This window comes from Lepus europaeus, chromosome 3 (assembly GCF_033115175.1).
Source record: "Lepus europaeus isolate LE1 chromosome 3, mLepTim1.pri, whole genome shotgun sequence".
Taxonomy (NCBI): Eukaryota; Metazoa; Chordata; class Mammalia; order Lagomorpha; family Leporidae; genus Lepus; species Lepus europaeus.
In genome coordinates this window covers 17,851,600-17,995,778 of record NC_084829.1, presented here as the reverse complement: position 1 = coordinate 17,995,778, position 144,179 = coordinate 17,851,600, and the positions used below count along the sequence as shown (strand labels likewise).

The 144,179-nt window shown below is 44.8% G+C and overlaps 1 protein-coding gene across 1 annotated transcript; it reads right to left on the bottom strand.

The window, feature by feature from the left end:
* Nucleotides 1–32,376: 32,376 nt before the first annotated feature.
* On the bottom strand, nt 32,377–139,623 carry LOC133756430 (cytidine monophosphate-N-acetylneuraminic acid hydroxylase). Its single transcript, XM_062187123.1, has 14 exons — nt 139,541–139,623; nt 106,622–106,825; nt 102,022–102,113; nt 69,534–69,643; nt 67,773–67,963; nt 65,259–65,406; nt 64,842–64,923; nt 63,929–64,066; nt 62,469–62,604; nt 53,939–54,079; nt 52,028–52,202; nt 40,890–41,006; nt 35,578–35,693; nt 32,377–32,452 (listed from the first exon to the last, which is right to left on the bottom strand). Exons 1-14 carry the CDS (start codon nt 139,621–139,623, stop codon nt 32,377–32,379), a joined length of 1,809 nt encoding a protein of 602 aa, XP_062043107.1.
* Between the last annotated feature and the right edge of the window lie 4,556 nt (nt 139,624–144,179).

Below are 144,179 nucleotides of genomic sequence, written 5' to 3'. Positions count from 1 at the left end.
GGCCTCTCTGGGGTCTGCCCACTCCCAGCCCTCGGTCTCAACTTCCCGACCGAAGACGCAGAGGTATTTAGAAGAGACTGTGAATAAGAGACCCCACCTCCACCCCATCTCCCACAAGTATAAGCACAGCTTGGAGATGCACTGTAAGGGCAAAAGCTCACGCCCTCTCCCTGGAAGAACAGGGGTCACGCCCCCAGGGGCCAAGAGTGGCTTTTCCCTCACATGTCTGTGTCCCCTCGCCTGGTGTGGCACAAGCCATCCGAATATGAGACTGAGGAAGAGGGAGCTGCTTCTGCTGCGTGGTGTCCCCCCGCTGTTTTGGGGGTGGGTGCAGTGCTAGCAATGGCAGTTTCTTCACCCCCATCCCCACCAGAACCATTTTCAATTCTCAGATCCCAGCAGCCACCACGGCCGTGTGCCAGATGCCATGCTAGGCACTTGATACGTTCCAAGTCTTTGACTCTCTCCAATAATACTGCGAACTCGCTCTCGGTATAATAAGCATTTTATGGTCAAGGAAGTGGACATCCCGGGAAGTGCCCCCAGGCCAACAAATGAGAAGTTGCAGAAGCAGGATTTGGAGCCAGATCTGCCTGGAGCCAGAGCTTGGCAGATTATCAGAGAGGGAGGGTCCGAGGACACCCAATGGCCCCACCCACCCCGCATTCACACGGCCTGCGCTGACACTGCTGTCACTACAAACAAAACCCAGGTACTCGCTGGCCACTGCTCCATCTGCACTCCTACCTGGGCAGGTCTCAGGTAAGCAGCTCATTACGGTGAGCGGGGCGCCAGGTGAGCCCCTCCCCCACAGTCTCCTGTCTTTGTAGCAATCCAGGTTCTCCATCTTGGATGGCCTCAATGCCCTGGCACCTCATGCCCCGGCTCCATCAGTTTGCATACCACACTGCTATGGACTGATTATTAATATTAATATTTTATTAAAGACTCCGGGAGTGGGTAGAAGAAGTTAGAGGGACAGACTGAGGTAAGGTAGACTTTGGAAACCATTGCTTTTGTATGAATCTAATTTTGATGGAACTCAAACCTCTGTTGAGTGAAGGCACCAGGCCTTTCGCTAAGGGGTATGGCATACAGAGCACATTCAGAATTGGTTTCTATCTGGAGATATTTGAATAATGGTTGTGCATTAAATAATATTAGGGGAATATTGTTAATTTTATTAGCCGCTATGTAGAAAAATGTTATTTTTTAAAAATTATCTTAAAAGGTTTAAGATTGAGATGTCATAGTGTCTATAGTTGAATTTCAAATGTCTCACCAGAAAAGTAGGTGCAACAAATATGGAAAAATGTCAGAAACTGTTAAGTTTATTTGATGAGTATATAGGATTTGACTGTTCTCTTCTGTATATTCGAAATTTTCATAATAAAAAGAAAACAGAGCATCCCAGGAGCTCAGAATCCAGGTTCCATTGCCAGGAGGACAGCTGGGATTTGTGGTAAGCAGAACTCTGAGGTGCCCTGGGATTCTTACCTGGTCTAGGGGTCCTGTGTAATCACCTCATCTTGAGTATGGGCACGACTTTGTGAATATGAGATTCACTTCTATGATTAGGTTATGTAATAAGGCAATCACACAGCAGGATCCCTGAGGCTTGAGCTAATCACGAGGGAGATTATCCCAGGTGGGCCTGACCTCATCAGATGAACCCTTAAAAGGAGGAATTACAAACAGCAAAGATGCGCTCTCCTTGGCCTTGAGGAGGAAACTTCCTGTTTTGTAAGGAGCACCAGTAGCAGGAACAATGGGCGGTCTCAGGGCTATAACCTCAAGGAACTGAATTTTGTCAACAACCATGGATCTTGGAAAAAGACCCTGAGACTTAGGGTAGATGCAGCTATAGATGACACCAATCCCAGCACAGAACCTGGGCCACACTCCTAACCATGGAGTGACTATGAGAAAATGAGTATATGTCATTTCAAGAGAGTAAACTTGTGTTGATTTGCTATGAAACAATAGCAATTCTAATTGATTAGAAATAGCAGCCTGCTGCTCAATTCACAATAGCTAAGACATAGAATCAACCCAAATGCCCATCAACTGAAGACTGGATAAGTAAATTATGGGATATGTACACCATGGAATTCTACACAGTGGTTAAAAAACAAAAGAAATCCTGTCATTTGCAACAAAATGGAAGAAACTGGAAAACATCATTCTTAGAGAAATATGCCAGTCCCAAAAGGACAAATACCACATGTTCTTCCTGATCTATGATAACTAATAGAGAACCTTAAAGGTAAACTATAGAAGTGAAATTGACACTTTGAAATGCAGTAACTTTGAACAGCCCTTGTCTCGACTGTTGATAACTTTTTTCACACTGTTGAACTCCTTACTTAGTATAGAGTTAATTGTATGTGTATATAAAGTTAATTGAAAATAGATCTTAGTGAAAAAATAAGAATGGGAATAGGAGTGGAAGGAGGAAGAGGGATGGGAGGAAGAAGAGGGGTGGGAGGGTGAGTATGATGGGAAGAAGCACTATGTTCCTAAAATTTTATTTATGAAATGCATGAAATTTGTATTCCTCAAATAAAAGGTTTCTGGGGAGGAGAGGAGAGGAGAGGAGAGAGGAGGGGAGGGGAGGGGAGGGGAGGGGAGGGAAGGAGACGAGAGGAGAGAAGAGGAGAGGAGAGGAGAGGAGAGGAGAAGAGAGGAGAGAGGAAAAAGAAAAGATAGCAGCCTAGGGCACTCCACTGGAAAGGATTCTAAGCCGGGGCATGGACTTCTTGGAAGAGGAGAGAGCTGTGATTGATTAGCAATGTCTGCATGAGCGTGGAAGCACAGAGTCAGAGCAAGTGTATTTCCTATTGCCATTTAGGGTCCTTTTGTGTGTTGAGAACGAATGGGTTTGTCAACTTATTTTTTCTCCATGGCAAAATAACCCCAAAGCAATAAAGCTTGAGTCGCACATTGGAGAAGAAAGGAAAAGTCACGAAGGCAGACTGTAGCCACTGCAAAACATTGCCCATGGCCAGCCTTGCAAGCCTGCTGCTTCTGGGAGAAGCCTCTCCTTCGCTCCCTCACTCTTTCTCCCTTTTCCACTGCCTCGAGTTGTCCGTCAACCAGCAGGCACAGGTCTTCTGAGAGCTGGAAAAATCGACCCCTAAAAGTCAGCTTGACCCTGTTCTTGTTTCTAGACTCAGACACAGCAGGGCTCTTGACCATCCCGGAGGAACGCAGAATTCCCTCCTTCCTGGCCAAAGGGGCCAGGACCGGCCTGTTTACCATCAGGCTTGGCCTGAACACCCACTAACATACCAGCATTTCGTGTGACAACCACACAGCCATCACAGCACAGGACCTAGCTGTAGTTTCATAATTTAAGTCAAATCTTCGTGGCGAAGCAGACTTTCCCTGCTAGTTCCTGTTCTCAGAGTGTGGGCCGACTTCCCACTCACACGGGTAGAGCTGTGCGGACCCAGACTCAGTGGCACGTCCCCCAGCAGAGGTGGGGACACAGCTGTTTCCTGGAGACGCAGCATGCCGCACCACGAAAGCTGGCGTCTGAACTCAGGAGGGCGTCCAGTGGCAGAAAAAAAAATGATCAAGAAGGCGAAGGCTCTGAGAAAAGCACAGAGGCTCCTTGTATGTGGGATACCATCTGGAATCCAACCAGCCCCATGCGGCTCCGAAACCGGGAGATCATAATGAACCTAAGCCACTCATTCCTTTCGGTTTAACTCTCTGCATCAGGGACTTCCAGCACACAAGAGGGGCTCAGCCTACACCCAGTCCTCTGAAGAGAGGGACAGCACCTCAGCCCGAGCAGAGTAACTGGTGGTCCCCAGTCGCCACGCTTTCCATCAGAGCACAGGATCGGTACTGCAGTATTTACCACTTAGCTGCCGACATTTAAACTGGAGCGCTTTCACTTAAACATTCGTATTGTTTGAAAAGTTAGGAGCTGGAAACAATCCGATGGCGGGGATCTGAATATGGCATTTCTCGTGGACTACAGTCTCCACCACTCCCTGTCGCCTCCCTACATCGAGGCCAAATACTCCTAATCACTTACTGTCCTGGTTTCACCCAAGAGCTCCGACGAAAGTGAACCATCCCCCACAAAAACAGACTGCCTCCCAGGTACCTGGCTGCTCCAGGACATGAGACTGTGTGTGACACCTGAGACACACAAACCTCACCTGTGACGGCCACGACCTCACCAACTGCCCCATTGACTTCACACTGGGTGGTGAGTGACGGACTTGGATATATTGGGAATGCCTTCCCTTTGTCAAAATTACTTATTCCAACCCCCGAAAGTCCCTTCTGGTTAGAGCTCCCGTTCGAGCAGGATAATTTGGGAAACACATGATTGGAATCTTTGAAGGAGAGAACAGTCGCTGATCTTTGAATTTCACCCCATTCAAGTTTACGGCCGACACCTGTTTGATTCAGACACCCCATTACCCCACTGTAAACACAAAAATTCCAACCCACCTTCATGACTATTGGTTTGCATTTCCCCTCTAGATGGCGAGCTAAAGAGGCCCTCTCTTATTTGCCACTTGAAACAAAGCCGATCTCATTACCTCCAACAGGAGAGGGCTGGAGAAAAATGGAGGAAGTCCATGGGCAGGAAATTGGGGGGCCAGGGGCAGGGGAAAGGCGGGGGCCTTTTGTGGAGGAGGAAATGCAAGTGCTGGGGGCCAAGAGGGACCGAGAAAGGCAGTGGGGAGAGGGACCGCTCTCCCCGGCCCGCGGGGCACTCACGGTTGAGCTGCCGTCTCCGGATCCTGTCCCTCCATGGCCTGTTTCTGATCCAGTGCAATCGCGAAGGTAGCACCATGGTGCCGCAGTGGGCTAGACCCTTCTCATGGTAGGGCCACCGAAGGGCTCCTCACAGCAACCCCGGAAGTCAGGCCCAGATGTATATAAATTTAAAAAAAAAAAAAAAAAAGCCTCTTCTCTCTTTTTTTTTCTATCTGAGGCTTCCGCTGAGTTCTTTTATCTTGCAACTTGCCTTTCCTCTCCCTCCCTTAACTCCTGACCGCCCCAAGGCAGCTGCCGGGCTGGGCTGCCCAGCCTGGCCAGTCTCCCACTGCCTCCGGTGCCATGTTTTATGCATGAAGATGATGAGGTGGTAGTTTATTCGCACAGAGGCGAGCGCTGGGCTCTTGTTTCTGCCCTCCCGCTCAGAGCAGCCTCCAATGGCTGGGTGAGGGCAGTGGGCCTGTCTGGAGGTGGCTGCCAGGAGATGGGGGCCAAAGCAGGGCAACAGCCCTCACCTTTGGGAACACAGGACTTATTTATCGCTGGGTCCCTAGCACCTAGAAGAGGGCGTGGCACTTGGCAGGTGGGCGGCCAATGCTTGCTGAATGAATGACAGGTAGCTCAGTGATGGCCCGCAGGGGGATTTCTGTGTACATGTGCATCTTTGCACCCGGTATTCTGCTCGACGCTCTGTCTTGAAATACATTTATGTGAACCTTCTCCCCATCTAAAGCCATGTTTGCTTCTCACCTACCTGTTCACATTTCAAAGTTTCATTTTTGGTGATGCTCTCCTAAAACCATAGGGATGGGGCTGGCCTCCGTGCACCTGTGGCTCTCGTATGTAATTGGCCCATGGCTGGCTGGCTGGGATTTGTTAGGGCTTTTGTTTGCTCTCTGGTTTGTTTCAATGTGGATGCCCAAGTAGTAAATAAGCCTCTTGGAGCTGAGACCTGTGTCTGCCTCTTCCCGAGCTAACAGGTGCAATGGTCACATGGCAGTGTCAAGGGGTGACCTAGGGCAGCTTTATTCCATCCCCCCAGATCTCCATCAACCCCTCCTTAAAACTCCCCAAATACATTTGCACTCTACCAAATATATTCCATCAGTTATGAAAACACAGCTTCGGTATGCAACCCTTCAGCCGCCTCCAAACCCAGCCGTGCTGAATGAAGCGCCTCGTCCAGACATCCCAGAGCTGCCTCCCAGAGCGAGAAGCTCAGTGTATTGACTGCTTGCTCCATGCAAATGTCGGATTGCTTCTGAGAACAGCTAACGGTTGATCAAGGCCTCAACAATAGTTCTGCCCTGAGGTTGCAACAGGAAAAGGGGACTCCTAAGTCACCAAATGTAGCCCAAGTGAATCCAGGTGACAACTGGATTCACAACTCTGTTTTCCTATTATTCGTGCCTCTCGTGGAGCTACTAGTGGAGAATGAGGAGGGAAGAGTTGAGTGGTCGGAGCAGGGAGGCTTGTTACCACAAATGGTCAGAGGTGCGTTAGGCACGTCTGTTGGTCTTTCTGGCTGGTTTCCTTCTTCTTCTTTTTTTAAATAAATTTATTTATTTGAAAGGCAAAGTTAGAAAGAGGAAGAGAGAGGGACAGATAGTGAGATCTTCCATCTGCTGGGTCGTTCTCACAGATGGCTGCACAAATTTAATGGTTTGGGGCTAATGCTGTGGCGAGCACATAAAGCCGCCGCCTGCAGTGCCGGCATCCCATATGAGCGCCGGTTCAAGTCCCGGCTGCTCCACTTCTAATGCAACTCTCTGCTATGCCCTTGGAAAGCAGTAGAAGATGGCCCAAGTCTTTGGGCCTCTGCACGTGTGTGGGAGACCTGGAAGAAGCTCCTGGTTCCTGGTTTCAGATTGGCCCAGCTCCAAAGATTGCAGCCATTTGGGGAGTGAACCAACGGATGGAAGACCTCTCTCTCTCTCTCTCTGTAACTCTCCCTTTCAAATAATTAAATAAATAAATCTTTTAAAAAAAACAAATTTAATGGCTTACAAACAACATAGCTTAAAAGTTTATTTATTTGAAAGGCAGTGTTACACAGAGAGAAGAGACAGAGAGATTTCTATCCATTGGTTCAGATGTTGGTTTAGATGGCTGCAATAGCCAAGGCTGGGCCAGGCCAAAGCCAGGAACCAGGAGCTTCCTCCAGGTCTCCCATGTGGGTACAGGTGCCCAAGGACTTGGGCCATTCTCTGCTGCTTTCCCAGGCCATTAGCAGGGAGCTGGATTGGAAGTGGAGCAGCTGGGACTTGAACAGGCGCCTGTATGAAAGGCTGGCGTCAAGGTGATGGCTTAACCCACTATGCCCCAGTGGCGGCCCCACAGATTGTTATATTTCTGGAGGTTGAAATCTAATGGGAAGGTTATCTTTGTTAGCCTGAGGGACCCACTCTGGGCCTTTCTGGAGACTGTAGTGAAGTGGAGACTTTTCTGAACAGAAGAGAGGGTAGAAATCAGATCAGGACTAAATCCATGCCAGGTGGCCAATTAAGTTCCCCTTTCTCCTTTTAAAAGATTTTTTTACAGGGCTGGCGCTGTGGTGTGGTAGGTTAAGCCTCCTCCTGCAGTGCCAGCATCCCAGAAGGGCACTGGTTCGAGTCCCGGCTGCTCCACTTCTGATCCAGCTCCCTGCTAACGGCCTGGGAGAGCAGTGGAAGATGGCTGAGGCCGGCCAGTGGGGCTGGGGTCTGTGGGCCCCTCAGACATAGGTAGAATGTCCTTCACAAGCAAGCCGTCCGCTGTGCTGGAAAGCCTGTCTCCAGACAGACCGGCACTTCCCCAGTTTACAGCTTCCTGTGCTATGTGTGTGACCTTGCAGGTTTAAATCACGCCTCCAGGGTGGGTGCAAGCTTTCACCCACAGCTGGCAGAGGAGGGGGGTGAGCCCCTAGGGAGACAGGTCATCTCCAGGGGACCCCCGCTATCTCCATGAGCCCCAAGCCAATCAACATGCAGTATGTGAAACCCAATGGAAAAGAACAGCAGTGCCTTAAAAACCCAGGACACATCCTCAAAGCCAGTGTCCCGCTTGGGCACTCTGCCTGGTCTCCTCTCAGAACAGATGCTTTTTCAGACGCTTGCCGATCAAATAAAAGTTTCTGCCTCTTTGCAAATTGTTTCCCGGCTTTTTATTTCTATACTAAGCTGAAGAAAAGAACCCATGAAACTTGCTCAGGGAGTTGATCCGCCCCCTCCCTCCCCACCCCCATCCGTGACCCATAACAATGCCCCAAGTGCTTGGGCCCCTGCACCCATGTGGGAGACCTGAAAGAAGCTCTTGGCTTCAGTCTGGCCCTGCCCCAGCCATTGCAGTCATTTGGGGAGCGAAACAGCGGATAAAAGCTCTGTGTGTGTGTGTGTGTGTGTGTGTCCATCTTCCATCTGCTGGTTCACTGCCCAGATGGCTACAACAGCCAGGCATGGGCCAGACTGAAGCCAGGAGCCAGGAAATCCATCTGAGTCTCCCATGTTGTGTGGGGGCCCAAGCACGTGGGCCATCTTCCTCTACTTTTCCAGGCCATCAGCAGGGAGCTGGATTGGAAGAGGAGCAGCGGGGACTTGAACCAGTGTCCATGTGCACTGCTGGCTTTGCAGGTGGTGGCTTAACCTGCTGCACCACAGAGCCAGCCCTGAACTATTCTTCCCTACTGCAACTGGACACAGCGCCCTAGAATGGCAAACTACGTGTGCGAGACTCCATTTGAGAGATGGAGAATTGCACGTTGTTCTAACAGTCTCCGCTATGCTAACTTCTACAGTTAACTGCAATGTCTCTCTGCTTTATACGCACTTGACATAAATCGAATCGGGTAGCTGCCAAGGATGCATTCAAGAGGACAGAATTCCCTGGGGCACCATCAGGGCACTGTGGCTCTGCACTTCCATCACTTTCTTTTGTTATCCTGTGCCAGGATGAACTTGAACGTGGAGACTGTGATATGAAGATCAGCCTCAGCTCTCGCTTCCTCCTCGCCAAGCCGCACATTTCCTATGAGTCACCCATGTTTCTGATGTGCACAATGTACAGCAGCGGAGGAGCAAGAGCAGCGGCGGGGGGTGGGGGTGGGAGTGGAAAGTAGTCAGGTCTCAAACACGCGGCAGGTGCACAGTGTGCATTTCCGCTTCTCTTGTGAATTTAAACACAAATCGGGCTGGGTTTCCTCCTTATAATCCTGGAAGGAGGGGGCGTGGGCGCGTGGAGCAGAGGGCTCATCTCCCCCTCTGGCCTCTCCTTCCTGTCAGACCACAGTGCTGTAAGCTCCCTGTCCCGACTGTGCGCTCGCATAAATGCCTGGAATAGCTCGTCTGGGGAAGTGTCATTCTCCCAGGGAACATTTTCATTTGCAGGAGGTGTGGAGTATCAGCAATGTCTCTTCTTTGGGCCCCTGTTGCTATCACATTTTCCGAAGTTGAATTTCATGGCAGAAGCACATCAAGCTGCCTAGGAGCAATGTGTTAAAAACTATGCGGAGACATAAAGCATCATTACGTGATTCTTCCTTCGTTTTCCCTCCAACTCAATTATCAATACACGGGAGTTCGCTGTTAGCCCCCGGGGAGAAAGAGCATCAGTGTGTGTGCTTCCACTTTAAAACCATCCTGGGGAGAAGCAGGCCTTCAATTCTGCAGTGGAGAACGGAGACTGCTGAGCCAACATGTGCTGCCAAGGGAAGCTTGGTATTATTTTAAAATAAAAGCTCACCAACCTCTGGAGGAAAACTAGCAGCCCAGCCCTGATTTATTTCTGTGCTGTCATAACCACACACAAAAAGAACAGAAGGGCTCCATTTATTCTGGGCCGTTGGCATGGGATGGGAGTCAAGTGCCAGTTGTGGCTCTCTGGCTCTCTCTAGGCATCTGTTGAGTTTTGATGAAGAAATGGGCCATGCGTCGCCTGCTCGGGTAGGGAACGTCCGACCTGCAGGTACTAGTCGGCCTGCAGAATCATACGCTGCGGCCCTGCCAAGGCAACCAGAGGACTCAAAGTTCAATGAATCCAGAGCAGGCTAATTATAAGCTGATAATTTTGTAGAGCCTGCGAGTGATGTCATAGATATCCAAGTGGCTCTTGGCTGAAAAAAAGTTTCCCCTCCCACATTTTACACAGATATATGATTTGATTTCCTTTCCTCTACATTCTTAGTAACAAGTAGCTATTGGGAATCCCATTTTACAGATTAAAAAGTGAAGATTAAATGGTAGTTACCCTAAATAATAGCTGTCTAACACGCAGTATCTATTTTCATTCACCTAATTGCCATCTAGTACTTCTGTGTCCATTTTGTAGACGGAGGAAGTGAGTTAAAGAGAATTTGGTAACTCACCAGGGTCATGGGCCCTGCAAGGAGCTGAGACAGACTTGAATGCCACCAGGGGCTGTCCCAGGAGCCCTGCACACTTCACAACCAGGGCAAGGCTTCACGGAAGGGGCTCTTTTTCTTCTGTACTGAAAGGCCCAGATGTTTTAAGTTTTAGAATAATTTGTTATGCATATAGCAATCCACTCAGAAAAGCCAAGTTGCTTTTCCCTGCGTTGCATAGCAAAGATGAGGGAAACTCAGTTCTGTCTGTCATTCCACCAGCCCAGGGCGACAGCCTCCATCTAGACAGAGGACAGTTTTAAAGCAATGATCTCTTTAACCTTTGTGGGTGGGGGGCGGGGGAGCTTCCTCTGGTGATGGTCAGGACGTGCAGGGGAAATACCTCCTTTTCTAGAAGATTCAATTTTTCTTTGACCTGAGTGACATTTGCGTCTCTCCCAGCCTGGACATAAAGGAAGGGGTGCAAGACTCCTAGATCCAAAGGGCAGCTTCCCTTTTTCCCCTAGAAGCACCGGAGGGAATTAGAATCTTCTGGAACATTGCAGAGAAAGAGACCTCAGGCACCACTGCCTATCCCTCCATTTCACAGAGGTGAAAGCGGACTTGGCAGGGGTCAGGGCCTCGTCGCCGGCCACGCAAGGTGCAATCACGGCTGCTTTCAACTTTACAAACCATTGCAAGTCAGACTTCTCACTTATAAAATAAATGCACGTGTTTTCAGCAATGTTGTAAACATTACATTGTTTGTTTTTTAAATGTGCTGTGCAACAGAGATTCTCCAAGGTTTCCTGTAGCTTATTCGAAAAGGGATAGTCGGAAGGCTGATTAGGGTAAAATGCACGCTTAGACATTTTGGGGGTGGAGGGAGATGAAAGAGGCAAGAGGAAGGGGTCTTCTCCCCTGGCCATGTCTGCTGAGGGCCCTGGAGTCACCCGAATCCATCGTCCCTCACTTAATCCAATTCATTTTTTAAACTGTAGTAAGCCCTGAGCAAACAGAGTAACTCATAGGTTTACCCTGGAAGTCTCCCATCCAGCCCGGCTCGCTAGCAGATGCACGCCCCAATCCAAAGGGCCTGGCGAAGCCATTCGGGAGCTCCCACAAGGGGGAGCCAGGATCTGGGAGGAGGAGAAAGATCCGGGCAGGTTGAGGGGAGGGAGCCTTTGAGTCACCTGGAAACACACAGATAGCGGTCCAAAGGAGGGAGAGGAGTGAGGAAAAAGACATCCTTAGCCAAAGGTTCCCAGGAGCACAGGCCTGTGGGAGATGATGGGGCACTGTGAAGGGGGTGGGAGACGGAGAGACGGCTGGGATTGGAGGACCCTGCCTGGGGCGGCCACAGCTGTGGGAAGAGCAAGACCCGGGTCGCAGGAAAAACGAGGAAGCCCACTGTGGCACCCATGGGCCCCCTTATCCCGTGGGATTTTACCCTTCCTTCCCACCTCCATCCAGGACCCAGAGTTCTCACACTTCCGCCCACAGCTGGGCCAACTTGATGGGGGAGTGCAGGAGGTACTGGGTTACACCACAGGGTGCTGTGTGGGAATGAGTCAAGCTGGGTAACTTTCTAAAGAAACGAAGCTGATTTGGGTTCACAGTTCTGGTCCAGTCTCGGGGCTGCATCTGATGATGGCTTTCCTGCTGGGGGATTCTGAGGCAGCGCAGGGCATCTCTGGGGAGAGATGGGGAGCGTGTGTGTGCGTCTCTTCTGCTCGCTCTCCCTCTTATGAAACCTCCAGGATTCAATCGCAGGGGCCCCACGTGCTGACCTTGTCTGCTGCCGATCACCTTCCAAAGGCGCCACCTCTAAATACCACAGCCAAATCGTTTCCATCCTCTCAATACCCCATGGAGGAGGTTACATTTTCACACATGAAGCCCCCCGGGGACACACTCAGATGCTGCGCAAGCGATAGCATGTGAGCTGTTGATAACCATTTGTAACATTTTGCATCCATGAGCTAGAGGCGCCTGGGACACTGCACAGAAAGGCCCTCTCAGACCTCAGGCAGGCTCAGTGAGAGACTGTGCCAATGCCCTGGGGCCCGCGGCCGGGATCCCACAGAGGCAGTGAGCCATTCCTGCCAGGCTTCTGCCATCTGTGGTTAGGTTGATTGACAAAACCAAGTCTCTTGATTTGTTTTGGAACCCAAATATCATTTGAAGGTTGTTTTATCTTAAAATACTGATTTCACAAGTTCAACTTTGGAATTTCAGACGTAGCTCTTTAACCCTACTTTCTGAGATTTAAGCTACAAGTGTCTTTGATGTGAAGGACTGAATGACAGTTGACACAGATTCTTGAAGAATGCAAAGGCTCCGCTGAAAATTTCTCGCTCAGCAACGTTAAAGAAGATTTTGAAAGATTTACATTCCAGTGATATTACACACTCCCTGTATGTATCTATACCTTACAGAATGTATGTATGCAGTCTTACATCTTAGGTGTTTTATAAACAAAGTGACTACACTGAAGCAACAAGTCTTACGTTTAAACTTCTTTATATTCCATTTCTTATGGACACTCTCATAACTTCCCATTAACAGGCAATAGTTTCAGGGTAAAACGTTGTGTGATCCTCTGTAAGTTTATATTATATGCTTGTGATATTAGGTTTGTTCAGTTGGCTGCAGAATAAGCTTTATCTCGGATGAGGTCGGCGGCCTTGTATGGTTTTCTCTTCCATTCTGACTTTGCTCAGCTTCTCTCGATAAGCAGAGCACTCTAGCATTTCCTACAGCTGTAGAAAGAAAATCAAGCCCCGCAGAGTCCAGGGAAAGCTAACATCAAGCCTGCTGTCCCTGACGTCTTAGAATCTGGGGCTGTTTGTCGTACCACCCCTCCTCAGGGAACGTCTTCTCCTGGGGATGGGGGCTGGGTGGGAATTCCACCCTCATCTTCACAGGGCCGAAGGGCGAGCTGCAGCAGAGGCAATGCAGGCATCCAGCTGTTGATACCGCATCACCCAGGCATTGCCTGTTCTGACCCTAGGGTCTAACCTGGGTGAAACCATTGCATCCACCCTGGGGCACAGACCCTAGGGTCTAACCTGGGTGAAACCTTGTGCATCCACCCCGGGGCAGAGACCCTAGGGTCTAACCTGGGTGAAACCATTGCATCCACCCTGGGGCACAGGTGCAGAATGGGAACTTCCAGAGTTGGAAAGAATGAAAACAAATTTCAGTGTCTTCTGCATTTCACCAAGTGCTGGTGTCCTGAGTCTTTTAGCTGCAAGAAGTAGAAATCCACTGTAAGTTGCACTTGATTGAAAAATAAAAAGTAGGGGAATAAAGAAGAAGTTAAAGGGATGTAGATTGGAAAGGGGGAAATAACATTGCCTTTACCTGCAGATAAGATTGTCTCAGTGGAAAACCTAAAAGAATCCACAAAAAAACAACAACAAAAAAAACAAACAAACAAAAAACCACTCTGGAACTAACGAGCGATTACAACAGTGGTGTGGGATACAAGGTGAACACAAAAGGTCAACCTCTTTCTTACACACCAGCAGCGGACAAATAGAGAACGCAATACCACTTTACAAAAAGGGCTGCGGGCATTTCTTCTGATTCAGGAGGTGTGGTGAGTGTTTTGGGCGAGTGTCTGAGGGAGGAGGCGGAGCAGCGGGAACCCGGGCAGCAAACCTCTACCTCCGCCAGGCCTTCTGCTCGCAGGGGCCACAGAGTCTAATCCAGGCTTCCGAGCACTCAGTCCCCGTCTTGGCCCTGACCTCACCTTTTCCAGCGGTGTGACCTTGGCTAATCTGCAAAACCACAGACTTTGGATGAGAATCCCCACGGTTCCTGCCCCGCAGGGCTGTGGTGAGGGCAGATGAGTGCCCCCAGGGGGCTCGGTGCCTTGTGCACAGCCAGCTCTTGCTGATGGCTGGCTGGTGGTCCGCTGGTGGGCTCTCTCCTCGGCTTCGTTTTCTCTGCCTCATGAGACCTGGCCAACTTGACAACATCAACCTCACCTTCCAAGTCCACATCACATCACTTGCGTCGATGCCCGTGGTCAGACTGAACAGGATCGAGTCCCTCAGTCGCCGGACCTGAGTCTGGGGAAGCAGCAGCTCCCCTTGACCTCCCTGTGGAGGGCTGACTTGTGTGTGGTGGAATGAGAAGGCCATGCCAAGATGGCCGCTGGCAAGTGAGCATCACTTACTCAAGAATGGCTTTGAAAACCACCTGGCAACAGAGTCTGCCTGGCAACAGGCTGTGATTTGATGGCTTTGGAAACCACATGGCAACTGAGCCTGCCTGGCAACAGGGTGTGATTGGTTAGGGCATAAACCGCCCCTTGATCAGATTGGCTGCCTTGGCTATTTAAGCTGCTGTACCAACTGAAATAAACAAGTCTGTGGGCTGCTCGCCTCTGGCCCACTTTCACCCGGCTTCCAGGGTCTGTGTGGTGACTCCACACCTCTTGCCCCCACCACTCTCCTCCCCTCAGAATGAATCCACAGCAACAGGAAGGGGTTATAAATGGTAGGTACAGGTGGTGGTGGTGGTGAGCCTCAGAGAAACAAGGGGTTTCGGTCTTTAGGAACTGGTTTAATTCTCCCACAAGAGACAAGCAAAGCGACTCTGCCTTTAGAAATCTTTTGTCATAAGTGTTTGCCAAATACTTACAATGGTTAACCTCACGTGCACTTGACTGGGTTAAAGGATGCCCAGGTGGCTGGTAGGATGTTCGCTCCGGAAGTGTCTGGGAGGGGGGCTGTTTCTGAAAGATGTTAGCGCTGAATCCATGGGCTGAGGGAAGCAGGTGGCCCATGCCAGCATGAGTGGGCACCGCGGAGGGGTTGGAAGAACAAAAAGGGTGAGTCTGTCTGGGCTTCCTTGGGAACATTGAACTCTTCCTGCTCAGGCGTGGACTGGATCCACACCATGGGCTCTGCTGGGCTCCCAGCTTGCATGTGCCCCTGTGGGACTTCCCAGTCTGCACTATGCAGGAGCCATTCGCTCCTAACACATACCTACTTATCTACCGATCTATCCATCTCTAATCTATCCATCCACCTCTGTCTACACATCAGTCTCCATCTCTCCATCTCTGTCCACACATCCATCTCTCTTTCCATACCTATCATCTCGAATATTCTACTATCTGTTCTCCCTCTATTATGTATCTTTGCATCTACCTACCTACCTATCATCAATCTCTATCAATGTATTTATTCATCCATCTACCACCAGCACCCCCGCCCCCATCCTACTGCTTCTGTTTCTCTGGAGAACCCTAATTCAGCTCTCCTGGCTCTCACCCCTGCAGTGCCGCATCTGTGGGCTGCTTCCCCCCTGCTTCCCCTTCCGAGAGCTTTCACGCCTCACTGCTCTGGGTCACCCTGAGTTACTCTGCTTACAGGTATGGCAGCCCACGGGGCTGTGAGTTTGTGTCTTCCCTCCTCCCAGGGCAGCCCTTACCTGGAGACTGCCCCAGCCAGTGAGGGGGTCTGGAAGCCCACCTCCGTGCCTTCGGTGGGGGGCAGCCAGGCATGACCTGCCCCCCAGAGCCCCCCTGCAGGATGGGGACGAGGCTGGAAGCTCGCCAAGTTTGCTGCCCTGGGAGCTTCCCCTCCTTGGTGGCTTCCCCCGGAGTGTTTCCTTAATAAATCACACATGAAGCCTGCTCTCAGTGCTTAATGTGAAACCACCCCAGAGATGAGGAACTGGGCCTGACCTCACTGGAGAGCTGTGAATGAACGTTACTCACATCCGTGTGAACGGGGCCCAGGCCATCATCTGCAAAGTAGGTTTTTTTTTTTTTGTTTCTCAATCTTGCATTCTTCACAGGTCCCACCCACTGCGAGAGGCTGTTTGGTGAGCCCTCTCTCCGTGGTCAGAAAATGATCTTCTTTCAAAGAAAACAAGAGCAGCCACTCTGACTCACAAAATCAAAAGAAGGCGAGTCTGGTATGTGACTTGATCTTGGCTCTCCCTGCATCCCCACACTGCCTCCTGCCAGCAGGGAAGGCCTTTTTTTTTCTTTCTTTTTTTTTTTTTCTTTTTGGCATGGCTGTGTTTATTCCCAGAGCTTGTCTATTCATATACAGATATAAAAATGCATATATAATGTGTATATAAACATCATTATTCTGCACCTACGCCTCTGCAAACATATTTTTTTTTTTAATTTTTTGACAGGCAGAGTGGACAGTGAGAGAGAGAGAGAAGTCCTCCCTTTTTCCATTGGTTCACCCCCCTAATGGCCGCTGTGGCTGGCGCACAGCGCTGATCCGAAGCCAGGAGCCAGGTGCCTCTCCTGGTCTCCCATGAGGGTGCAGGGTCCAAGGACTTGGGCCATCCTCCACTGCACTCCTGGGCCACAGCAGAGAGCTGGATAGGAAGAGGAGCAACCTGGGCACAATCCGGCGCCCTGACCAGGACTAGAACCCGGTGTGCCGGCGCCGCAGGAGGAGGATTAGCCTATTGAGCCACGGCGCTGGCCGCAAACGTCTCTTATTTCATCACAGATCACGGGCACTATATTTCTTTCTTCATCTCAGCTTTACTGAGCTGTAATTGACACATGAAGTTGTATGTGTTTAAGGTGGACAGTGTATCGTTTGGTGCCTGTATACATTGTGAGATGATCACTACAATCAACTTAGTTAATACATCTCTCCCCTCGTGCGGCCACTTCTGTGTCTGTGCTGAGAACCTGGAAGATCTGCTGTCTTGGAATTTCAGGTCTACAGTACAGGACTCTTAACTACACTCACGGTGCTGCAGAATCATCTGATATGGGAGAGCCATTTAGTTTTCAGAAAAATAGACTCCCCCTGTGATGTCCAGCTCGCTGCCCAGGCGGGCCAGGGACAGAGAGAGGATGCGAGGTGACACTTCTAGGGCGAGCTGCCACCCTGGCTGCTTCTCACTTAGTAACTTGTAATTCTCACCGCAGGGCTAGCTGCTGCTGGCTTCAAGAGCCCTCACTTTGAATGATCTCCGTGAGAACTGTTGTTGCATGGAGGGATCACAGGCGCTGCTTTGGGCAGTGGGCTTGGCCCCTAGAACTAGGCCAGTCTCTATGCCCCCGGGGATGAAAGCCTGGGTGGGTGAGGTCGGAGGGTCTCCTTCCTAGCCCCATTCCAAAGTATTCTGGCTACCACCTCACCCTGACGTTGACAAATGAAAATTCTGTCTCACAAATTCATCTCTCTAGGCTGCAGATACGTCCAGGGTCAAAACGAAAACCTTCCCTGGGGGATGACACATTTCCTTGTTGGCATTAACCAGGACTTTTGCTTGCAAGTGACGGAAACTTAGGATGGCGTAAGCATAAAACAGGATTGAATTGGCTCAGTAGTCAGTGGTAGACTGGCCTCAGGTGCAACTGGATCAGATGCCAAAAAAATGTCATCAGAAACCCATCTTTCTCCCATGCGTCAGCTCTGATTTGCCTCCAAGGGCAAAAATGGCCGCCGGTGGTGTCCAACTCACGTAGCCTTGTAAAGGAAGGAGCAGCCCGTTCCCTCCACACCAGCCCGAGTCTCAGGTCTGCTTCTCGGTGGCTAAGGCCGAGTCACGAGGTCCTTCGGGGGCCAATCACAGTGACCCTATGGAGGAGGCCTCGGTCCTGTACCCACAGCTGCAGTGGGAAGAAGGCTTAGTCCCAACAAACCACTCCTACTAAGAGTGGGAAGGGGTGGTTCAGCAAAGAAAACTTCAGGTGCTCCTACCAAGAGAGAAGGGGTCCTGTCCACCATACCGCTCAGTTCCCACACCAGCGAGGGAGTGCCTAGCCGAGAGCGGCCTGCTGCAAGATGAGCTGGAGTAGAGAATACAGAGCCACACTCACGCGCAGGGCCACCATGTCGAGAAAGCAAGGCAGGGGAGGGACTCCTGCAGCAGGGAGAAACACAGGGGCTCCGAGTTTCAGTAGTATCCTCTTACAAGCTAAGAATATTCAAGAGCACATGAAAAGTGGCAGTGGGACCCCAGACAGGTTGACAGGGGTTGGGGAGGGGACCTGCAGTGCCACAGACAATTCGCACAGTAGTGACCTCAGCCTCCTGTCTTGTTCACTAATGCTCTTCTGCACCGTACTCAAGGATCCTTAGTGCCACTCTGTGCAGCATCCTGGCGCCCCACAGGGCCAACTGTGATAAAAGTGGGAGGATCCCTGTCTCGTTTGCTGGACTCCACCATGATCTCTTCTTATTGTTCCCACAAAGGGATAACAGTGTGGCCAACTGACAGCTAACATCGTCCAAACACTGTGTAATCCCAGCCCCATGAAGCCAGGGCTATTCCATAGCTGAGGTCACTGGAGCTTGGGAGAAGGTGGCGTGAGCTGGAGAGCCGGACCCCAGCCCCCAGCCGAGGGCTCCAGGGCCTACATCCCTAAACTGTCCCGCACAACGAATGTCTGGAGACTGGGAAAGTATGGAGGGGGAATCTGGAAAAGACTGAATAAAGCAACCAGCACTAAGGGGTGGGATAAAAAATCCAGGTGTAGAAGATATGGCTGCTGACGGTCTGTGAACAGGAGTACAGAGCCAATAAGGAGACGATGCTGCTCTTCCTTTGCTAAAGATGTCACCCCCATGGGTATCCAAACCGGGAGCTTTGGGGGGTTGAGAAGTTACTGTCAGTAATTATCCCGAGAGGACCACAGTGAGTCATGACCGGCTTGGGAAAATCAGAGTTGCCCCAACTCGGACTCCTAACAGCACTGATGATGGGTACACGTGGGTTCACCCTCCGCCCCTCCAGCCATCATCAGCTCTTTCCGGGCTGCAGGATGTGTTAGCTCACCTTGGGCTCTAAGCAACCCAACTTGTCTCTTGGACACCGTACAGTTCAGGGTCAAAGACATGACTTAAATGATTAACTTATTTAATTAAAGCATCAAGTAGCTAAGAGCAGTGGTGTACCACTGTGGGTAGTAGACCTCACTGGACCATGGCTCTGGGAGCTTGGGCCACATACTTGCTATCCTTAGATTGCACATCCTGATATGTAAAACAGGGACACAGCTACCACTGTTTGAACTTTCACTTTCAGCACTTTTCATGGGTTGTTTAATTTCCTCATCCTCACGACCTCCCGAGGTAGGTGCCATGATCACCTCCACTGTGCAGATCAGGGGTTCCAGAACTGGCTTGAGGTCCCACCATTAATAAATAACTCATTTAATGGGAGCTGGTTTTGGTGATTAAATGAGACAATGCTTATTAAAAGTTTAGCATATTAACTAGAGGCCAATAGAAAGTTCTAGATAGATGTTAACATGGGGCTGGCATTGTGGTGCAACACGTTGAGTTGCCGCCTGCAACACTGGCATCCCATGTGGGTGCTGCTCTACTTCTGATCCAGCTCCCTGCTAATGTGTCTGAGAAAGCATCCGAAGATGGCCCAAGTCCTTGGCCCCTGCACCCATATGGGAGACCCTGATGAAGCTCCTGGGCTCCTGGCTTTGGATCAGCTCACCCTGGCCATTGTGGCCATTTGGGGAGTGAACCAGAAATGGAAGATATCTCACTCTCTCTAACTCTTTCAAATAAATAAATCTTTAACAATTTAAAAAATAAATGCTAATGTCGTTAATAATGATAATCTAATATGTGGTATTATTGTTATCTCCCATTTGTAACTTGGAAGGTACTAATGTGGACCTGCGTGTTTCTAATTCACCACAGATCAGGAGGATCTTGGAATGATCCCCAAAAGGTCAGCATTGTTGACACGGCCCATCCTTGAAAGCCCCAAGAATTTGAAACATCCAGGCTGTGCAGCTGGGAAAATAAAATCTTCACATGGGTCCTTAAACCCAGACAGTTACACCAAAAAAAAAAGGGGGGGGGGCAAGTGAGCAAGGGAGCTAAGGAAAAGGAAAACAAGGATTTTCGACAAAGAGGGCAGAGGAAGCAGCAGACATGGTGGAGAGGGAAGGGGAGACAGCAGGGCTGTCACATCGTCTGCCCCAATTCTCCCCAAACTGGGGCTCGGCTGCTGGGAGCTCATTTCCAGAAATCACGGGTCCTCCCATACTGCAAAGGTCCTGGGGCCAGACGAGATCACCTGGATCTCATCACCACCATCAGCCCTGATCGCGTCCAGGCAGAGGGGAGGGAGAAGCCTGCTGGGTGCTCAGGAAGATTTGAGCGCAAGTTTCTGGGCCCGGATGGATGGTGCGACCTTGGGCAAGTCCGTTAGCTGGCTCTTGGAGCCTTGATGCCCTTGTTGTAAAAACAGGGATAATAAAATCGTTGTGTTTTCAAAGCAGCGCTGTGCACTGTGTGCTTCGTAGGGTGCCTGGTACATAATAAATCTTAATAAATGTTACCTGCCATTTCCACTAAGTAGTGATGGAAAATGTCACCGTGTCAGGCAGTGTGGCCACAGGACACAAGGTGCCGTCCCTGACCCCAGGACTCACCTTAGAACCCGGCCATCAAGCGTGTGGGGTGTGTGTGTTGGCGGGGGGCGGGAGGGGGGTTTAGGGAAGGAGACAGGTGCAGAGAGGCGTCGACAGGTGGGGTCTTGGCAGATCCAAACAATGGAGAAGCGCAGTGGAAGTTGGAAGCAGGCCAGAGAAGCTGCAAATGGTGCTGTGCAAATGGGGCGGGGTATGCTGGAAGGAACCATTTGCTGCACCTGACCCACTCCATCCAAGGCTCAGAATCCTGTCTCATGAGGAGGCAGACTCCCGGAGGCCTCATGTCCCCAGCCCGTAACGCCCAGCACCGGAGCTGAGATCACACAACCCACACTCTAGTGAGAATTAGTTGCAAGTTTCCGCACTGCTACTTTGAAGGTTATACAGGTGCTCCTCATGGGCTCCCCAGGGGCTCTCTGCTCCAGAAACTAACCAGGAGCTGAAAATGCTGGAAGTCAGAAATGCACTAAATATACTTGACCTACAAAACATCGTAGCTTAGCCATGCTCAGAACAAACACATTTGTTAGCCTCTATTGGGCAACATCATCCAACGCAAACTCCATTTTCAAAGAAAATGTTGACTCCCTTCGAGTTACCAACTGATGGCTGCACGGACAAGAAGAGTGTGGGTGCTGTGTGGTGTACTTCCAACTCATTGCAATACCATGAGTTCCTGGGGTGAATTTCTGATTCTTTCCAGGGTACATTGATGAGAACCCTTGGCCGAGTGTGGCCATGACAATGAACTCTGTTCTCTGGCTATCCAGTTCCCACCCCCTCTGTGCCCAGAGTTACTCTACAGGGGCTGTTCTCAGATAACTGCTAAAGCTGCCTAACCAGGCATCGAGGCAAAGTCTTCCCTTGGGCATAGCCCTGTAGTTCTGAGGATTTGCATTCACATTCCTGGGGAGGTGTGGCTTTCTCTCATCAGCTCTACAAGACCCAGTCTGCGTGAATGTTTATCCTGCAGCATTGCGCTCTCTCCTTAACCTGAACGCTCCTTCTCTCCCAGCTGCCTCTTTCCTGTGAGAGAGCAGAGTGGAGTTTGCTCCTGGGGCCCCCCGATGGGGAGCACGAATTCCAGATGCGACGCAGGCTCAGGATGGTTTTCATTTGGGGAGGGCCGGGACATAAACGCTTCGTAAAAAGCGTGCGAGGGTAACCATCATCATTAGGAGGCACGTTCCACTTCTAGAACTCACTGTAAATGCTGCGTGGAGATGCACCACAGCGCCTGTGGGTGCCTCGGCAGAGGGTGTAGGGGCAGCTGGGGACTCCCCCCAACCCCCGCTCCCGCTGCAGAAGTCACCAACATCCTCCATCATTGTGTCCCTGGTGTCAGTGGGACGTACTCAAACCATCTGTCTACCCAGAGGGCAATAGGATGCTTTTTTTCTTGGCTTGGGAAGCCACAGATATTTCTTTTTTTCAGGCAAAAATTGGCCTGAGGCCCCTGGAAACATTACTTTTTGCCTGGTCTTCTGCTAGGAATTTGACCTACTTTGTGGAAACAAATCAACTGGGCTGGTAGAGTTTTTCCACGGGAGGAAGCTACCTGTTTGCACCGCCCAGAACTTTCTCTCTGGCGCAGGCACAGCACCTGCCAGGCCCAGCTCCGCAAATGCTGTTTTCATGGAAACCGGGTCTTTGCCGGTGCAGGCTAGGCAGCCCCATGCCTCAAAGCTGCAAAGCTCTGCGCTTGGTTCCTCTCGCAGGATGATCGGGCAGGGCCACCATGCTGCCCGCACAAGAGTATTATTAATACACGAAGGACGTCACGCCTTCAATGCCGCGACCTCCGGGGTTACACAGAGCAGGGTGCCTCACCCACCTTGGGTGTTTCATAGTAAACGGAAGAGCAAAGGCACCCAGCTGCCATGCGCTCATAGATGAAGGCTGAGAAGGACGCTAAGAATCCAGCCCTTATGAGACAGGACACTGCAAAGGCCACCTTGTGGACTAAGGGCCCATCAAGCAGTGGATGTCTGGGGGCCAGTGTTTAGCCTAACAGTTAACTCCCCAGCGTTGCCTATCTGCGTGCCTCACTCGGGGTCCCACCCCTGACTCCGGCTCACTGCGGACACGCATTCCAGGAAGCAGCAGGTGATGGCTCAAGTAGTTAGGTCCCTTGCCACCCATATGAGAGGCTGAGTTCTGGGCTCCTGGGTTTGGCCTCGCCCGAGCCCTGGCTGGTGCAGGTATCTTGGGAGGGTGGGGTGGGGAGTGAACCAGCACCTGCCAGCTCTCTGTCAAGCAGAGAGAGCAAAAAGAAGCCCACGTCTGAGACACAGCCCCCTTCTGAAATTCCCAGTTGGCTCCTAGGATTCACAATTTGAAGACAGAATGTGGGGGCTGGCAGGGCGGGGGGCGGGCGAGGCAAGGGCAAAGGGGAAGACGTGAAAACGCTTTGGCTAACACAGTGTGAACTCCTCTGGCAACACTGGAGACAGCTTTCCCGGAAGATAAACATGGTTAGAAGCCTGGGTTTGTCCCAACTGCTACCTGCACGTTTACCTGTGGGAGCACCCCTCAGAAGACCGGACCTCACCAGGGTGAGGGGTATAGGGGTGGCCGAGATCCGGGATGAGTTCCCACGAGTGGAAAGACGTCCGTGACATGGTGGATGAAGGGTGCCTGGTGGGGCAGGAAGGAGAGCTCTTCAAAAAATATTTCTGTGCTCCCCCAAGGAACACCCGGGTTTGAGAGCACGGGTGGACCAACTGGCATTGCACGCACGCCAAGGCGCCCTCGTGTTTTCCCACCAGAGTAGGGCAAAATGTTTAGAGCGAACCCTTAAGTTTTGACCCTCTGCCCGGCAGCATCACCTGCAAGGCTCACCCAGGGACAGCCGGAGGGGGTCAGGGCGAGGGTCCGAAGCCCCTCTTTCTAGATATCCCAGAGAACGGTGAGAGGTGGCTCCGCAAACGGCATCGAGGGGTCCCTATGGCTGCGGCGCAGCCAGAGCAGCCCAAAGGCCTCCGGGGCTGATGTGGTCCTCTGTCGCCCCCTGCCGACAGCATCGGTGAGCTGCGGAGTCCCGCCGCGCTCCACCGCGCTTTCTCCATTTAAGAGTAGGTTGACTGAGACCACAGGGGAAATGCATGTTCCTACATATCTGGGTTGCCTAGTTTATTAGGTAAATTAACCTTGATTGTCATTGCTAAACTAGTAATGGGCATAACCTGCAGGCAGTGTCCTGGTATCTTTTTTCCCTTCTAGAATTTGTTTAGTGCTTTAGAATATATAAAGGTAGTGCATCTTTTTAAGGTTTTTGTGGTTGCTATGTTGCAGAAAACATGATCACTCTAACGGGATTGAGGGAAGGTTTATAAGAGAAATAGCATGTGAGCAATCTTTGCAAGCAGCATGGCATATGTAGTCTGTAGAATTAACCTCATGGATCTACATGGAAACTCAACACATGAGGAGAACAGGAAAGACCGTCCCTGTGTTGTAGGGACCTGGGCACTGCGGAGGGATCCAAAAGATGCAATCCAAAGCCACAACTGTTCTTGTCCTTAGATTCAGTAACCTAGCTTCAAGGCTTGTCTTGCTTGGGCAGCAGTTCTGGCAAAGCAGCTTAAGTCCCAGTCTATGTCATGCGCATCCCATTGCCAAGCACTGGTTGGAGTCCCGGCTGCTCTACTTCCCATCCAGCCCCCTGTTAATGAGCCTGGGGAAGCAGCGGGAGGTGGCCCGAGTGCTTGGTTCCCTGCCACCTGTGTGGGGGGACCCAGAAGTTGTGGGCACCTGGCACCAGCCTGGCCCTGGCCTGATTGTGGCCATTTGGGGGAGTGATCCAGCAGATGGCAGACTCTCTCTCTCCTCCCTCTGTCACTTGGCCTTCCAAATAACAGTCTTTAAAAAAAAAAATTGCATTGCAAGGATCCAAAAAATTAGAACAATGGATGGTATTCTTCATAAGTTTTTTTTACTCTTCAACAGGAGTGGAAAATATGACTCATTCAGAACGTGGAGTATAATGAAGGCATAAAGGTATTTTAATATGTTGTGATACGAAAAACACAATGCCAAAGACATGAAATGCATAAGTAGATAAAAATAATACTAAAGACAGCTGGAAATGAATACTAAAAATATTATGATGAGAGTGGTCGAGTCTGTTTACAAAGTTTTATATGCTAATAATTTTTGTTCCTGACTAGACATGAATGCAGGAATGCACTCTTGCTGTGTACATTTTTAAATCACACAGAAGTATACAATGTTAAGTAGCGGAGGTCCCATTACCTTCCTGCCCCCAGCTCTCTGCTCCCTGCCAGTAGATCGCTGTGAGCGCCAGGTCTTTATGCAGTTACACGCACATTCTGTGTAGTGCTTTTTTTTTTTAAAATTTATTTGACGAGTTATAGACAGAGAGAGAGAGAGACAAAGGTCTTCCTTCCGTTTGTTCTCTCCCCAGATGGCCGCCACAGCTGGTGCTGCATGGATCCAAAGCCAAGAACCAGTTGCTTCCTCCTGGTCTCCCATGTGGGTGCAGGCGCCCAAGCACTTGGGCCATCCTCCACTGTCCTCCCAGGCCACAGCAGAGAGCCGGACTGGAAGAGGAGCAACCAGGACTAGAACCAGCGCCCATATGGGATGCCGGCGCCACAGGCGGAGGATCAACCAAGTGAGCCATGGTGCTGGCCCCTGTGTAGTGCTACTTTAACATAAGTGGTATTTCTTGCAACTTGATTCTTTTAAAAAATGTATAATGCATCTTTCTAGATCAATATAGTGCCACATCAATATTTTTGACCACTTTATATAGAAAAGTGCGATCTAATGTTTCCCAGTTCTCATACGTTTTTCTTCTAAGCTTTAAAATGATAAATGATCTTGCAAATGACCCTTTTGTACCATTAGTTATCTTGGCACACCATTAATTTAAGCTTTTCATTTATTCATTGGTCACTTATAGTTCCTTACAGATGTCCTATTTGTCTTTTCCTAATTTTCCTATTTCAATATTTATTTTTATACTTAAAGGAGTGCTTTCTATTTTTACTGAGATTTCACTGAATTTAGAGACTGGTACACCCTACAATATTTTCACCCAGAACATCTGCTTCCTCTTTTAATCTGCTCATCTTTTCCCTTGGCCAAATTTTGCTCTATTCTTTGTATCTTATTGATGCACTTCTTGCTATAATTTATGTAAGGATGACATTTCCAATGGCTATTTACACCACTAAATAAATTATCAACAGGGGCCGACACTGTGGCACAGTGGGTTAAAGCCCCAGCGTGCAGCACTGGCATCCCATATAGGAGCTGGTTCAAGTCCTGCCTGCTCCACTTTCAATCCAGCTCCCCACTGGTGTGCCCAGGAAGGCTCCCCTGCCCCACGCGGGAGACCCAGAAGCAGTTCCTGGCTCCTGGCTTTGAACAGCTCAGCTCCAGCTATTGTGGCCATTTGGGGAGTGAACCAGTAGATGGAAGACCTCTCTGTCTCTCCCTGTCTTTCAAATAAATCTGAAAAATTTCAACTGAAGTAATTACCAGCTACAGTTGAAATCATGCCAGTTTCTTTGGTGTAGGATTAGCAAGTATTTATTGTATGAATGGAAAATCAATCATGCTAGTTTCTTAAAGCTATAATAAGCTGTCAAACAATAACTCAGATGTGTAAATATTAGCCTGTTGATTTGCTTGGATACAGGGGAATCAAAGGATTGGTTTAATTTCTTCTAACATGCCAAAAACCAGGATTTAAATGAGGAAACATAGAAGAATCACATTTTGGGAAAAAATAAACTATTTCCTCTCTCCTGGGCAACTGTTGACACTCTGGTGGTAAGCAGAGGCCAGATCAGGATGTTTCACGCAAATATCCTTGGGCAGCTGCTTCCACAACCCTTGGCCATCCCACTGTGAAGTCTTCACACAGGCCTGCGGGCGCCTTCCTCCAGCACCTGCATTTCCATGGACCAGCGCCACTTCCCTCATGGAAATCTCTCGGATCCTTAACCTCAGCTGATCTAGGCATACAACGGCTACTACGATTTATTTTCTGGTATGATTTTTTTAAAAAAAAAATTATGAAAACTCAATCTTACCATTCCAGAGATGAGATCTACAAGAACAGCCTGGAAAATGTGGATGAAGGAGAGCCTGCTTTATTTATTTATTCTTAGTGAATAAATTTTGAATAGGTATTTTTAAACTTATAGTAAAATTCACCCTTTTTGGTGTACAGTGCTGAGCTTTGTCAAATGCACAGTTGTGTCACCTCTACCACAATCAAGATACAAGATCATATACAATCACCTCCCAAACTTCACTCACGTTGCCTGCTGGTGGTTGACCTATGACCCTCTCATCCCTGACCCTGTGGTACTCACTGTTGTTTTCCATCTCGGTAGGTTTTTCTTTTTGGGTCTGGCTTCTTTCTCCTAGGTTGTGTGAGATTTGTTGATGTTATTTGCATCAACAGTTAGTTGCTTAGTATTAACGAGCAGTGTTTTCCTACCTGGATGTGCTGTAGCTTGCTCACCCAGGTGCCAGTTAAAGGACATGAGGATTGCTTCCTGTTTGTGGCCAGTGTTGAATAAAGCCACGGCAAACATTCTCGTTCAGACTTTTATATGAACATCAATTTTCATTTCTGTTGGGTAAGTAATGAAGAGTGGGATTGTTGGGTCATGAAAAGAGTGTTTTTTTGTGTCTGTTAAATCATCCTTGCCTTTCTGGGATGAATCTCCTTAGATCACCAATATAATGTTTTTGATGCAATGGGTTTGGTTTTTTAGTGTTTTTAAGATGCTTATTTTCACCTACTTGAAAGGCAGAGCAACAGAGGCAGAGACAACTTCCATCTACTGGTTCACTCCCCAAATGCCTGCAACAGCCAAGCCAAAGCCAGGAACCCAGGACTCAGTTTGTGTCTCCCACATGGGTGTTGGGGATACAAGTACTTGAGCCATTGCCTGCTGTCTCTCAGGATTCACATTAGCAGGAAGCTGGAGCAGGAAGAGGAGCTCTGCTGATGAGATCTCTCAAATAGGACACAAAAAAAGCACTAACAGTAAAAAGGGAAAATCAGTATATATTAAAAATAAACTTGAGGAGGACATTGTGGTATAGCTAGTTAAGCCCCATTTGGGACACCAGAGTGCTATTAAAAATATATTTAATTTTTTGTTTAATTTGAAAGGCAGAGACACAGTTCTCCCACTCCCTGGTTCATTCCTCAAATGTCTGTAACAGCTGGGGCTGAGCTAGGCTGAAGTCAGGAGCCTGGAACTCTAGGTTTCCTACAGAGGTGGTAGGTAACCAGCCATGTGAGCCATTAACCAGCTGCCTCCCAGATCATGCATTGGCAGGAAGCTAGAATCATGGAGCAGAGTGAGAACTCAAGCCCTGACACTCCAATATGGAATGTGGGCATCCTAAGTTGTAATAGGGAAATGCCTTTCCCTATTATCTTATTATATTTACAATCTTTGAAACATACATTCTTCAAGTCTATGTCAGTTAGCAATTTCTTCTCAACTCCAAATTGACTAATTGATGTCTATTATGCAAAAATATATACTTCTGCTTTGCCAGGTGGAACAAAGTCCATCTATTCACATAGAGGGTGCTGGAGAGGCTCTAGTTCCATCCTCTTGCCATGCCACCAAAGCACGTGGTTCCTCCACAGTTGGGCTCCTGCAGGGGCAGATGAGCAGCAATGCCCAACAGTTAGCAGGCTCTCTGGCACCCACCAGGGAGATGCCATACCAGGATTGCACAGCCTGTAAGTCCCCTCCCAGAGAGTGGCTCTCCCAGTATCCCCTTGAGAAGTTTTGAGGACTTTAGCTTCTTGACCTTTTCTGAAACTGACAGATGCCTATGGAGGAAAATCAGTCCAAATGCCAAGGTTACCTTTGGGTTTCCTTCCTCTTTTGATCTTGGTAGCAGCAGAAGTGGTAGAAAATGGTCAGACCTGGGTGTACTGTGAAGGTTGAAGGTGAAAGGATTTTACTGATAGGGATGTGGGAGCAAGACATAAAGGGTGATATGACGGCGTTGTGTTTAAGCGGAAGTGAGGGCAGGATCTGTGGAGTGCACACTGGGGGAAGAGTCAGAGAGGAGATGAGGACACGAGAGGCTGATGTGGCATCGGTACATTGTAGGTCTTGCTGACATCACGGATTGTTGGATATTGGGAGGAGTGAACCAGAAATATGGCATGAGAACATAGCAGACTTGGTGGTGAGAAAACAAATTCCTACTTTAAAATATTCTTTTATTTGCATATCAAATGCATTTAAACATATATTCTATTAACATATATATCACATTTATTTTCAGTGGTAATTGAATAATTTACTATGTAGTATAGATCACAAAATATAATTTCTGAATTCCAAGCTTTCTTGTAACCTTGTGTGAAGTGCACCAGAATTAAACATTACTGGTCTTAATCAGAAGTAGATCAGAATCTTTGTTACCAATGATTCCAGAGATTTAAGGAGATCAACTCCATCACCAGGTTGTTGTACCTATAGAATTAAAGAGGTAGTATACATGATCCAGAATATAGGTTCTGATGTTGAAATCAGCGGTATTTGGTGTCTGTTGGAGACAATATGTAAAAAAGAAACCTAGATAACAATTATGTTTTCTTAGGAGTAAACAATCCATGAGTATCATTAAAAACTGCTTTTTCAATCTGAAATAATATTTTTAAATGTTTAGAAAAGGAGCTAATTTTTTTCAAGCACAGATCTTATTGTTGATTTATCTACAGATTTTGGAAAATTTTTGTTCAAAAAACTCATGTTATTAGTGTTGACATATTTCATTGATCAAAGCACTTACTTGAAAGAACTGATAAAGTATATGAAGTGACAGATTTTGAAACCCAGTCAAAACCACCCAGTCCCTGCGGAATGGGAGCATTCAGGGCAGCCTCTCTAGCCTTGTGCTGGGAAATGTACAATTTCAACCAAGCATTTTGAAAAATTGAAAACCACTCACAGACTTTTCTCATCAACTACTCTATCTTTCTGGTACCTGTTTGGGGGCAGTCAACCCAGTAAGGAAGAGGATGTGGATATCTGTTTATCCATTCTTCTTTTTCAATTCCATCTTAGTGTTTTCTCTTTCGTGTTTTCACCTGGTCCCTCATGGTGGATGCCAGGTCTTCAGAAGTTTATGGAACATACTTTTTATGAAAAAAACTATGCTTTTCTATTTTTTTTACATCAAAATGAACTTATCTATTTTCCATAAACTCTTTGAAGTGCCCTCCTTATGTCTCCTTTCCTTCCTTTTCCTTTAAACCCAGCATCTGCTCCCCTTCCCTTTCCTGTCTTCTCACTGTGGCTCAGAAGGGATCCCTCCCCCAGAGTTTCACTTTATTCTTCTTATACTTTGATTCCCTCCAGGAATGTGTTGTTATTGGGCTCATTGCTTCTTTTTACAGAGGACTGTGGGTAGGGTAAGTAAAATGGTTTTGAATGTGCCTATGTAGTGGTCCACAAATATAAGATTCATGAATATCTCACAAATGTAACATGTAGTTATTTATTGCATAGTCCCTGTGCCATCCATGTCTTTAGTTCAAGTTGGAACATCAGTAAACTCTTGAGTTCTTCACGTGGCTTGGCATCCTATGATTAAGAGATATTACTAATCAACAACAGTGTAAATCTTGGCTTAATACTTTTGCATTTTTCTACTGCCTTGGGGCAAATTTTTATTCTTACTCTCTAGTTCAAGCTATCTAGTCTTTGATGCTTTAAGGTAAGTGAGAATCTAATGCTGGAATCTGACTTTCCTCCCATCTTCTTATGGATTCCCCGTGACTGTGGGTCATGCCTTGCCTGCTCATTTCGTAAGGTTCATGGGGTTAACGTCTGTGCAAGTCCCTCTTCCCACCATGCTTCACACCCAGACCTGTGAGCTGTGTATTCACTCCACAGATGAAAACCTGGGCTACAAGGAGGACTAACTAGTTACTCAGGGAACAACCAGAGGTTTAACTCCCATTCCCAGTCAGCAGTGGTAAGCACCATGATTTAGCATCTTCCTGGATAAGCCAACTTCCAAATGCATACACTGACTTAGTGACCTCGTACTACCCTTATCTTGCCTCCACTTCACTCACTCACTCACACAAAAGCACCTTTGTTTCACCGATCTTCTTTCAGAACTGCTCTGAGAGCTTGGACTTGGCCATCTCCTGCCTCCTCCCCTTCCACGACTGTGGAACTTGCCTAGGGCGTGCATGGAACCCTCTTGGCTCTCCCAGTTCTGACCCCTGGCCCTCTCCTGCCTAAACTTACTTCTCTGCTATGTCAAGAACACTTGACATTGCTCAAGGTCACCCTGCAATTTTCCACCTTCTTACTGGACCTCTACTTTCTATCGGGAATATCCTTCCGACTGTCCCTCCCCTCTTTTTCAGATTAGTGAAAACTTCCCTTTGTCTTTAAGCCACTCCACAGTTTGCCACCCTCAGCCCCCTGAATTACTGCCTGTCTGCGATGCTCTTCCTGGATGTTCCGAGTCCTCAGAGGTAATCTCATTATGCCCACACTTACCTGGTACAACAAATACTCTGCTTCCTAGAGTCTGCTTTGAAATTTAGTTGGCTGCGACTTCCCTTAGCCTGCCCTCTGGCTTATAACCACGCTTAGGAAGAATACAAAAGATATTCTAATATGACCCTAATGTTACTGGGTAAAGACAATGAAGCCATTTTTAAAAGACAAGTCATGGCCACAGGGAGAGACAGAAATTCATTGCTTCCTTCTTTCCTTCCTCGAATGCAGATTAAAAATAAAATCACATGTCAACCAGGCACTAGGTCAAAGTTCTACTTTTCTTAAACATTAATTTCTATTTTTAAAAATTTTATTAAATATTTAATTTTTTCTAATTTACTAATTTCCTATTTTTTAGGCTCTATGTAAGCCTCTATTTTTCTTAAACATTAATTTTTTAATTAGCACATAATAACTGTAATGTGTTAGGGGCACAGAGTGCTATTTCTAGACCTGCATCACATCAGGGTAATTCACAGTCCCCTCTCCACATTAGTTTATGTGTGGAGACTCTGAGCTCTTCTGTCTGGCCATTCATGAAGCACATACATAGTAGTTACCGTACTCCATAGCACCCCCCCACTGTGTGCCGTGGAACACTATTACTGCTTTTCAGATACCCCTCATCTACTGGCAGAGAGGGTTACTAGATTACTGCACTGTAACGTGATATGATAGGTGTTTGTGGAGTGAATAAGTGAATGTATAAATAAACGGCACACGTCAGGGAATGTACTGTTTTTTGTAGCTACATTATACGGTCCTTTAGATCACAAACACACAGAACACAGGCTCTGTAGTTCAGCTAATAAAACTGCATCTCAAGCCCTTGAAAGCAACGTGAAATTGGTATGTGTCAGACGCACTGATCTCCATCCATCCAACCATCCATCCATCCAACCATCCAACCATCCATCCATCCATCCAACCATTTATCCAACCATCCAGTCATCCATCCATCCACCCATCCATCCAACCATAAATCCAGAGAGAGACTTACTGGAAATAGGGAGGGGCGTCTCCCACATCACTGTCTAGTTTTTGTCTTTCCATTTTATCAGAATTTTCCTCCTGCACACCGATATCCTCAAATAGTTTCTCTTTTATTGTTAATTGGGTAGGCGTTCACCTCAACCAGACCAAAGACTCTATGGACTTTCCACTGAATGCAGTATTTGCTTCATTTACTTATTTTTTTACATTTGAACGTTCTTATACTATCAGCCCTTCCCTGTCATCTACAAGTCAGGATTTCTGACAGGCTTGGTGTCGGCTTCATCAGGGTGCAGAGACAGTGTCTCAGGCACACGGCAGTGCGTCCCCACCACACACAGGACACCTTACCTGGAAAATCCCAGTCCACTCTAACTAAAGTGCATCAGGAATGATCTCCAGTTGGGTGGCGTGAGGGGCAGTTTTATTTGAAAATGATTCCAGAACCTGTGAAAGAGATAAGAGCAGGGAGGATGTTTTGGAAATTCGCAGGCGTGTGCTACGCTGGGATCTTTCCAGTCCTATGCCCTCGCTCCCCTGTCTGGTCACAAAGCTTAGGGTGCTCAGAAGGTCAGACATGGACCACCCCTTAATCATGATGCTGTCTTATTCTTCTTGTACTATCATGTGCCTGGCTTTAAGGAATACACATACATTAAAATCTGCATCCATATACATTACACAAAGGCATGAGGGGAGCTGGCACTGTGGCATAGTGGGTAAAGCAGCCACCTGCAGCACCTGCTTCCCAAATGGGCACCAGTTCAAGTCCCGGCTGCTCCACTTCCGATCCAGCTCTCTGCTATGACCTGGGAAAGCAGTGGTGGATGGCCCAAGTCCTTGGGCCCCTACACTCATGTGGGAGCCTCAAAGAAGCTCCTGGATCCTGGTTTCAGATCAGCACAGCTCTGGCCATTGTGGGTATCTGGGGAGTGAACCAGCAGATGGAAGACTCTCTCTCACTCTCTCTCTCTCTCATTCTCTCTCTTTCCCTCTCATCTCTCTGTGTAACTCTGCCTTTCAAATAAATAAATAAATTTTATAAAATAAAAAGAGTCATTATGGGACCTTCTTATACTAAGACCATTGCTATCGAAACACAGCTTAACAAGATGGTCGTGAGCACCCACAGCCAGCAGTTACCAAGATGGGACTAGTTTCTGAAGAAACCTCCAGAATCTCCCCACAAAGCAGCCGCATTCTGTCTCTGCAGAACAAAACAGCAGGTGTCTGATCTGTTGAATGCAATGGAAATTGGTATGTTTTACAGCTGTTAAGAGATGTGATGTTGACTGGTGCATTGCATCAGGGAGGATCCTGAAGATGCGCTGATGAGTAAAAATGCAAGTTACAGAGCGTAAGGTGTGGGACCGCGTTCAAAAGCAATCCAACACCTCCACTCCCTCGCCCACCCACCACATGGGGCAATGTACTGAGAGAAATGTTGACAGGTCCAGAAATGAGCCTGGGAGGACTCGCACTGAGCCTTCAGTGGGAGCTCCTGGGAGGTGCCAGGTGTGATTACCCCTTATTTTATGTACTTCCACGTTCTTTAAAATTTTTGTGTAAAGACTTGGAACGTGTTTAAAATATCTGATGTAAAAATGGTATCTAGTTGTCTAAATCCAAGTAACTCTTGGTGTAGAGGAAAATGCAACTTACAGAAGAGATAGGAGCATCACAGCACTTCAGATCTGGAGTAAGTCCTGGAGAGCCAGTGACAACTTTCTATTTATTAATCTGACAAACCAGGCACCATGGTGCAAAATGACTCATAAGAGGTCCTGCAGCTCATTGACGCGAGACTCCAAACCAGATTGCCTGACTCACAGCCCTTTGCATTTGCGACTATCCCGCTAAAACAACCTCAAATGAGCCCAGACTCCCTGGATTTTCTTCCCTATGGGCAACTTCTGTCGTCAAGAGCAGGTATGGACTTTCAATCATGAGTTGTCTTCCTCACACTTCATCACCTATGCAACTTTGGGACACCTTGGTTAACCTGAGCCTCACGTTCCTCATGGTATAACTACTGAAACACTATCAACATTGAAGTATTGTGGAGACTAAATTTTGGAAATAACTTATGGAGAGCATGACGTATACAAGGTTGAGCTATGCAATCTTCCAATCTCTCCAAACACAATCAACCTCTCCCTTCCTTAAGGACACTCATAAGGTGACTTCCTCGCACGGCCACCACCTTGGCCGCCCTCTCCGTGCCAGAAGATGGCTGCCAACATGACCTCAAGCAGATCTCAGCCTCATTGTAATCTCATTTCCATGCTAAAAGTCCCTCCCACTGGCACCATAACAACCAGCAGACGAGACCATAGAAGGACAAAAAGAAGGCCGCCTCTTCCCCCGAGAAAAGCCATGGGCATCCCTTCCACTGCTTAGCACATTTCTCTCCCTCACTCCTGTTGCTCCTGAACCCACAGCAGGCTGAGAAGTTTACATGTGAGCTAGGCCTCTGCTTCTCCACCCTGTGGCTGCTAAGTAAAGCTTATGCTGTTGTACTTAAAAAAAAAAAAAAAAAAAAAAAAAAAAAAAACTGTTTTAATATAATTTTAAAGCACCCAAAGGTTGAGCAGTTTAAAAAAAAAAGAAATTTTAATAAACACTTGGGGTTGAATCCTCAGCGTATAATTAGACAGTGAGTTTTACTTATGCACTTTAAATATTTCTGCATTTTTTCAGAGATTCAGTGGCAATGGTAAGACAGACTCTTTTCTCCCTGGGTGATTATTTTAAATAAAATATAAAAATAGCCCCTCCTGAGATTTCAACTCAAAGATTCCACACGTGTTGCTAAGGACTTACCCAGCTCTGGAGAGACTCTGGGGGCCCCTTCCTTCAACCGCCTACCCACCAGCTCCATGCCTGTGGTTGGGCAGAGGTGAAACGTGACGTGGCGGTCCATGTGATTCAGTGGCCACGTCCTGCCCCCCAGACAGCCCCTGCCCATGTATGGCAAACAGCCTTTCTTTCCTTCAATGTTTTTCCCTTTCTTAAACCAAACCAGTTTCCAGAGGGGTCACCCAAAGGTATGAATGATTCTTTTTTTTTTTTTTTTTTTTTTTTTTTTGGACAGGCAGAGTGGATAGTGAGAGAGAGAGACAGAGAGAAAGGTCTTCCTTTTTGCCGTTGGTTCACCCTCCAATGGCCGCTGCGGCCAGCACATCGTGCTGATCCGAAGCCAGGAGCCAGGTGCTTCTCCTGGTCTCCCATGCGGGTGCAGGGCCCAAGCACTTGGGCCATCCTCCTCTGCACTCCCAGGCCACAGCAGAGAGCTGGCCTGGAAGAGGGGCAACCGGGAAAGAATCCAGCGCCCCGACCGGGACTAGAATCTGGTGTGCCGGCGCCGCAAGGAGGAGGATTAGCCTGTTGAGCCGTGGCGCCGGCCAGGTATGAATGATTCTTGACAAGTGTGATGCTTCCCTCACCAGCTCTAAGACCAGCTGACAAAAGCGTGCAACTCCAGCGAGGGATTTGTGTGCATCTGTCAGGTTTGAGGGGGCACAGGCGGTCCCCTGAGAGGGCCCTCGGGTGGCAGGTGCCTTCAGACTCACAGGTGATGGTAAATGTCGGGGTCCCGCTGGAGCCGCGTTTGGAAGCCTATGTACAAGTCATCCCAGAGCAGCCCGTTCTTCACCACGTGTCTGATGACGTCGACACGGCTGCGAATCTGAAACAGACAGAGGGCGTGCTCGCAGGGACGCTGTGCGCAGCACAAAGCAAACCCTCTCCTCCCTAGGGGAAGCAGCTGCGTGCTGGCAGGTGCATGGCAAGTCCGGGACCCAAGTCTCCCGGAGCAGGCATCACAGGCCGAGCAAAGCAGAAAGCTCACGAGGCAGAGGAGGAAAGTCCAGAGCCCAAGCGTGCAGCCAGGATGAGACCACCAGGTTCAAATCCAGGCTCTGGCTGAGTGATCTTGATTCTGGGTCTTGGTTCCCTCCTCTATAAAATGAAGATAATAAAGGAGCTATGCCCATTGAGTTGTTTGTGAGGATGAAATGAATTGATGTGTACAGAGTGCTTAAAACAAGGCCAAGCGCGTAGTAAGCATTCAATAAATGGTTGTCTCCAACATCAGTCCAAAAAGCAGCGTTTGGCATCCGCCTGAGCACCATGAGCAGAGAAGAGCCAGGCCACTGTAACCTGTGGGTCCAGCCCGCCCGGAGCAGGACTGCCCTCCATCAGGTGCCCTCAATCGCCTGTTCACAAAAGTCTTAACTTTTTTTTTTTTTTTTTTGACAGGCAGAGTGGACAGTGAGAGAGTGAGAGACAGAGAGACAGAGAGAAAGGTCTTCCTTTTTGCCATTGGTTCACCCTCCAATGGCCGCTGCAGCCAGCACACTGTGCTGATCTGAAGCCAGGAGCCAGGTGCTTCTCCTGGTCTCCCATGCGGGTGCAGGGCCCAAGGACTTGGATCATCCTCCACTGCCTTCCCGGGCCACAGCAGAGAGCTGTCCTGGAAGAGGGGCAACCGGGACAGAATCTGGAGCCCAGACCAGGGCTAGAACCCAGGGTGCCGGCGCCGCAGGTGGAGGATTAGCCTATTGAGCCGCGGCGCCGGCAAGTCTTAACTTCTAACCCAGAAGCTGTTGAACAAAGAATCCTGTGTTAGAGACGAGAGCGATGTCCCTAGTCCCCAAGGGAGCCTGGGCTGAGTTTGCGACCTGAAGCTTGCTGAGCCTTGGTTTCACTGTGACAGGGGTTGAGAGGGAGAAAATGAGGTCATTTATATAAAGAGCACGAAAAAGGGGCACCCTGAGACTGGACACGGCTGTGACAACCCGTCAGCGGTGACGTCAGAGCGGACCAAGATCTCCTCCAGTGTCTGTGTCACGCTGGCTGCCCCTGGTAAATACCCAACTCAGGCCGGTGCCGTGGCTCACTAGGCTAATCCTCCCCCTGCGGTGCTGGCACACCGGGTTCTAGCCCTGGTCGGGGCACCGATCCTGTCCCGGTTGCCCCTCTTCCAGGCCAGCTCTCTGCTGTGGCCTGGGAGTGCAGTGGAGGATGGCCCAAGTGCTTGGGCCCTGCACTCCATGGGAGACCAGGAGAAGCACCTGGCTCCTGGCTTCAGATCAGCGCGGTGCGCTGGCCGCAGCGCGCCGGCCATGGCGGCCATTGGAGGGTGAACCAACGGCAAAGGAAGACCTTCCTCTCTGTCTCTCTCTCTCTCTCACTGTCCACTCTGCCTGTCAAAAAAAAAAAAAAAAAAAAAAAAAAAAAAAAAAAAAACAAAAAACCAAGAATAAAGAATTAGGCCGGCGCCGCGGCTCACTAGGCTAATCCTCCACCTGCGCACCAGTACTCCAGGTTCTAGTCCCGGCTGGGGCGCTGGTTCTGTCCCAGTTGCTCCTCTTCCAGTCCAGCTCTCTGCTGTGGCCCGGGAGGGCAGTGGAGGATGGCCCAAGTGCTTGGGCCCTGCACCCGCATGGGACACCAGGAGGAAGCACCTGGCTCCTGGCTTTGGATCGGCACAGCGTGCTGGCCATAGCGGCCATTTGGGGAGTGAACCAACGGAAGGAAGACCTTTCTCTCTGTCTCTCTCTCTCACTGTCTAATTCTGCCTGTCAAAAAAAAAAAAAAAGTAAAGAATTAAGTTTTTACATATATAACTCTGGAAATTTCACATGAAAGTCCAGACTGCCAAGTATTCTGGAAAATTCAGAACTCCACTGACTGCACCATGGGGCCCGCCTTCTTCTGATCCTGCACTTGCTTCCCCCTGGATGCAGTCTCGATCCAGTTTACCCTGTTTATGAGCCTGGCCATGGGCCACCTGTAACCCCTGCCTTTATGGAAAGCTCATAGACTTAGAGCCCTAAAACACCTTGGGAAAAAAATTTCTGATTGGTAGATCTGGATGAATGCCATAATTATCAAAAGTCGCCTGCAAGGGATGATGGGTCAGCTTGGCATCAACTTTCTTTAGCTCAACGGTGCATGTCACTGGAAGCCAGGGGAACAATTGCCTGCAGGTGCCCATGGAAAATGACCAGCGACCCAGGAGTACACGCTCAGCTACACCGCACAGCAGGAGGCAGGAAGCTAGGCAGCAAGTCTCACACAGCAGGAAAGCAAGGAAGGGGGTGACAGGGCAGGACGTGGAGGCAGCCAAGGCTTGCAATAACCTAGAGAGGAGCCCACCTGACTGGGGCAGAGGATAGAGCACTATGGAACCAGCTGTCCAGCCACAAGGAGTGGGTGTGACAGAAAATGCAATTGTGAAGGTGAACGGCAATGCAAAAAACAAGGAGACAATAGGGAAGGTGCTAGGTAGCAAGAAGAGGGAATGTCCCAGTACAGGCACAACCTCTTTCAGCAAATCTCGGCCCAAAGAACTCTAAAATCCCGCAAGCTCTCCATCTCTTCCTCTCTCCATTACTCAGCCTTTCAAATAAACAAAATAAGCCTTAAAAAAAAACTCAGGCACGTGGCAAGCAAGATTTACCCCAAGGTAAATTTAAATCTGCAACAGAGCTGTTTGTTTTATCTAAGAGATGCATGTTGCAAAACTGTGAAAAAGTGACCTTTTTTGAGTTAAATCCATGTTTTAAAATTTGAGAGGTTGAATCCGAGAGAGAGAAAGGGCACTCCTTCTCATTGGTTCACTCCCCAAATGCCCCCAACAGCTGGGCTGGGCCGAGCTAAAGCTGGGAGTGTGGAACGCAATTGAGGTCTTCCATGGGCATGGCAGGGACCCAGGTACTTGAGCCATTACCTGCCACCTCCTACAGTCTGCATTGGTAGGAAGCTGGAGTTAGGAGCCAGAGCTGGGACTCAAATCCAGGCACTCCAGCTTGAGATTTGGGTGTCTTAACTATCAGGCTAAATACCTACACCCACCCCAGGTCAATTTTATAGTCATTATTGAAAATTCTATATAGAGGATTTCTCCAAATAGCCCTTCATTCATTCACTGGTTTGGAAAACATCTACCAACACTTTATCATGTGTACACTGTGCAGAGGTCAAGGTTCACTGGCCCCTTCCCAGTACCACATGGGATAAGTGACTGCACCTTTTCTTTCATCTACACGTAAGATGGGGAAGACAGGACCATCTGTTCATAGGGCTGCTGTTGGATTAACTAATCCAATATTTGTACAGTATTTAAAACCGTGGTTATCATAGGACAAGCTGGGTAAGTGTTTGTTAGCCACAACCGAAACATTTGTTTTTATGGGGCTGGCATTGTAATGCAGTGGGATAAGCCACCATCTGTGATGCCAGTATCCCATATGGGTACTGGTTCTTGTCCTGACTGCTCCACTTCTGAACTAGCCTGGAAAAGCAGTCAAAGATGGCCCAAGTGCTTGGGCCCCTGCCACCCACATGGGAGACTTGGATGAAGAGCCTGGCTTTGACCTGACCATTGCAGCCATCTAGGGGGTGAACCAGGGGATGGAAGATCAATCTCTTTCTCTGTCTCTCTCTTCCCCTATAATTCTTTTAAATAAATAAGTATTTTTAAAATTTTTTCATTTTGTTTAAAATGAGTATAAGCCAATTTATCATCTATATGGCACTTCACACAGAATTCTCCTGTACATGAAAGACCAAGTATTTTAAGATCTATAGATCAAGCAGCAGATTATTTGTTTTACTGAAGTTTCAACATAGGATTCTCTTCAATTGTATGTACCAAGATAGCAAGCCAATTTATTAAATGTAGCTTAAGAACAAACCTATTCCACCCATTATATGAAGGCATTTTTATATCTCTACAATTAGGGGATCATACTGTTTAATGGGGCATGCAATAAACTCAAGGATGGATTATATTGCCATATAACTTATCAAATGATAATTGCACTCACATAGAATTTAAATTGCAATACACACTCACACACATTATGTCAAGAGACTATAACAACAAATGGTAGGGTGAGAATGAGCCCAATGGAAGGGGTTAAAAAAAAAAAAAGCAAGACTCGGGTTAAGTGACTGGCTCAGAGCCTCATAGTTTGCAACCCTGATCAGTAGGGAGGAGCACCCTTCCCAATCTTTTTTTTTTTTTTTTTTTTTTTTTGACAGGCAGAGTGGACAGTGAGAGAGAGAGACAGGGAGAAAGGTCTTCTTTTTTTCCATTGGTTCACTCCCCAGTGGCCGCTGCGGCCGGTGCGCTGCGGCCGATCCAAAGCCAGGAGCCAGGTGCCTCTCCTGGTCTCCCATGCAGGCGCAGGGCCCAAGGACTTGGGCCATCCCCCACTGCACTCCCAGACCACAGCAGAGAGCTGGACTGGAAGAGGAGCAACTGGGACAGAATCCGGTGCTCCGACCGGGACTAGAACTCAGGGTGCTGGCTCCGCAGGTGGAGGATTAGCCTAGTGAGCCACGGCGCCGGCCAACCAGTCCCAATCTAGTCATTGTCTCCAAAGCCAGGGCTCCTTCCTTGGATCACACTGCCACAGGTGAGGGAGCTGCTCCATACTGGAGCTCAGTGAAATACGTGTTGTTTTATGTTGATTTAATTCCCTTCACAAAGACTCCCATTGCATTCATTCAGGGAAGGATACATCCGGCCCAAAAGGCAAAGGAAGGCAGTGATCAGGGTTTGCTGTCTACACTTTAGGAAGAACAGGTGTTTGAAAAGGAGTAGGTGGAGAAGAGACTCTGTGAATGGCTGAAAAAGAAGTATATCTAAACATTAGTAACAGCAATGCTTCAATATGGATCCCTTGGTTGTGACAAATGTCTAATAGTGAGATAGGATGTTAGCAAGTATTCTGCGCTATCCTTGCAGCATTTCTGTAAATCTAAGTGACTCTAAAATTAAAGTTTACTTATGAGGGAAGGAAGGAGGAAAAAAGGAGAGAGAAGGAGGGAAAGAGGGAGGGAGGGAGGGAGGGATTCCGCCACTGCTTACTTCCTCATAGGGATGCTCCCGGCTTGGTCTTTCTTTAGGAAAGGATAAATCTAGAAAGTCAACCAAATAGTCATATCCTCCAGGCAAAGGGTTGAAGTCCTCATCTGTCTCAATCATCTGCAAATGAAAACATGGTTAAAGGAAGAAAAATATCAATCAGGTAGTCACGCAGAATCTGTAAAACTGAAATGACCTTAAAACAATCACAATGAATTAGAAGTTAATATTAAGTCACCTCTCTCTCTCTCATCCCTTTCCATCCCTATCTTCAGCTCTATCTCTCAGTCTCTCTCTCTCTCTCTCTCAGTCTCTCTCTCTCTCTCTCTCTCTCTCTATTTCTCTCTATCTCCTTATATAAAATTCAAAAGCTACTCTTTTATATTGGCAAAATTGCTTCATACCACTAAAATTAGTAAAATTTATAGAGAAGGTTCTCATATTAAGTACTGAGACATGACCTTAAATTTTCAGGTGAAGAAAATGAAATGTGGAATGTTTCTTCCACCACCCAAAGGTATTAAAAAAGTTTATTAGAATATGTATTTTTTTAAGATTTATTTATTTGAAAGGCAAAAAGAGAGGGAGAAGGAGAGGGAGAGGGAGAGGGAGAGGGAGAGGGAGAGGGAGAGGGAGAGGGAGAGGGAGAGGGAGTGGGAGAAGGGTTCCATCCTCTGGTTCACTCCCCAAATGGCCACAACAGCAGGAGCTGGGCCAATCTGAAGCCAGGGACCTCCTCCCAGACTCCAACATGTGTGCAGAGGACCAAGGACCTGGGCCATCTTCTGTTGCTTTCCTAGGCACATCAACAGGGAGCTGGATTGGAAGTGGAGCAGCCAGGACTTGAATTGGCACCCATATGAGATGCTGGCACTGCAGCTGGTGGATTTACCCACTATGCCACAGTGCCAGCACCTGGGATGTGTATTATTAAGAAGCTACACAGGGCGGGAGATCCAAGATGGCAGGATAGGGTGCAGCCACACCAACTTCAGCTGCTCTGGGGTGTGAAAAGAACAAAGGAAGGACTATGTTTCCTGAGGTCCAAGGGAAATTTTCAGGAAAAAAAAAAGTGAAAAACAACAACAAAGACACCGTGGAACAAGAGAGAAGACAGAGATGCTGTGGCAGCCAGCTGCGTGGCCCAGCCAGCTGCCTGCTGTGAGCCGCCATCTTACCATGTCAAGGCAGGGAGAAATTGCCACCTGCCCTACCACTTGGTTTGAGCTGAGAGGGAGTTCCAGAGTCACCCTGTGACTTTGACTTCAGCCTAGAAAGCTCACTGGGGTCGGAGCACCTGCAGGGCTGGGGGCGGGGAAGCAGCCTTGCTTTCCTCCCCTCCCCTACTCACACAGAGCACCACCCTTGGCAGTGGAAAGTCCCACAGCCTGCCTCTGTTATTCCACCAGCATCAGAGTCAGGACAACGTGTAGGGCAAAGAACAGATCCCTGCTTCCTGCCACTGTGCAACTTTTTGGGCATCAGCCCAAGAACTATGCTCACTCACTCTACGTGAGCCAGGGAGATTCACCTTAGCTTCTGGGGGCTAACACATGAAGTAGCCCATTAAAAAAATGCTAGCACCCTGGGAGATCTGAATAATGACCCCACGCTATACCCTATAAGCCCAGGACTATAGCAATTCATTCTAAATTTCTCAGGGCCACTGGAATCTACCCAGTGGACAAAGGGAAGAACATGCCTGCATTCCACCTCTCTGGACTCATACCCTCCAGAGTAAAATCTCCTGTAGACCTGTAGTCACCCTGTTGGACTAGAACAGGCTTCAGTTCACATCCCCTAGTCTAGGACTAGGGCTGATGGTATTAGAAGCCACAGCGCCAGTTGGACTCTCCCAGCAGGACCTGACAAAGGGTCCATCTGTATCGCACAGTTCTAGAGCTGGAGCAATTGGTGCCACAAGCACCAGCATCACTCAGGCTTGCCAGTTGAGCAAGGGGTCAGCCACCCCCATCTCCCTCAGCACCAAGAGCAAGGCCCTGGCTATCACATTTGCCAGGGAGACTGATACTTAATTCTGTGGACCAAAGATACACACCCTTCATCTCAAAGTCACACTTCTATCCCTACAAACTGCAGCAGACCAGTCCACTGTGTCACTTAGAGACAGAGCTGACATTGATTAAGACAGAAGAAATCACTCAGAGACTACAGTCCTGGGCTCAGCTGGAACCAAAGCCAAAGCAACCAGCAAAGTGATATCCTGAATCTAAGCTAAACCATCAACTCTTTAACAGTGAAACCTACTCCATAAATAAGGAGGGATGAATATACCAGATGCACAGATGTCAACACAGAGACACAGGAGACACGAAGAAGCAAGGCAACATGACACCTCCAAAAGAACACAACTCCCCCAGAATTAGATCCTGAACTGAAGGAAATCTATGACAGGACACATACAGAATTCAAAATAATGACTACAAGGATACTCAGTGAGGTGCAAGAGACTACAGATAAAGAAATGAGGAAATCAATGAGTGACACGAGTGAAAACAAGACTAAGAAGATAGAGCTCATTAAAAAGAACCAAATAGAAATTTTAGAGATGAAATTTTCAATCAGTGAAATAAAGAATACTATTGAGAGCTTTAACAGCAGAATAGACAAAGTGGAGAAAAGAATTTCTGATCCAGAGGACAAGAATTTTGAAATAACCCAATCAGATAAAAATAAAGAGAAAATAATTAAAAAAAAGAAAGCTTACACAAAATATAGGATTCCATTTAAAGACCAAATATTCATATTATAGGTATCCCTGAAAGAGAAGAAAAGGAAAAAGGCATTGAGAACCTGATAAATAAAATACCTGAAAATTTCCCAGGTCTTGAAAGAGACATGGACATCCAGACACAAGAAACCCAAAGAACTCCAAGCAGATCACTCAAAAAAGGTCTTCTCCAAGGCATACTGCAGTCAAATTGCCAAAAGTTAAAGACAAGGAGAGAATCTTAAAGACAGTAAGAGATAGGTGTTGGGTTACATATAAAGGAAAACCAATTAGATTAACAGCAGACTTCTCAGCACAAACTGTACAGGCCAGAAGAGACTGGGATGATACATTCAAGGTCTTAAAAAACACTCCCAACCAGGAATATAACATCCAGTGAAGGTATCCTTTAGAAGTGATGGAGAAGGGCTGGTGCTGTAGTGTAACAGGTAAGACCACCACCTGTGAAGCCAGCATCCCATGTGAGTGCCAGTTCAAGCCCCAGCTGCTCTACTTCTGATCCAACTCCCTGCTGATGTGCCTGGGAGGGCAGTGGTGGATGGCCCGAGTGCTTAGACTCCTGTGCCATGTGGGAGATGCAAAGGAGGCTCCTGGTTTTGGTCTGACCCATCCCTAGCCATTGCAGCCAATTGGGGAATGAACCAGCAGATGGAAGATCTCTATCTCTGTAACTCTTTCAAATACTTACAATAAATCTTTGAAAGAAAAAAAGTGAAAGAGAAATAAAGTATTTTCCAGATAAGCAAAAACAGAGAATTTACTACCACCTGAGCAGCCTTACAAGTAATTCTGAAGGGTGTCCTGCATTAAGAAGTAAACAACAGGGGTCAGCAGCACTGTGGCACAGCTGTTTAAGCCTCCACCTACTGTGCCAGCATCCTGTATGGGTGCCAGTTCAAAGTCCCACTTATGCATGGTTGGTGGGGTTGTAAATTAGCACAGTCACTGCAGAAAACAGTGTGGAAATTTCTTTACAAACTAGAAATAGACTTGCCATGTGATCCAGCAACCCCACTCCTGGGTATAAACCCAAAAGACATTAATATATTGTATTAATACATTGCAGCAGCATCAAGTTTATAGAAGTAATGTTTACAATAACCACACTCTGGAATCAATCAGGCTATGATGAATGGATAGAGGAAATGTGTATAGATACACAATGGATTATTATTCAGCTATAAAAAAGAAATTCTACCATTGCAGCAAAGTGGATGCAACTGGAGGACATCATGTGGGGTAAAATAAATTAAATCCACATGGACAAATACCACGTTTTCCCTTATGTGTGGGAGCTAAAATTAAAAAAAAAAAAAAGAAATGTCTGTGTGTATCAGTACTGCTCCAAATATGGTTTTGTAAATCTTTGTTTTACACCTTTGTCAATGGTTAAGAATGTTATACTACTATACTTTTCATGATCGGTGATTCCTTTAAAATTTACTGTATATGAGTGAAAGGGTCATTTTTCCATTCCATTATTGTTTATAGCTGCTGTCTGTATTTCAACTTAACTAGCATCATTTTACTTGCTACATGTCTTATTTGGTGAAATATTAAGCCTTTCTTCTGTAAATTTAAAATGTTATCTCAAAAGCTAAAAAAATGAAAAAGGAAGGAGGGTGGGAGGGAGGAAGAGAATATGTTTATGTTCTTAGAATCATATCTACAGGAGAGCGGCAAGATGGGAGAATAGGAAGGGAGCACACTGATAGTCCGGGAAGAGACAGTTTAATAAAAGTGGAGATGGTGCAGGTTCAAGGAAGAGTAGGGAAAGAAACAGCAGAGGAAACTCTTCCGGAACTAGTGATTCACAGTGGACCTGCATGGAGAGCGTGGGAGCCCAAGTTTGGGACACCAGCGGTAGAATCAACACACCAGCGCTGGAACGCGAGGTGAGCCAAACCTCAATAGCCCGAGACACCAGCGGGCAAGCGGAAAGAGGAGACTAGAGGGAACGAGGCTTGAAACTCCATGGGGAAAAGTTCACCAGGCTAACTAGAAGAGAGATAGAAAAAAAAAAGTGACCAATACGGACACGAGTTTCTCTCTCTCTGCTCACCTCTCAAAGGCGAGAAAGACAAAGAGCAGGCGCCATTTTGGACATACGTCATAAGCAGGGCGACCTCAGGTCTGCACCAGCCCTGAGCCTAGCAGAAAAACCTGACTCCGGGTGTGTGTGTGTGTGTGTGTGTGTAAAATGACAGGAGATTAGGATCTAACTTGGCAACCCAGTGGGAGACTGCAGGAGAATTGGAGCCCACACTGAGGGCAGCACAGATTCTCTGTGTGGTCCTTAGGAAAGAGCTTCTGGCTCCTGTGGGTATATCATTCACCTGCTAACTACCTCCAATTCTGTTCAGCTGTGTGGAATTACGTCCCTTTTAAATCAAAAAAAAAGAAAAGAAAGAAAGAGAGATTTACCACACCTAACCTGGGAGTGTCACCTTTGGCACACCCTCAACCCTGAGGAACCAAACAGAGCTCTCAGGCCACACTCATCTCAAGCCTCTAAGGCTCCATCGAAAGCAGACAGTCCACTTAATCTAGAGGAATAGTATAACAAGAAAAAATACCACAGTGAAGAAACCAAATATCTCCAATATGCCAAACAACAAATGCAAAAACCGAGGTAACAAGAACAAGGAAGACACTATGATGCCCCCAAATGAAAAAGACACCCCAATTCAAGATTATGAAGATGATGAGATAGAAGAAATGCAAGAAGCGGATCTCAAAAAATTGAAAAGAACATTAAGAAGTTCTCAAAAACAAATTTTTGAACTACAGAAATCCTTAATGGACAAGATAGAAAATCTCTCTCATGAAAATGAAATATTAAGGAGGAATCAAAATGAAGTGAAACAACTAGTAGAACAAGAAACTGTGATAGTGATGAGAAATCATAATGAAATGAAGAATTCAATAGATCAAATGACAAACACATTAGAGAGCCTTAAAAACAGAATGGGCGAAGCAGAAGAGAGAATATCGGACTTAGAAGACAGAGAACAGGAAAGGAAACAGGCAAACCAAAGAAAAGAAGAGGAAATTAGAAATCTAAAAAATATTGTCGGGAATCTACAGGATACTATTAAAAAACCTAACATTCGGGTTCTAGGAGTTCCTGAAGGCATGGAGAGGGAGAAAGGATTAGAAGGCATTTTCAGTGAGATACTAGCAGAAAATTTCCCAGGTTTGGAGAAGGACAGAGGCATCTTAGTACAGGAAGCTTATAGAACCCCTAATAAACATGACCAAAAGAGATACTCACCACGACATGTTGTAATCAAACTCACCACAGTGAAACATAAAGAAAAGATTTTAAAATGTGCAAGAGAAAAACATCAGATTACTCTCAGAGGATCTCCAAATTAGACTCACAGCAGACTTCTCATCAGAAACCCTACAAGCTAGAAGAGAATGGCAAGACATACCCCAGGTACTAAGAGAGAAAAACTGCCAGCCCAGAATACTATATCCTGCAAAGCTCTCATTTGTGAATGAAGGTGAAATTAAGACTTTTCATAGCAAACAGAAATAGAAAGAATTTGTTGCCACTCGTCCTGCCCTGCAAAAGATGCTTAAAGATGTGTTACATCAATATGATGTGTTCATCACTATGAAAGAAGGTAAAGGAAGGAAACCTCACAGCAAAAGATCACGGGAAGCTCAATTTCTCTTTGACATAGAATTAAAATCTGATTCTCTGTTAAAGCAATGTGTTAAAGTAATCTATTATATTCTCTTGATGTCTGTTAAATTCTAATTGTTCAAAAACAGCTGAATTTTTATTAAGAGCTCTGGGTTATTTAAATATGTGCTTATTTTCAAAGATTTGAATAATCACCTTGTAACAATGATCAAATTTGGTCTATATTATGTCATGATTTTAAGGAATCTTATTTCAAGCAGATATTTTGGATTTTGAGCCTTCTTGGCATTCTTGACAGGCATTCAAAAAAATCAAAGTTTCAAACAATCTGGACTCTAAAATTTCCAGTAAATCGTGGACTTTGGTTTTTCCAGTTTGGGCCCAACTGAAAAAATTGAAGGACCTATGTCTCTCATAGAGACACCAACTAATCAGGCTATTTGGATTATATTAGAAGTACTGTCAAGATGTGACGTGGTACTAAATTTTAAGTTTCTATAATAGAAAATGCTATTAATACAAATGTTTGAGAATTAAAAAGTCTAATGATCTTGTGTTACTAGACATGATAGTTATCTTAATGAGAAGGCCCCAGAGGCCTAAAGGGTTAAATACTTGTAAAATCATACAGGTGCTTTCAAAAATACTGTGAAGTAAGCAAGTGCCTCTTGTTGGTTGATGAGTTTATAGTTTTAAACATGGCAACTTCAAGTCTTTTGTCATCCACAATTATATATGATTTGCTGCTCATTAAACTAAAGCGTTGTTGGTTCTGTGTTTAGCTGTCCTCCTATAGGTTCCTATGGACTTTTTCCAGCCACTTCTATTGTATTCAGTACTTTGGGATGGCTCTGTAAACAGATGAAGCCAATAATGTATTAACAGTACCAACTGAGAGAAAGTATGGTTAACTGAGGTTACTAAAAACAAAAAGCAATTCAAATCAATTGGCAATCTATAAAAAGAGTTAAATATTTTAAAAGCTATTATTAAAATTGCTATATTGGTCTATTATGTTATGTTATATGTGTGTACATATTGTATGTCCACATGGGAAAATTTTATTAAGAATTTTATTTTAATTGGCTTATAGATAAGATTGTCCATAAATTTAAGCTGCTAAAATCAATCAAAGATACATTTTAATTTGTGTGACCTCAATCTCTGTATCATATGTTTTAGACTTGTTGGTAGAAAGAAACTAAAAACATTTGATATGGTTGTGCTTAAGTTTACTGGTTAAATAAACTACACCATGTTAGATATTTAAGAGGTGTTTTCAAATACATGATTCTTAAAATCTATAGAAGGCATTGGACCTTCTGGTAAATGTTTTCTTAAGTTGTTATCTAATGGTTGAAACTGTTTGCTAAGTATTCATGTGATATTGCTATTGTCAGCAAGCGATCTAGGACTTGCTCCCTCATTTCTCTATCCTAAGCCCAACTTGTTCTTTCTTTCATTTCTCTATTCTCCTCAAGGTAGGAAACTAATTCTATTATGAAGGAATTTGTAGGATGCACAATTTAATCTTTAGACCTTATAAAAGAGATGGCTAACATTTTTCTGTAATAGCATAACCAAAATAAGAGCTTAAATTATAATCTCATATTAGATTTACTTCACCATCAGCGAAGTATACAGTAAGTAGAAAAAACCTCCCTTTCAGACCAAAGGGAAAGAAAGTTTTTAAGTGAGAATATAATATTCCTCATGGGCATTGTCTACCTTAGAAAAACTACTACAGAACATGCCTGTGACTATAGACTTGTAGTGCAGGCCACCGAAGATAAGAGATGGGACTTGGGCACTCCCTTGACTTGCATCCTCTGGTCTGCTTTAACACAAACCAGGAGGAAAAGAAAGCTAGGCATCAGAAGCAATGGGTGGCAGGCCTATTAATGGCTGATCTGTACAGTGATCTGCCCTCAAGGAGACCCAACAGGCCAGTCCACTGCAGTGGCTTTCAATGTGGTAAGCCTGGGCTTCAGCAGAAGTCAACTTGTGAAGAGCCCTGGCATCTCTGCCAAGAGTTGGATCACTGGAAATGGACCTGCCCTGGAGTCGAAGGATGCCCAGGTCAGAGCCACAGATCCTATTGGCTCCAAGCTGAAAAGCCCTTCACTCAGCCCAACTTCCAAAGTGACCACTGCAGCTGAGGGGACGGCCAAGTAGGGTCAGCAACATTGCAGGCAGAACTGTAAATTTCTTGTTAGAGATGTCATCTGCCTTTACCTGGCCAGCTCTCCTCCCAGGCCAGTTAAGTAATGAAAGTCAACAGAGTTCCTTCCCCTAGAAGGTTCACACCTCCCTTAGGATATACCCCATGTGAAGAGATAGATAGGTCTGGGCCTCTTAACTCACAAGGCCTAAAGCCCACCAGATTATTATCAAGCCCCTTCTGTCAGGTTCTATTTGCCTCTCAATCAGAAAACTTAATTGTAGCTTAGACAGCGCCTTTCTTAGCTCCTCTAATAATGACTCTGTCCTTTGTTCTAGACCCTGTCTAGCGCACTTGGGCCTCATTCCTTCGTAATCATAACCTCTACTCTACCACCAATGGCTCTACTCCCAACCTGTGTGTACTGATGGTCCTCTTCCCCACTTAATGCTGTATAATTGTTCAGACCTGGTTAATGCCACTCTTAGGATCATTGGTTACTATCCTCACCCTGTCTTTTATGACCTCGTCTAAATATGATCAGAGTCAGCGAACTTGGAAGGCTTCCATAGCCTTGGCAACTCATGATGAGAGCCTAGGGTGGTTACTGGCGCCATAAACTAGAGTGTCAATTTGTTGGGTCAACAACAGGAGTCACTGTGCCCTTGCTCCTCATGTGGGATCTCTGTCCTTAATGTGCTATACATTGTGATTTAATGCTATAGCTAGTACTCAAACAGTATGTTTCACTTTGTGTTTCTATGTGGGTGCAAACTGTTGAAATCTTTCCTTAATATATACTAAATCGATCTTCTGTATATAAAGAGAAATGAAAATGAATCTTGATGTGAATGAAAGGGGAGAGGGAGCAGGAGAGGGGAGGGTTGCGGGTGGGAGGGAAGTTATGGAAGGGGGAAGCCATTGTAATCCATAAGCTGTACATTGGAAATTTATATTCATTAAATAAAAGTTAAAAAAAAGAATCATATCTACAAACCACATTGAATCTGTTAAAAACAATTAAAATTTAAAAACTAAAATTAAAAACTATGCAGATTTAAAAATGCTTTACTTCAAAATCTTTTATTTCCATTTTCCATGAATTTTCTGAAATGCTACCATATAGCAGGTAAATACAGTTTCATTGAAAATTCTAGAAGTTTTTCTCATTTTCCTACTAATTGTCTACCTGAAAATGTAATATAGACCAGTATTTCCCAGGTCTTTGGATTTCAAAGACCATTTCCTAAAAAATATCTGGGAGTTAATATAGGGACCAACATTTAATTTAACTAAACAAAGACTGTTAAAAAAAATCTGGGGCTGACGCTGTGGTGTAGTGGGTAAAGCCACCACTTGCAGTGCCAGCACCTACTGCTCTACTTCCAATCCAGCTCTCTGCTATGGCCTGAGAAAGCGGTAGAGGATGACCCAAGTCCTTGGGTCCCTGCACCCATGTGGGAGACCCAGACGAAGTTCCTGGCTTCTGGTTTTGGAAAGACTCAGCTGTAGCCATGTGGCCATCTGGGGAGTGAGCCAGTGGATAGAAGATCTCTCTCTCTCTCCCTCCCTCTCTCTGCCTCTCCTTCTCTCTCTGTGTAACTCTTTCAAATAAATAAATAAATAAATCTTTAAAAAAAATCTTACATCTTCTATGCTTTTATCTCACTAGAAGAATGCTTCAATGCCTCAAAAATAGGAGAGATCTAATCCTGGAATAATAACGCATCTCAAGAAAAGAGAGTGGATCCCTTTGTCCCGACACACCTACCCTCACTCATACTTATTTTATTATTGACCAGCAAAAATTTTATCACAGACTGGCACTGACCCTCAGGAAGGTTTTGGGTATCACTGCTTTTGAGCGTGGCGTGTGTTGCCTGGATTAACGCTCAGGGGTTGGAAGGTTAACTTGGAGAGGGTTTCTCTCCCAAGGGTGCCAGCACTCAGAGCGTGTGTGTCTATTCCTGACCATCCCTAAACCCTGCTTCTCCTGTGCATCCTCAGGCCTTTGAGGTACGTAAGCAGGGCTGGCTGGTCACCTACCAACTCTGCAGTTACAACTAGCCCAGTTCAGGCCCCGTCTTTTCTCGCACTTCCTGTCTGCTTGTGCTTACTTTGCTTTTGATATGCCTCCAGGGTTGGAGTTCAGATTGCAACTGAACTCTCTCAGCTCATGGCTCTGTGAATATGTGTTGGGGCTGGTTTATGCCTCTGGTCCAAGCCTGCCTCTTGGTTTAAGCACCTCTCAGTCCTATTGCTGAAGATACGGGCACCTGCTTCTATGGATAGATCCCACCTTCCAGCCCTGCTGTTTAAACAGCCATTCTGGCCACACCCACAAATCCACGCCAACAGAAGAGGTGCTAGCAGATAAAAGAAACCCTAGGAGAAAAATTGTGCTGGATTTCAGGATGATCCCTAAATTTTCAAGGAGGGATCATTGATCCCATTGTCAAATATGATCTCTTAGGCACTTGGAAGGCTTAATGAATACCTATGGGGAAAAAGAGAAGTTTTCACATGTTTCCATAATACAAGATAGTAAAACCAAGTAATATGTGATAACATACCCTGACCACCAGGTTATAATCCTTAAAGCCAGCCCAAGTGAAGTATTCTTTTATCCAGGATGAATGAAGGAAGATTTCATCTTCTACAGCAGCATTCAAGATGTTCAAATATGGTCCAAAGTCCCAGGAATCCTTGTAGATTTTTGTCCCCTCTGGAGGCTCGATGATGCCCTTGCTTAAATCACAGATGAGAGAACAGGAAAGAGGGAAGTAACAGAATATGAAGGCACTCTCTAGCATTTAAATGGCAAAAGCCAACCAGACGAGTGGCTTTGATGCTGCTCAAATGACTCCCAGGGTCCCAGGGAAATGTCTCAGCACCACCCCCTTAATCTAAACCAGAGATGCACCTGTTAGTGATCTAGTGTGATGAGTTGCACAGACAGACTTCTTACAAAGGGCAAATTTCAGGTCTGGGTTAAAAAAACTTCAGTGCTACTTATGTGGATGCTTTGGGTCCAACTAACTTACTCATGGGAATGTTGAATGGATCTGGTCCCACTTGACTCTGTGGGTATCTGCACAGTCCTGCCCCACCACCTTTAGTTGGAAACAGAAACCAGCACTAAGCAGGAGCTTAATAAACACTTGTTGAATATGTGAATGACTTTAGCCTCTCTTTGAAATAGAAATTTTAGTCTTTCACACACGTTAGTTTTACTTGTACCAAGCAAGACTCAACTGAGAGATACAGGCCATTTTTTCTTTGTACCCAGGCAGCAATCTGGGCAATGAAGTTCTCTAGCGATCCTAGAGTTCTGTTCATCCATGTGAAGTTAGAATCACTGCATGCAACACAGAATCTTGAGTCTTGGGGATGGAATAGGATGTGATGTATATTAATAAGTTACCTATGTGGCCCAAGTGCTCGGGCCCCTGCATCTGTACGGGAGACCCAGAAGAAACTCCTGGCTTCAGATGGGCCCAGCCCTGGCTGTTGTGGCCATCTGGGGAGTGAACCAGCAGGTGGAAGACCTTTTTCTCTGTCTCTGTCTCCCCCATTTTATCTCTCGAATAAATAAACATTTTTTTTTTAAAAAAGAAGTTATCTACAGAGCAAGTGTTGTGGTGGAGCATGCTAAGCTGCCACCTACAACACTGGCACCCCACATGGGCACCGCTCCAACCCCGGATGTTCTATTTCTGATCCAGCTCCCTGTTGCTGCACTTGGGAAAGCACTGGAGGATCCCCAAGTGCCTGGGCTCCTGAAGTCATGTGGAGAACCCGATGACTGTCCAGGCTCCGGGCTTTGGCCTGGCCCAGCCCTGGCCATTGGAGCCATCTGGGGAGTGAACCAGTGGATGGAAGATCTGTCTCTCTCTCTCTCTGATCCCCCTCATCTCTGTAATTCTGACTTTCAAATAAACAAACCCTAAAAGAAAAAAAGAAGTGAACTAGTGACCTATAAGTGCCAGCATTGTGGTGCAGTGGGTAAAGTCACCACCTACAATGCCCACCAGTTGGATTCCCAGCCACTCCATTTTCAATCCACCTCTCTGCTAATGTGCCTGGGAAAGCAGTGGAAGATGGCCCAAGTGCTTGGGCTCCTATTTGCACGTGGGAGACCTGGATGAAGTTCCAGGCTCCTAGCTTCAGCCTGGCCCAACCCCGGCTGTTGTGAACATTTGGGGAGCGAACCAGTGGATGGAAGTGTTCTGTCTCTCCCTCTCTCTAAAACTATGCATTTCAACTAATTCAAAATAAATCTTAAAAAAATAAGACCCTTTACCCATAACTCCTAATTCAGGAAAAAATAGAAGTGATCCATAGATCTTATTATATATGAGCTAGTCGACAAAAACTACCACAAAATAGGGAGCTAGCGTGAAACCAAGGAATGCCCTTTACTTTCTCCCACCATTGGAAAAACTCAAAAGCATTATCGCTCTCTATCAACATTCAAGGCAAACCTGTCTGTTGGGTCCTTTAGCACCCTTCCCAGATCAAGGACGGCGCCAGGTCGTGGGGTCCACGTCACCACATCAGACTTTTTCTTGATGAGATTGTTGAGTTCATTTGGGTCGTTTTTGATGTTTGTTTCCTTAATGTACCTGGGAAACAAGAGTATCTCCACATAAGAAAGCTTACTCGCAGATGCACGGTCTGATTAGTACAATGACAGAACTTCTCTGTTTTCTCTACTTTCACATTTTCCCATCCCCCTGTACTCTCTCCACAGAAAAATTAGGGCTATACTTGGACTAATGACCCTAGTGGAAGAATTATTGGTCAAAGAAGTCATGCTTATATTTCATTTTTAAGTATAAACACATGATATTGGGAGTTGAATTTGTATATCTAAGCCTATAATAAACAGGCAGGAAGTATGCATTCTTGTGTTTAATTAAATATATTAACTGATTTTTTACATGTGTTATGGTAAGTGCTTAATATGAATTATTTGATTTTTCTCTTCACAGTGCCCCCAAAGACAACTACTATTATTATGCTCCTTTTACAGAGAAAGAAACTAAGGCTAAGAGCGATCAGTGACTTGCCCGTAGCCAGTCCTACACCAGTTCTCAGGACACAGGAAGTCAGAGGCTTGGCCTACATGGGAGCCACAGGAGGGACCTCTCTCCCTCTTTGGGAGTAAACACTGTGGCGGATTTTGCATTCAAACCCATTAAACATCCACCTGCTACAAAAGTATGCATGCACACACACACTCAGTTGTAACCCATCCTGAGTTTTTAATTGCGCTATTAATCAGAGCTGGCTACTTCCCAAATCCAATTCCAAACCAGTCTTTCTCAAAAGCTGTAACTCTCTGGTTTCAATATCATACTGGAAGGCTTGGGTGGTGGAATAGGAGAGAAAAATGGAGAACCAGAGAAAGGATTTGCTACTGAGATTCACCTGCTATAGCAGACAGTACTGCTAAAGGGAACATTAGTCTCTTGAGCTACAACGTGGTGAGACTTGATGTTTTCAGCAAGTTAGACACAGAAAACATAATGCCAGCATTTGTATTCCTACAGCATGAAGGTAAATTACTCTCTTATCTGAGGACCAGTTTCTAGGTGCTAATGAGGACATCTCCCTGCACCCACGGAGACCATTAGCTCATCCCTTCCTGCCTATACTGCAGTCTTTAAAACTTGCCACCTCTTTGTCCTGTCTTCTTGCTACCTTTAGTCTTAAAATGCTTCACGAACTGGTCTCCCTGCCTCGATCTCCCCTTACAAATCCCACTATTATCCATTACTCTTCCTGAATCCAACGTGTTGTTCACAAAGTTCCATCATCACTCCTTAATGCCTCCTTTTGCCTCTAAAAACATAATGAAACCAATATCTGGATGCCATCCTCTGAGAGGCCCTGCAGGTGCTGAGGTCAACACTTGCCAGTGATTAGAGAATGTGGCTTTTAATGACTGAGAATGGCAGCATCTCATTACATGGTCAAGTGACCTTCCTGGCACCTCCACTTTTTTTTAAAGATTTATTTAAAAGGCACCCCACCCAGGAGCACCATCCAGTTCTCCCACCCACATGGGTGACAGGGACCCAAACACTTGAGCCATCTTCCACAGCCTTACCTAGAGCACTAGCAGGAAGCTGGATCGGAAGCAGGGTGGCTGAGAACCAAGTGGGTACTCCAGTATAGGATGCCAGTGTCACCACAGTGGCTTAACCCACTGCCCTGCAATGCCAGCGCCCTCGCACTTCCAAGTCCTTGCAGTCCAGGGTACTGCGCATTTCTTCAGCCTAAATTCTCGCTCTCCACCCCAGTCATCCTCCCTTCCTGGGTTATCTTGATGCTCGCACCCTGCCAGGATCAACACCCTCTTTCCCCTCCCACTGCACAGACACTTCAGCCTCCCTGGGGCGTATCTGTTGACACCCCCTGTGTTCACCAGGCTCTTTATCAGCCTGTGCTTCCCTTCAGGACCACACTCAGCCACACGGCCTCCTCATCTGCCCTGTGCCCCCATGTGAGTCTTCATGTCCTTGTCAGTCCCTGCTCATTCACAGCCTGAGCCCCATAGGCAGCCCCCTGCCCACGCGAACACTGTTCTGTGTTACACTCATCTTCCAGGGGACCTCAGCTCTGAGGACAATCATCTCATTCCAGGGCCCCAGGGCCCAGCACAGCAACACTGGGTGAACAATAAATGGAGGAGTAAGGAGCAGCACGGATGGAAGTACGTTTTTAACCTTAGGCCAATCTTTCTGACACAGCTTGGAAGCTACGAGACAGCCAGAGAATGTGAACAAGGAGAGCCCCAGGAAGCAGCCACACAGAACAAGTACACACAGTGTAGCCATCTTGTGGAAGAGCCGAGAACCTCAGAGGGACAGGACCCGACAGTCCAGAGAAATCACGTAATTGGACGTAATAAATCGTGCTTGAGCCAGAACCTACATTCTCTGGGCACTGCCCCCCCACCCCCACCCCCTTCTGTGCCTCTCTCCATAATTAGCAGAACGTCACGGGCTTTTTTTTTTTTTTTTAATTTTTGACAGGCAGAGTGGACAGTGAGAGAGAGAGACAGAGAGAAAGGTCTTCCTTTGCCGTTGGTTCACCCTCCAATAGCCGCCGCGGTAGCGCGCTGCGGCCGGCGCACCGCGCTGTTCCGATGGCAGGAGCCAGGTGCTTCTCCTGGTCTCCCATGGGGTGCAGGGCCCAAGCACTTGGGCCATCCTCCACTGCACTCCCTGGCCACAGCAGAGAGCTGGCCTGGAAGAGGGGCAACCGGGACAGGATCAGTGCCCCAACCGGGACTAGAACCCAGTGTGCCGGCGCCGCAAGGCGGAGGATTAGCCTAGTGAGCTGCGGCGCCGGCTCGTCACGGGCTTTTGTCATGGACATTGACCTCAAGGACTGGGTTCTTTATGACTCAATACATTCAGAGGAGCTCATCATGTTTTTGACGTGTTCCCTGTCTGCGCTTCGGCAGCTCCTGCCCTGTGCTCACAAAACATTTCCAGTGACGGCATCATCCAGGGGCTGTTTGTGAAGCTGGTGGCACTTGCTCAGAACATTATAGGAGGAGGGCTGAGTCACTGTATTTGCTTAGGACCAAATAGACTCTATATGTAATTAGCAGAACCTCATAAAAGTGCAGGTTAAATATCTAAGATTATAACATTTGAATTGGTAAAATGCTGCTCCAATTTTTTTTTAAATATTTATTTATTTGAAAGAGTTATACAGAGTTACACAGAGAGAGGTCTTCCATCCACTGGTTCACTCCCTAGTTGATCACAATGGCCGGAGCTGCGCCAGTTCAAAGCCAGGAGCCAGGAGCCTCCTCCAGGTCTCCCACACAAGTGCAGGGGCCCAAGGACTTGAGTCATCTTCTACTGCTTTCCCAGGCAACAGCAGAGAGCTAGATCAGAAGTGGAACAGCTGGGACTCGAACCAGTGCCCATATGGGATGCTGGCACTGCAGGCGGCAGCTTTACCCACCATGCCACCATGCCACCATGCCGGCCCCTCCAAATATTATAAAACGAATACATATAGAGTATATATTGTTACATGAGATAGTTAAATCTATAAGATGTATATACAATTTAAACATACTGGCTTTAACTACCAAGGCCTTAAGGTGTTTAAGAATAAGTCTGGGGGCCGGCACTGCAGCGTAGTGGGTTTTTTGGTGTAAAGCCGCCACCTGCAGTGCTGGCATCCCATATGGGCGCTGGTTCGAGTCCCAGCTGCTCCACTTCTGATCCAGCTCTCTGCCGTGGCCTGGGAAAGCAGAATATGGCCCAAGTCATATTCTTGAAATGAATGCAAATGCAGACAGTCACAGCAAAGGGAGAAGAGACAAAGAACCAAATGGGGATTTCAGAGCCGAAAAATACACAAACCGCAACAAAAAAATGCAATGGAGAGACTCAGGTGCTCCCTGCACCCGTGTGGGAAACCCAGAAGAAGCTCCTGGTTCCTGGCTCCTGGCTCTGGATTGGTGCAGCTCCGGCCGTTGTGGTCATCCTGGGAGTGAACCAGCAGACAGAAGACTTCTCTCCTTCTGCCTCTCTGTAACTCTGCCTTTCAAATAAATAAATAAATCTTAAAAAAGAAAAGTCTGTTTGCCTTTTTTGTTCTTCAATATTTTACTATTTTTGAGAGGGTATGGTTCCATGAGTTTTATGTATAGACGGAATGTATAGATTCATATAACCACCACCACAGTCAGTATTAAGAACATTCAGCACCCCCAAAACTTCCTCAGGTTCCCCACTTTGTGGTCAAATGCTCCCTCAGCCCCTAACCCCTGACAATAGCCAGTCTGCAGGGTTTCTGACCAGAAATCCACTTATTGGCTTGTAACCTGTATGCAATGGATTCCTTTTATCTGGCTGATTTGAAGATTATTTTTATCTTTAGTTTTCAGTACATCTTGAGGTACTGAGGTAGCAATTTGTTTGCGTTTTCCCCATTTAGTGTTTTCTGTGTTTCTAGAATCTAAGTTTATGGTACTTAAGCTTGGTCGGCCATTATTTCTTCGTGCCGTTTTTCCTCTGAGATTCCAACGTCATGATTATTAAACCTTTAAGTATTATGCTACACACTTATAGCTGTGTTCCTACTTTTTCTCCTCTTGTTGGTCATAAATTCAGGAATTTCTAATGATCTATCCTCAAGTTCACCCACTCTTTCCTTTTTCAATTCCATTATGAATCTGAGTCTCTCCATTGCATTTTTTTGTTGCGGTTTGTGTATTTTTCGGCTCTGAAATCCCCATTTGGTTCTTTGTCTCTTCTCCCTTTGCTGTGACTGTCTGCATTTGCATTCATTTCAAGAACTTTGCCATTGGAGCGTGACCATAATCGAGGCTTCACTTCTGGCTTCCCAAGAGGTTCTCCAGCCTTGTCTTCACAGCTTTAACAGCTGTTGTTTTTTCCATTACACGATATTGGGATTTTCCTCGTTTTGTTGAATGGTTTTTGGATTTTATCCCGGCCACTTTGAATATTATCTTATGCAACTCTGTCTGCTAAAACAAAAACCTCAACTTCCTCTTCAGGACATCACCCAGACTCCGTCATTTTCGGTTCATGCTGCAAACTTCTTTCCACCCTGTGTGGGAAGGTCGGTCCAAGGTCAGTTCTGTTTTCAGAGTTTTCACCATTTTCATGCAGAACAAAAACCAGACAGAAAACCAAAGCAGCCCAGAAGATTTCTCTTCCTTCCCGATGCACAGGACTCCCTCTCTCCAGACCAGCACCGGAAGGCTCCTCTTCTCTTGGGCTCCTCCTGCCTCAGCCGCTGTGCCAGGCCAGCTTCAGGCTACCACTGAGAGCAGGCAGGCGGACACCGGGATTCTGAAAGTGGTCGTGTTGCTGCTGGTTCGCTGCTCCTTGAACTCAGTTCTCTTTTCTTTCCTTCATCTGCTTGCCTGCTAGCATCCGTGGTCCACAGTCCTTGGGTAGTTGCTCCATGTACACTGTGCAGTGTTTTGAGCTGCCATCAGTGAGGGAGACTAGAAAGATTCACTGTGTTTGCCTTCATCAGAGCTGGAATTTGTGTTTTTCATGTTGGGATGCAGATTGCAATGCAATGGCTTATCTTTGAGAACATGATCCAATGCCACTACCCCGACACTACCCTGATTTCATAAAATAGCTGAAATACTCAATCATCTCAATGATCTAACGTTTTTTTAAAAGTTTTTTTTGTTTGTTTTCCATATTTTGCCCTGAATCATTAATGCTGTACTTCAAAGCTGAAATTTACTCAGAGAAAAAAAAAAAGATATCTGAAAATTGTTTTTAACACGTTAGGTGAATGTTTAATGACTCCACTGCCGAGAAGCACAAGACCATTTTAAGCACCTGGAGCGTGGTTGGAGAGGACATAATAAAGGAATACTTAAAACGGACAGGCCTCTGCACAGTCACCATACAAGATAATCCACAAATGAAGCTCATCAGCTTGAGTTCGGTCCATGAAGTAAGTGCCTCATAGCCCTTCCTCAGCAGAGCTGCTCAGAGCCTGGCTCACAGAGAACTCTAACCTGACACGAGAAACGGACGCTTGCTTTTAATTCCTTAGGGGATCAGAAAATTGAAAAGGAGGAAGAGGCTGCTTGTACAGGTTTGCTACAGTAAGGAGCAATGTGGTGGTCCTCAGGCAACACTGTTGTGAATAGACTGAACCGACAGTGCCCAGAGCTATTGGGTGCAGAAGCAAACTGTTCAGCAGACAATATTGTGTGATGCTGTAGCCTCCTTCACGAACTGTGGGGGATGTCAGATTGTTACACCAGATTCAGAGACTTTGAAATGATGATCCTGTAGGACCAAAGATAAATTATACCCTAACATTCTTTCTGAGAAGCCAATTCTACCAAAATCATAAAAGCTTCATGTGTAGAGACATAAAGCATGGCTGCATTGAAAACTCTGCTACGTAGCACCACCTTCAAGTACCCAAAAAATAAAGTTCCTGGAAGTTCCACATAGCTGAGTGATAGTTTTACTTTATTGATAGGTCTGTGATGCTAAGAGAGTGGATATTGTGTGTTCCCATCACAAAACAGCAACATGAGGTAAGGTGTATGTTAGCTAAATTTAGTCATTCCACAATCTTTATATACTTCAGAACACTCACATGCACATGATAAATATATATCATTTTCTGTGTCATTTTCTTTAAAACTTTAGGGAGAAATTGTGCATTCTATTTTGTATACCAAGTCCTTGGAAACCAATGTGTATTTTCAATATGCAGTATATCTCAATTCAGATATAAATTTGCATCAAAAATATTTGATGTGTATTTAGATTTCATAAAATAATAGATCAAAAAGTAGATTCACATGCCCCAGTTGTTCCAACATATTTAAAAGTTTTCCAGTAGCAAAAATAGCAAAAACTCACTTTCATGTAATATTCAAGTGCACATCAACAAAGCTGGCTCATTCTTTTGGAATAATTGATTTGACTTTGAAGCAAAAACATTAGTTGCAAAACTTTGTCTACCCAAGTTTAGTAATTTCACTAACTTTTGAATCGACTCATCAATATTAACATTGAATTCCAAAGAACATTATATAAGTTGAAAACCAGCTCTAAATTATCATACTTACAAGACATTCTGAATTTTTTCTTTTCTGTCAATACTATCAATATAAAATCAAATCATTTGCATATTGATGTTAGAAAAATATATAAAATCATTATCAATGATTTACATTATGAAAAGTTTGACTTTTAACATAGCAATACTTGACATGAATTGAATTGTGTTCCCCTGAAAAAAGACATGTTAGAGAGACCTAACCCCCAGTACTTCAGAATGCAGCCTTATGTGGAAATCGGATGTTTATGGAGGTTATTCAAGTTACAATGAGATCAGGAGTGTGGGTTCTGATGCAATATGACTGGTGTCCTCACATGAAAGAAAGAAAAAAAGAAAAAAAAAGCTTGAACACAGAGATGTGCAGCAGGGAGGATGCTGTGTGAAGAGGCACAGGGTGGAGATGGCTATCTACAACTCAACAGTGTCTAAGGCTACAGAAACCAGGAGAAAGGCCTGGCACAGACCTTCCCTGGCAATTGCAGAGGGACCACAGCCCCACCCCACCTTGATCTCAGGGTTCCATCTTCAAGAACTGCAAGATGATACATTTTTATTGTTTTAAGCTACCCAGTTTGTGGTACAAAAGCCATAGGAACTCGATACTTAAACCTACGTACCAGGTCACAGATAATCTTGTTCTCATCTGAGTTTCAGATTGAGTTTTTCCATATGCACTGTGATATCAATGAGAAGATGTAGGCCATACAGCCAGATTTATCTTTGGTTGCTGAACACTCAGCGTTTCTTAAAACCTTGAATTGGAATTATTAATATAGTCCTTTGGTCAGCTTAACCAGTGTCATTGGTGATGAGCACAGGACCATCAAATTCATCATTTCTACTTCTTTCAACAGTTCCTATTTTGGTAATGATTCACTTCGTTTACAGAAGCTATATTGCTGTGAGAAATTATGCCAGACACCCAAATTATGGGTGTCATAACACTTCTATTCTGGGACATGGTAGGGCAGGGAGAGAGCACTTTGGAGCTAGACACACCAGCACACATTCCTCAACTCCAGTCTTTTCAACAGGTTCGGATCCCCCCTCTGCAGAAAAGACTTAAGAGCACCTTCCTCTCCATGTCATTGGCATTCATCTGGATGAATTGGCTTGAAGTCCTCAGTGTACTTCCTGACTCGTAGACTCATCCTGAATACATGTCAGGTGCCTTCCCCTCTCCCGGGGCTCTCTCAGCAAGTTTCTTTCTGAGCCAAGCCTGGCTGCCCAGTGTGGCTCTGATCCACGCCCTCTGTTCTCTGGCAGCCTGTTAGAAAGGCCTTGGCTCCCGCTAATCCCCTTTCTTTCTCACGTCACACTGCATTCACAGCAGAGGTACTCGTGCTGCCATACATTTAACTTCTTATGTGTAAAGATGTGGCACAAAATGTCTAGCCGTACTTGTCTGATGGGTGGGATTCCACAAAATATCCAGCAAAGGGACAATAAATTCGGGGTTGCAGGTCCTTCACCAGCTGAGCCTTGTAATGCAGGAGCTTCTTCCTTTCTGTTTTAATGAATTGGGCTTTCCATTCCTCTGCAATGACAGGGTTTATATTAGAGTTATAAAGAGTTCTAGTAGCTTAAAACTCTTTCAGGAGGTAAAACTAACAGACCACAACCACGGCAGAGATAGGGTGAGGCTCCATGTCAGTAGTGGAGGATTCTCCCCTAGGTTAATGTTGGGAATTTTAGCCATGGCACTGAGCTGCCTCCTTGAGTGTGATGGATCCCTTGGATGCTAGCTGAACACACAGGGAGGCACACAGGCATATCTTGCAAACACACAGTTCTCAGGGTACTATAAATCTTGAAATTATTAACTCTTTACTAACAGGGAAATGGATTTTAGGAGGTTATGAAAGTAAGTCATGTTCATCACAGCCTGGCAATGCACCATGATTAATAGCATGAAAGTTGAAGACAGACTTAGGGGCAAAATCCACACTGACTGGTTGTGCATCATGGGCAAGGTACCCAACGTCTCTACACCTCTCTCCTCCACTGCAAATGGGACCACGATGCCAACTTCACAAGGTTGCACATTTGCTCATCTGTTCTTTCAAACAATGTTGTGTCCCTACTATGTGCCAGCCCTGATTCTAGGTCCTGGGATCACAGAGGTGACTGAGACAAAGCAGGCTCATGCTCTCAGGCAGCATTTGTTACAAAGAAGCAAATAAGAACAAGTTAATAAATAAGGTCACTGCCAAGAGTGATGTACTACAAAAGAACACAGGGCATAGGCTAGAGAGTAGCTGAGGTCAGGTGCATGGGATGGAGGAGCTTCATTAGCTGGGTGGTCGGTGAAGAGATGGTGATTGTTCCTGGCTGCACAGACATTGGGCACAAACAGGAGCATGCCAGGCTATGGACACGTGAGCTGGGAACTGTAGTTTATAATGCCTCCAACTTACAAGCCTGGTTTCTCAACAAGAGTGTGTAAGCTTCTTGTGAGGAGGACAATGTCTCAGTTATCTCTGTACTTATTCTCCAAGTTACTTTATAGCACTTTGATATAAAATATTATCAGGGCCAGGTGTCATGGCACAGTGGGTTAAGTCACTGTGAAGCCTGCATCCCATATTGGAGTGTCAGTTTGAATCCCAGAGACTCTGCTTCCAATGCAGCTCCCTGCTAATATAGCCTAGAAGGAAGAACATGAGGGCTCAGGTGTTTGGGCCCATGCCACCCATGTGAAAGACCTGGATGGAGTTCCAGGCTCCTGGTTTTAGCCTGGTCCAGCCCTGGCTGTTGTAGGCATTGTGGGAGTAAATCAGTAGATGGAAGATATCTACTCAGCTCTCTCTGCCTTTCAATTAGGTGAAAATTTTAAAAATTTTAAACATCTAAAATATTACCAGTAAATTTTCCACCACTGAAAGTCATTGGAAAGCCTGATGCTCCTCCAGCAAAATCGCTCATCATTAGAGCAACTTTCGCAGGCAGCCTTCCCCCATTGGGTCTGGTGCAGTCCACTGTATTGAGTATTTTGTGACCTGAGGAGAAAATACCGGTATGTGTATTCAAGGTGAAATCATGAACAGTGTTGGTTTGGCAAGACAAGATAGTCTTCCATGTCAGTCTGTTTAATCGGATTGCTTGATTACAGAACAACTGCTAACATCTAAGGACAAACAAAGAGCAAGATTTCGAAACCTGAAGTTTTCGATAGCACACACTTTTCAGTAATAAACTATAATACACCATATAAGCAAATACATTCATTTAAGTCAGTGGATTCTGGGTGTCCTATGAAGAAAGTCAGCTTAATCCCACTTCACATGGTAGACAGATGGTTCTCCCCAACCTCTGTCTCCAGATGTTGAGCCTAAAGGATCCAGGGAAGAGTCATTGGATCAACACAAACCCCACCCCCCTTTATGACGTAAAAGTCATATTCCAATTATTGTTGGTGCAGTAAGGACATCTCATATCGAAAGCACAAGGGTATGATTAGGTTATATGGTGATATTTCAAGAAGAAAGTGACTGAGACATTTATTTAGTAAAGCTAGTTTTGAAGAAGTTACTATAGATAAAATAGATTTGTTGACTTATGAAAAAAGCCTGCACTTGTCACTACATTGAGAATTTGTTCTCTGGAAAGAGTGAAAAATAGCTCATTTTTCCTAGAGAAGGATGTACTGTACACTATACCTCAAAAATGAAGATGGAAGAAGATGAGCATAGAGTGAAATTTTCCATAGCAATTCCTATCCTTCCTACCGAGAGTATTTTTCATTTTTCATTGTCCATGAGGATAAGAAAGTACCTTTGTACTCCACAATAATGCAAGTATCCATCTCGGGATGAACGCCATCCATCAAGATCATGAACCGAAGATTTTTGTCTACCTGGAATTTAAGAATAAAATCACAACTGTGTGTGTCAGTTTGGCTTTTAAGTCATATTTGATAAGGTCATCACCTCTTCTGGAAAGACTATTCATTAGATCTATTGGAATCTCCTTATTCAGAACTGAATTATTAGCCTGCTTTATAAAGTTATACTATCAATAAGTGGAAATATCATCTTTTGCCGAGGACAGTTCTGTCTAACATTTGAGGCTTAAATAACTGTTGCATTTACCTAGTGCCATGGCCATTGTTTCCTCTTATAGTGACTCCCCACCTAAAATTCACCTCTCGAAGCATACATGGAAAGTGTGGCAACATGACAGATCTCTCACCTGCTGCCATATTCCAAATGGCACAACATTGATGTTAGTCAACCGGACACCACTCTGATTCAGATTCCAAAAGACAGGTCTTTCCGTGTTTCCAACATAAATGGGAATATCTGGTCGTCTCTCAGAAAGCTTCTTCAGTGTAGGGTAACTAGAGTCAGAAGGATGGAGAAATTGAAAGACAGAAAAATACTACTGTCTGGAAGAAGGTGCAGTTTGTTCCTTATGCTAACACATTGACTGAAAAGCAGGGAATTGAAAACCAGACTCTGGATTCCAGAAAAGAGATTCTGCTCATGCTTGTCTGTAATGCTGAGGGGACTCTCGGGAGGTTCCTCTTCATTGCCAGAACACACCACAGAGAATACCTCAACCACAGTGCAAGAGCCATCTCCCACATGGACGCTGCCTTGAGTAAGGGTAAGGGTGAAAGGTGTGGCATGGGGAAGTTCAAGTTGACAGCTGAAGTGCTCCATGGTCTTCATTTCTCACTCCTCAAAATAGTACCTTCCAGGCAGAAAGAGGATGGGGACAGAGTAAGAAGGCACGAAAACTGTCAATATGCAAAAGGTACTATTTACCCTTAAAGGGCTGATGTTGTGGTGCAGTGGGTTAAGTTGCTGCCTATGACACTGGTATCACATAATTGTCGATTCCAGTTCTGGCTGTTTTACTGCCTATCCAGCTTGCTGCTTGTGTGCCTGGGAAAGCAGTGGAAGATGGTCCAAGTACTCAGGCCCCTGTACCCACATGGAAGACCCAAGATGGAGTTTCTAGACTCCTGGCTTCAGCCTAGTCCAGCCCCTGTCATTGCAGCCATTTGGGGAGTGAACTAGTGGATGGAAGATCTCGCTAACTCAGCCTTTCAAATAACTAAGTCTTAAAAAAAAAAAAAAAGGAAGGAGTCAGGGTAAGAAGCTAGGCAGCATACAAAAGTTTAGTATAGAAGAAAACCATTCTTGGCAATTTATAGTCATCCCAACTCTGTACATAATCATGCAAATATTTTGAACACCTGCGTACAATAAGACAACATTCATTTATTGAGAATTCATTATATAATTATATAAGAGTTGTTATTGTGCTGTTGGGGTAGTAGAAAGATGAATAATAAGCAAATAGTTGGCTAAATAAAATCAGTAGGTTTTCTCCCCCAAAACAAAGGATTCAAAACTCAAGCATTCTTTGAAAAGGTCTTCAATCCCTGGGTCAAGCAAACAAATCCTCTCTTCTGATGACTCAGTTCATATGCAAAAATTGCATGTCAACTGAAAGTTCTTCCTCATCCTTATTGCCTGCATTAGGGAATTTCTAGTTGGATCATCAGTATCATATTTCTCTGGCTTCTGGCTTCAATAAAACAGTTGGATGCGTTGACTCAGGATTAGGAAGCTGGGCGTTCTGTGTTAGGGAGCTCTACACACATGAGAGGCTGGAAAACCAGGATGTGTGAACTGGATCTCACCACCTGCTTATTTTTCATACAGCTTTGTACATTTCTACATGGTTGTAAAGAAAATCAAAAGGCCAATATTTGGTGATACATAAAAATTATGATATTCAAATGTGATGACGTAAATGATTTCCTGGAACACAGTTAGCTTTGTCCTCACTTGGGACTTCGTGCTATAACAGCAGAGTAGTTGTGACACTGACTACACTGGCCTGCAAAGCCCAAAACAGTTAAACTCTGATCCTCTATAGGAAATGTGTGCCGATTCCTCCCGTGAATCCTGAGCCGAGAAAGGAAATCACCTGTGATGGCTCTTCAACCTCAACTTGCACCAAGTGGCCTGCTGTGGTTTGGGTTTGCTTTGTCCTCCAAGAGTTTCAGTGTTGAAGGCTTGGTCCCCAGGGTGACCATAAGAGGTGGTGGTGGGACCTTTAAAAGGTGGGACCTCACGGGAGGCATCTGTGTCATTGCAGATGCTGTCCTCTAAAGGGATTAAAGTAGTGCCCAGGGGCCCTGAGGTCACTCTCTCAAGGGCATTATGAAAGAGCAGGCCTGGTGCCTCCCAGGACTCTGGCTTCCTGTGTAGCAATGTGGTCTCCTACCCCAGAACACTGCCTATTGTGATATCTTCCACAATGAGGCTTTGGCCAGAAAGGAGCTCATGCTGGTGCCATGCCCTTGGACCCCCCAGAACTTCAGGCTAAATAAACATCTCTCCTCTGTCAAGTTAGCCTGCCTCAGGTATTTCATTATAGTAACACCACCAAAAAAAAAATAAAATAAAATAAAAAAATAAATAAAAAAAAACAGGCTAACATATGGCCTGAAGGTGAGAAGTGGGAGGGTTAACAGCCCCCTCTTCCTTACCCACACCCCCAGTGGTATAAAACGTGGATGTACTTTGAAAATTGAAATTGCTGCGCCAATGTAAGTTTTTTCTCTTCAGTGGTCTTCTTTCACCATCTGGACTGAACCTACTTCCAAGGGAGCAGCAATCACAAAAGAATCTGAACGCGCCTTTGCCCTGCTGCAGTCTTGGGACTGAATGCTTGGGGCTCCATTACCTCAGGTGGTCTGAATGCATGTGACTGATGTAAATTAGGTCGGCTTGGCACAGCCTCTTCAGCCAATCAGATGGAGGCTCATGTAGCAACCACCATCCTCGGGCAAAAGCAGGGCCAATTAGCCAAGGGTCAAACACCATCCTCTTGTCTCCCAACTTGAGGTCCATGCAGGCATGAGTGAGATATGTTATCTGTCGGAAGAGAGTGAGATTCCTGTTATTGATTCATGACTGGTCAGCAGCCGTGAACTGATAAGTTTTGCCTGGTGAGCTGACAGGATACCAGGTTCCTCTGTGAATGGTGGCAGATAATGACTCACAGATAAGACAGGCCAATCCCCATTCCCTTGCCATGGCCCGGCACACTCCTAGACAAAGAATGTATCCAGAAAAGAAATAAAGTAATAAAGTAATAGCAATTTTGTGTGGACAGTCAGCCAAAAGGGAGAGGAGAGGTCAAGGATGATGCAATTCATTTTTATGATGCTTATTCTGGGTGGCACCCTGTGTGTTTCCCAAAGAGAGCAACCGCCAGAGACACAAACTTCTCGAATATACCGAGAAGCACAGTTTTGAGCATTTGCTTCTCGCAAATTGTTGAAGTATTTTCTCTGGAAAAAAAAAAAAAAACTCTTCTAAAACTGGAAAAACACACAAGAAGTTTGTGGAAGGTCTTACAGCAACATACAGGAAAACAAAGTAGACATTTGCTATGGTTTGGACGTGCTTGGTCCCCCCCAAGGGGAATATGCTGGAAGCTTGAGCCCCACACTAGTGATATGGAGTGGAGGTGATCCTTTAAGAGGTGGGTCCTAGCAGGAAGTCCTTTTGGGGGGCATCACACTTGGGAGGGGTTTCCGAAGTTCTCTCACGACCTGTCTAGTCCGCTTGAGAACAGCACTTGCCATGAATCTTCCCCACACACTGCTCACCACTCCTGCACGTCTCCCATCACGTGTGCCCTCTCCCATGAACTTCTCAGCAGAGCCAAGCAGATGCAGCACCATGCTTGCGAATCTCCAGAACCGTGAGCTAAATAAACCCCTTTCTTTAGGAAGGGCCAGCCTTGGGTATATTTTATGAAGGCAACAGAAGGGGGAGTAAGACACTATTATGTCTGACAGTAGCCCAGCATCCAGGGTAATGTCTATACTCCCTCCAGTAGTTTTCATGACTCTCCTTTGAGTCTTTCTCTTGAGTTTTGTGGGTCTTTTTTTGGATACGTTTTCTTGCAATCCCTGCCAACTTCTGGGGAATCATTCAAATGTTCACCGAACAGTTCAGAGTGACTTTATCCTATGTTCTAATCAGCCACCTCAAAGGATATTCAAGGCAATATGGAGATAAGTATACAGGATAAAATGAACATCTTACTTGTACTAAGTTGTACTTTTTTATATTTTTTATTTATTTGACAGGTGGAGCTATAGACAGTGAGAGAGAGAGACAGAGAGAAAAGTCTTCCTTCCGTTGGTTCACCCCCCCAAATGGCCGCCATGGCCAGCACTGCGCCGACCCGAAGCCAGGAGCCAGGTGGTTCTTCCTCGTCTCCCATGTAGGTGCAGGGTCCCAAGCACCTGGGCCATCCTCCACTGCTCTCCCAGGCCATAGCAGCGAGCTAGACTGTAAGAGGAACAACCGGGACTAGAACCAGCGCCCATATGGGATGCTGGCGCCGCAGGTAGAGGATTAACCAAGTGAGCCGCAGCGCCAGCCTTTGTGCTTGCGTTTTAAGCACACTATAACTGTATTGCTGCCTTACCTGAACTTCTCCAAAAGCCAAATCTTCAGGAGACCTGGGCTCAAAATCCCAGGGGTTAGGAGGATTCAGTTCTAAAAGTGACAGTCCATTGTTTTCATCCATTTCAACCACTAGAACCAAAGGAGAAAAATTCTACATTAACAAAATGACTTAAAAAGCATCTCCAAGGGGCTGGTATTGTGGTGTAGCAGGTAAGGCTGACACCTGCATCCCATGTGGGTGCTGGTTCGAGTCCCAGCTTCTCCATTTCTGATCCGGCTTCCTGCTAATGGCCTGGGAAAAGCAGCAGAGAGTGATCCAAGTACTTGGGTCCCTGCACCCACGTGGGAGACCCAGATGAAGCTCCTGGCTCCTGGCTTTGGCCTTGCTCAGCCCTGACTATTGTGGTCATCTAGGGAGTGAACAATGGATGGAAGATCTTTCTCCCCCTCTCTCTGTAACTCTTTCAAATAGATAGTTTTAAAGAAAAAGTAACACTGAAATAGAAGTGAAATGAGTGGTACAAGTACAGAGAGTAGCAAAAATGAGTGGGAGATCCCAGCCAAAGGCCCTGCAGACAATGGCTCAATAATGAACCAATAGATGGGAATTCTCGTTTTCTCTCTTGCTCTCTGCCTCTCAACTTTTAAATTTTGAAAATAGTGTACCAAGAACATTTGCTGAACCACTTTATTAACGGTCTCAGCCTCCCCCTTTCCACACTGTCGAGTTACACAGCTCTCCTTCTCAGTCTTAGCACTACTCTGGTCCACACGTGGCACCTTGATTTGGAAAATTGAGTAGAGGATCACCTCAAAGCAAGCTAAAATTAAAATGTATCACTCTTTCATTCTTTTTTTTTTCAAGATTTATTTACTTATTTGAAAGTCAGAGTTATACAGAGAGAAGGAGAGGCAGAGAGAGAATGGTTCACTCCCCAGTTGGCCGCAACAGCTGGAGCTGTGCTGATCAGAGCCAGGAGCTTCTTCAGGGTCTCCTACATGGGTGCAGGGGCCCAAGGACTTGGGCCATCTTCCACTGCTTTCCCAGGCCATAGCAGAGAGATGGATTGAAAGTAGAGCAGCCGGGTCTCGAACCGGTGCCCATATGGGATGCCAGCACTACAGGCGGCAGCCTTGCCCACTACGCCACAGCGCCAGCCCCAACACTCTTTTTTTTTTTTTTTTTTTTTTGACAGGCAGAGTGGATAGTGAGAGAGAGAGACAGAGAGAAAAGTCTTCCTTTTTGCCGTTGGTTCACCCTCCAATGGCCGCCGCAGCTGGTGCATCTCGCTGATCCGAAGCCAGGAGCCAGGTGCTTCTCCTGGTCTCCAATGCGGGTGCAGGGCCCAAGCACTTGGGCCATCCTCCACTGCCCTCCCGGGCCATAGCAGAGAGCTGGCCTGGAAGAGGGGCAACCGGGACAGAATCCGGCACCCCAATCAGGACTAGAACCCGGTGTGCCGGCGCCGCAAGGCGGAGGATTAGCCTGTTAAGCCACGGTGCCGGCCCCCAACACACTTTCATTCTTAAAAGAGCACTTCAAAACCCAGGAGGGGGTTGCTCCATATCTCCTTCCCTGGCCCTGCAGAGCTTTGCTGCCTTTCTCTACCCACACTGCGCTGCAGGAGGCTCACCTGTGGCCCCATCATCCTTCATTTCTGTTGTGTGTGGCCACTGGGAGGCTCCGTCAGGAGACGAGGCATGGTTAACCAGTTTACTCCTACAGCTCTCTCCCTGCATGGCCACTCCATGCCAGCTGTGCTGTGGGCCCGGGCAGGTACTATGGCTTTTCTCATGGGAGGCAACCCTTCCCGATTCTCTTTCTCCAAAATGCTCCCTCCCCTGCTAACTCTGGGCTTGAACACAGAAGACCTGGCTGCTCTCAGCTCCAGGGTACTGCACCTTCCCCTGTGGCTCCGCCCACAGCCACACCTTATAAAAAGTCCTTTTGTAAATACAAGGCTACTTTACAAATGGAATTTAAAAATGGAAAATGGAATTGAAAGATTGTTTTAGTGCAAAAAACAAATTGGAAATTCACACACGAGAGGTCTTCGGAAAGCTCATGAACGCACATAGACGTAGGCATGCATTTCACTTTTATTATGCCAAAATAAAACTTTTCATTTCAGTTTTCTACTTCAAACTGTTGAAATGTCCTTGTAGAGCTGGCTAAAACTATACCCATAGGTTATGCAGCTGCGAATTCACCTGAGCACAGACGGAAAATAGTTTTCTAGGGGCAGACATTGAACTCGTAGTTAAGATAACCCACACCAGAGGATCTGAGTTCAATTCCCAGTTCCTGATTCCAGCCTGCTACTAACTCAGATCCTGAGATGCAAAGGTGATGGTTCAAGTAATTTGGTTTCTGACACTCGGTGGGAGACCTGGGCTGAGTGCCCATCTTTCTGGTGCTCAGCTATCGCAGGTGTTTGGGGAATGAACCATCAGATGGGAACACTCTCTCTCAAATTTTCACTCTCTCAAATTTTCAAGAACAAAATTCTTCACTGCATTTATATTGAATATGTACAGAATTTTTCTTATCATTGTTCCCTAAACAATATGCCACAACAACTATTTACATAGCACTTACACTGTAGTAGATATTACAGGTAACCTAAAGATGATTTAAAGCATGTGTTGGTTATATACAAATACTACACCATTATAAATAAAAGACTTGAACATCCATGGACTTTGGTATCTGTGCAGGGTCTTGCAACAAATCCCCCCTCCCAGATTCCAAAGGATGACTATCTGCGCTTCTCAAGTCATCCTAACTTGAAGATGTAACCGCTTCTCTTTTGTCCTTCTATCCAATACAATGATAAGTAGTATCCTTAAGATCTGCTACCTTAGAAGATTTCAAGTATTCTCACTACATACCCAAAAAAGGTAACTCTGGGAGGTGTGCTAATTAGTTTCATTTTGGTGATTATTTCAACAGTGTATCAGAACACCATGCTGTATCCCTTAAGTACATATAATTTTTATTTGTCAATCAATTATGCCTCAGTAAGGCTCGGGGGGTTGGGGGGTGAATAGCTGTCCTGTCCAAATCCCTAAGAGTGAACCCCTCTGGGGGAGTGGAGGATATGTGCCCATGACCAAGGAAACCTATGCACAGATCTTGTGTTGTTGACGTCATACATCTCAAACTGTATGCTGGGTACAAGGGTATTCACTTTATCTTGAAAGTCTTTTAAACAGTGCTTAAGAAATTTAATAAAACAGTTTTTTTTAATTACTATCTGCTTACTGGTAAAAACAAAAATGGTCTTCTTAATAAAGTCAAGAATACACCATGAATGTTTGCTATAAACATTATCACTTAAATGTTTTGAAAATGCAAACAGTCTAATAAAGATACATATTGGATGTTTGCTGGAAATCAGTGCCATGAACTAGAAAGAATTCTGGCTTTGGAAATATCTGCATTGGATTCCTAATTCTGCTGTTTAGTAGCAGCAGCCTTGGCTTCTTAACAGTATCCTAGGCCTCAGTTTCCCGATCTTTGAAATGGACATATGATACACACCTCATAGAGTTATTGTGGGAACTAAATGTGTAGAGTAACTTGTATGGCTCAAAACAGGCATCTAACAAAGAATGGCAACATTATAGTAATTACTTTGCACTAACAGGAATGATTAGAGTTAAAAATACATTTTAGGGCAACCAAACCTATATATCAGCATAGCCTAGTTGGAAGGCACAATGGTATTAGTGAAGACTCACAGAAAGCTCTTGCACTGATAGACACCCTAAGGATTGCTCTTCGTAGTTTTTCTTTCTCAGGAGAAGCAGAGCAAGGGTCTGTAAACTTGAGCTATTGTTCTGCAGCAATAACCATAAAGGTCTCTATGCTGTTTGAAAAAAATCAAGTGCATATAGGTGGTGAGGAAGAATGTAACTTCTGTTAACTCCCCAACTCCACAAATTAAGTAGTTACAAAGTACTACCTTTATTTGGATCTCACAAGTCAATGAAATCTAGGTCATTAAGGTTAAAATTTAATTGCCAGAAAAATGAAGAATGGCGAATTGGAACGAAAGTGTACAGAAAACTATTAAACCAAATCATTGAAGATTGACATTGGGATAGCCAAGAAGAAGGCCTTATTGTATAATTGCTCAATATACTCCAAAAGATAAATTGGTTGACTACCTAACTAATGGGACTATGGCAACTGGTTGGCTAAGTATTTCAGCTGATGAAAGACACACAGAAAAGAACCCGAGCCCTGAAAGTGTATGATAAAATAGAATATCCCATATAAAGAGGATTTAACAGCAAAGGAAGTGATCCTGATGAAAAACCTGGATACATATGTAAAATGAAAAAGTTCTAACACCAAAACAATTTGGCAAGTGTATATTGCCAGACAGTTGTTAACAAAAATTAGCATATTTGGTAGACAAACATGAGTGAAAAATAATGAAATATAATTTGTGTTTCAAATGACAAAAATATGAAAGACTAAAAATGCAGAGTCAGTAAGGTATGGGGGGAAAGCCTACTCATTCTATTGACAGGAGCAAAAATCAATCTACCCCATAAAATGAATAATGCAACTCATAGTAAAGAATAGATAAATGGATAATAGCATCATTAATTAATTCATTTAGGATATCAAGTGAAAGTTGTGTTGGACACACTTTTCAGTTCAAGTCCTATTTCATGCATAGCTTTTTTAAAAATTTATTCCCTTTATTTCCAGTTTCCACTCTCATTTTTGTATCCTACAGAGTACCATTTTGAGTACTTGTGTATTGGGTCCACAGTCAGTGTCTCACTTTTTCAGTCAATAACCATGAAGTTAGATCCATCCATGTTGCCATGTGTCCCCCAGCCCACTTCTCCTAGCTGCAGTTAAGGGATCCTTCATAACATTTTATCTATTCACACTCTGGGCAGAGCCGGGAGGACTGTCAGATTCTTCCATTACAGAATTTCTTCGGGATATAAGTACGAGTGCTAGGTATGGATCCTACTGTGTTAATAAGCCTTACCTTACTTAACCATCGTCTGGTCACCTTCCAGGATGGCTGCACAATGGTGGCCCTAGCCAACGCCTGCCACGTGCGTAAGGAGCTCTACATCTCTGATGACACCTTGCATTGCCATGGTTTCTAACAGTCGCAAAGATGTGACCTGAAGCCTTTGTGGATCACTTGCGGTCTTCCGACTTCAGTGTGTTTAATCAGGATACTCATAGGTCTAATTGCCTCTGGATTTTCCTGTCTTTGCCTTGTCAATTTGCACTGCTTCCTACCATATGCTTAATGGTAATCCCTTGTCAGTTATAAACAGTGCAAAATAACCTCTCAAACTGATACATATCTTAATTTTGTTTGTGGTATCCTGCATGAAGCAAAAAACTTTTGATTTCATGAAATCTCATTCATCTATATTCGTAAATATTTTTTACTATATTTTGGCACACAGGATACACTTTTGAAGTATTGTCTGAAGAGCTAAGTGCCACCCTAATTCCAGGTCACAAGTTATTCCCCATTTTTTTTTTTTTTTGGCTACTTTACAGTCTTTCGGCATTTAAACTATACATCTACATGAAGCCCATTTTTAAGTTGAGTTGGATAAAGTATTCAGTTGGGGAAAAGGTTTAATTAGTCATACCCTTTACCAATAATTCAACTACCTTATGTAAACAACTCCCAATATACAATCTGTAAAATTTTATGGCAAAAAAATAAAACTATGAACAGCTTAGATGCCAATGGAGATGATTGAATTATATGCTTGTATTTAATGTGGACATACTTTTAAAATTACTGCACAGTCATGTGCTGCATAATGACACTAAGATGAACATGCAAACAGGATGATAGTCCCATAGAATTGCAATGAAGATGAAAATCCTGAATCACCTAGTGAGTGTTTAGCTGAAGAAAAGGCAAGGGGAAAGGAAGTTGTAGAAGAAAAGGAAGATGGGTCCAAAAGGAGGTTTTTCAGATATCAACAAGCTCCTCCGAAAGTTGGAAAACATGGACCCCAACATAGAAAGGTTTCCATCAGTGGACAGAAATGTTTCCAGTGCCTTGTGTGTTTGCACACAAGGCTATGATGAGAAAAGGAGAGAAACCTTGTAAACTGGCATGGACATTTCTGAAGACTGTCCCCTCCTCTGGAAGAGCCTCGGGTTGGCCCTTCGGGAGGCCAGCACTGTTACCACAGGAGACAACAGCACCACGCGCGTCACTTCCTGACCACTGTTCAGTGACACAAGACGTGGAGGTAGAAGGTAGAAATCCTGTGTGCACCTCACTGGTACCTGTGTTTGTCCCTGCCTCTTTTTTTAGATTTATTTTATTTATTTGAAAGTTACAAAGAGAGGGAGAGAGAGAGAGAGAGAGAGAGAGAGAGAGAGAGAGAGAGAGAGGTCTTCCATCCGATGGTTCACTCCCCAGATGGCCGCAATAGCCGGAGCCACACCAACCCAAAAGGAGCCAGGAGCTTCCTCCGGGTCTCCCATGTGGGTGCAGGGGCCCAAGGACTTGGCCATCTTCTGCTGCTTTACAAGGCCATAGCAGAGAGCTGGATTGGAAGTAGGGCAGCCCAGTCTTGAACCAGTGCCCATATGGGATGTCGGTGCTTCGGGCCAGGGCTTTAACCTGCTGTGCCACATTGCCGGCCCCTGTCTTTGCTTTTAACAACAAAAAATTAAAGAACAAAATCTTTTATTAGAAAAAAGCTTATACAATGAGAATATAAAGAAAAAGTAGGGGTAGATAATTGGTGAAGTATCCCATTTTGGAGTGCCTTGGATCTAGGATCAAGTTCCACCTCTGCTTTTTTTTTGAAGAGTTAGCTTGTGGGGCTGGCGCTGTGGCATAGCGGGTAAAGCCACCACCTGAAATGCCAGCATCTCATAAGGGCACCAGTTCGAGACCCGGCTGCTCCACTTCCAATTCAGCTCTCTGCTGTGGCCTGGGAAAGCAGTGGAAGATGACCCAAGTCCTTGGGCCCCTGCACCCGCGTGGGAGACCTGGAAGAAGCTCCTGGTTCCTGGCTTCTGACTGGCACAGCTCCAGCTGTTGCGGCCAACTAGGGCATGAACCAGCAGAGGGAATACCTCTCTCTCTCTCTCTCTCTCTCTCTCTCTTTCTGCCTCTCCTTCTCTCTCTGTGTAACTCTGACCTTCAAATAAATTATAAAAATAAATCTATTTTAAAAAAGTTTTGTTTGAAATGAAAAGTTACAGACACAGGGAGAGGAAAGACAAATCTTCCATCTACTGCTTCACACCCCTAGATGGCCGCAACCGACAGGGTTGACGTAGGCTGAAGCCAAGAGCTTCATCTGGGTCTCCCACATGGGTGCAGGGACCCAAGGACTTGGACCATCTTCTGCTGCTTTCCCAGGTGTGTTAGCAGGGAGTTGGATCAGAAGTGGAGCAGCCGAGACTCAAACTGGAGCCCATACCAGATGACAGCTCTGCAGGTGGCAGCCTAAGCCACTGCACCCCACTTCTGCTTCTAATCCAGCTTCCTGCTAATGCACACTCTGCGAGGAAACAGATAATGACTCAACTACTAGAGTCCCTCCCACCCACGTAGGAGACCTGGACAGAGTTCCTGGCTCCTGATTTTGGCCTGACCCAGCACAGCTGTTGCAGGCATTTGGAGGAGTAAACACAGCAGACGAAATCAATCTCTCTCTCTCTTCTCTGTGAGTGCCTTAACTTTCAAATAAATAAACTTTATAAAAAGATTTGCCAAGAATGTAAGGAAACAGGAACAATCACACATTTCTAGTAGGGACGTAATATAGTGCAGTGGTTTGGAAAACAGGTCCTCAAAGTTAAACAAAGTTACTATGACCTGGGAATTCTAAGATTTGAAAATGTATGTCCATATAAAAATTTGTATATGAATATTTATGGGAACGTAATTCATTATAGCCGAAGTGGGCATATCTATGCGAGGAATATTATTCAGCCATAAAGAAAATGAAATAATCAAGTGTGGACACGTGCTACACCATAGGTGCAGCTTGAAGTCATTAGGCAGTGAAAAAAGGCCAACGTAAAAAGGACAGAGATTTCACTTTTCCAAGTATGTGAAATGTCCAGGATAGGAACATCGCAGAGAAGAACAGAGATTAATGGTTTCCAGGGGCTAGGGGAGAGGGCAGGGAGGAGAGACAGCTAACAGTCACAGGGTTTCTTTTCGGGGTGATGGGAATGTCTTGGAATTAGTGGTTTTGGTTGCACATCATGTGAATATAACAAGACCCATTAAGTCATACACTTCAAAAGTGCAATTTATGGTGGATGAATTGTTTCTCATTGAGAAGAGAGGAGGAAGGAGAGAGTTGCAACTGCAGGAATGAAACAGCAAAATAGTCGAGATGACAGACAGGTAGGTGAGATTCTTCGACTTTCCTGAATTCTGACTTCCTTATTGTGGCCACATAGTGTTTATTATATTAAAATAGCAATAAAACCTTACACTCGTGGCTGATAACCTATCTCCAGATGGACCGAGCCCTCTTTCACTATCATGGAACATGATATGAAACACTACAGTGTTGGCAGCACTGGACCGAAGAGCGAGCTATTTACAGATTTTCCCATCCTTGCGATATTCCCTCACTGGAGCAAAGATCAATGGCCAGAGTTTACTTCCTGACTGCCCACTGACCCTGCTGGCCCCTTCTGGTTATGGTCCTTTCTCTCTCCCACCCACAGCTGCTAGCACCAGGCCTCCATGTCAGCTCCAATCTCTATTTTCTAACCGATCCAATTTTCCATTGGGAGAAAAATCTCCCCTTTCTGCCCAAGTAGTCCTGATCTCGGGGATTTGTGCAGATCACTCAGGCATACATGTTCAAATACATCCTGGCTCTGTGTACTGAGATTCAAGCGTTTAAAAGGTGTTGACATCAAAAAAAGTCTTATGGCAATCCAGTAAGATGGATACTAGCAACATTATCTCCATTTTACATTCAAGGACACTAAAGTACTGAAAGACCGAGTAATTCACTCAGTCTCAGCTGACTATGTGTTGAAACCAAGTCTGTCACACGGGCTGGCCAGCCCATTACCATCACCCTGAAGCACCTTGCTACAGTGTCTCCCCAGGTCTTATCCCAGAGGATACATTCACAAAAGCCCCTAAGCAGCTGTAGATACATGAGCTACATACTCATCAAGGGGATAGTCTGCTGTCCTTTTATTGCAGAAGCTGAGTTTACATCCTAACCTATGTTTATCAGTTTTATACCCAGTAAGTTTAACACTATTTATACAGCATAGTAGCTACTTCCTAGTCACAGACTTTCTGGGCAAGGTCAACAAACATGGGTGGGGTTCAATTGGTCCAAGTGTTCCTTTTGAGAGGTGGAGAGAGGATGACGTGTTAACAGCTGTTCCCCGAACAGCATCATGCCTCAATGAAGTGGAGTGGATGGCCAACGACTCACATCTCAATGAGCAACACTTCTGTTCAAAGGGGAATAGAGAATGCCTGCATGGTGTGGATTTGAGCCTGAAACACACACACACACACACACACATGAGGCATCAGAAAAGCCTAAATGGAAGGTGTAGTCTGGGAAGCACCCAGCTCAGTTCCCTTCCCAATAAAATTTCTAAGACTGCCCTTGTACTTGCCCACATGTGCTTAGGCCTGTATTTTTTTCCATAATTAGGTCATATTGTTTATAATGCTTATAACCTGCTTCTTTTGGCTTTATATAGATCAAGTATATTCTCAGTATTTTGGTTTAATTAGTAGTCTTTTAGGATATACCAGGATTATTTCTAATGTTTAACTTCTTTCCAATTTTTCTCTTTTGAAAATAGGATTGCTGTGAATGAACATTCCCATAGTCACATCAACGGTTTACAATAAAAATTTAGGGGAAACTTACATTATGAAAAACTTTGTATGGATTTGAAATTCTTTTGTGCTAAAATAAATTTTTCTATCTTTTAATTGCATTTTCCATGAACTTTTTGGAGTCTCTTTCAACAGGCCAGTGACCATCCTTTGGGATATGATCTTAAATGTGGAATTGCTGAGCCAAAGGGCAGGCACATTCTTGAGTGTGAGAGGAAGCCACTGGAGGATTGCAAATCTTGGAATGATGCAAGCTGATGTGGGTTTAGGAAGATCAGACTGCATGCTGCAGGCATAGTGGGTTGGAGAAGGCAAGCATGGAAGCAGGGAAGCCAGTGGCTTGGGCAAAGGCGACTGTGATGGTGACTTGGACCAGAGGGAGACAATGCAGGTGGAGATGTGGGTGGGCTGAGAAGGGGTCTGGTACAAAGGCAACATCCTTTATTAATGGTTTGGATGTGGGGGGTGACAGAAGGCTCAAGGATGACTCCCAGATTTTGTTCATTTGAATGAATATGGAGCCATTTAGTGAGATGGGGAAGATGGAGGAGTAACAGTTTTGAGGACGGGCTGAGGTTCCACAGTAAGAGTTCTGGTTTGGCTGCATGCCTGCAATGCTTATTGGAAATTCATGCTAAGTACTGAGTAGGCAGTTGGAAACAAGAGTCTGGAGCTCAGAGAAAAGTATACCAAGATACAGGCGGGGGAGGTCCCAAGATGGTGGTATAGCAACAGGATGATCCAAACCACATGGGAAAAAACAGATAGTTAAAAAGGAGAGAAGATAACATGCTGGGGATAGAGCCATGGGAAATTATCAACGGGAAACCCAGGAGAGAGACAGAGACTAGGCAAGTCCACACCGAAAGAGCAAATAAAAGGGAAGTATTGGAGGCTCAGATGGTGGCGGTTAGCAGCAGCCCTCAGCGGAACAGGTGAGATGGGAAACAGCGGGTCCACAGAGCTGCAAATAGCAGTGGAAGAGAGAGACTGGCAAACTGCTTTTGAAGTTCCAAGCAGGAAAAAAGAGAAGTATAGAAGAACAAAGAGGTCTGGCACCCCATTCCGACTTCCCTCTCCTCCCTCCCCACCCACACCTGCAGCTGGCTGGGAGAAGCCTTTTTGTTTGTTTACATTTTCTTTGACAGGCAGAGTTAGACAGTGAGAGAGAGAGAGAGAAAGAGAAAGAGAGAGAGAGAGAGAGAGAGAGAGAGAGAGAGAAAGGTCTTCCTTCTGTTGGTTCAGTCCCCACATGGCCACTACAGCCAGCATGCTGCGCCGATCTGAAGCCAGGAGCCAGGTGTTTCCTCCTGGTCTCCCATGCGGGTGCAGGGCCCAAGGACTTGGGCCATCCTCCACTGCCTTCCCGGGCCACAGCAGAGAGCTGGACTGGAAGAGGAGCAACTGGGACAGAACCGGTGCCCCAACCAGGACTAGAACCCGGAGTGCCGGTGCCGCAGGTGGAGGATTAGCCTAGTGAACCAAGGCACCTGCCTTGTATGTTTACATTCTTGAAAGTAAGCAGGGGACTGCCACTTTTGCCTCCCACACACATGCCCATCTTTTGTGGGGGCCACCTCACTGCACCTCCTCACCCAGGAATGAGGACCACACCATTTCAGAAGAATTTCTTCCCCACCACACAAGCTGTACAACAAGGAGAAGTTCTGAATATCAAAAACTCAAGCCCACTCCATCCACCAGTGAGAAGCAACCCGGGCTATAGTAAGTGGGGCTCCCTGCACTGGTGCTCGTACTGCCTCCTCCACGATTGAGAAGTGAGCTGGGCTCCAGTAGGCAGGGCTCTGTGCTTCCACTGGCAACACACAGAAACACAGCATCTCATAATAGAGCAAAACCTCGCAAGAAAATCTCCACAGATTAGAGTGCAGTATTTAAGCAGGGTGAACCCTGAACCCACCAGAGACTAAAACTGGGGCGTCCCACAACTGTGAGGAAAAGGGTGGGTCACACCAACAGAAGTGAACAACCTCCTCTAATCAAAAACCAGAGGAAAACTACAAAGCCCCATGGGGGCCTTACAATGGATACCCCCTCCACCCTGGACTACTGAACAGAGCACCCAGGTCATATCCAGCACACACCTCTTGAAAATCTCTCAAAGTATAGACATCCCACTAAATCACAAAGGCACAAATAAGAGACAAAAGCAATCAGGCCAAAAAAAGATACAAATGCTGAAAAACAAAGGAAAAACCTAAATAAGAATAAGGGAGACACTATGAACCCCCGCCAAAGGAACACTACATCTCTTAGATAATAAAAGGTAAAGATGAAGAGATCGAGGATATGCCAGAAATGGAATTCAGAAAATTAATCATCAGATTACTTAGAAGCCATCAGAAGGAAATTCATGATCTAAATGAAAAGTACTCCCAAGAAATTGAGAAATTAGAGAGAAGTCAGAATGAAATACTAGAAATAAAGAATTCAATAGATCAAATAAAAAATGCAGTGGAAAGCTTTAACAATCAAAGAGGTGAGACAGAAGAAAGAATATCAGAAGTAGAAGACAAATTTCTGGAAATATTAGAGTCAAACCAAAAAAGAAGAAGAAGAAATTAGAAAACTAGGGTCTGGTGCTGTGGCATAGTAGGTAAAGCTGCCACCTGCAGTGCTGGTATCTCATATGGGCACTGGTTCAAGTCCCACTACTCCACTTCTAATCCAGTTCTCTGCTATGGCCTAGGAAAGCAGAAGATGGCCCAAGTCCTTAGGCCCCTGCACCCGCGTGGGAGACCTGGAAGAAGCTCCTGGTTCCTGGCTTCTGACTGGCACAGCTCCAGCTGTTGCGGCCAACTAGGGCATGAACCAGCAGAGGGAATACCTCTCTCTCTCTCTCTCTCTCTCTCTCTCTCTCTGCCTCTCCTTCTCTCTCTGTGTAACTCTGACCTTCAAATAAATTATAAAAATAAATCTATTTTAAAAAAGTTTTGTTTGAAATGAAAAGTTACAGACACAGGGAGAGGAAAGACAAATCTTCCATCTACTGCTTCACACCCCTAGATGGCTGCAACCGACAGGGTTGACGTAGGCTGAAGCCAAGAGCTTCATCTGGGTCTCCCACATGGGTGCAGGGACCCAAGGACTTGGACCATCTTCTGCTGCTTTCCCAGGTGTGTTAGCAGGGAGTTGGATCAGAAGTGGAGCAGCCGAGACTCAAACTGGAGCCCATACCAGATGACAGCTCTGCAGGTGGCAGCCTAAGCCACTGCACCCCACTTCTGCTTCTAATCCAGCTTCCTGCTAATGCACACTCTGCGAGGAAACAGATAATGACTCAACTACTAGAGTCCCTCCCACCCACGTAGGAGACCTGGACAGAGTTCCTGGCTCCTGATTTTGGCCTGACCCAGCACAGCTGTTGCAGGCATTTGGAGGAGTAAACACAGCAGATGAAATCAATCTCTCTCTCTTCTCTGTGAGTGCCTTAACTTTCAAATAAATAAACTTTATAAAAAGATTTGCCAAGAATGTAAGGAAACAGGAACAATCACACATTTCTAGTAGGGACGTAATATAGTGCAGTGGTTTGGAAAACAGGTCCTCAAAGTTAAACAAAGTTACTATGACCTGGGAATTCTAAGATTTGAAAATGTATGTCCATATAAAAATTTGTACATGAATATTTATCGGAACATAATTCATTATAGCTGAAGTGGGCATATCTATGCGAGGAATATTATTCAGCCATAAAGAAAATGAAATAATCAAGTGTGGACACGTGCTACACCATAGGTGCAGCTTGAAGACATTAGGCAGTGAAAAAAGGCCAACGTAAAAAGGACAGAGATTTCACTTTTCCAAGTATGTGAAATGTCCAGGATAGGAACATCGCAGAGAAGAACAGAGATTAATGGTTTCCAGGGGCTGGGGGAGAGGGCAGGGCGGAGAGACAGCTAACAGTCACAGGGTTTCTTTTCGGGGTGATGGGAATGTCTTGGAATTAGTGGTTTTGGTTGCACATCATGTGAATATAACAAGACCCATTAAGTCATACACTTCAAAAGTGCAATTTATGGTGGATGAATTGTTTCTCATTGAGAAGAGAGGAGGAAGGAGAGAGTTGCAACTGCAGGAATGAAACAGCAAAATAGTCGAGATGACAGACAGGTAGATGAGATTCTTCGACTTTCCTGAATTCTGACTTCCTTATTGTGGCCACATAGTGTTTATTATATTAAAATAGCAATAAAACCTTACCCTCATGGCTGATAACCTATCTCCAGATGGACCGAGCCCTCTTTCACTATCATGGAACATGATATGAAACACTACAGTGTTGGCAGCACTGGACCGAAGAGCGAGCTATTTACAGATTTTCCCATCCTTGCGATATTCCCTCACTGGAGCAAAGATCAATGGCCAGAGTTTACTTCCTGACTGCCCACTGACCCTGCTGGCCCCTTCTGGTTATGGTCCTTTCTCTCTCCCACCCACAGCTGCTAGCACCAGGCCTCCATGTCAGCTCCAATCTCTATTTTCTAACCGATCCAATTTTCCATTGGGAGAAAAATCTCCCCTTTCTGCCCAAGTAGTCCTGATCTCGGGGATTTGTGCAGATCACTCAGGCATACATGTTCAAATACATCCTGGCTCTGTGTACTGAGATTCAAGCGTTTAAAAGGTGTTGACATCAAAAAAAGTCTTATGGCAATCCAGTAAGATGGATACTAGCAACATTATCTCCATTTTACATTCAAGGACACTAAAGTACTGAAAGACCGAGTAATTCACTCAGTCTCAGCTGACTATGTGTTGAAACCAAGTCTGTCACACGGGCTGGCCAGCCCATTACCATCACCCTGAAGCACCTTGCTACAGTGTCTCCCCAGGTCTTATCCCAGAGGATACATTCACAAAAGCCCCTAAGCAGCTGTAGATACATGAGCTACATACTCATCAAGGGGATAGTCTGCTGTCCTTTTATTGCAGAAGCTGAGTTTACATCCTAACCTATGTTTATCAGTTTTATACCCAGTAAGTTTAACACTATTTATACAGCATAGTAGCTACTTCCTAGTCACAGACTTTCTGGGCAAGGTCAACAAACATGGGTGGGGTTCAATTGGTCCAAGTGTTCCTTTAGAGAGGTGGAGAGAGGATGACGTGTTAACAGCTGTTCCCCGAACAGCATCATGCCTCAATGAAGTGGAGTGGATGGCCAACGACTCACATCTCAATGAGCAACACTTCTGTTCAAAGGGGAATAGAGAATGCCTGCATGGTGTGGATTTGAGCCTGAAACACACACACACACACACACACATGAGGCATCAGAAAAGCCTAAATGGAAGGTGTAGTCTGGGAAGCACCCAGCTCAGTTCCCTTCCCAATAAAATTTCTAAGACTGCCCTTGTACTTGCCCACATGTGCTTAGGCCTGTATTTTTTTCCATAATTAGGTCATATTGTTTATAATGCTTATAACCTGCTTCTTTTGGCTTTATATAGATCAAGTATATTCTCAGTATTTTGGTTTAATTAGTAGTCTTTTAGGATATACCAGGATTATTTCTAATGTTTAACTTCTTTCCAATTTTTCTCTTTTGAAAATAGGATTGCTGTGAATGAACATTCCCATAGTCACATCAACGGTTTACAATAAAAATTTAGGGGAAACTTACATTATGAAAAACTTTGTATGGATTTGAAATTCTTTTGTGCTAAAATAAATTTTTCTATCTTTTAATTGCATTTTCCATGAACTTTTTGGAGTCTCTTTCAACAGGCCAGTGACCATCCTTTGGGATATGATCTTAAATGTGGAATTGCTGAGCCAAAGGGCAGGCACATTCTTGAGTGTGAGAGGAAGCCACTGGAGGATTGCAAATCTTGGAATGATGCAAGCTGATGTGGGTTTAGGAAGATCAGACTGCATGCTGCAGGCATAGTGGGTTGGAGAAGGCAAGCATGGAAGCAGGGAAGCCAGTGGCTTGGGCAAAGGCGACTGTGATGGTGACTTGGACCAGAGGGAGACAATGCAGGTGGAGATGTGGGTGGGCTGAGAAGGGGTCTGGTACAAAGGCAACATCCTTTATTAATGGTTTGGATGTGGGGGGTGACAGAAGGCTCAAGGATGACTCCCAGATTTTGTTCATTTGAATGAATATGGAGCCATTTAGTGAGATGGGGAAGATGGAGGAGTAACAGTTTTGAGGACGGGCTGAGGTTCCACAGTAAGAGTTCTGGTTTGGCTGCATGCCTGCAATGCTTATTGGAAATTCATGCTAAGTACTGAGTAGGCAGTTGGAAACAAGAGTCTGGAGCTCAGAGAAAAGTATACCAAGATACAGGCGGGGGAGGTCCCAAGATGGTGGTATAGCAACAGGATGATCCAAACCACATGGGAAAAAACAGATAGTTAAAAAGGAGAGAAGATAACATGCTGGGGATAGAGCCATGGGAAATTATCAACGGGAAACCCAGGAGAGAGACAGAGACTAGGCAAGTCCACACCGAAAGAGCAAATAAAAGGGAAGTATTGGAGGCTCAGATGGTGGCGGTTAGCAGCAGCCCTCAGCGGAACAGGTGAGATGGGAAACAGCGGGTCCACAGAGCTGCAAATAGCAGTGGAAGAGAGAGACTGGCAAACTGCTTTTGAAGTTCCAAGCAGGAAAAAAGAGAAGTATAGAAGAACAAAGAGGTCTGGCACCCCATTCCGACTTCCCTCTCCTCCCTCCCCACCCACACCTGCAGCTGGCTGGGAGAAGCCTTTTTGTTTGTTTACATTTTCTTTGACAGGCAGAGTTAGACAGTGAGAGAGAGAGAGAGAAAGAGAAAGAGAGAGAGAGAGAGAGAGAGAGAGAGAGAGAGAAAGGTCTTCCTTCTGTTGGTTCAGTCCCCACATGGCCACTACAGCCAGCATGCTGCGCCGATCTGAAGCCAGGAGCCAGGTGTTTCCTCCTGGTCTCCCATGCGGGTGCAGGGCCCAAGGACTTGGGCCATCCTCCACTGCCTTCCCGGGCCACAGCAGAGAGCTGGACTGGAAGAGGAGCAACTGGGACAGAACCGGTGCCCCAACCAGGACTAGAACCCGGAGTGCCGGTGCCGCAGGTGGAGGATTAGCCTAGTGAACCAAGGCACCTGCCTTGTATGTTTACATTCTTGAAAGTAAGCAGGGGACTGCCACTTTTGCCTCCCACACACATGCCCATCTTTTGTGGGGGCCACCTCACTGCACCTCCTCACCCAGGAATGAGGACCACACCATTTCAGAAGAATTTCTTCCCCACCACACAAGCTGTACAACAAGGAGAAGTTCTGAATATCAAAAACTCAAGCCCACTCCATCCACCAGTGAGAAGCAACCCGGGCTATAGTAAGTGGGGCTCCCTGCACTGGTGCTCGTACTGCCTCCTCCACGATTGAGAAGTGAGCTGGGCTCCAGTAGGCAGGGCTCTGTGCTTCCACTGGCAACACACAGAAACACAGCATCTCATAATAGAGCAAAACCTCGCAAGAAAATCTCCACAGATTAGAGTGCAGTATTTAAGCAGGGTGAACCCTGAACCCACCAGAGACTAAAACTGGGGCGTCCCACAACTGTGAGGAAAAGGGTGGGTCACACCAACAGAAGTGAACAACCTCCTCTAATCAAAAACCAGAGGAAAACTACAAAGCCCCATGGGGGCCTTACAATGGATACCCCCTCCACCCTGGACTACTGAACAGAGCACCCAGGTCATATCCAGCACACACCTCTTGAAAATCTCTCAAAGTATAGACATCCCACTAAATCACAAAGGCACAAATAAGAGACAAAAGCAATCAGGCCAAAAAAAGATACAAATGCTGAAAAACAAAGGAAAAACCTAAATAAGAATAAGGGAGACACTATGAACCCCCGCCAAAGGAACACTACATCTCTTAGATAATAAAAGGTAAAGATGAAGAGATCGAGGATATGCCAGAAATGGAATTCAGAAAATTAATCATCAGATTACTTAGAAGCCATCAGAAGGAAATTCATGATCTAAATGAAAAGTACTCCCAAGAAATTGAGAAATTAGAGAGAAGTCAGAATGAAATACTAGAAATAAAGAATTCAATAGATCAAATAAAAAATGCAGTGGAAAGCTTTAACAATCAAAGAGGTGAGACAGAAGAAAGAATATCAGAAGTAGAAGACAAATTTCTGGAAATATTAGAGTCAAACCAAAAAAGAAGAAGAAGAAATTAGAAAACTAGGGTCTGGTGCTGTGGCATAGTAGGTAAAGCTGCCACCTGCAGTGCTGGTATCTCATATGGGCACTGGTTCAAGTCCCACTACTCCACTTCTAATCCAGTTCTCTGCTATGGCCTAGGAAAGCAGAAGATGGCCCAAGTCCTTAGGCCCCTGCACCCGCGTGGGAGACCTGGAAGAAGCTCCTGGTTCCTGGCTTCTGACTGGCACAGCTCCAGCTGTTGCGGCCAACTAGGGCATGAACCAGCAGAGGGAATACCTCTCTCTCTCTCTCTCTCTCTCTCTCTCTCTCTGCCTCTCCTTCTCTCTCTGTGTAACTCTGACCTTCAAATAAATTATAAAAATAAATCTATTTTAAAAAAGTTTTGTTTGAAATGAAAAGTTACAGACACAGGGAGAGGAAAGACAAATCTTCCATCTACTGCTTCACACCCCTAGATGGCTGCAACCGACAGGGTTGACGTAGGCTGAAGCCAAGAGCTTCATCTGGGTCTCCCACATGGGTGCAGGGACCCAAGGACTTGGACCATCTTCTGCTGCTTTCCCAGGTGTGTTAGCAGGGAGTTGGATCAGAAGTGGAGCAGCCGAGACTCAAACTGGAGCCCATACCAGATGACAGCTCTGCAGGTGGCAGCCTAAGCCACTGCACCCCACTTCTGCTTCTAATCCAGCTTCCTGCTAATGCACACTCTGCGAGGAAACAGATAATGACTCAACTACTAGAGTCCCTCCCACCCACGTAGGAGACCTGGACAGAGTTCCTGGCTCCTGATTTTGGCCTGACCCAGCACAGCTGTTGCAGGCATTTGGAGGAGTAAACACAGCAGATGAAATCAATCTCTCTCTCTTCTCTGTGAGTGCCTTAACTTTCAAATAAATAAACTTTATAAAAAGATTTGCCAAGAATGTAAGGAAACAGGAACAATCACACATTTCTAGTAGGGACGTAATATAGTGCAGTGGTTTGGAAAACAGGTCCTCAAAGTTAAACAAAGTTACTATGACCTGGGAATTCTAAGATTTGAAAATGTATGTCCATATAAAAATTTGTACATGAATATTTATCGGAACATAATTCATTATAGCTGAAGTGGGCATATCTATGCGAGGAATATTATTCAGCCATAAAGAAAATGAAATAATCAAGTGTGGACACGTGCTATACCATAGGTGCAGCTTGAAGACATTAGGCAGTGAAAAAAGGCCAACGTAAAAAGGACAGAGATTTCACTTTTCCAAGTATGTGAAATGTCCAGGATAGGAACATCGCAGAGAAGAACAGAGATTAATGGTTTCCAGGGGCTGGGGGAGAGGGCAGGGAGGAGAGACAGCTAACAGTCACAGGGTTTCTTTTCGGGGTGATGGGAATGTCTTGGAATTAGTGGTTTTGGTTGCACATCATGTGAATATAACAAGACCCATTAAGTCATACACTTCAAAAGTGCAATTTATGGTGGATGAATTGTTTCTCATTGAGAAGAGAGGAGGAAGGAGAGAGTTGCAACTGCAGGAATGAAACAGCAAAATAGTCGAGATGACAGACAGGTAGATGAGATTCTTCGACTTTCCTGAATTCTGACTTCCTTATTGTGGCCACATAGTGTTTATTATATTAAAATAGCAATAAAACCTTACACTCATGGCTGATAACCTCTCTCCAGATGGACCGAGCCCTCTTTCACTATCATGGAACATGATATGAAACACTACAGTGTTGGCAGCACTGGACTGAAGAGCGAGCTATTTACAGATTTTCCCATCCTTGCGATATTTCCTCACTGGAGCAAAGATCAATGGCCAGAGTTTACTTCCTGAATGCCCATTGACCCTGCTGGCCCCTTCTGGTTATGGTCCTTTCTCTCTCCCACCCACAGCTGCTAGCACCAGGCCTCCATGTCAGCTCTAATCTCTATTTTCTAACTGATCCAATTTTCCATTGGGAGAAAAATCTCCCCTTTCTGCCCAGGTAGTCCTGATCTCGGGGATTTGTGCAGATCACTCGGGCATACATGTTCAAATACATCCTGGCTCTGTGTACTGAGATTCACCCATTTAAAAGGTGTTGACATCAAAAAGTCTTATGGCAATCCAGTAAGATGGATACTAGCAACATTATCTCCATTTTACATTCAAGGACACTAAAGTACTGAAAGACTGAGTAATTCACTCAGTCTCAGCTGACTATGTGTTGAAACCAAGTCTGTCACACTGGCTGGCCAGCCCATTACCATCACCCTGAAGCACCTTGCTACAGTGTCTCCCCAGGTCTTATCCCAGAGGATACATTCACAAAAGCCCCTAAGCAGCTGTAGATATATGGGCTACATACTCATCAAGGGGATAGTCTGCTGTCCTTTTATTGCAGAAGCTGAGTTTACATCCTAACCTATGTTTATCAGTTTTATACCCAGTAAGTTTAACACTATTTATACAGCATAGTAGCTACTTCCTAGTCACAGACTTTCTGGGCAAGGTCAACAAACATGGGTGGGGTTCAATTGGTCCAAGTGTTCCTTTTGAGAGGTGGAGAGAGGATGACGTGTTAACAGCTCTTCCCAGGACAGCATCGTGCCTCAATGGAGTGGAGTGGATGGCCAACGACTCACATCTCAATGAGCAACACTTCTGTTCAAAGGGGAATAGAGAATGCCTGCATGGTGTGGATTTGAGCCTGAAACACACACACACACACACACATGAGGCATCAGAAAAGCCTAAATGGAAGGTGTAGTCTGGGAAGCACCTGGCTCAGTTCCCTTCCCACTAAAATTTCTAAGACTGCCCTTGTACTTGACCACATGTGCTTAGGCCTGTATTTTTTTCCATAATTAGGTCATATTGTTTATAATGCTTATAACATGCTTCTTTTGGCTTTATATAGATCAAGTATATTCTCAGTATTTTGGTTTAATTAGTAGTCTTTTAGGATATACCAGGATTATTTCTAATGTTTAACTTCTTTCCAATTTTTCTCTTTTGTAAATAGTGTTGCTGTGAATGAACATTCCCATAGTCACATCAACGGTTTACAATAAAAATTTAGGGGGAACTTACATTATGAAAAACTTTGTATGGATTTGAAATTCTTTTGTGCTAAAATAAATTTTTCTATATTTTAATTGCATTTTCCATGAACTTTTTGGAGTCTCTTTCAACAGGCCAGTGACCATCCTTTGGGATATGATCTTAAATGTGGAATTGCTGAGCCAAAGGGCAGGCACATTCTTGAGTGTGAGAGGAAGCCACTGGAGGATTGCAAATCTTGGAATGATGCAAGCTGATGTGGGTTTAGGAAGATCAGACTGCATGCTGCAGGCATAGTGGGTTGGAGAAGGCAAGCATGGAAGCAGGGAAGCCAGTGACTTGGGCAAAGGCGACTGTGATGGTGACTTGGACCAGAGGGAGACAATGCAGGTGGAGATGTGGGTGGGCTGAGAAGGGGTCTGGTACAAAGGCAACATCCTTTATTAATGGTTTGGATGTGGGGGGTGACAGAAGGCTCAAGGATGACTCCCAGATTTTGTTCATTTGAATGAATATGGAGCCATTTAGAGAGATGGGGAAGATGGAGGAGTAACAGTTTTGAGGACGGGCTGAGGTTGCACAGTAAGAGTTCTGGTTTGGCTGCATGCCTGCAATGCTTATTGGAAATTCATGCTAAGTACTGAGTAGGCAGTTGGAAACAAGAGTCTGGAGCTCAGAGAAAAGTGTATCAAGATTCAGGCGGGGGAGGTCCCAAGATGGTGGTATAGCAACAGGATGATCCAAACCACATGGGAAAAAACAGATAGTTAAAAAGGAGAGAAGATAACATGCTGAGGATAGAGCCATGGGAAATTATCAACGGGAAACCCAGGAGAGAGACAGAGACTAGGCAGGTCCACACCGAAAGAGCAAATAAAAGGGAAGTATTGGAGGCTCAGATGGTGGAGGTTAGCAGCAGCCCTCAGCGGAACAGGTGAGATGGGAAACAGCGGGTCCACAGAGCTGCAAATAGCAGTGGAAGAGAGAGACTGGCAAACTGCTTTTGAAGTTCCAAGCAGGAAAAAAGAGAAGGTATAGAAGAACAAAGAGGTCTGGCACCCCATTCCGACTTCCCTCTCCTCCCTCCCCACCCACACCTGCAGCTGGCTGGGAGAAGCCTTTTTGTTTGTTTACATTTTCTTTGACAGGCAGAGTTAGACAGTGAGAGAGAGAGAGAGAAAGAGAGAGAGAGAGAGAGAGAGAGAAAGAGAGAGAGAGAGAGAAAGGTCTTCCTTCTGTTGGTTCACTCCCCACATGGCCACTACAGCCAGCACGCTGCGCCGATCTGAAGCCAGGAGCCAGGTGTTTCCTCCTGGTCTCCCATGCGGGTGCAGGGCCCAAGGACTTGGGCCATCCTCCACTGCCTTCCCGGGCCACAGCAGAGAGCTGGACTGGAAGAGGAGCAACTGGGACAGAACCGGTGCCCCAACCAGGACTAGAACCCGGAGTGCCGGTGCCGCAAGTGGATTAGCCTAGTGAACCAAGGCACCTGCCTTGTATGTTTACATTCTTGAAAGTAAGCAGGGGACTGCCACTTTTGCCTCCCACACACATGCCCATCAATTGTGGGGGCCACCTCACTACACCCCCTCACCCAGGAATGAGGACCACACCATTTCAGAAGAATTTCTTCCCCACCACACAAGCTGTACAACAAGGAGAAGTTCTGAATATCAAAAACTCAAGCCCACTCCATCCACCAGTGAGAAGCAACCCGGGCTATAGTAAGTGGGGCTCCCTGCACTGGTGCTCGTACTGCCTCCACCACGATTGAGAAGTGAGCTGGGCTCCAGTAGGCAGGGCTCTGTGCTTCCACTGGCAACACACAGAAACACAGCATCTCATAATAGAGCAAAACCTCGCAAGAAAATCTCCACAGATTAGAGTGCAGTATTTAAGCAGGGTGAACCCTGAACCCACCAGAGACTAAAACTGGGGCGTCCCACAACTGTGAGGAAAAGGGTGGGTCACACCAACAGCAGTGAACAACCTCCTCTAATCAAAAACCAGAGGAAAACTACAAAGCCCCATGGGGGCCTTACAATGGATACCCCCTCCACCTTGGACTACTGAGCAGAGCACCCAGGTCACATCCAGCACACACCTCTTGAAAATCTCTCAAAGTATAGACATCCCACTAAATCACAAAGGCACAAATAAGAGACAAAAGCAATCAGGCCAAAAAAAGATACAAATGCTGAAAAACAAAGGGAAAACCTAAATAAGAATAAGGGAGACACTATGAACCCCCGCCAAAGGAACACTACAACTCTTAGATAATAAAAGGTAAAGATGAAGAGATCGAGGATATGCCAGAAATGGAATTCAGAAAATTAATCATCAGATTACTTAGAAGCCATCAGAAGGAAATTCATGATCTAAATGAAAAGTACTCCCAAGAAATTGAGAAATTAGAGAGAAGTCAGAATGAAATACTAGAAATAAAGAATTCAATAGATCAAATAAAAAATGCAGTGGAAAGCTTTAACAATCAAAGAGGTGAGACAGAAGAAAGAATATCAGAAGTAGAAGACAAATTTCTGGAAATATTAGAGTCAAACCAAAAAAGAAGAAGAAGAAATTAGAAAACTAGGGTCTGGTGCTGTGGCATAGTGGGTAAAGCTGCCACCTGCAGTGCTGGTATCTCATATGGGCACTGGTTCAAGTCCCGCTGCTCCACTTCTAATCCAGTTCTCTGCTATGGCCTAGGAAAGCAGAAGATGGCCCAAGTCCTTAGGCCCCTGCACCCGCATGGGAGACCCAGAAGAAGCTCCTGGCTCCTGGCTCTGGATGGTGCAGCTCCGGCTATTGCAGCCAATTGGGGAGTGAACCAGCAGATGGAAGATCTCTCTCTCTCTCTCTCTCTCTCTCTGTGTGTGTGTGTGTGTGTGTGGGTGGGTGGGTCTGTGTGTATAACTCTGACCTTCAAGTAAAATAAATAAATCTTAAAAAAATAAAAAGAATACTAAAAAACACAGTTGGAGATCTACAGGATACTATCAAAATGACCCAACATATGGATTCTAGGAGTTCTGGAAGGCATAGAAAGAGAGAAAGGAGTAGAAGCCCTTGTTAGTGAAAATAATAACAGAAAACTTCCCCAATCTGATGAAAGAAAGAGACGTTCAAGTACAAGAAGTATACAGAACTCCCAAAAGACATGACCAGAAAAGATCTTTACCACAACACATTGTAGTAAAACTCCCCACAGTAAAACAAAGAAAAATTTTAAAATATGCAAAAGAGAAAGGCCAATCACATTCAGAGGAACCCAATTAGACTCACTGCAGATTTCTCATCAGAAACTCTATAGGCAAGGAGAGAATGGTGAGATATATTCCAAGTCCTAAAAGAAAAAAAAAGTCAACCCAGAATACTGTACCCTGCATTGCCCTCACATATAAATGAAGAAGAAATAAAATTCTTCCACAACAGAAATTGAAAGAATTTGTAACTATCTGCCCAGCCCTACAAAAGATGCTCAAGGATGTGGTACACACAGAAACAGGGACATCACTACGAAAGATGAATGCAGAAGATGACCCAGTAAACGTACAAAGTTAACTCAAAGTAAAAAATTAGGACTATTAATGGAAATATGGCAGGGCAAAGTTGGTACTTAACAATAGTCACCCAGAATGTGAATGGTCTCAACTTTACAGTTTAAAGACACAGACTGGCTGAGTGGATTAAAAAACAAAACACAGCTATCTACTGCCTATAAGAAACACATCTCACCAAAAAAGAGACACACAGACTCAAAGTGAAAGGATGGAAAAAATTCCATGCTAACAGAAACCAAAAAAGAGCTGGCCTGGCCATCCTAATATCAGACAAAATAGACTTTAACAGAAAAACTGTTAAAAGAAACAAATAAGGGCACTATAAAATGACTAAAGGATCAATTCAACAAGATGTATTATAGATGTATATGCACCTAATTACAGAGCACCGGGCTATCTAAAAGAAATGTTAATGGGTTTAAAGGGAGATACAGACTCAAATACAATATTAATGGGGACTTCAGTATCCTACTTTCAGCAATGGACAGATCAACCTGATAGAAAATCAACAAAGAAACAAAGTTAACTGACACTATAGATTAAATGGACCTAACAGATGTCTACAGAGCCTTCTACCCTACAGCCACCCTACAGCCACCCACCCTACAGTACAAAATATAATTTTTCTTGCCAGTGCATGGAACTTTCTGTAGGATTGACCACATACTAGGCCATAAGGCAAGTCTCAGCAAATTAAACAAAAATCAAAATCACACCATGCATTTCTCAGACAACAATGCAATGAAGCTGGAAACCAGCAACTCAGGAATCTCTAGAACATACGCAAACACATGGAGACTGAAAAACATGCTCCTGAATGAACAGTGGGTCATAGAAGTAATCAAAAGAGAAATCAAAAACTTTCTGGGAAAAAAATGAATATTATCATCATGGGATACAGCAAAAGCAGTGTTAAGAGAAAAGTTTAAGCAATTAGTGTCTACATCAAGAAATCAGAAGGGCACTAAATATGAGCTATCAAGGCATCTCAAGGACCAAGAAAAATAACAGCAAACCAAACCCAGAACTAGTAGGAGAAAATAAATAATTAAAATTAGAAAAGAAATCAACAAAATTGAAACCAAAAAATACAAAAGATCAGCAAAACAAAGAGCTCGTTTTTTGAAAAAAAAAAAATAAACAAAATTGATACACCATTGGCCCAACCAACCAAAAAAGGGAGGGAGAAGACCCAAATTAATAAAATTAGAGCTGAAAAGGGAAATGTAACAATAGCTACCACAGAAATAAAAGAATGGATCTGAGTTTCATCAGAAATTACTACAAAGAGCTGTGTGCCAACAAATTGAGAAACCTAGAAGAAATGGATAGATTCTTGAACACATACAGTCTACCTAAATTGAGCCATAAAGACATAGAAAACCGCTGGCGCTGTGGCTTAACAGGCTAATCCTCTGCCTTGTGGCGCCGGCACACCGGGTTCTAGTCCCGGTTGGGGCGCCGGATTCTATCCCGGTTGCCTCTCTTCCAGGCCAGCTCTCTGCTATGGCCTGGGAAGGCAGTGGAGGATGGCCCAAGTGCTTGGGCCCTGCACCCACATGGGAGACCAGGAGAAGCACCTGGCTCCTGGCTTCGGATCAGCGCAATGTGCCGGCCGCAGCAGCCATTGGAGAGTGAACCAACGGCAAAGGAAGACCTTTCTCTCTGTCTCTCTCTCTCACTATCCACTCAGCCTGTCAAAAAAAAAATCTATATAAAAAAAAAAAGACATAGAAAACCTAAACAGACCCATAACAGAAATTGAGTCAGTAATAAAGACCCTCCCAACAAAGAAAAGCCCAGGACCAGATGGTTTCACTGCTGAATCCTACCAAACTTTTTTTATTATTTATTTGACAGATAGAGTTAGACAGTGAGAGAGAGACATAGAGAGAAAGGTCTTCCTTCCATTGGTTCACCCCACAAATGGCCGCTATGGCCAGAGCTACACTGATACGAATCCAGGAGCCAGGTGCTTCCTCCTGGTCTCCCATGAGGGTGCACGGGCCCAAGCACTTGGGCCATCCACCACTGCCTTCCTGGGCCACAGCAGAGAGCTGGACTGGAAGAGGAGCAACTGGGACTAGAACCTGGCACCCATATGGGATGCTGGTGCTGTAGGCAGAGGATTAACCAAGTGAGCCATGGCACTGGCCCCTCTATCAGACATTTAAAGAACTAACTAACTCAACTTCTTCTCAAGTTATTCAAAATGGTTGAAAGGGAGGGAATCCTCCCAAATTCTCTCTATGAAGCCAGCATCATCTTAATTCCTAAACCTGGAAAAGATGAAACATAGACCAACTTCCCTGCTAAACATAGCTGCAAAAATCCTCAACAAAATTCTGGCCTTAGAAACTAACACATCAGAAAGAACATTTACCGGGACAAAGTAGGATTTATCCCTGGTTTGCAGGGATGGTTCAACATTCACAAATCAATGTGATAAATCACATTAACAAACTGAAGAACAAAAACCATATGATTATCTCAATAGATGCAGAGAAAGCATTTGATAAAATACAACTAAAATACAACACCCTTTCATGATGAAAATTCTAAGCAATTGGGCTTAGAAGGAACATTCCTCAACACAATCAAGGCAATTTATGACAAACCCACGTCCAGCATCCTATTGAATAGGGAAAAGTTGGAAGCATTCTCTCTGAGATCCAAAACCAGATAAGGATGCCCACTCTTGCCATTGCTATTTAATATAGTCCTGGAAGTTTTAGCCAGATCCATTAGGCAAAAAAAGAAATCAAAAAGATGCAAATTAGGAAAGAGAGAGTCAAATAATCTCTATTTGTGGATGACATGATTTTATATATAAGGGATCCAAAAGACTCCACCAAGAGACTATTGGAACTTATAAAAGAGTTTGGTAAAGTAGCAGGATATGAAATCAATACACAAAAATCAACAGTCTTTGTATACACAGACAATGCCATGAGCCATGGCTGAGAAAGAATTTCTAAGATCAATCCCATTCACAATAGCTATAAAAAAAAAGTCGAAAATCTTGAAATAAATTTAACCAAGGACATCAAAGATCTCTATAATGAGAACATTAATGTGTAATGAAAACATTAAAGAAAGAAATAGAAGATACAAAAAATTGGAAAAATCTTCCATGTTCATAGATTGGAAGACTCAATATCATCAAAATGTCCATTCTTCCAAAAGCAATTTACAGGTTCAATGTGACACCAATCAAAACACCAAAGGCATTCTTCTCAGATCTAGAAAAAATGCTAAAATTCATATGGAAACATAGGAGACCTCGAATAGCTAAAGCAATCTTATACAACAAAAAAGCCAGAAGCATCACAATGCGAGATTTCAAGACATACTACAAGGCGGTTATAATGAAAACAGCTTGGTACTTTTATAAAAACAGATGGATAGACCAATGTAACAGAACAGAAACCCCAGAAATCAATCAAAGCATCTACAACCAACTTATCCTTGACCAAGGAGCTACTGCCAATCCCTAGAGCAAGGAGAGTCTCTTCAACAAATGGTGCTGGTAAAACTGGATTACCACATGCAGAAATATGAAGCAAGACCCTCTTACATCTTACCTAAAAATCCACTCAAAATGGAATAAAGACCTAAATCTGCATCCTGATACCATCAAATTATTAGAGCACATTGGGGAAACCCTGCAAGACATTCGCACAAGCACTTGTGCTTCTTGGAAAAGACCCCAGAGGCATAGGCAATAAAAGCCAAAATTCACAAATGGGACTGCATTAACTTGACAAGCTTCTGTACTGCAAAGGAAAAACTCAGCAAAGAGGCAACTGACAGAATGGGAGAAATTATTTGCAAACTATGCAACTGATAAAGGATTAATAACCAGAATATATAAAGAGATCAAGAAAATCTACAATAACAAACAACCCAGTTAAGAAATGGACCAAGGACATAAACAGACTTTTTCAAAAGAGGAAATGCAAATGGCCAACAGACACACGAAAAAATTCAAATCAGAATCACCATGAGGCTTCACCTCACCCCAGTTAGAATGGCTTTCATACAGAAATCAACAAACAACTAATGTTGGCAAGGATATGGGGGAAAATGTACCCTAATCCACTGTTCATGGAAATGTAAACTGGTAAAACCACTATGGAAGACAGTTTGGAGATACCTCAGAAGTCTGAATATGGGCCTACCATTTGACCAAGCCATCCCATTCCTGGGAATTTACCCAGTGGAAATGAAACCAGAAAAGAAAAGAAAAGAAATATCTGCATCCCCATGTTTACTGCAGCTCAATTGACAATAGCTAAGACATTCAATCAACCTAGATGCCCATCAACTGAAGACTGGATAATGCAATCATGGGATATATACTCTATGGAATACTACACAGAGGTTAAAAAAAATAATTTGAAAATGGTCATTTACAACAAAATGGATGAACCTGTAAATCATACTTATTGAAATACGCCAGTCCAAAAGGGACAAATACCATATGTTCTCCCTGATCTGTGGTAACTAATAGAGCATCTAAAAGAAAATCTGTAGAAGTGAAATTGGCACTTTGAGAATCAATGACTTTGTTTTGACTGTCAAGAAACAGTTTTTTTCTTCTCTCTTCTTCATACTATTTGTTGAACTCTTTATTTAACATAGAGTTAATCATGTATGTACACAGTCCATTGAAAATAGATCTCAGGGGGCCAGTGCTGTGGCGTAGCAGGTAAAACTACCACTTGCAGTGCTGGCATCCCATATGGGTGCCAATTTGAGTCCTGGCTGCTCCACTTCCTATCCAGCTCTCTGCTATGGCCTGGGAAAGCAGTAGAAGATGGTCTAAGCCCTTGCGCCCCTGCACCCACATAGGAGACCCAGAGGAGGCTCGAGGCTCCTGGCTCCTGGCTTTGGATTGGCACAGCTCCAGCCATTGTGGCCAATTGGGGAGTGAACCAATGGATGCAAGACCTCTCTCTGCCTCTCCTTTCTCTTTCAAGTAAAATAAATAAATCTTAAAAAAAAAAAAAGAAAATAGATCTCAGTAAAAAATAAGAGTGGGAATAAGAGGGAGGAGAAATTTTGTAACTATAAAACTGTATAGTTCTGCATACATTCCTATGGACTTACATCTAAAGGTATAGTTTGAAAACTTGCCATTTGACCCCAAATTCCATTAAGCTGGGTGGTAAAAATGCCATCTTAAGTGTTAATGGGATACTATTAAGTGTAAAGTAATCATATAGATATGATTAAGTGTTAAAGGGATCATATAAATAAGATCAAAGTCCTGGTAATGATAATAGATAGAATAATCGAATTAAAAAGGAGAGAATGTTCCAACACAGCCAACTCGTAGAATGACAATCACTCTAAACAGCACTCTGACCTCAGAATCAGCCTTTATGGCATCCTGGTCTTGCTAAAAAGCCCATGAGAGCATTTCAGGCATGGAAAGCCAAGACACTGTGGCAAAAAATGTCCTACATGAAGGACCTCTGTGAGTGAGACCCCAGTGGAAAGAAATGGCCAAAGAAGGATGTACTTTTCTCTGAAGTGAGGAAAGAACTTCCACTTTGTTTACGGCCTTGTCTAAATACTGATGGAGTTTGTGGATTCAAAAGGCTTCCATAGCCTAGGCAGCTCATGTCAAGAGCCTCGGGTGGTCACTGACAATCATATACGAGTGTTAATTGTTAAATTAACAACAGGAGTCACTGTGCACTTACTTCCCATGCAGGACCTCTCTCCTCAATGAATTGTACTATGACAGTTAAATGTGATACTTGTTCTCAGTTTTTGTGTATGTGTGCTAATTATTGAAATCTTTACTTAGTATAGAATTTGTCTTCTGTATATAAAGTTAATTGAAAATGAATCTTAATGGAGAATGAGACCGGGAATGGGATAGAGAGGAGGAGTTGGGGTGGGAGTAGGAGCAGGAGAGCAGGTTTGGAGGTGCTATATATATAGTTATTTAGGAATAACTATATTCCTAAAGTTGTACTTATGAAATTTGTATTTACTAAATAAAAGGTTTCTTTGGGAAAAAATAGTATACCAAGCTGGAGGTATATTTATCTTTGAGTAAGATGATGTTTAGAATTTGGGAGTAATGTGGTCACTTAGAGTATCACTTAGAGTTAAGATAAAGAGAATTTAGGACACAGTTCAAGGGCATTCAACAGACAGAAGACTAGCATGAGTCAATCAGCAGAGGAGACTAAGGAGGGTTAAGTGTGGAAGGATTAGGATTAAGAGTGTGGTAAAAATGATAGCCTCCAAAGAGGACTACATTCTAATCCATGGGAAATGAGTAAATAGCATCATTTCCTGACAAGGAACTGAGTCACAGCAAATCATAGCAGCTGAACCTCTAGCCAGAGATTGAGAGCCTCTAAAACATGACCATACAAAGCAAATACTGACACTTCCTGTTCTCTAGCTATAAATATAACCTGTATATATGGTGGGTGGGGCATTCTGAATCATTTTGCTTCAGAATGCAATTCTAGGATTCTAATTAAGCCAATTAACAGCTACAAAACTATGTAACTTTGCCTGTTAATAAAACAGATAAAATTTTTTCCCATGACAAAGTCTGTGTTATTCTCATTGCTATAGGCTTTCTTAAGTAGGAAAGAGCAAAGCAGAGAAGCCAGCATCCTGAGAATTGGATACAAACTCTTCTTCTCCATGCCAGAGAGAACCACCTAATTCAAAGTACTTTACCTCCCAACAAAACATGTTTCATCCAATGGTTAAGAGTGTGGTGTACATTAACATACTCTGTCTTGTGCCCTTCTCAGATGAAACAGCAGATCTGTACTGGCTCGTCTTAGCCAATACTCTATAAGAGTATTTATACCGTCTTGCCTATTTCATATCTTCATTCTCCATACAGTGCTTACATATAACGTGTCAACAAATATTTGCCAAACCAGTGACTGAACAAAGAGCTATTCTGGAGACATCCTCTATTTAACATTTTCCATCTTGATTACATAAAGAGATCTAGGAGTGGCAAGTTAGCCTAGGCAGTTAAGATGCCCACATCTGACATCTGAGTGCCTGGGTTCGAGTCCCAGTTCTGGTTCCTGACTCCAGCTTCCTGCCAGTGTAGACCTTGGGTGGCGGCAGTGATGGTTCAAGCTGTTGAGTTTTTGCCACTCACATGGAAGACTTGATTTGAGTTCCCAGTTCCTGGTTTCAGCCTGATCCCAGCCATAGCCACTATGGGCACTGAGAGGGGAGGGGAGAAGAGGTGGTCTCTCTCTCTCCTCACCCCTTTTCTCTCTCTCTCCCTCTCACTTTTCCACCCTCTCTCCTTCTCTCTGTGCCTCTCAAACAAAAATTTAAAGAAAGAGATCAGGATCTAACAGTTAAAAATCAGAATATGGGGCCAGCATTGTGGTACAGTGGGTTAAGCTGCCTCCTTTGATGCCTGCATCCCATTTGGGCATCGGTTCAGTTCTGGTCCTGGCCACTCCACTTCTGTCTAGCTCCCTACTAATGGTCCTGGGAAAACAACAGAAGATGACCCAGGTCCTTGGGCCCCTGCACCCACATGGGAGACCTGGATGGAGTCGCAGGCTCTTGGCTTCAGCCTGGTTCACCATGGCTGTTATGGCCATTTGGAGAGTGAACCAGTAGATGCAGGATTGACCTCTCTCCCTCTCTTTCCTTGTGTGTGTCTCCCTCTCTGTATGTAGCTCTGCCTTTCAAATTAATGAGTAAATTTTTTTAAATGAAAGTAAATGAAATACAAATGCTCCCAAAGATTTCAGTGAGACTAGAAATAATTCACCAAGCAGCCCAACAACAGAGGTGGAACACATCGCTGAATACTGATGGTACTCACCCAGCTCATCTTGACAGAAGCTTCCTGGCGGGTTGATGTATTTCATGGTGCTCACATCTAACTTCCAGTTGTGCTTTGTGCATTTAACAGACCTACATGAAAAGTTGTACTTAGTTTATGAAAAGGTGAAAATAAAAATTAAACTTGATTAGGCTTAAATGCACTGCTTAACACTGAAGGTAAATTAGCTGAATACTAAATATGCACAAGAAAAATTACGAAAAGCTAATACTCAAATATCCAAAGGAATAGAGACTAATCATTAATAGGCGATTTTGACATGAAAATAGAGCCCATGTCACAAAATTACATGTACCAGAGATCAATAGAGACAACAGAACAAAGCAGCTTTCAGAAATGGCTCTCTTAGAAAACTTAAGTTAGATTAAGAGCTCATTGGGGCGAATACAAGGAAAGAATGTAATAGTAAACACACATGATTTATGATCACTCCTTGACCTTTGACCCCTAGAACAGTGCTCAAAGGGAAAATTTCAAAGGAAAAAGATTTTCCTACAGTTTAAGATTTCAGAGCATAATTACCAGATAAAATACGGGATGTTGAAGTATGAATTTCAAACAAATAATGAATACCTTTTGAGTATAAATGTCTGACAACATCTAAGAAGACATACTGGTACTCAAAATTTACTTACATGTCGTTTAAACGTAACCCAGTATTCTGTGTTGTTGTTTGCTAACTGTAGTAACCTTGCTCCAGAACGAGAATCAGCCTGCAACAGAACAGGATGCCTGGTAGCTTCTCTTTCCCCCGCTCTGGTCAGAGCTCTGGGTCTGGTGGAGTTGTTGGGGGTGAGATATGAACAGTCCTGTTTCTTATTTTAGTGGTAGCTTTTGCCGCTACGCCACAGCGCCGGCCCCAGGATTTTTTTTTTTTTTCAAACAAGCAAATGTGTCTCAAACCAGAAACATTTTAATTAAAAACATCCACTTTAACACACAAGTGAGTCGTGCCACCTCTTTTGAGCTTCATTATATGCAATTTTTAAATGACCTTTCTGAGTTACAAGGCAAAAAAGCATACTGCAATTTAACACCAGGTTTTTTTTTTTCATTTCCAATTATCTTTATATACAGAAGATCGATTCAGTATATAATTAGTAAAGATCTCATCAGTTTGTACCCCCCACGCAGAAACACAAAGTGTAAAAATACTGTTTCAGTACTAGTTATAGCATCACTGCACATTAGACAACACATTAAGGACAGATCCCACATGGGATGTAAGTACACAGTGACTTCTGTTGCTGACTTAACAATTTGGAAATGGCATAGAAAATTAATTAATTTTTAAAAAAAATATTATGTAGGATCTCTGTCTTTAATGTGCTGTACACTCTTATTTAATGCTATAACTAGTACTCCAACAGTTTTTTTTTTTTTTTCACTTTGTGTTGCTATATGGGGGCAAGCTGGTGAAATCGTTACCTAATATATACTAAACTGATCTTCTGTATATAAAGAGAATTGAAAATGAATCATGATGTGATTGGAAGGGGAGAGGGAGCGGGAAAGGGGAGGGTTGTGGGTGGGAGGGAAGTTTTGGGAGGGGGAAGCCATTGTAACCCATAAGCTGTACTTTGGAAATTTATATTCATTAAATAAAAGTTTAATAAAAAAAAAAAGCATACTGCACACTTCAATTTATGAAGGATTATTCTAAAACCCCGTTCTCATCCAAAAGTGGCCAAAGATCTTTCAAACAATTCAGAGAACATTCTGGGGCTGACGCTGTGGTGTAGTGGAAAAGCTGCCACCTGCAATGCCGGCATCCCATATGGGCATCTGTTCAAGTCCCAGCTGCTCCACTTCTGATCCAGCTCTCTGCTGTGGCCTGGGAAAGCAGTGGAGGATGGCCCAAGTCCTTGGGCCCCTGCACCCGCGTGGGAGACCTGGAAGAAGCTCCTGGCTCCTAGCTTCGAATCAGCCCAGCTCTGGCTGTTGTGGCCATTTGGAGAGTGAACTGTTGGATGGAAGACCTTTCTGTGTGTGGTGTGTGTGTGTGTGTGTGTTTCTCTCTGTCTGCCTCTCAAATAAATAAATGAGAGAGGGAGAGAGAGAGAGATGAGAGAGACATTCCAGCGTACTATCCAGCATCCTGGACCACGAGGGGAAACTGGCAGAACCATGTGCTCTTCAGAGACTGGGGGTGGGGGGATGCGGGGGGAACAGCAGCTTCACAAGCTGGGGAGAGTGGGGAAACACATTGGACTTAAAAAATGAGATCCAGAGCATACAAGATTTGTAGATCTTGGTTAGGTGTCAAGAAGAAAAATGACAGAAGAGGGCACATCATTGACTACATCCTGGGAAAGATGGTTTTTCAGAGGAGGAATTGCAAAGAAAACCCAAGCAGAAATCACTCAGTTTGGGGGCCGGCGCTGTGGCGCAGCGGGTTAACACTCTGGCCTAAAGCGCCAGCATCCCATATGGGTGCCAGTTCAAGACCCGGCTGCTCCATTTCCTGTCTAGCTTTCTGCTGTGGCCTGGGAAAGCAGTAGAAGATGGCCCAAGTCCTTGGGCCCCTGCACCCACATGGGAGACCCAGAAATAGCTCCTGGCTTCAGATCGGCGCAGCTCGAGCCATTGTGGCCAATTGGGGAGTGAACCATTGGATGGAAGACCTCTCTTTCTCTCTCTCTCTCTCTCTCTCTCTCTCTGCCTCTCCTCTGTCTGTGTAACTCTGACTTTCAACTAAAATAAATAAATCTTCAAAAAAAAAAAAAAAAAAGCAATCACTCAATTTGGAGCCGTGGCTGGGAGAAACTGCGGTGGGCTGCCCCCTCAGCATACGTATGCCTGGTGAGCTGCCCCAGGGAATAAGGCTGGGAGACCAAGGCAGGACGGAATTAGGATCAGCCCACCCAGGCTGTGGCAGAAGGAGAGAAAGACCACCCTGTGACAAAGCCATCACTATCACTACGTTTGGATGAATAAACAGGACAGAGAACTTACGTGAGCTCCTGGAAATAATCCCGGTACACAGCTTCACAAGGCACTGCCAACATCGTAACAGCAGCAGTAACCACCCTGCATCGCACCAGAAGACCGCCTGCACGTGGTTGTGGTTGTGGTCGTGGTTTTGTTTTGTGTTTGTTTGTTTTTTTTACATATTTGCATGATTAATCCTCTCAGAAACCTCATGAGGTGGGTGATACTTTCATCCTCATTTTATAACTCAGAAGACTTGAGGCCCACAAAGGCTAAGAAGCAAGGCTAAGAAGCACGTCTAAGCCAGCGAGTGGTAGAGCCTGGTAGAGCCAGGCTTCTAACCCAGGAGGATACAAAGAGGGATCACGCCCTCAGCCACTAAGCTGTAACAGCTGTAAATGGTCAAGTGGTCACTGTGTCAAACAGCTCACTGAGAAAAAACTGGGGAAAGTCCGAAGAGAAAACCTCACCACTCGTGACTATTGCCCAAGTCTGCCTGTGACAGGACCACATTGGAGGCTTCCCAGACTTGATACCATTGAGAAGATGCAGCCTACCTAACCCGAGAGTCTACACACAGCTGGCAGCCCAAAGTACGTCCCGTCAGCCACGGCTGTAGTAAAAACACATTGTTCCATGGATACAAATGTTAAAAGAGTACCCTATATTTATATTTGCCCATCAGCAGAATCAAACATGCTACAGGTGCATGGTGGCTGGCATTTACAAATCAAATGATAAGTGGGGCAGGGCCCTGAAACTGTGTTCAGCAAAGCAAATCTATGTGCAGGTGCAAGCAAATTCTAGATTTGGGTGGGTGACTTCTATGCGATTATAGCAGGGAACTCAAAGACAACTACTCAGCTCCCTCTGGACCCCAGCATTGAACTACCTGAGAAATAAAACTGCCAATACAGGAAAAAAAGACCAACACCAGATGACAAAAACCACCTGCATCAATTTAGACTGAAATCAAGTGAACTTGGAAGAGAACTTGCTGGTGGTGACCCCTGGGCCATCAAAGCATGTGCCCAAGAGTCCTTTCTGAAGCTGCCAGGCATTGTCACTGAAAAGCAAACCAAACAGTCCTGTGCTAGTCTGGCTGCGTGCCGGGGTGAGGACCCGTTTTAAGGCTGCATGCCAGGAGTTAGTTCCAAGAAATGATCAGAAAAGTCACTGATAACTGGGCTCTGCCATGTTTGTTTGTAATCACAGGTAGTGTGTGAGGGCAATTGTCACTGCTCTTCAGCAAAGTTTGGGAAAAAAATGCTACTCTCCCCCCACACACATTTCTGAGGGAGGAGGTAAAGAACTTACAAGAGGAGAAGTGGGATTTTAACACGAAATTACGTAAATTCGCACTCGACCTCTGCACGTCCAAGCGCTCCCATGAACACACGTGATCTACACATCTCACTAGTTACCAAGCCGGAGATAATTTTTAAATTAGAGTTCTCAGAAAACAGAAGAAAATTCAGGGAAACACCCAAGTTTGGGATCCAGAGATGTCCAAAATGAGCCAGAGCAAAAGTTAACAAAATTCTCTAGGGCAAGAAACTGGTTCATTTAAAATCCCCACATGAGCACATTTACCGCCCAATCGAACCACAGGCAGGGTCATCAGCGAGAAAGCAAAGGACACCGGTACCTTCCGTCTAAATCCTCGATGTCTTTTATGAACAGACCTCCCTGGTGCTTGCACAGATTCTTGCATGCCCGCAGGAGGCTCTTGTCCTTGTATATGATGTAGTCTTTGCCTGTGCTCTTATTCCGAAAAAAATTGATTCCTTCCTTGAGACTGGCAACTTCAGCAGGTGACAGACACAACAGGGTCTCGGCTGCTTGTTCAACGCTGTGAAAAGGCAAACATTTTGAGGGGCGAGATTAGTCACAAGTTTCAAGAGAGAATCAGTTTGGAACAGACAGCTCAAAAAGAACCCAGGCTTGGGGGCTCCTGGACCATGCACTTTCTCCCCCTCCCTCCCCTTTCAGTAAATCAGCAGATATCCCACTGGCTGATGCTCTTCTCCACTTTCCCAGAGAACTGAGACCTCTCGCACTTGCCTGTCCATCCTCGGCCAGCTCCTCGCCCTGGGTGCCTGGCTCTTTGCACTACTGCTGCTCCTTTGCTGCTGGTCTTCCTGGAGAGAGAGAGCGTTTACCCACAAGCTGTTTCCGCTGACAGTTGACACTCTTTCCTCCTCTGCCACACCTCTTTGAAAGTCTTTCCTCCCAAGTAGCTGCTGGTTTTTGCACCTGCACTTCCCTCTGCCTGCCGGCAGTGAGCTCCCTCCTCACCTTTTGTTCAAAAGGATCTCAGCCACCCACTGCTTCTGGCTCTGCTCCTCACTCCTTGGTTGAGCCTCCCAAGAGAGCCCGGGTCCTGTCTGACAGCCTCTTTCTAAAGCCTTAGCTGGTGCTCTGCCCAGTGGGCTTACTCACGCGCACTTCCCCATCACTTAGCAGGCTCTTGCACTGTGTCTTCACTAGGTTGCTGTTAAACAAATTAACCATCCCGCTGCACGCACCTCCAATGCTTTATAAAACGCTCTGGTAGCAAGCAAAGCATTTGCGCTCTCATATTTTTTTTTTTTTCAAAGACGTTACAGACTTAACAATTCTCAAACCCTTTTTTCTACACAGGCACCCCCTTTGCAATGCAACTCTGAATTGCAATGGAATATAAATTTTGCCAAGAGGGATTTCAAGATACATTTTTTTGTATGCCCATGTTATAAATCTGGCTTCAAGTTGTTTTATTTCACCTTCTACTCCAAACTTAACGTGGCTAAAATTCTCACCTGGTGTTCACTTAAAATTGATTTGCAGCCCAGGCACATTTGCAGCATTTTCACTTTCATTTTTAGTAGTTCTACAGATTTCTCAAGCATAGGATAAAAACGACCCTTAAAACATCCCAAGGTAGAGAGTAACAGAAACTACTTCTGCTTAAACCGATGAAGGCGCAAGCTCTCTGACGAAGGCACTTTTCCTCAAAGCAGATTCTCATTGTCACTCATGTCCCAAATTCCCGGTTCTGTTCACAATAGATGTGAAGGGATTCCAAAAACATGTTTTAAATGCTTTTTATAGAAAAGAGTCCCTTTTAAATCCCCGCCCCCCTTTTTTTACTACAAACATTTAATATCAAGCAGAGGCAATTTCTAGAATAACTGATCCACACGCGTAGATAGAAGGAACACCTCTCTTGATGCTTTGCTTTGCTTGACTGGATGGTTCACAGGGCTAAAGTCTTCTGTTGGATCCCCAGCCCTTTCACAACCTTGTAAAGCAGGTTAAACTACACCTGTGTCCAGCTGTAATTGCAGTTTGCAATACCAATGTTGCACTGGAGCACAGGGCAGGAAAAAAAAATGTACACTCGCATATGCCTGCTTTTGTCTATATTTTTAACTGGCTACTTTCCCCCAGATGTGCTTTTTTTAAAGATTTATTTATTTGAAAGTCAGAGTTACGCAGAGAAAGGAGAGGCAGAGAGAGAAAGAGAGAGAGGTCTTCGTCCGATGGTTCACTCCCCAGATGGCTGCAACGGCCAGAGCAACGCTGATCCGAAGCCAGGAGCCAGGAGCTTCTTCTGGGTCTCCCACGTGGGTGCAGGGGCCCAAGGACTTGGGCCATCCTCCACTGCTTTCCCAGGCCACAGCAGAGAGCTGGATTGGAAGAGGAGCAGCCAGGACTAGAACTGGCACCCAAATGGGATGCCAGAGCTTCAGGCCAGGGTGTTAACCAGCTGCGCCACAGCGCCGACCTCCCCAGATGTGCTTTTAAAGATATCAGTGCTGAATTTATTGGCATTAAATCAGGAAAATAAAACTACAAAATTTGGGTTTTGGTCTAAACAAATTTTTCAAACAAAAGTGAGTTTTAATATACCTACTTTTTCAATGTTTCAATTTTTTCTAATACCTTAATGCTTCTTTTTTTTTTGGACAGGCAGAGTGGATAGTGAGAGAGACAGAGAGAAAGGTCTTCCTTGTTGCCATTGGTTCACCCTCCAATGGCCGCTGCGGCCGGCACATCTCGCTGATCCGAAGCCAGGAGCCAGGTGCTTCTCCTGGTCTCCAATGCGGGTGCAGGGCCCAAGCACTTGGGCCATCCTCCACTGCCTTCCCAGGCCATAGCAGAGAGCTGGCCTGGAAGAGGGGCAACTGGGATAGAATCCAGCGCCCCAACCGGGACTAGAACCCGGTGTACCGGCGCCGCAAGGCAGAGGATTAGCCTGTTAAGCCACGGCGCCGGCCTCTTAATGCTTTCTTTAAAGCAACCATTAAAAAGACACAAAAACATTTTCACAGGGGGCCAGACTTTTTCTGTTGCCTCATGCTTGCTGGTTTGGCCTGCCAATGCAACGGAACTTTTAAGTTTTTGTCGTTTTTTTAGTCATGGAGATTTGGCCTGGATTTTAATTTTTTAAAATTTTGCATGAAAATATTATTCTTGGGGCCGGCACCATGGCTCACTTGGTTAATCTTACACCTGCCGCACCGGCATCCCATATGGGCTCTGGTTCTAGTCCCGGTTGCTCCTCTTCCAGTCCAGCTCTCTGCTGTGGCCCAGGAAGGCAGTGGAGGATGGCCCAAGTGCTTGGGCCCTGCACCCACATGGGAGACCAGGAGGAAGCACCTGGCTCCTGGCTTCGGATTGGTGCAGCGCCGGCCATAGCGGTCATTTGGGGAGTGAACCAGCGGAAGGAAGACCTTTCTCTCTGTCTATCTCTCTCTGTCCATTACATTTTTTATTACTTTATTACTTTTTTTACATTCTTGGTTACTCTTTTTTTTTTTTTGCATTTTTCACCAAGGCTGTTGTCTCATTTGCATCCCCCCAGTCCTGGCTCTCTTGGTTTCCGAGGCTGAGTTCTGGCCTAACTTGTTGAAGGTCAGCTCCATAAACAACTCACGTCTCTCACATGAATTTTCTACCTGACAATTCTCCATCCTGTTCTTTGGAGACTGTTAAGAACCAGTGTTGGTATGGAGTGGATGAATTTTTAAAGTCCACCCCACTAAAGATCACAGAAAAACATCTGTGGTATCAAAGAGAACATTACTGATTTGCTGTCTCCAGGACTTAGAACATAAAGAAAGATGCTTTGGAAATATAGCCTGAAAATTCAAAATATAAACCTCCAAAAGAAAAAAAAAAAGTAATTCTGTGTGGTAAAACATCTACTTCCACTCTGATGGCAAAAGAAAAAAAATCACATGATCATATCAATAGATATAGAGAAAGCATTTGATAAAACCCATTACAGATTAATGACAAAACTCTCAGCACGCTAGAAATAGATGCCAATTACATATAGCTAGCACCACACTTACTGGTGAAAGACTGGAAGCTTCCTCAATACGATGAGGAAGAAAGCAAGAATGCCTCCTCTCATCACTGCTGTTCAACATTATATTGAAATTCCTAGATAATGCAATAAGAAAAGGAAATGAAAAAAGGTATATACTTGGTAAGGAATGCAGATTACATGATTGTCTGCATAGCAAATCCAAAACTAAGAATATCCTGAAGCTAACAAGCAAATACAGCAAAGCTGGAGTATACAAGATTGATATCCAAAAATTGATTAACTTCCTACATACTAGCAATGAATGAGTGGACTTTAAAGTAAAAAAAGGGGTGGACATTGCAACACATGGAGCTGGTTAAGCCATCACTTGGGAGCGCCAGTTAAGTCCTGAAACTTCTGCTTCTAATCCAGCTTCCTGATAACGCATCCTGTGATGATGGTGCAAGTGCTTGGGGCCCCTGTGACCCACATAGGAGGCCTTTATGTAGTTCTGGGCTCTTGGTTTTAGCCTGGTACGTTCCTGGCTGTTGCTGGCATTTGGGGAGTGCACTAGCAGATGAAAGATCTCTTGCTCTATCTCTGTCACTCTTCAAGTAGAAAATAAACATTATAAACAAAAATAAAAATATAGTATCATTTATATTAGCACACAAAAAAGTGGAATACATAGGCTTACAGCTAACGAAATATAACACTTATATGAAGCAACTACACAACTCTGATGAAAGAAATCCAAAAAACGAAATGAGAGATATTCCATGTTTATGGACGGGAAGCCTTGTCAAAATTTCAGTTCTTCCCAAATTGATCCATAGATTCAACTCAATCTCAGTAAACTATTTTGTGGACATTGACAAACTGATTGTAAAGTTTATATGGAGAGGCAAAAGACCCAGAATAGCTAGTACAGTATTAAAGAACAATGAAATCTGAGGACTGACGTGACCCAACTTCCTGAGATGCCAGCTTTCCATATGGGCTCCTATGGGACCCAGCTTCCCATCTGAGTCTTGGCTGCTCCACTTCCTGTCCAGCTCCCTGCTAATGTGCCTGGGAAAGTAGTAGAAGATGGCCCACACCGAAGATTAGAGATGGGACACGGGCACTCCCTTGACTTGCATCCTCTGGTCTGCTTTAACACAAACCAGGAGGAAAAGAAAGCTCGGCATCAGAAGCAATGGGTGGCAGGCCTATTAATGGCTGATCTGTACAGTGATCTGCCCTCAAGGAGACCCAACAGGCCAGTCCACTGCAGTGGCTTTCAATGTGGTAAGCATGGGCTTCAGCAGAAGTCAGCTTGTGAAGAGCCCTGGCAGCTCTGCCAAGAGTTGGATCACTGGAAATGGACCTGCCCTGAAGTCGAAGGATGCCCAGGTCAGAGCCACTGATCTTATTGGCTCTAAGCTGAAAAGCCCTTCACTCAGCCCAACTTCCAAAGTGACCACTGCAGCTGAGGGGATGGTCAAGTAGGGTCAGCAACATTGCAGGCAGAACTGTAAATTTCTTGTTAGAGATGCCCCCTGCCTTTACCTGGCCAGCTCTCCTCCCAGGCCAGCCAAGTAATGAAAGTCAACAGAGTGCCTTCCCCTCGGAGGTTCACACCTCCCTTAGGATATACCCCATGTGAAGAGATAGATAGGTCTGGGCCTCTTAACTTACAAGGCCTAAAGCCCACCAGATTATTATCAAGCCCCTTCTATCAGGTTCTATTTGCCTCTCAATCAGAAAACTTAATTGTAGCTTAGACAGCACCTTTCTTAGCTCCTCTAATAATGACTCTGTCCTTTGTTCTAGACCCTGTCTAGTGCACTTGGGCCTCATTCCTTCGTAATCATAACCTCTACTCTACCACCAATGGCTCTACTCCCAACCTGTGTGTACTGATGGTCCTCTTCCCCACTTAATGCTGTATAATTGTTCAAACCTGGTAAATGCCACTCTTAGGATCATTGGTTACTATCCTCACCCTGTCTTTTCTGACCTTGTCTAAATATGATCAGAGTCGGCAAACTTGGAAGGCTTCCATAGCCTTGGCAACTCATGACGACACCCTAGGGTGGTTACTGGCACCATAAACTAGAGTGTCAATTTGTTGGGTCAACAACAGGAGCCACTGTGCACTTGCACCTCATGTGGGATCTCTGTCCTTAATGTGCTGTACATTGTGATTTAATGCTATAACTAGTACTCAAACAGTATGTTTCACTTTGTGTTTCTATGTGGGTACAAACTGTTGCAACCTTTATACTAAATTGATCTTCTGTATATAAAGAGAATTGAAAATGAATCTTGATGCAAATGGAAGGGGAGAGGGAGCGGGAGAGGGGAGGGTTGCAGGTGGGAGGGAAGTTATGGGAGGGGGAAGCCATTGTAATCCATAAGCTGTACACTGGAAATTTATATTCATTAAATAAAAGTTAAAAAAAAAAAAAAAAGAAGATGGCCCAAGTGCTTGGGCCCCTGCACCCACATGTGTAACCTGGAAAAAGCTCCTGGCTCCTGGTTTCTGCCTGACCCAGTCCCACTGTCTGTCTCTTCCTTGTGTAACTCTTTCAAATAAATAAATCTTAAAAACTCAATCTGACAGTACAAATGCTGCTGAGGATGTGGAACAACAGAATCTCATAACTGCTAGTAGGAATGCAAAATGGTGCACTCACTGCGGAAGGCAGTTTGACAATAGGTGTTAGAAACTCAGGTCCACACCAAACCCTGTACATGGGTATTCACAGAAGCTTTGTTCATAATTGCCAAAACACAGAAGTAGGCAAGATGTCCTTCAGCAGATAAACCTGTTACTTCCAGACAATGGGTTATTATTCCATGCCACAAAGAAATCAGCAATCAAGCATATTATTAAGTGAAAAAAGCCAGTCTGAAAAAGCTAAACATGAGATAATTCTGTCCAACTTTCTAGATAAAGGAAATGCCATGAAGATGGCCTTAGCCAGGAGCTCATAAAGACAGAGATATATATATAGTCACAGAGGTTTTCAGGAGGAGAGTGAAACTTTTCTGTATGACACTACAGTGTTGAATACATGTTACTATACATTTTTCAAAACCCATCGAACATATACCACCAAGAGTTAAACCTAATAAAATCTATGAATTTGGGGTAATAATGATGTCTATGCACATTCTCTGATCCGTGGAAACACAGCATTCTGGTATGGGATGTTAATAATCAAGAAAGCTGTGTCCATGTGTTGCTAGGGGAGAAGGGAGTATTTCCTCCTCGATTATGCTGAGAACGTGGACTGAAAAATAAGTTGTTTTTAAAATACAGGCTACCAACCATAACAGACATATCTGAACCTTGAACCTTAAGTGTATGTTATTAAGTGAAAAACCAAGTCTGAACAGGCTGCATAATTCCAAGTACATGACTTTCTAGAAAAGGAAAAAAATATCACACGGGTGGCAGGGGCATCAATGATTCACTGGGGCCCAGAGGAATCAGTGAGGGTTGAAGGGGTGAATCACAGTGGATTTTTAGGGTTGTAAGATACTGTGTACAATATACTGTACACACATTATGCATTTGTCAAAATCCATGGTATATTATGGTACAGTGAGTGAAGCTTAATATCGGAAAATTATTTTAAAAATCATTTAGGAGGTCAAAGGATCCCAGGAAAGAACGTAGATCACGACCAGGGAATCTAATTACATTACATATGTGTGAAGCAGCCTATCTGAAGTGAACGAGGGGGAACGTGCTGGCCAAATATCTCAGGAAATGAACGGCATTTGTCAAACGAAAGGCAAAAGGGCCTGAACATAAGCACTGTAGTAAAGTAGTAAGCACTTGGTAAAGTCTGGCATGGCACTATCGGTTTACAATGCTGATCCTTCTGTTCATGCATACGGGAATCATGTGGTTAAATAAATGAATGGCAACCATGGAGCCAGGTTTTTCTCTATTGGAGAGGGAATATATAAACCAGCCAAAGGAGGAGGCCTCTAGCCTCCATGTGATAATGAATTAGTTATAGACGTCAGTATGAAGTCCTATTAAGCTTAATCCACATACGAGTGGATACACAGAAATGTTCACAGGGACATGTGCTTACACAGATAAGTACACATGTATTTAACTCCTAACTTGGTCAGCTAAGAGTTCTTAGGAACAACAATGCCAAGGAACAAGCATAACTAGATCCTAGGTCATGGCTTACAGGATCATCCTCCAATCAAAGGTCCCAGCTCCTAATGTATTGACTTATTCTAGAGCTGGCTCAGGAAATAGGTGAGAGTGGTGACAGAGAGTAAAGATGTGCTAACAAGCAAAAGAAAAAAAAAAAAAAGAAAAGAAAAACCTGAAGAGTCATAGTGATGAGGTCATGCCAAAGGACAAATGAGTCAACCGGAAGAGCTCCTGATGGCCAAAACGAAGTAAAGCAGGACTGGATTGCAACCCAAAAGGTGAAACAAATGCCCACGAGACCACACTTGGATAAATGATTAAGTAAATAAATTAGTGGGGAAAAGATAATAAGAATTATAATAAGTTATCCCCCCTTGGAGAATAATTCCAAATAATTTGTATTCAGCCATCAAGGAAGGGGAGCATAAATTTCCATGCCTTACATGTAGGCTCCACACAGAAACTTCCTTCCAAAGAGTTTAGTAAGAAAAAGTGGATAGGGGAGGTGACATGAAGAATGACTTTCAGTAGAGTAAATGTGACAAGCACCTCTTAACCTAGAAGACCAAAGCCAACATCAACAGTGACAAATCACATTCTATGCAACTTTGATACCATGTGATAGAGACAGCAGCTTATCTCTGTGGACTTCATCCCAATAATCCATACTTTCTATAATCATCAGACAGACATCAAATTCCAACAGAGAGGCATCTTACAAAGCATTTCATCAATACCCCCTTGAAACTGTCAAGGTCATTAAAAACAAAAGTCTGAAAACCTTCCTGGGGCCAGCACTGTGGCTTAGTGGGCCAGGGTGCCAACTGTGGGGCTGGCATCCCATATGGGCACTTGTTCAGTTTCCAGTTGCTCCATGCTAATATGCTTAGGAAGGCAATGGAAAATGGATCAAATGCTTGGACCCCTGCACCCACGTGGGAGACCCAGCAGAAGCTCCTGACTTCAGGTGGGCCCAGCTCTGGCCATTGCAGCCATTTATGGAGTGAACCAGTGGATGGAAGACCTCTCTCTCTGTTTCCCTATCTGTAATTATGCTTTTCAAATAAAATAATCTTTAAAAAAAAAAGAGGCCGGCGCCGTGGCTCAACAGGCTAATCCTCCGCCTTGCGGCGCCGGCACACCGGGTTCTAGTCCCGGTCGGGGCACCGATCCTGTCCCGGTTGCCCCTCTTCCAGGCCAGCTCTCTGCTGTGGCCAGGGAGTGCAGTGGAGGATGGCCCAAGTGTTTGGGCTCTGCACCCCGTGGGAGACCAGGAGAAGCACCTGGCTCCTGCCATCGGAACAGCGCGGTGCGCCGGCCGCAGCGCGCTACCGCGGCGGCCATTAGAGGGTGAACCAACGGCAAAGGAAGACCTTTCTCTCTGTCTCTCTCTCTCACTGTCCACTCTGCCTGTCAAAAAAAAAATAATAATAATAATAATAAATAAATAAATAAATAAATAAATAAATAAAAAAAGAAAAAGAAAGAAAACCTACCAAAACATAATGTGACCCTAAAATGGAAAACAATATTAGGTAAAACTTGGGATATCTGAATAAAGTACTGAGAACATTAAGGAAAACACACACACAAAATCCAAAGACTTAAAGATTACTGGCATTTTAAGTTTATGCTAAAAGAATAACACCATTAAGGGTGAAAAGATGCAGAATGGAATATTTGCAACACCATATTACACAGGGCTTCTGTGTAGAATATTTAAGGATTTCAACAAATCAGTAACAACAAAAAAAATGACAGTCAACAGAAAAATGGGCAAAAAAATTTGAACAAGCACATCACAAAAGGGAATATCTATATGGTCAATAAACATATAAAGGGCCGGCGCCGTGGCTTAACAAGCTAATCCTCCGCCTTGCGGCGTCGGCACACTGGATTCTAGTCCTGGTTTGGGCGCTGGATTCTATCCCGGTTGCCCCTCTTCCAGGCCAGCTTTCTGCTATGGCCCGGGAGTGCAGTGGAGGATGGCCCAAGTGCTTGGGCCCTGCACCCCCATGGGAGACCAGGAGAAGCACCTGGCTCCTGCCTTCGGATCAGCAAGATGCGCCGGCCGCAGCGGCCATTGGAGGGTGAACCAGCAGCAAAAAGGAAGACCTTTCTCTCTGTCTCTCTCTCTCTCACTATCCACTCTGCCTGTCAAAAAAAAAAAAAAACATATAAAGAAAACTCCGCCTATCTTGTCACTGGAGAAATGAAAATTAAAACCATAATGAGATACCTGTACATCCACCAGAATAAATAAAGTTAAAACAACTGAAAATACCACGTATTGATGACAGCAAGTAATGGAAACTCTTACACATTACTAATGTGAATACAATGTGATTCAGTCAGTGAAAAATGGTGTGGAATTTTTGAGCAAAATGAAAAATACACACACATAGTGACCCAGCAATACCGCTCTTATATAAAACTCAATTCTAGAGAAATGTATACAAATGTCCTCAAAGAGATATGTGCAGGAATGTACACCATGTTAGAAATAACCCAAATGCTCATCAATAAGATAACTTTAGTATTTATATATTACACATAATAGAATATCATGCACCAAAATATAATGCAAGATGTAAAGAAACCAATTGATTCCTTTTAATATGTAACAACATTCAAATATAATGTTGGATAAAAGGAAGAAAACAGACATCCAAATACATATAATGTGATTCCATTCAAATGAAGTTCCCCAACAAAAGAACTATATTGTTTAGGAATGTGAGAAAACTATGACGACACATTAGTACATATCTTTAGTGAAGGAGATTTATAATTAGAAAAGAGCACATTCCATAAGACATAGAAGCAAATTTATAGTTTTCAATGAATATAATAGAAAAAAATATTTTAAAACCAATAATGCAAGCAAACTAAATCTAAGTAGAAGGAAAAGAATAGCAGTGTAGAAACCAATGCAGAAAACAAAAGACAAATCAATATAAGCAGAAATCAGTTTTTTTTTTTTTTTTGAAAAGAGCAAAAGTGTCAAATCTTTAGATAGACTAAGAAAACAAACCACGGATCATAAAAATAATGAAAGAGAAACAGTATCTTTTTTTTTTTTTTTTGACAGGCAGAGTGGACAGTGAGAGAGAGAGACAGAGAGAAAGGTCTTCCTTTTTCCATTAGTTCACCCCTCAATGGCCACTGCGGCCGGCGCACCGCACTGATCCGAAGCCAGGAGCCAGGTGCTTCTCCTGGTCTCCCATGCAGGTGCAGGGCCAAAGGACTTGGGCCATCCTCCACTGCACTCCCTGGCCACAGCAGAGAGCTGAAGCAACCAGGACAGAATCCAGCACCCCATCCAGGACTAGAACCCGGTGTGCCGGCGCCACAGGCAGAGGATTAGCCTACTGAACCATGGCACCGGCCTGAAACATTATCAATACATCAAATATTAAGAGAAAAATAAAGGAATCTCATGAACTACATAACAAATTAGATAACTTGGGTAAACTGGATACATTTCTAGATGAATCCAAATTGTCAAAACTGAGTCATGAGGAAACAGAAAACCTGAATAAACCTACACTAAGTAAAGAGATTGAAATAGTTATTAAAAATCTTTCCACACCAAAACTCCAGACCCAGATGGCTTCACTGCTGAGTTCTAGCAAATATATAGAGATGAAATAATACAGATGATCTACAAACTCTCAGAAACCAAGTGGGACGTATTCAAGAAATGTCAGGTTGTTTTAATATTTTTAAGTCAATTAATGTAATATACGATGTTACTAGAATGAGAAATAACCACATGACAGTCTCAAAAGATGCCAAAGAATATTCCATACCCTTTTGTGGCTTCAAAGCATCTTACAGGTCAAGGATACAAAGAAATTTCTTGAATCTGATCAAGGGAACCTATGAAAAATCCCACAGGTGATGTCACATTTAATGGTTCTAGAACTAGAACCTGCGCCCATATGGGAGTATCTGCTCTTAGTTGCAGTCACCTTCAGACCCTAGAAGGGCTTTCTACCAATGGGAAAGCACATGTCCTAATGCACCCTTCAAATTTCCATAGCACCATGCCCAACAAGGGCATCCCTTTACATGGCCAGGTTTCCTTTGTCTTTCTACCTATGTTGTCACTTCCTTTGTTAATAGCAAGGGACCCCCAAAATCAGACCCTTTGTCCACTCGGTGCCATGAAGCCAATCACAAAACCAAAGCTGAGCATCAACTGCACACACTTTAGTCATTGGGGCAAGAGAACAGAGGAGCAGGAGCCTAGCTGGTAAACCCACTTCTCAGTCAGCTTTAGGTTAAGGAGTCACACATCAGGCAAGGGGAACTGGGAGGAGGTATGCTAATAAGCAGGACCATGCAGTTATTCATAGTTTTCTGGGAAAGGGGCAATGTAATTCTCCCAAGAACTACATTCTTTTTGTTCTTTTATGATCTCCCTTGCTGTTTGTCAGGTCTGTTGTCAACCCTCCCCTCATGGGAGTGATTTACCAACGTGGCAATGAGATTATAATGACATCCGGGATGTGTTTCAGGCCAAGTTCTCCGCCTTTTTGAATCTCACCTATTCAAACCTGAGGTGGAACGCTTGTCCTTAAGCCTTCCTGTTTTCAGAGAATATCAATGTTAGGGTTGGAGCAGAAACTTAACCAGACTGGTTCAGGCACCACCCTCAGCAACGCTATTGGTAACTAACTGCTCATGAGTCAGTGAAAACCCAAACAGGCTTCACCACTACTCAGTTCTTCAGCACGCAGTTCTGCCCAAATACGCTCCATCAGAGTTGAGGCATCCTTATACACAGTATGTTGCTCAGCTACCTTCGAATTTTCCTCCACATTCCCAGGTCTGTGTCAGTAGGTGAGGGTATGGTACAGTCCAGGATCTTCCAGAGTTAGTCCTGAGGGGAAAGAGGCCTCCTGCTTATGTGTATCACCTTGGGTTTCCCAGGCAGTGATGTGGGTAACCAGGTTTAGGTCTGCGTGAGCTGGAAGTTGCTGCAAGACGCCATACGTAATTCTGTCCTCCTACTTGTCAAAATGTCCTATTTCCTGCGATGTCCCTGCTTTATCTGGGACACAAGGGGAGACTCCATGAAAATATGGATGTTAAGCTCCATGTGGAGCTTGTATATAACTCCAAAGTGGCTTCATACTTACAGAGACCCCACCTACCCCATAAAAGAGGACAACCAGGTGGAACGCTCTTTCTCTTTTGCTGTGAACATGGCTGGAGGTGCTGACCATTTCTTTCTCCCTTATCCCCACACCTCGTACCCTTTGGACAATCCTCTAATCCACTGATAAAGCACATTTCTCTATGTAGGGCAACCCACACTCACATGTGTATGTGTGTTCACTTTCTCACCTTTTAAATACATTGTATCACTTTGTGCACCTTACACATGTCTACACTTAGAATGCTTGTCTTTGTGTGAGACATAAAGCCGCCACCTGCAGTGCCGGCTTCCCATATCGATGCCAGTTCAAGTCCCGGCTGCTCCACTTTTGATCCAGCTCTTTGCTATGGTCTGGGAAAGCAGTAGAAGATGGCCCAAGTTCCTGAGTGCCTGTACCCGCATGGGAGACATGGAAGAAGCTCCTGACTGCTGGCTTCAGATCGGCGCAACTCCAGCCACTGCAGTCATTTGGGGAGTGAACCAGTGGATAGAGGACCTCTCTCTCTCTCCGGCTCTACCTCTCTCTGTAACTCTTTCAAATAAATAAAATAAATCTTTAAAAAAGATGAACACATCCTTGCTTATATCAGTAGCAAGCTCTTTTAAGAACCATTTATGCACAACTGCAGCAGCCGAGAGCCAGGTGAGAGCAGACTGCAGCAACCTGTGGTGATAGAGCTGGAGGGAGAGTGTGGCATGAGTCTGGATTAGAGCCCTGGGAGCCAGCAGGTGCTAGTGGCTGCCCATGGACCCAGTGGCAGTGACGGGGCATGTTTATCTCACCCAGACTTCCCTGCTGCCCAACTGAGGAAGGGCGGACACCACTTTGGGTTGCCCTGCTGAAGACTTTGTGCACATGCACAGCAACTGGCCGAGACAGGACGCCATCTTCTTGGCAGTACCGGTGACAGTGGTGGAGACAGCACAATGTTCACAGTGGCTCTTGTGTATGTGTGTGAGCCAGAGATTCTAGCAGATGGAACAACCGCAGTCCCCACTGACTGTGAATCTGGCTGGGAGGTGGCTAGGCAACCACGCAGGCCAGTGAGGTGCCCACAGCCTCCCGGGATCAAGATGCCTAGGTGGAACTATATCGGGGAACATCTGCCTCTCTGTTGACTGGACAGACTGACAGGGCAGAGAGAAACCTCTGCACCCAGCAACTGTGGGAACCTTGTGTGCTGAGACTGTGGGGACTTGGTGGTTACTTGAGAAGCTGCGGGGTGTAACAGTCTCTGGGCAATCACTGGGTGCAGCTCCACAAGCTCAGAGCTCCTTTGTCATTGCGGTAGAAACTGCGCTCACGGTGAAGACTTCACATTGGTGCAGTTCATTATGGTGGTATGGAACACACTGAGGGATAATACCTGGGCATTGAGATCTACCACACCCAACTTCCATGTTACCCTAGATACTCACCCCACCCTGGAGCACTGATCAGAGCTCCCTGGCTACACCCACCTCTTGGCAGTCACGCAAAGTGCAGACATTCCAAAAAGCCACAGAGGCATAGCTCAAAGATAAAAGCCACTGGAGGAAAAAAATAAAACTCCACAAATACCTAAAAACACATGCAGAAATTCAAGAATAAATAACAAAGAAACACAACATTTCAATATTAGAATAAGAAGATGAAGAGATTGAGGAAATGTCAGAAATAAAATGTATTTTTTTAAACTTTTATTTAATGAATATAAATTTCCAAAGTACAGCTTATGGATTACAATGGCTTCCCCCCTCCCCCCATAACTTCCCTCCCACCCGCAACCCTCCCCTTTCCTGCTCCCTCTCCCCTTCCATTCACATCAAGATTCATAGAAATAAAATTTTAAAAACTAATCATGGGATCACTCAAAAGCAATCAAACAAACTCATGAACTAAAGAAAACCATACATGACATGAACAAAAATTTCTCCCATGAAATTGAGATTTTAAAGGGAAATCAAAATGAAACTCCAAAAATGAAGAATTCAATAGATCAAATAAAAATGTGGTGGAAAGTCTTAACATCAGACTTGGTGAGGCAGAAGAATATCCAAATGAGAAGACAAATTTTTGGAAATCATAGTCCAAAAAAAATAGACAACTTTAAAAAAGTGTTGGAGATCTATGGGATACCATCAAATGACCCAACATACATGCCTAGGGAGTTTCCTGAGGTGTGGAAAGAGAATGGGCTAGAAGGACTGTTTAGTGATATGATTACAGACAACTAACCCAATTTGGAGAAAGAAAGGGATGTCCAAATAGAAGAAGTACATAGAAGTCATAACAGACATGACCAGAAAAGATCATCATGACACATTTTAGTCAAACTTTCAACAGTAAAACAAAATATTCTAAACTGTACACAAGAGAAATGCCAGTTTATTTTCAGAGAATCTCCAATTAAACTCACAGCTGACTTCTCATCAAAAACCCTACAGCTAGGAGAGAATGGCAAGATATATTTCAAGTCTTAAAAAGAAAAAATATGTCGACCCAGAATACTTGTAAAGCTCCCACTTAGGAATGAAGGTGAAATAAAGACCTTCCATAATAAACAGAAATTGGAAGAATTTGTCACCACTCACCCAGCCTTAGGCAAGGGGAACTGGGAGGAGGTATGCTAATAAGCAGGACCATGCAGTTATTCATAGTTTTCTGGGAAAGGGGCAATGTAATTCTCCCAAGAACTACATTCTTTTTGTTCTTTTATGATCTCCCTTGCTGCTTGTCAGGTCCATTGTCAACCCTCCCCTCATGGGAGTGATTTACCAACGTGGCAATGAGATTATAATGACATCCGGGATGTGTTTCAGGCCAAGTTCTCCGCCTTTTTGAATCTCACCTATTCAAACCTGAGGTGGAACGCTTGTCCTTAAGCCTTCCTGTTTTCAGAGAATATCAATGTTAGGGTTGGAGCAGAAACTTAACCAGACTGGTTCAGGCACCACCCTCAGCAATGCTATTGGTAACTAACTGCTCATGAGTCAGTGAAAACCCAAACAGGCTTCACCACTACTCAGTTCTTCAGCACGCAGTTCGGCCCAAATACGCTCCATCAGAATTGAGGCATCCTTATACACAGTATGTTGCTCAGCTACCTTCGAATTTTCCTCCACATTCCCAGGTCTTTGTCAGTAGGTGAGGGTATGGTACAGTCCAGGATCTCCCCTCATGGTTCCAGAGTTAGTCCTGAGGGGAAAGAGGCCTCCTGCTTATGTGTATCACCTTGGGTTTCCCAGGCAGTGATGTGGGTAACCAGGTTTAGGTCTGCGTGAGCTGGAAGTTGCTGCAAGACGCCATATGTAATTCTGTCCTCCTACTGTCAAAATGTCCTATTTCCTGGGATGTCCCTGCTTTATCTGGGACACAAGGGGGGACTCCATGAAAATATGGATGTTAAGCTCCATGTGGAACTTGTATATAACTCCAAAGTGGCTTCATACTTACAGAGACCCCACCTACCCCATAAAAGAGGACAACCAGGTGGAACGCTCTTTCTCTTTTGCTGTGAACATGGCTGGAAGTGCTGACCATTTCTTTCTCCCTTATCAACATACCTTGTGCCCTTTGGACAATCCTCTAATCCACTGATAAAGCACATTTCTCTATGTAGGGCAACCCACACTCACATGTGTATGTGTGTTCACTTTCTCACCTTTTAAATACATTGTATCACTTTGTGCACCTTACACATGTCTACACTTAGAATGCTTGTCTTTGTGTGAGACATAAAGCCGCCACCTGCAGTGCCGGCTTCCCATATCGATGCCAGTTCAAGTCCCGGCTGCTCCACTTTTGATCCAGCTCTTTGCTATGGTCTGGGAAAGCAGTAGAAGATGGCCCAAGTTCCTGAGTGCCTGTACCCGCATGGGAGACATGGAAGAAGCTCCTGACTGCTGGCTTCAGATCGGCGCAACTCCAGCCACTGCAGTCATTTGGGGAGTGAACCAGTGGATGGAGGACCTCTCTCTCTCTCCGGCTCTACCTCTCTCTGTAACTCTTTCAAATAAATAAAATAAATCTTTAAAAAAGATGAACACATCCTTGCTTATATCAGTAGCAAGCTCTTTTAAGAACCATTTATGCACAACTGCAGCAGCCGAGAGCCAGGTGAGAGCAGACTGCAGCAACCTGTGGTGATAGAGCTGGAGGGAGAGTGTGGCATGAGTCTGGATTAGAGCCCTGGGAGCCAGCAGGTGCTAGTGGCTGCCCATGGACCCAGTGGCAGTGACGGGGCATGTTTATCTCACCCAGACTTCCCTGCTGCCCAACTGAGGAAGGGCGGACACCACTTTGGGTTGCCCTGCTGAAGACTTTGTGCACATGCACAGCAACTGGCCGAGACAGGACGCCATCTTCTTGGCAGTACCGGTGACAGTGGTGGAGACAGCACAATGTTCACAGTGGCTCTTGTGTATGTGTGTGAGCCAGAGCCGGGGAACAACTGCAGTCCCCACTGACTTTGAATCTGGCTGGGAGGTGGCTAGGCAACCACGCAGGCCAGTGAGGTGCCCACAGCCTCCCGGGATCAAGATGCCTAGGTGGAACTATATCAGGGAACATCTGCCTCTCTGTTGACTGGACAGACTGACAGGGCAGAGAGAAACCTCTGCACCCAGCAACTGTGGGAACCTTGTGTGCTGAGACTGTGAGGACTTGGTGGTTACTTGAGAAGCTGTGGGGTGTAACAGTCTCTGGGCAATCGCTGGGTGCAGCTACCCAAGCTCAGAGCTCCTTTGTCATTGCGGTAGAAACTGCGCTCACGGTGAAGACTTCACATTGGTGCAGTTCATTATGGTGGTATGGAACACACTGAGGGATAATACCTGGGCATTGAGATCTACCACACCCAACTTCCATGTTACCCTAGATACTCACCCCACCCTGGAGAACTGATCAGAGCTCCCTGGCTACACCCACCTCTTGGCAGTCACGCAAAGTGCAGACATTCCAAAAAGCCACAGAGGCATAGCTCAAAGATAAAAGCCACTGGAGGAAAAAAATAAAACTCCACAAATACCTAAAAACACATGCAGAAATTCAAGAATAAATAACAAAGAAACACAACATTTCAATATTAGAATAAGAAGATGAAGAGATTGAGGAAATGTCAGAAATAAAATGTATTTTTTTAAACTTTTATTTAATGAATATAAATTTCCAAAGTACAGCTTATGGATTACAATGGCTTCCCCCCCCCCATAACTTCCCTCCCACCCGCAACCCTCCCCTTTCCTGCTCCCTCTCCCCTTCCATTCACATCAAGATTCATAGAGATAAAATTTTAAAAACTAATCATAGGATCACTCAAAAGCAATCAAACAAACTCATGAACTAAAGAAAACCATACATGACATGAACAAAAATTTCTCCCATGAAATTGAGATTTTAAAGAGAAATCAAAATGAAACTCCAGAAATGAAGAATTCAATAGATGAAATAAAAAATGTGGTGGAAAGTCTTAACATCAGACTTGGTGAGGCAGAAGAATATCCAAATGAGAAGACAAATTTTTGGAAATCATAGTCCAAAAAATAGACAACTTTAAAAAAGTGTTGGAGATCTATGGGATACCATCAAATGACCCAACATACATGCCTTGGGAGTTTCCTGAGGTGTGGAAAGAGAATGGGCTAGAAGGACTGTTTAGTGATATGATTACAGACAACTAACCCAATTTGGAGAAAGAAAGGGATGTCCAAATAGAAGAAGTACATAGAAGTCATAACAGACATGACCAGAAAAGATCATCATGACACATTTTAGTCAAACTTTCAACAGTAAAACAAAATATTCTAAACTGTACACAAGAGAAATGCCAGTTTATTTTCAGAGAATCTCCAATTAAACTCACAGCTGACTTCTCATCAAAAACCCTACAGCTAGGAGAGAATGGCAAGATATATTTCAAGTCTTAAAAAGAAAAAATATGTCAACCCAGAATACTTGTAAAGCTCCCACTTAGGAATGAAGGTGAAATAAAGACCTTCCATAATAAACAGAAATTGGAAGAATTTGTCACCACTCACCCAGCCTTAGAAAAGATGCTTAAGGATGTGTTACACACAGATACATGGTCATCACTATGAAAGAAGGTGAAGGCAGAAAATCTCCCAGTAAAAGTACATAGGAAATTCAAAGTAAAGAATCGGAATATTTATGGAAAAATGGCAGGGCAAAGTCATTTCTTATCAATAGTAACATTGAATGTAAATGGCCTCAACTCTCCAGTTAAAAAATATAAACTGGCAGAGTGAATTAAAAAACAAAAAAGATATAAACTTGCAGAGTGGATTAAAAAACAAAATCCATCTATTTACTGCCTATAAGAAACATATCTCAGGGCTGGTGTGCTGGCACACTAGGTTAATCCTCCACCTGCGACACTGGCATCACATATGGGTGCCAAGTTCTAGTCCCTGTTGCTCCTCTTCTGGTACAGCTCTCTGCTGTGGCCCAGGAGGGCAGTGGAGGATGGCCCAAGTGCTTGGGCCCCTGCACCCGCATGGGAGGAGGAGGCACCTGGCTCCTGGCTTAGGATCAGCATAGCTCCAGCCGTTGTGGCCATTTGGGGAGTGAACCAATGGAAGGAAGACCTTTCTCTCCGTCTTTCTCTCTCACTGTCTGTAACTCTACCTGTCAAATAAAAAAAAGAAAAGAAACACATCTCACCACAAAAGATGCATGCAGACTGAAAGTTAAAGGATAGAACAAGATATTCCATGCTAACAGAAACCAAAAAAGAGCTGGTACAGCCATCCTAATATCAGACAAAACAGACTTTAACACAAAACCTATTAAAAGGGACAAAGCTGGCCAGCGCTGCGGTATAGCAGGTAAAGCTGCTGACTGTACTGCCGGCATCCCATATGGGTGCCAGTTTGAGTCTTGGCTGTTTCACTTCTGACCTAGCTCTCTGCTATGGACTGGGAAAGCAGTAGAAAATGGCCCAAGTCCTTGTGCCCCTGCACCCATGTGGGAGACCCAGAAGAAGCTCCTGGTTCCTGGCTTCAGATCAGCACAGCTCTGGCCATTATGGCCATTTGGGAAGTGAACCAGCTGATGGAAGACCTCTCTTTCTGCCTCTCTGTGTAACTCTACTTTCAAATAAATAAATAAATAAATCTTAAATAAAGGGACAACGAAGGGCACTACATAAAGATTAACAGATCAGGAGACAGAGGTTTGAGACATTGCCCCATGCTAGCAAAGAGTACCTCATCACCCCATGTCAGCAAGAAGTAGCTTTAAAGACAGATCATTGTCCCTCCACCCCTCGTGGACTTTTGGGACTAATGTAATCCCATACAACTCCTGCTTTATAAAAAACAAAAGGGAGGAATGTTAGTAAAATGGCACAGTCTTATCCATGGCGCTATCTACACCATCCTAGGTTCTAGCGCTTGCCACCATTGCTGGAAACCAGGTGGCCACATGGCCCAACCACCAGTGTCAGCCCCACCCCCATCCTGATAGGATTCACTGCTCCTACTTCCCTGCCTGCCCCCAGCAAAGTTTTAAAAGGACCTGCTCCTGAGCATGTGGCTCTATCTCTCTCTCTCTTCCTTTCTGTCTCCTGACCTCTGTCTCTGTCTTTTTCTTTTACATTCTCCTCTCTCTTTCTCCTTCTTTGCCCCTTCCCTCCAGTCTGTTGGGTTTCCCCCAATAAACTCTTTCCCTTAAAAAAATGATTAAAAGATCAACTCAACAGGAAGATGTAACTATTATGAACATATATGCACCTAATTACAGGGCATCTGGCTATTTAAAAGAAATGTTAATGGATGTGAAGGGAGACATAGATTCCCATACAATAGTAATGAGGGACTTCAATACTCCACTTTCAGCAATGGACCGATCAACCAGAGAGAAAATCAGCAAGGAAACAACAGTGTTAATTGACACTATAGGCCAAATTGACCTAACAGATATCTACAGAATTTTTCATCCTACAGCTGCAGAATACACATTTTACTCACCAGTACATGGAGCTTTCTCTAGGATAGACCACATTCAAGAAAAGTAAAAAAAAAAATCAAAATCATACCATGCATTTTCTCTTACCACAATGGAATGAAGCTAGAAAACAACAACTCAAGAATCTCTAGAACATACGCAAACACATGGATACTAGACAACATGCTCTTGAATGAAGAAATCAAAAGAGAAGTCAAAGTTTCTGAAAACAAATGAGACAATACAACTTATCAAAACTTATGGGATACAGCAAAAGCAGTGTTAAGAGGAAAGTTTACAGCAATCAGTGCCTATATCAAGAAATTAGAAATGTACCAAAAAAGAGAGCTATCAATGCATCAAGGACTTAGAAAAACAGCAGCAAGCCAAAACCAAAACTAGTAGGAGAAAAGAAAAGAAATAGAGAAGAAATAAAATTGAAACAAAAATACAAAAATGAATGAAGAGCTGGTTTTTTGAAAAAACAAACAAAATTGACACATCATTTACCCAACTAACCAAAAGAAAGAGGGAGAAGACCTAAATCAATAAACTTAGAGATGCAAAAGGAAATGTAACAACAGACAATGCAGAAATAAAAAGAATCATCAGAAATTACTACAAAGAGCTGTATGTCAACAAACTGGGAAACCTAGAAGAAATGGATATTCTTAAAAACATACACTCTACCAAAATTGAGTCACGAAGACATAGAAAACCTAAACAGACCAATAACCAAGACAGAAACTGAATCAGTAATAAAGACCTCCAATCAAAGAAAAGCCCAGGACTGGACAGTTTCACTGCTGAATTCTACCAGTCATTTAAGAAAGAATATGTCTAATTATTCTCAAGCTATTCAAAACACTTGAAAAGCAGGGGATCCTCCCAATTCTCCTTCTATGAAGCCTGCACCACCTTAATTCCTAAGCCAGAAAAAGATACAACAGAGAAAGAGAACTACAGACCAATTTCCCTCATAAACATAGATGTAAAAATCCTCAACAAATATTAGCTAATCGAATCCAACAACACATCAGAAAGATCATTCATCAAGACCAAGCAAAAGGGGTATAGAAGGAAAATTCCTCAACACAATCAAGGCAATTCATGAGAAATCAATGGCCAGCATCCTATTGAATGGGGAAAAGCTGGAAGCAGTCCTAAGATCTGGAACCAGACAAAGATGCTCACTCTCACGACTGCTGTTCAATACAGTCCTGGAAAGTTTTAGCCAGAGCCATCAGGCAAGAAAGAGAAATCAAAGGGATACAAATTGGAAAGGAAAAATTAATCTATCCCAACGGGGCCATCAAAGAAGGAGGTACCTTTCTCTGAAGGGAGGAGAGAACTTCCACTTTGACTATGACCCTATCGGAATAAGATCAAAGTCAGCGAACTCTAAAGGCTTCCGTAGCCTTGGCAACTCATGACTAGAGCCTAAGGAGATTGCTGACACCATAAACAAGAGTGTCAAATTGTTAAGTCAGCAACAGGAGTCACTGTGTACTTACATCCCATGTGGGATCTGTCCTTAATGTGTTGTCTAATGTGAAATGATGCTATAACTAGTACTGAAACAGTATTTTTACACTTTGTGTTTCTGCGTGGGTACAAACTGATGAAATCTTTACTTAATATATACTGAATTGATCTTCTGTATATAAAGATAATTGGAAATGAAAAAAAAAAAACCTGGTGTTAAATTGGAGATGGCATAGAAAATTAATTAATTTTTTAAAAAAATATTATGTAGGATCTCTGTCTTTAATGTGCGGTACACTGTTATTTAATGCTATAACTAGTACTCAAACAGTATTTTTTTTCACTTTGTGTTGCTATATGGGGGCAAACTTGAAATCTTTACCTAATATATACTAAACTGATCTTCTGTATATAAAGAGAATTGAAAATGAATCTTGATGTGAATGGAAAGGGAGAGGGAGCAGGAAAGGGGAGGGTTGCGGGTGGGAGGGAAGTTATGAGAGGGGGGAAGCCATTGTAACCCATAAGCTGTACTTTGGAAATTTATATTCATTAAATAAAAGTTTAATAAATGAAAAAAAAAATCTATCCCTATTTGCGATGACATGATTCTATATATAGGAGATCAAAGCCTCCACTGAGAGACTATTGGAACTTATAAAAGAGTTTAGTAAAGTGGCAGCATATAAAGTCAATACGGAAAAATAAATAGCCTTTGTATACATAATGTCATGACTAAGAACTTTGCAGATCAGTCCCATTCACATAGCTCCAAAGAGAATAAAATACCTTGGAATAAATTTAACCAAGGTTGACAAAGATCGCACAATGAAAATTACACAACACTAAAGAAATAGAAGATATTTAAAAATGGAAAAATCTTCCGTGTTCATGGATTGTAGTACTTAGTATCATCAAAATGTCCATACTTCTGAAGGCAATTTACAGAGTCAATGCAATACCAAAATATCAGTGACGTTCTTAGCATCATTTTTTCTAGGTCTGTGAACACTCATATGGAAACACAAGAGACCCTGAATAGCTAAAGCAATCTTATATAACAAAAGCAACGCTGGAGGCATCACAATACCTGATTTCAAGGCATACTACAGGGCAGTTACAATCAAAATGGCCTGGAACTGGCACAAAACCAACACATAGCACAATGGAACAGAACAGAAACTCCAGAAATCAATCCATGTGTCTACAACCACCTTATCTCTGACAAGGGACCTAAAATCAATCCCTGGAGCAAGGACAGTCTCTTTAATAAATGGTGCTGGGAAAACTGGATTGCCACATGCTGAAGTGTGAAACTAAACCCTTTCCTTCCACCACACAAAAATCCATTCAAAATGTATAAAGACCTAGGGAACATTGTGGAAACCCTGCAAGACATTGGCATAGGCAAATACTTCTTGGAAAAGACTCCAGAAGCACAGGCAATCAAAGCCAAAACTGACAAATGGGATTACATCAAGCTGAGAAGCTTGTACTGCAAAAGAAACACTCAGCAAAGTGAAGAGGCAACCAATAGATTGGGAGAAAATATTTGTAAACAGTGCAACTGATAAAGGGTTAACATCCAGAATCTATAAAGAGCTCAAATAATTCAACAACAACAAACCAAACAATCCAGTTAAGAAATGGGCAAGGGACCTGAACAGACATTTTTCAAGAGAGGAAATTCAGATGATCATCAGACACCTAAAAAAATGTTCGGGATTACTAGCCATCAGGGAAATGCAAATTAAAACTACAGTGAGGTTTCACCTCACTCCAGTTAGAATGGCTCACATACAGAAATCAAAAAACAACAAATTCCGGCAAAGATATCGTGAAAAAGGTACCGTGATCCACTACTGCTGGAAATGTACACTGGTACAAGCGCTGTGGAAGACAGTATGGAGATACCTCAGAAACCTGAATATATAGACCTACCATATGATCCAGACATCCCACCCCTGGGAATTTACCCAAAGCAAAAGAAATCAGTATATGAAAGAATGACCTGTACCCCTATGTTAATTGCAGCAGAATTAACAATAGCTCAGCTAAGGAATCAATCCGCATGTCCATCAACTGTTGCTTGGATAAAGAAATTAGGGTGTATACACATACACACACAAATGGAGTGCTATTCAGCTGTAAATAAATAAATAAATAAACCCTGTCTTTTGTAACAAGATGGACACAACTGGAAACCATTATACTTAATGAAATAAGCCAATTCCAAAAAGACATGTTTTCCCTGATCCAAGTGTAATAGAGTACATGAGATGTAATGTATTAGAGTGAAATAGACATTTTGAGATACGATGATTGTTTACAGTCCTTTTCAGTTGAGGAAAAGTGGTTTTTTTTTCTCTTCATATTATTTGTTGAACTCTTACCTAGTGTAGGGTTAACTATATGATCATTAAGTAAACTGAAAATAGATTTTGTCTAAATTAAGAGTGGGAACGTGAGAGGGAAGAGGAGGCAGGATTGGAACATGGGTGGGAGGGAGGGTGTGGGGCAAGTTTCAGTATATTCCTAAATATGTATATATGAAATATATACAAATAAAATTTTAAAAAATAAGAATCATTTACATTCTCTACTCCAAACTCCCAGTAGCCATAGCTGGGAGGCGCTCACAGGACTTGGTCATTAAATGTTTCTCAAAGAACTATCCAAAAGAGAATTTATTCACACCACTCTCCAGCCTATTCCTTTCTAGAGATGACCACACACACTGAACCCCACCCAAACTCCACCCACATGTATATTCAGTTAGGGCACCACCCTACCCAATAAAGGGGGAAACTGAACTGGGACAGGGCACAATTCTCATGAGGCTGCCCACATTCATTAGTGGGATCCCTTTAAATAAATCCTGCTCCCATTCTCACATATTATCTATGTCTCTGTGCAGGAGGAGACTTCTCCAATCTTACTTTGCTCACTGTCCCTGTTCACATGGAAATTCTTCTTCTATGGGAGACAATAACCAGGATTGCCTTCATTGCCATAACAACATGGTGCAGTGACTTGGAGCCAACTCAAATCTGATTCAAACCAGCACTGATAACCTTGATGGAGCGGTGAGCAAGCCAACAGCTTTTGCTTCTGCTGTTTGGAGAGACTCATTCTCCTCCATAGCAACTCTCAAGAACACCAGGTCCCTGGTCCCTGCCAGTTAAAAACAGTTAAAGAACCTGCCAATTTGAAGACTAGGGTCAGACTTGCTCACTAGGGCTGGAGAAATCCCTTGGAGCTGAGACTGTTCTAAACCTCCCCACTCTCTTGGATCAGCCCTTTATGATGGACTGGGAGAACACCCCGAGATGACTGACGGATCCTGAGTGACACCCCATTGCTGGGTTGGACCCAGACTCCAACTGGAAGGGTGTTGGACTGGGAAGCAACACTTCCTGCAGGGAGTGGCACTATTGAGACTGGACTCAGCTTGGAACAAAGCCATGGGTGCTCATTCCCCAGGGACTTCTTACTTTACCCAAGACTTGGGTGTTCATAACCTGCTCTTTTGGAGTTCCCATGAGCTTTAAAACTAGAGGCTTCATCCTTTATACTTCTCATCTCAACTCTGGGAATGCTGTTCCTGCCCAACTCAGTCTCTTTTCACAGGCATTGGCCTGTGGCCCAAGGCTGGGTAAAGGTCTTTTTTTTTTTTTTTTTTTTTTTTTATTTATTTTTTGACAAGCAGAATGGATAGTGAGAGAGAGACAGAGAGAAAGGTCTTCCTTTTTGCCGTTGGTTCACCCTCCAATGGCCACTGCGGCCAGCACATCTCGCTGATCCGAAGCCAGGAGCCAGGTGCCTCTCCTGGTCTCCCATGCGGGTGCAGGGCCCAAGCACTTGGGCCATCCTCCACTGCCTTCCCAGGCCACAGCAGAGAGCTGGCCTGGAAGAGGAGCAACCGGGATAGAATCCGGCGCCCCAACCGGGACTAGAACCCGGTGTGCCGGCGCCGCAAGGCGGAGGATTAGCCTGTTAAGCCACGGTGCCGGCCGAGGTCTTAAAGTAATTGCAAAATTCAGGCCAGGGCAACACATGCTGGTGTTTTTCAAGGGCTCCTTGAGTGGACACCAAAGCCAACATCCATTAGGATGCTGGACTGAGAACAGCACTCTGTTCTTCTGTGAAGATCAATCTGGTAGTGAGACTGGGTGCAGTCTGGAGTGAGGCCATGGCTTCCATATCTCAACGCCTCCTTACTTTACAACAGACATTCAGGCAAGATCTCCATCTTTTTTTCTACTTGCCATACTACACTGCAGCCTCTAGATGCTCTCCTTGTCCCGTCACGTCTTACAAACTCAAATTCCTGGTCCCGTTGGTTGCTATTTCCCTAAACATCTGGTTAGTTTTGGGTCAGAGTTTAGGTATTACTTTTGCAGACCCAGGAAACCTTTTCCTTTCAGACAACTCATTAAGTATAGAGCCCCTCTATTGTGACCTGGACCAGTGTAGACAAGTCCTCTGGCATGTTCTCTGATATACTCCTCCTTTCTTCTCAAGTCTCTCCCTCTTTTGGGTCCACCTCCCTCAGGTTCTTTATCTTTCTAGTCCATACCTCAGAGATAACTCACTGGGTAGAATTTTCTAATCCCCCTCCATACTCTTTTTATTTAAAAAAAAAGATTTTATTTATTTATTTGACAGAATTACAGACAGTGAGAGAAAGACAGAGAGAAAGGTCTTCCTTCTGTTGTTTCACTCCCCAAATGGCCGCGATGGACGGAGCTGCACCAATCCGAAGCCAGGAGCTTCTTCCTGGTCTCCTATTTGGGTGCAGGGCCCCAAGCCCTTAGGCCATCCTCCACTGCCCTCCGGGGCCACAGCAGAGAGCTGGACTGGAAGAGGAGCAACCAGGACTAGAACCGGCACCCATATGGGATGCTGGCGCCACAGGTGGAGGACCAACCTAGTACGCCATGACGCTGGCCCCCCTCTGTGCTCTTTTAACCCTGGTAGCCAGGACTGGTACCTTCCCTCCAAACTCTAGTTCAAAACATTGTCAAAGGCTCTTCTCATGAAGGCTCGTTGTTATAATCAAACCCACAAGATATGATTCAAGGTTAAGAGACATAGACCAACCATTTCTCATCATGTAAAGAGGCAAAGCAATGGTATATATTTGATTGGGCAGAGGTCTAGTTGTAGCATACCACAAATAAAGGAAACTGATCACTCCCTGAGTGTGGTCTGACAAACATATATCCCAAGTTACAAGTGTGGAAGGCTGAGAGAGCATGGGTAATGTGTGCTAGTCACACCTGTACTGTCTTCTCTTCCCTATGGGCTTCGGCACACATCTGAACACCACAGGCAGTGAAAAAGTTTGATATCTCAAACTCAGGAGAGAGAAAAGCTAAGGGATGCTTCTGCTTTCATCCTCTTGTTCCAGATGGAAAATAAACCATCCTTACTGCAAACACTCCCTTGGGGTACATCCTCAGACATCAGGTTTCCTTTGATCCCCAGAGCTTAAGAAATAAAATGCCTGATTTTTTGAACCATTGCCTGGGCTGGTTAAAAGCTAGAAAACAGAGAAATTTGGCCTAAGTGGGTTGAAGCCCCTTATGTCCAGCCCTTCTTTGCACTAAGTTAATGCCAGATTGCTCAAGGGCTACAGAAAAATCCCTCTGTCTTCTTAGAACATTTGGGGGAGACTTTAAAGATATATACTCCAATAGATCTTAACTCTATAGGACAGGTAATACATGGAGGACCTCTGTGAGACCTCAGTGGAAAGAAAGGGCCATCAAAGAAGGATGTACTCTTCTCTGACGGGAGGAGAGACATCCACTTTGCTTATGGCTGTGTCCAAATACCGATGGAGTCTATGGTCACAAAAGGCTTCCATAGCCTTGGCAGCCCATGGTCACTGACATCATAAATAAGAGTGTTAATTGTTAAAGGAACAACAGAAGTTACTGTGCACTTACTCCCCATATAGGACCTCTGTCCTTAATGAGTTGCACTATGAGAATCGACTGCAAATCTTGTTCTCAAACTGTACTATGTTGTGTGTGTGCGTGGGTGCAAACTGTTGAAATCTATGCTTAACACGGAGTTGGTCCTCTGTATATAAATTCAAGCTAAAAATGAGAGAGGTGGGATGGGAATTGGGTGGAGGGAGGGCATGGGGGAAAGAACCACTATATTACTGAAGTTGTATCTATGAAAAAAATGCATTCATTAAATAAAAATTTTTTAAAAAGGACAGGTAATTTTGAAAGACAGATTCCTAACCTAGTCTGCCCCAGACATTAAGGAAAAACTCCAAGGACTTGCAGTGCTACCTGAAAGCACCCCAGACAACCTCTGAAGGGGGCCATCATGGTCTTTTATAACAGAGATCAGGAGGGAATCTCCAACAGAGTGAATGGAAAAGAGGCGTGTACCCCTGGTGACATCTCAGCTCCAGCAAGGTTCCACTGGGAACCTCCAAAGTGCTTTTGCTGCAAAGGTGGTGGAAACTTCATCAAGGATTGTTGACACGGATCCCCAGGGCCACGCACTATCTGCAGAAGAGATCATTGGAGATTTAGTGGCCCCCGAAAGGCCAAGAACTCTGGAGCCAGGCATTTTGCATAGATTTCCCACATGGACCCGAAGGGACTGGGGCTATCCTTACAGGCTCTGGTAACACAGGAGATCAGCACCCAGTAGCCCTGGGTGATTCTCATAGTGAAGGAAACCTTGTAATCTCCCTCTTTTCTCATGTAACAACTGCAAAGGGCATCTCAGGATCCTCCCCCACTCCAAACCCACACACAAGTTAGGTGTTTCACCCAACCTTTGAGATATATCTGGAATGATATAATTCTTTTGGTCATACCACAAAGCCCAGCAGCTTTTCTAGGTAGAAACCTCCAGGCCCAAATGAAGACCATAGTTCATATAGGACCAGGGGAGACTGTATGCCTCCCTCTGACATAGACAACTACCCTACAGTTTGGAGTGTCCAGGGAAAAGTTGGTCGGGCTATAACTGTTCAACCTGTCCAGATTCATCTTAAAGATCCATCCCCTTTTCCACATCAGAGATAATATTCATGAAAGCCTGAGATTTGAAAAGTCCTAGAGCCATAGTAGGCAACCCCAACTTACAGGGACTCAAGCCATGCAATAGTCCCTGTGACATTCCAATCTAGGGGTTCAAGAGCCAAATGGAGAATGGAGATTAATATAGGATTCTCTGCCTCATTAATGAGGTGGTTGTGCCTATCATCTTGGGGTTCCCAATCTCTATACTCTTCTGTCTTGCTTACTGCTACTCCATATGTTCTAGCGCCATGAACTTTATTTACTTCCCTACTGCCAAACCATCTGACCTTCTCCTGTGCAGAAGGCTTGGTTCCCAGTAGAAGGTTTGGCCAAGGAACCCTGGTCCTTTTCTGAATCTTGACTTGGGTTAGTCTGCTTATTATCCTAGGCAAATTTTGGTCATATTCTCATTGTAATCTCTGACTTATGACTTTTTAAATTTCTCTAATTTGGAGTCAATGTAGCAAGCCTTTTTAGAACCCTTTAACACTGGGGAACCAGTAGGATAAGTAGGATATTCTTTTGGTCCACTCCACTTTCAATCTGCTGTTTTAAAATCTATATTTTTAACCCCAACAATTTTCATGTCATTCAGGTCCTTTTCTTACTGACCAACTAATGGTTTCCAACCTGCTGGGATGAGCCTCTAACTTATTTTTCTCCTCGTTTCACACCATCAATATTTTCTGAATTCATTACATTGCTTAATAACTGTTTAAAACTTTCCATCTTCTTGGAATGACTTTCCCCTGTGCTTTTCCTCATTTTCTCGTTAATTAGCCTAATGTTTTTATTAGGGTCTATGAGACCCACAGGAGGCAGGAGCAGAAATGCCAACGTTGGGAAGGCTTCTCTGTAGCTCCAGTTCTAGGCAGAAGGTGCTCCCTTGATCACAGCGCTCAGCATCATGGGTAATGGGCATGCAGAGCAGTGAGTCTACCAGTCACCACAGAGCTAGTCCCACGGGGCTGGCCTCCCAGCTGCTTCCTCTGGCATTCTCCATTCGGCATTTGTGGGGAAATTGGGCCATTCCATCTTATTGAAATGAAAACACATCACAGCGTCTTATCTGGTCCACTAGACTGTGTGTCTCCCTCAGGAATAACTTGCTGTGTGTGTCTGAGTTCTGCACGGCCATCTATTATTGTCCCATAGCGAGTTGTGGGTCTCTTATCAACTCAAACATCCTCCTGCTCTCTGCAGCACTTAAAACCAATTATACTGCTCCTAAATTAGTTAATCTGAGAAACCATTCGACAGAGGGTTCCTCAAGTCCTTGATGACACTCTCAACAAAACAGCTCCTTCACATGACAGCCCCTGGTTAATAGCTCCTTGGTTTTGAAACTGAACCCTTATGTAAGAACCTTAACTACAGATGCAAATTATCTCCAGGTTCCAGCCCCAGTTTCCCTTCCTTAAGGTTTTTACAATTGCGAGTCAACCTTACTAAGATTAACTCACTGAACTGAGTGATGCAGCTATCAAAGGACCCATGGGGTCATTTGCTTCTACAATAATTAACATCTTGATGGTCAGTATTATCTCAGGAGGTTTGTTTTGTGGGTAGGAAGGGTTGCAGAATTCCAGGCCTAAGGTGGAAATTAATACTACCTGCATGTAGATCCCAGACTGAAGCCCAGTTTCTCATCATAAAGAACACATTAGTGCTGACCAATCACAGAATGCCATGAGCGTCACAGGCCAATCAGGAACTTGGACATGGGTTGAACATACCTCTCTCAGCCTCCACTTTGATCCCGAAGAGCCTTAACCCCTAAGGGGCACCTGGGAATGAAGTGAGAGCTGCCTTGCTGTGTGCTCTGAAATTAAAGCCTGCTTCCTTCCACTGCTCCAGGGCAGTGATTGGCCTCCGTGTAACAGGTGAGCGGGCCCTGTTTAGGGGGGTTACACAGTAACTCCTCCGACCAGTTTTTGGGGTTGTTCTATACCAGTTTTTCCCTCCTCCTGAGAACCATAGGTACGTTTTGTTATTCTTTCATGATTTTTCTCTTGAGGGTTGATGCTGATGTTGGTGGCCAAAACTCAGATTCACTAAGATCTGAGATTGGTCCAGTACCTATTTTAAAAATTTCACTCTATCTGTTACAATTACAATAGCCAAAGGCTTGAATATTCACTTTGACTTGATCAGCGTGCATTTCCTTGTGTATCCTGTGAACCAACTCCCTGGGAATTGGATCTGTCCATCCCTAAATTCCATTGTAACTTCAACCTTCAGTAACTGACCCCACCCCAGCACAGCTCCACACCATCGCTATCCAGGAATGGACCCTATTCATCACTCATTTTCCCAAACCACAAGTGAGCAAGGCAAAGCCCAGGAAGCCTCACTTCATTGACATCAATTCTGTTAGAACAACAAACTCAGACTCAGTTTCTCCTGCCACACATGAACAATGGTAGATCCCTTTGACACCAGAGGTGTCATAATTCACCTCGGGTCTTTGGATCTTCAGTCTGAAAATCTGTCATGTAAAACTGGGATCAAGCCGGTGCCGTGGCTCAATAGGCTAATCCTCCGCCTTGCGGCGCCGGCACACCAGGTTCTAGTCCCGGTCGGGGCGCCAGATTCTGTCCCGGTTGCCCCTCTTCCAGGCCAGCTCTCTGCTGTGGCCAGGGAGTGCAGTGGAGGATGGCCCAAGTCCTTGGGCCCTGTACCCCATGGGAGACCAGGAGAAGCACCTGGCTCCCGGCTTCGGATCAGCGCAGCACACCAGCCGCGGCGGCCATTGGAGGGTGAACCAACGGCAAAAAAGGAAGACCTTTCTCTCTGTCTCTCTCTCTCTCTCACTGTCCACTCTGCCTGTCAAAAAAAAAAAAAAAAAAAAAAAACCTGGGATCAAATAAACTTGTTATGCTTTTCTCTTGGTATCCTCCCTTGTAATGTAGATTTGTCAGCCATGATGTTTTATGATGCACAAGAAAGGGATCACTCTGAAGCCAGAGCTGTGATGTAGCCGGTAAAGCCTCCACCTGCAATGCCAGCATCCCATATGGGCACCAGTTCTTGCCCTGGCTGCCCCACTTCCGATCCAGCTCCCTGCTAACGGCCTGGGAAAGAGCAGCAGGAGATTGCCTAAGTGTTTGGGCCTCTGTCACCTGCATGGGAGACCTGGATGAAGCTCTTGGCCCAGCACTGGCCAATGTGACCATCTGAGGAGTAAACTAGAGGATGGAAGATCTGTCTTCTCCCTCTGTAACTCTGGATTTCAAACAAATCTTTAAAAAAAAAGACTAGGAGATCACCCTACAATTTTTTGTGTGCCAGTCAGGAGTGGTAAGATACCTAACACACCCCAAAGCCTAGAGATGCTGGGAAAATAGCTCCTGAAATCCAGCCCCTACACAGCACCTCTGAAGTAGCTACTAGAGTCTATCTGGCCGTAGCCTCCCACAGTCTTGCAGGCTCCCTCCCTTACCATAAGGTTTCTTTGTCCTGCTTCAATGACTTCAAAGTAACCTCTATCACAAGACCCATGAGGTCACTAATGTCCTCTCCCATCTCGATGTTTGGTCTTGTCCTAAGATTTTTCCAGGAACCCCAGGCCCAGCAAGAAATAAACCACCACTTGGATGACTGGAAACCACTCTGGCAAACTAATATAGAAATTCCTTTGCCACAAAAATGCAGTCTACAATCTAAAAGTTTTAAAATAAATCTGTAAAATCTGCTTCTGTTTGTGCATTTGTAAACATCTGCATATGTGTATTCACTATAGATGTGTAACGGCATATTACAATTTTTATTTTACTTATTTGAAGAAAACCAGAGTGAGGAGCCAACACTATGGCCTAGTAGGTTAAGCCTCCACCTTCAGTGCCAGCATCTCATATGGGCACCAGTTCGAGTCCCAATCCAGCTCCCTGCTAATGGCCTGGGAAAGCAGTGGAAGATGGCCCACGTGCTTGGGCCCCTGCACCCACATGAAAAGCCTGGAGAAGCTCCTGGCTTTGGATCGGCCCAGCTCCAGCCATCGTGGCTATCTGAGGAGTGAACCAGTGGATGGAAGACCTCTTTTCTGTGCCTCTCGAATAAATAAATCTAAGAAGAGAAAAGAAAGAAAAAGAATGAAAGAACGGACAAAGGGACAAACATGCAGACATAGAGAGACAGAGACGGGCTGTCCAACGTTTCATTCTCCAAAAGCCCCCAGAGCTGGGACTGGGCTAAGGTGCACCCAGGAGCTCAGAACTCCATCTCCCACAGGGGTGCCAGGGACCCAAGTGCTTGAGCCATCATCTGCCCCCCACCCCGGATGCACATTAGCATGACGTGGGACGGCTTAGGGAGATCATTTTACATTCATGAGCTGGAAGCCACACCTCCTTCGCTCTGTGTTGCCATGATCATCTACCTGTCAATCAGGAGACTCCTCCCCAGGAAGTACCTCCTCTTACCTGGGACTTGGGGGTGGTACTGAGAAACCCAAGCCTGGATCAAGGCACAGCTATTTTAGACTAGGCCTCCATCTTGTAACTCATGACTGACCGGGCCCTGAACCCTAGGTCGAAAGTTCCTGAAAAAGAAAAAAATGTGCCAACAACTCCTCTTACAGTGACCTCCTCTAGCAACAGCCAATCAGCAGATAGCAGGAAAATACCTAAAGTTCCAGATGTCTCTTCAGGCAGTCAAGGTGATTGATAACTCAACAAACAACCTTGCAGTTTGGCACGTACACCCTAGCAGCTCGGGCCATATGTTTTAGCCAATCACTTTATTTTTGTTAAACTTTTATTTAACAAATATAAATTTCAAAAGTACAACTTTGGATTATAGTGGCTTTTCCCCCCATAACCTCCCTCCCACCCACAACCATCCCATTCTTCATCAAGATTCATTTTTAATTATCTTTATATATAGAAGATCAACTTAGTTTATACTAAGTGAATATTTCAACAGATTGCACCCACACAGACACACAAAGTATAAAGTACTGTTTGAAGACTAGTTTTATCATTAATTTGCATAGTACAACACATTAAAGTCAGAGATCCTACATGGGGAGTAAGTGCACAGTGACTCCCGTTGTTGATTTAACAATTGACACTCTTATTATGATGTCAGTAATCACCCTAGGCTCTTGTCATGAGCTGCCAAGGCTATGGAAGCCTCTTGAGTTCACCAGCTCCAACCTTATTTAGACAAGGTCATAGTCAAAATGGAATTTTCCCTCCTCCCTTCAGAGAAAGGTACCTCTTTTTTTGATGGCCCATTCTTTCTGCTGGAATCTCACTCACAGAGATCTTTCATTTAGGTCATTTTTTTTTTTTTTTGCCACAGTGTCTTGGCATTCAATGCCTGAGAAACTCTCATGGGCTTTTTAGTTGGATCCGAATGCCTTAAGGGCTGATTCTGAGGCCAGAGTGCTGTTTAGGATATCTGTCATTCTATGAGTCTGCTGTGTATCCCACTTCCCATGTTGCATAGTTCTCTCCTTTTTAATTCTATCAATTAGTATTAGCAGACACTAGTCTTGTTTATGCAATCCCTTCGACACTTAATCCTATCTTTATGGTCAATTATGAACTTAAACTGATCACTTTGACTAGTAAGATGGCATTGGTACATGCTACCTTAATGGGATTGATTTTATCCAATCATTTTTAAAAGCATCAACCCCAAAGCCATCCAACCACCTTTACTAGGTCTGTTCCCACCACTGCATGCACTAATCATTTTTAAGAGATGTTTTATAAATTTCCCATAAAATGACAGGATTTGCTGAATAATGCTAAAATGTGTAGAATGTCTCTGAAAACCATATAAAAATCCTCTTAACTGAAGAGTTGGGGCTCTTGATTCAGATCCACTGTGTTGGTGATGGTTGGAAGTCCAGACTTGAGCGTGCAATAAAATTCTCATGTGTTTTACAGCAGCATCGGCTCCCTGGTGGTCTTTGGGGACAATCAAACTGGGCATAACAGTACCACGTACACACTTCCATTTTTCTAAGCTCATAAAAATCTCGGAAGAGCAGAAGTGCACCCTCTGCTCCTCCTGAACTCAGAGCAGAGTGTGATACTGCCCTTTCTTTTGCCCAATCTCTCTTAATAAAGCCCTAATGGGCCTGTGTATTTTTTCTCACTTTGTAAGTAAAGTTTATCACACTGCATGCCATGTTTGCCTCTATTTAGAATTCTTCTCTAGGGCCGGCGCCGTGGCTCAACAGGCTAATCCTCTGCCTTGCGGCGCTGACACACTGGGTTCTAGTCCCAGTCCGGCCGCCAGATTCTGTCCCAGTTTCCCCTCTTCCAGGCCAGCTCTCTGCTATGGCCCAGGGAGTGCAGTAGAGGATGGCCCAAATGCTTGGGCCCTGCACCCCATGGGAGACCAGAAGAAGCACCTGGCTCCTGCCTTTGGATCAGCGCGGCGCGCTGGCCACGGCAGCCATTGGAGGGTGATCCAATGGCAAAAGGAAGACCTTACTCTCTGTCTCTCTCTCTCACTATCCACTCTGCCTGTCAAAAAAAAAAAAAAAAAAAAAAAGAGAATTCTTCTCTAAGCAAAAGGCAAGAGCCTGGAAAATTAACTTGGGCCCAAACCCAGCCCCTAACAGCAGGAAGCTGGAATCAGCAGCAGAGCTGGGGCTCAAGCCAAGGCATTCCAAGATGGGATGTGAGTGACCTTAATTACTATGCCAAACGCCTACCCCAGGAGCTACAACTTCTAATATAACTGAAATTCAGCTCTCAAAACTCAAATATGTGGATTCCTTCCTCATTGTTTCTGTGCATGCGGAGGTGAGGGAGGCCTCAAGCACCCAAGTCAAACAGAAACTGGCAGAAGTGTCAACACAGTGCAGGGGAGAGGTGTAGCTAAGACGCGCAAGGGGTGTGAGAGCCAAAGCCAACAACTTATTGGTGGGTGTGACTCGGTGTCTGTAGCAGTCTTCAGGGTTCCCAGCACTGTGCCTGGATCAATTCTTCATCAAGGAATCAAATCCCATGTCATTTCCCCTTAGATTTCATAATCTCAGCTCTAAGAGATACCAAAATCAATGCAGCCCCAGATCCAATTCATAGGTTATTTTGAACAGGTGTCCACTTTCTCATAGGCTCAGCTGTTGTTGTTATAAAATCCTGTAGCAAATTTTTACGATTGGTTCCCCCTGCCATTTTGGGTCTTCCTTGTTCTCAGCTCAAGACAACTGGGACAAACGGGACTGTCTCAGAGAGGAGCTACTTCATGAGGTCCTTCAGGACAGGGCCACTGTCTCCTACCTTACCACACAGTTGTCACTCTCCAGAGAAACCTCAAGAGGAAAACACAACACAACCAATTTTAGTAGAAATGGGTATCTCATCTACTCTGATGAGTCTCTGGAGATGGTCAGATGTCTCTGCAGTCACTAACCTGATTTTTTTGTTTTGTTTTTTAAGATTTTATTTATTTATCTGAGAGCTAGAGTTAGAGACAGTGAGAGGGAGAGACAAAGAGGTCTTCCGTCCACTGGTTCACTCCCCAAATGGCAGCAACAGCTGGAGCTACGCTGATCCGAAGCCAGGAGCTTCTTCCGGTCTCCCACATGGGTGCAGGGGTCCAAGGACTTGAGCCATCTTCTAGTGCTTTCCCAGGCCATAGCAGAGAGCTGAATTGGAGGAGGAGCAGCCGGGTCTCGAACCAGTGCCCATAAGGGATGCAGGCGCTGCAGGTAGAGGATTAATCTACTACACTACAGTGCCAGCCCCTAACCTGGTATCTTATCCACAGCCACCACAAAAGTGACCTGTGACAAGAGGCAGTAGGCCCTACACTCGTGTTATGGGTGAAAAAATAACCTCGGATCTTTGCCTCACATGGAAGAAGAGTGCCCAAGCAGACAAGGCAGAGAGAAAAGCGAGATTTATTTAAGTCAGAGACCTGCAAGCAGAGTGGACAGGAGTGGGGGGGTCTCCAAGAGAAGAAAAACTGGAAAGGGCTGGTGGCAGTGGACATTTAAGCACGATTATGGGGAAGAAAAACAAAATTTTGACAATCAGCTTGACTCAGTTACAAGGCAAGGACAAAATCCATCAAAAGACCTGATCCATAATCAGGTAACTTGTTTTTACAGTGAA

What these genes read in the sequence shown, in the direction of transcription:
- LOC133756430 (XM_062187123.1), bottom strand. Translation starts at nt 139,623, where the DNA reads ATGGGAGAGGACATTAGTGACCTCATGGGTCTTGTGATAGAGGTTACT. An exon ending in CTTCTGTCAAGATGAGCTGG is followed by an intron (nt 69,644 to 102,021) that starts GTGAGTACCATC and finishes CTTTGGTTCTAG; the next exon opens with TGGTTGAAATGGATGAAAAC. An exon ending in GGGAGCATCCCTATGAGGAA is followed by an intron (nt 35,694 to 40,889) that starts GTAAGCAGTGGC and finishes TGTCTGTTTCAG; the next exon opens with ATTCGCAGCCGTGTCGACGT.